Below are 122,963 nucleotides of genomic sequence, written 5' to 3'. Positions count from 1 at the left end.
GCAGCTCTCTTGCCCATTTTAATTATCCCACATTTTCTGGCTTTTGCTTTTTCAAAGGCTGTTTGGGGCTGGGGCGCGCTGTGGAGGGTCTCCCCAGTGCCACAGTGTGCACAGACCCACTCCCGCAGGGAACTGCAGCGCTTCCCTCCCTGTGCCAAGCCTGGCTCGGCGTTCCCGGGCTCCGGCTCTCCGTGCTGTCGTATCGGTCCCGCGCTCATCACCGCTCCCACAGCAGAGTACGACCTCTCGCAACTGTTATTATGAAGACATAGTTGTGCAGTGATGGTGGTGTCTTATGCCATATGGTGCCATATGAGTCGTTCTTGATATTATCACGTGTTCTTTGTGTCGTGGTCACGCGCGAGGGCCCAGGCCAGGCAGCAGCTGGGCTGTGCTGGGCGCAGACCCCCCGCATGGTGCCAGGACAGGCATCCCCAGGGAAGGACCGAGCCCCGCCGGCCCCTGTGGGCCCTCTTGGCGAGGGTCTGCGGGATCGCCAGGCGCCGGGACGGCGTGTCGGAGCGGGGAGCTGTGCGGCCGGGAGCAGCCGGGCAGCACCAGCCCTGACTGAGTCCCGCGGGAACCCTTCTCCAAGCGCTGGAGTACGCGGGCTGCTTTTGCCCAAAAACCAAACAGAGGAATTGCACAGGGAAGGAAGAGTTCTGCACTGGTTGTCAATGAAGTACCGCAATTAATCATTTCTGGTATCGTTTCCTGCTGAGCTGTAGGGTGGACGCATGTTGGCCAAGGCGGGCGGATGGCTCTGCACGTCGCCAGGGCGCGGGGTGAAGCTGTGGCCAGCGGCCAGCTCAGCAAAGAGTCCACTGGGGGAGAAGGGTCGCCCCGAACCCCGAGTGATGCCTGTTGGCTTGTGGTTAATGCCAGGTATTTTAATTAAGAGGCACTTTATCAATTGCATGTAGGGAGTGACCATTTTTAATCAGCAGATTAAGGAAATGTGAACTATTATCATTATATTGGCATGAAAGTGGAGGCCAGCGTGCTCTGTACAGTTTTTGGCTGCTGGCTCCCACTGGGAAATTGCACTGGCAGATCCTGCTTGGCTGCTGCACAGCGTCTACGTGACATAACTACTTTAGATTAGATGTAGTCGCGAGTAAACACTCATTATCCTAAACAAATGTATTTCCATCTGCGCACTTTGTGCCCTTTCTGCAGTGGGGATGCTCAGCCTGGGGCGAGGTGGTTCATCACACATCTCCCCCTGCAGCTCCTCCCTGATGGCATCAGGACCGCTGCAGGGCACCGGGAACAGAGGAACCTGCCGTGTATCCGTGTAACTGGGAGGGCAACATCTCCAGGGTCAAACTGGCCGTGGGTGCACTGTGAGCTCCCGGGAAGCCACAGGGGATGGGCCACCTGCTGTGAGCCAGCCCTGTCCCCAGCGTCCCCAGCGAGGGCTGGTGGCAGAAGCGGGTTTCCCCGTGCTGAAGGCGTGTGTGGTGGCTGCACCTGCGTGGCAAAGCTTGTGTGGAGCTGGTTCGGGCAGAGCTGCAGCCTCCTGCCTCCCCCAGAGCCCCTGCACGCCCGAGGCCTCGGCCGGTTGATCCTGAGAAGGGCAAATCTTCTCTCCCCTCAAGCTACTGCTTTAGAGCACCCAGGAGAGAAAATAAAATATAAAAATTACAGGCTGAAACCAAAACCCTAAGTTGCCCCAGGGTAGTTTTTTAATTTTTCATCATTTATTTTAAAAAATTTGTATTGCCTTCCCAGTCACAATAAACCTGGGGAAGATGCCCGCAGTCGGGATTTCTGTTCTCCCCACAACTTGCAGCCCCAGCCTGTTCCCCACAGCTGTGCTCGGGGGGGGTCTGGGGCGCCCCACTGCACCCCCAGATTGTGGAGAGGATGGTGACAGAAAGGGGTTTTAATGCACGGTACCTTAATTTGATCCTGCTTAATGTCATCAAAGGGAGTGTCTCTCTCAGGCTCGTCCCGTTTGTGGCGAGGTCCCGGGATGACCAAAGGCAGCAGACCCCGCTGGGGGGGGTGTGGGGGAACACCGGTGCTCTGCAGCCCCCTCCCGCCCCCGGAGAGGGACGGGACCCCCCCCCCTCAATCCCGGGGATGGCGCTGGCAGCGCAGCTGGAACTTTCCAGAGGCACAAAGAGGCACTGAGCGCAGAGAAGGAAGCACGAAAACGACTGCAAATATTCGGAAATGGGAATACAGAAAAATTATTGACAGAGCGCCATATTATATCATTGATTTTTAAGCAAAACTCCCCATCGATTTTTCAGAACCACATTGAACATTTCAGAATCATTGATTTTAATGGGGAGTTCTGCCCCAAAATCAATGGCGCAATACAGCCCAAAGTAAATTGCTTCTTAGTATCAATATTTTTTGTCTGAGCTCTGGCAATGTGGAAAATCATCTTAAAATGTGCATCTTTTGTTTTTGCCTGTTTTCCTAGATGCTCTTTGAATTCTGCTTTTATAGAGAGACGGGAGGGGAAGGGCAGCTTGCGCCGGCCGGTGGGACCAGCAGTGGCCCAGGGTGGGCTCGGACCCCCCGATGCCTCGCGCTCAGACTGGGCTCTTTCCCAAACCCCCATTTTCAGGCTGGTTTTTCTGGTGGGACCTCGCGTTTGGGGCACTGTGCGTCCTAGAGCGGCAATGTGGGGGTGACCCCCCGGTGTTTGCGCTGACAGCTCTGGGCTCGGCGCCCTTTTCTCTCTGCGCCAGGGCGTATGGCCCAGGTAATTCTGGTTTTGTAGAAAATCAGGTGTCCCAAGCTGGTCCCCGCTATGGAATGTGGGTCCGTGAGGCAGGGAGGTGCCGGCTGCCGCCCTCCCTGCCAGGACGGGACAGGACCTGCATTGGGTACCGCCTTGGCCGGACTCTTCCTTCCCGTCTCTTTGGCCCAAAATCTTCCTGCCTCTCTCTACCTGAACAAATTCCTGACGGTTGAGGGACAACGCTCGCTGTCATTACTGAACGTCTAGGCAAGCGAATACAGCTAAATGAGCGTATGCATAATGCGACGTGATCAATATTTGTGAGTACGGAACATTTGAGTTTTCAAAGCCAGGAGAGGCCCTTCTGACCAGCGCCAGGGGAAGAGTCTGGCGGGACACGGAGCCCACTCGCCCCCAGGCTGCCAGGACAGTGTCCCGCACGCTGTGGCCACTGGGGGCGAGCGGTGGCCGCATCCTGCTCCATCCCCTCTGCCGAGGGGCCGTGGGGTCCGGGGGAGCCGGGGACGGGCACTGTGCAGGGGGGGTCTGGCCGCCGGGCAGGGGGTGTGAAGAGGGGGTGTACATAAGGGTGGAAATACGTGTGTGACCTTCTCTTCTTTTACACATCTTGGGTTTGTATTTGCGTTGCTTGCATCTTTGCAGTGAATGGTAGCAAGATACATTAAAACGAAGTCATTTTGGCTACCGGTTTTAATTGTGGAGTATACCAAAAAGCAAGCGTTTGTGAAATATAACTAACTGTGAATGGAGGTTGCAAAAACAGGTCGTTTAGAAAAAAGCAGGTTTTCTGTAAATGAATGTGTCTTTATTCTAATGGCTATACAGTTCAATGCCTGATGGAGTTGTTTTCAATAAAAAGAAGATAAATATTTTAAAAAAAGAAAAAAAAATGCCATAATTGTAATAAAGGATTCATTATCTGACGGCCATACTAAAAGCATTATTTATTTTTCAATGGCTAACGTTCACAAAGGGCCAGGGCACAGTCTCAGGTGAAGGGCAGAGCCGCACACGGTGTGAAATCCGTTGCAAGCCAAGCTGGTGTCCAAGCCTGGCTCCCCGGGAGAGCCTCTGCGGCATCGGCAGGACCGGGACTGGGCACGCAGGCGGGCGCCTCCCCTGCCAGCCGCGGCCACGCCGCACGTCGTGCCCCGGGCACGCTGGCCAGCGAGGCCCTGGCTCTTCTCCTGGCCGAGTACCGCATCCTCGTCCTCAGCATCGCTTGTGGAGAACAACGCGGCGATTCCTTTGGGATCTCTCAGCAATGTGGTTCTTTGGTGTGAATGTGCCTGCAACATTGACTCGTGCCAAAACACAATATTGAATGCGTTGTTTTTAAATAAAATGTTTTATTGTGCATTGAAAGTCTGTAAAACTCAGCTGCGTCCACTTCTTTCTTCTTATTACTTCCTGAACTGTCAATAGTAACGAAGGGGCTGCGCCGGGAGGGTTTCCACGCTGTAGGCACACTCCGCTGAGCACCAGATCGTCATTTTAATGAAAAAGCTTTCCATATCTTAAAGGATACGCTGTGGGGTTGGAAATGTGCTCAAATTGTATGAAAGCACACCAAGGACACTCTCCCCTAGCAAAAATACGAGCACGGCTTCGTGCAGCCCACGCTGTATTTGAGGTGCTGGCCGAAGAGGAGTCAGTGGTGAGAGGGGTGAGGGTTTGGTGCTGCTGGTTCCTCTCAGGACACCGTGACAGATGCTCTGTGGTCGACACGGCGTGTGCTTTGGTCTGCCTGGCACACAGACCCCCACAGAGGGTCCCAGAGCTGCCCGCGCTGCTCCCCGATGTCCATGGCCCGTGGTCTCGGCCCCACATCCCCCGGCCAGCCACCAAAATACATTTAAACGCCACACTCCCGTACAAACTGGAGGGCTCACTGTCCCGGCACCTGTGTGGCTGTTTCCAGAGTAGGGCTAATAGTCTGGGCAACCAGTCATCGATCTTTGAAAAATGCTTCAGGAGGTAACGTTTGGTGCAATATAAACGAAAAAGCATTACCTGTCTATGCTACTTGCGTGCTTCCCACCCCTGATATCTAATGCATCCATTATATTTATCCTCGAAACCACGGTGGTGCCCCTGTCGCTGCTGAGAGGCAGGACACCGTGCCAAGCGTGGGAGGCGAGCAGGGCTCGCCTCCTGACTGCAGGGCTCGCCGCTGATGCGGGTCCCTGCCGCGGCTTTTCTCCCCGTCCTGCCTCCACCAGTGCCACCGAAGCCCTGCTCGCCGCGTGGGGACTGCCGGGACCCCACGCCCTGGCCGGGGCCAGCCCTGCCCGCTCCCTCCCCGCCAGCATCACTGTTTCCCAACACTTCCCACAAACCAAACAAGCTGGGGCCCTCCTGCTCCCAAGATAAATATTGCAAACTGGATCCAGTTTTAATCTTTAACCATGGTCCTCACCAGCCAAGTGTGCCATCAGCCACGCCGGCGCGGCCACGATGCCCTTCTCGCAGCGGGTGACGGGGTGCACCGAGGCAGGGGTGTCTCGTGAGAGGTGTGGAGCTGAAACCCCCAAGCGAGCAACCACCCACCCACTGCCACGGTCCCCGCCGCAGCCCAGCGCCTCCTGGTTTTGCCACGCCGTGCCGCGGGGACTGCACTCCCCATCCGCAAGAGCTGCTGCTTCTGCCTGGTGAGGACGCCCGGGGATGGGGACACGGGGACTGGCAGCTGCTCGGGAAGCCCCTGGCAAGAGCAGCCTGGCAAGCACCACTCCAGCTGGGATTTATTGCCCCAAAACCCAATTTCTGGTGTAGCGATGGGAGAGGAAAAATCCTTCCCTTCATCTTCCCCACTGAGAAACCCAAGGGAGGCTCCCCAGAGCCTCTGCCCCTCGGTGCCAGAGCCGAAGGGTGCCAGCGCTGGAGGCAAGTAGCCCAGCCAGGGTTTCACTTGCCCCTGGTAGCCCCTGAGCCCTTTTTCCTTTATCAGTTTGCACTGTTGAAGCTGGATTCATCTTTCTCAGGCATGTTTTACCCTCTAAACTGCCCCCTGAAGAACTCAGGGAAAAACATCCCATATTGTCCGACTTGTCTTTTACTTCTAAATAGCTGAAATCCGGTCTGGGAGGAGAAAAATCACAAGGAAGGTTGGTTCTGCTTCTCAGGAGCAAAACTTAGTTCCTGGGCAGCAGATACGCCTGGGACCAATACGAGTTTAGGTCCCCTCTGGACCCGCGTCCAGCTGGGAAGATGTCACTGGGGGCTGGAGCCGGCCCCTCTGCCCTCTGCAGAGAAGAAAAGAGGTCCAAGAACAATTTCAAAATACCAAAAGAAAACACTTGCAATATTTGTTTAAAAGCAGGTGAAAACGATGTGTGCTGTCGCTGCCCAGCTCCTGCCAGCTGTTTTAAGGGAAGGCTGGGAAAGCCAGGTGCCGCACCAGCGCGAGGGTGTGTGCAGGGCTGCGAGCGCAGATGATGAACCCCCAGACGTGCCCTTTTCAGGCGGTTTGAGTCAGCCAGCCAGCTTTGCAGCGCTGAAGGGCCAGGCCCTTCTCTTCCCCGCGCTCAGAGATGGCTTGTGGGTGCTGGAGGAAACCGCAGGGTCCAACCCCTAGTGAACAAAAGAGGAGAGGAAATAAAATTCAAATACCCTGGGGAGCCACAGACAAAAAAAAGAAGGATGCCAAGCCTGGGGCGAACGCGGCCAGGCCAGGTCAGCCCCAGGTCCATCCCGTCCCAGCGGCTCCTGGGCCCCGCACCGCTGCCTGGTCCAGGGGAAGGGGAAGCGGCTCGGGGAGTCCTGGCTGCAGGCAGGGAGAAAGAGGAAAACTAACAAAGAAACCTCCCTCCCCCAAGAGCAGAGGGAAAGCCTCTGGCAAAGGCAGCCATGCAGGCAGGGAACGCCGCTTCCCGCTGAGCAGCCAAAGCTCGTTAGGCTGGAAGCAACGAGCGGCCGCCCCGGCTCTCCGACATCGCTCCTGCCAGCCCTGCCTGCGCCACACGGCCTCGCGTGGGTGCCAAAGGACACGCCAGCATCCTCCATCACGCAGGGAGAAACATCCAGGGGAGCGGGGGCCTCGGGGGACCGAGGCAGGTGGCACGCGTGGGGCAGAAGGGCAGAGCTCTCCCCTCGCACCGCCGGCAGAGGACGGGCACCGCGGCGCCCGAGTGGCGCTGTGCCGCCACGTACCCACCGCCCTGCTTACAGCTGCCCCCGCCACCCTGCTATTTATACGTTTGGGGGGCTGATTAGCCATGGAAAGATTTTGACATCAATTTGGCAAGAGGCCAGAATTAGGCGCCACGAGGTGTAATATAACATAACCGTGGAACGCAGTAATCAGACGCGGGTTTAAAAAGAAAAGGTCAAAGTCAGGCCTTATCTCCTGAATTTGGAAAATATCATTTATTCAGGCAAAAAAAAAAAAAAAAAATCAATTTCTCATCTTTCCTCTGTTAACTTAAAGAGAGCATAATTGATCGAAATGAGTGGCGCAGCGAAGGCGCTGGCAAATGCCCCTGCCAGCTGCACCCCCCCCCCGCCATCCTGCGCCCCACCACGGCAGGCAGACGGCCGCCCTGCTCCCTGCCGTGCTCCTGCCGCGCTGCCCCGGCGGGGAACCCCGTCTTATGCCGACCAGCACACACCCCAGTAAAGCCGAGTACCCCCCCAACCAACAAAAAGGGGGGCGAGGTGCCTACTGAGAGAGCTGAATGCAGCTGGCTTTCCTCAAAGCAAAGGGGATCGATACACAATCAAGTAAAACAGTGCCGTTCGTTTTTTGTGCAACAAAAAGTTGTATTTCCTTGAAGTTGTGAAACGTGGTAGAAGATCTTTGCAAACCTATGGAGCTAAAATACAAAGTATGATTCATCTTAACTTTTAGGTAACGTTTCCCACTCCGTAAAGAGAGTGCTGGTAGTTCCCAGGAGTGGCAGGAGGGGATGGAGTTGAGTACCTAAAAATGCATGGCATGTCCTGCCACCAACTCACGCTTGTGTGACACCGTTTGAGCAGCAGTTGGAGTGCCTGGTCCCCAACCTCAGCTCTTCTGGGAAAGGGGAAGGGAAAGAGAAAGGAAAAAGGGAAAGGGAAAAGGAAAGGGAGAGAGAAAGGGAAAGGAACAGGGGAAAAGGAAAAGAAGGAGAAGGACGCCGGCACATCTGCCTGGCTCCCATCGGGGTCTGCCTACCCACTCCCCTCCCCGCCTGCCCGCCGCCTCCGGAGGGCTGCACTTGCCTCTCTTTTCCCCAAATCAACTGCAACTTTTGCCTTCCTTTAGGAAGGACAAAAAGATTTCACGCATAACTTGTCCTGAACAAAGGCACCTCACGCCAGGGCTTTCTTTTTTCTTCTTCCTTTCTTTTCTCTTTTCCACCACAGGCTGACAAGGGCAGGGGTAGCTGGGGTGGGGGGAGCTTCATTTTATACCCACTTGGTTAGTGCCAAAAAGCAGTTGGAAAACACCATGAGCTCCAGAGACACACGGCGGAGTGGAGAGAAACGGATCGTTAGCCTTTGGGATCCATAGCGAAAATCTGTAGGGAAACTGGGTGCTGTCATACACAACCTGCTTGTAAATAGGCTCCAGCTGCCCTGGAGAGCGGCCTGGTAATGTGCGGTGTCTTGCCTCGGAAGAATATAAAATACAGCCATTTTTGGACGGGGTTCAGCCATTTTCACTCGCCAGCTGCATTTCTTTACAAGCCCCGCGTTATTTCTGCATGTCCCAAAGCAGAGAGTTGCCCAGCACCCATCATCCATCCCTGCCTGTACCCAGGACCAGGCGGGCGGCTCAGCACCCTGCCCACACCACGCTGCCCACCCTGCCCACGCTGCCCACACCGCGCTGCCCACACCACACTGCCCACATCTCCCCACAGCCCCGCACCGCACTATCCCTGCACACCGCTCCCCTTTGGCCCTTTTCAGAATTTTACTCCCCAATGTCCAACCGAGGCTGAACTCTTGCTGATCCTATCAAAAAGGTGACATTTCCTCCCATTTCCCCCCATTTTGTTACCGGAAAGACAGTGTGGGGGTGGGACCTTTACAAACGTAGAGATGGTTATTGGGGCCCGAGATAAGGATGACATAAAACGCAAGGACACAGCTGCTCGGAGCTGCCGTCGCTGCGTTACTGATTAAAGGGCAGGAGGCGGCGGGGGGAACAGCAGAGGAAACCGCATGGCTGGCAGCAACTGCATGGCCTGGCACGGCACGGCACAGCGCGACAGTCTGGCACAGCGTGGCTCGGCATGGCAGACGCCGGCACAGCCTGGCACGGTGTGGCACAGTCCAGCACGGCCCGGCCTGGGGTGGCATGGCACGGCTCGACATGTCTCGGCACAGATGCCCTGCAGCGGGGTACGCGGGGGGGCACAGGGCCTGGCCAGAGCAGGCAGGTCCCTACTTGCCAGCTCTGTGCCGGCGGCTCCTGCCCCCACGGGCGCTGCTCCCATCAGGCCCCCCCTGCCCACCCCCTCGCCTGCCCACCCCCTCTGTGGCCTGCCTGCCCGCTCCCATCTTTCCACAGCCCCCCGCGGTGCCACACCGCACCGTGTGCGGAGGCTACAGCCACACTTGGAGCCCCTCTGTGAACCCGTGGTCTGCCCGGCAGGAGGCCCGTGGGGTCCCCCCGCACAGTGGCACCCCTGGGGACGGGGCGCTCGGGGACTTTGGGGGCTGTGAGGCGGGCGCTGCGCCGAGCGAAGCCGGCTGCCAGTAACGTGCTGGGCCGGCACGGGGGCTGGCAGCTCCGGATCGATGGCCCTGCAGTCACACACCAGATGGTTTTGGCAAGGGCAAACATGAATCAGTTGAAGCCCGCTCGCTGTACGCCGGTGGGTGCCTGCCGGCTCGGACGCCCGCAGCAGAGCTGTGGGTGCTGCTGCCCCTTCCCGCTGCCGGGGGACACGTCCCTTCCGCAGAGAGAGGGAAAAATGTGCATGTCTGTGCGCGGGGTGTGCGTGCACTAGGGAGAGGAGCCGGGCAGCCGTGTGAAAGCAGACTGACACGGGGACACGGGTTTCTTTTGTCACCGTACCAGGTCATCTACGCCCGTGAGGTGTTTTTACCAAGCCGTACTTTCTCCCATGTTTAATGCAACTAATAACGCGGGTGGACACCGCGCCTGGCTTTGGACCAGCAAGAGGGGAGGCAGAAGACCGTGCGGGGACCCCCGGGAGCCGCAGGCTGGGGAGCGGGGCCCTGCCCGCGCCTCACGCTGCTCCGCCGGGGACCGGCCGAGCGAGGGCGCGGGACGGGGCGTCCCTCCGAGCCCCGCGGCGGCCCCGGCCCCCGGCCCGCTCCGAGGGGGGATCTCCCCGCGGGCGCGGCGGCCGGGGCGCTGCCTGGCCGGGCCCGAGCAATGGTTCGGGGCTCACCGGTCCCCATCACCGCCTTCGCACAAAGGCGACATCTGCGCCGCCGGCCCGCACCGGCACCAGCACCGGCACCGCCGGGCCGGGCGGGATCGCCGCCTGCCGGGACTCGGCGCAGCCCCGTTCGGGGGAGCGGGGCTCTGAGGAGGAGGCTGCGGCGGCTGAGGGGACCTGAGGAGCCTGAAGGAGCTAGGGCACCGGAGGGGACGCCAGGAGCCTGAGGCACCTGAGGGGGACACCGGAAGCCGGAGGGGCCCGTGCCGGGCCGCCCCCAGGAGGATCCTCGCCGGCGCCGGGCCGCGGCCCCCCGCGGCGGTGGTACGCAAGGGTCCCGGTCGGTCCCCGGCAGCGAGCCACCCCCCGCACGCTTACAAAGGGCCGCGGCATCTTTAAGGGCCCGGCGGCGGCCGCCCCGCCCCGCCCCGCGCCGCCATTGGCGGGCGCCGTCAGCGGCGCAGGCCCGGCCCCGCGGGCGCGGCCAGGCGGTGCGCGCGGCGCGCCCTGGACAGCTCCCGCCGCCCGCAGACGGCGGCGGCGGCGGCGAGGCGAGGACATGGCGCGGGGCCGCCGCGGGCCCGGCTGAGCCGCCGCTGCCCGCTGCCCGCGCGGCCGGCGGAGCGGGCGGCCTCGGGCCCCGGCGCGCTGCCCCCCCACCCCCCTCACCCCTCCCCGGCGCGGCCGCCGCCCCCATGAGTGAATGAGGAGCGGCCGCGGCGCCCGTCGATGCCTCGCCAGGGAGCCGGGTGCCTGCGCCATGAACCCCGAGATGGCGATGGAGCCGCTGGGCAGCCTGCACGGGGCGGCCGGCCATGAGCCGGAGCTGATGGGCAGCCCCAGCCCCCACCACGGCGGCCGCAGCGCCGGGCCGCTCCGGGTGCCCCCCCCCCCCGCCGCCGCCTCCGCCGCCGCCGCCGCCGCACCAGGAGCTGGCCCCCGCCGCCGCCCGGCCGGCCATGGTGTCCAGCATGGCCTCGCTGCTGGACGGCGCCGCCGAGTACCGCCCCGAGCTCTCCATCCCGCTGCACCACGCCATGAGCATGCCCTGCGAGTCCTCGCCGCCCGGCATGGGCATGAGCAGCACCTACACCACCCTGACGCCACTCCAGCCCCTGCCGCCCATCTCCACCGTCTCCGACAAGTTCCACCACCCGCACGCCCACCCGCACGCCCACCACCACCACCACCACCAGCGCCTCTCGGGCAACGTCAGCGGCAGCTTCGCCCTCATGCGGGACGAGCGCGGGCTGCCCGCCGTCAACAACCTCTACGGGCCCTACAAGGAGATGCCCGGCATGGGGCAGAGCCTCTCGCCGCTGGGCAACGGGCTGGGCCCCCTCCACAACGCCCAGCAGGGCCTCCACGGCTACGGGCCGCCCGGCCACGAGAAGATGCTCAGCCCCAACTTCGACGCCCACGCCGCCATGCTGGCGCGGGGGGAGCAGCACCTCTCCCGGGGGCTGGGGACGCCCCCGGCCATGATGCCCCACCTGAACGGCATGCACCACCCCGCGCACCCGGGCCACCCGCCGCCCCACGGGCCCGCGCTGCCCGCCGGCCGGGAGCGGCCGCCCTCCTCCTCCTCCGGCTCGCAGGTGAGCAGCTCGGGGCAGCTGGAGGAGATCAACACCAAAGAAGTGGCACAAAGGATCACGGCGGAGCTGAAGCGCTACAGCATCCCCCAGGCCATCTTCGCCCAGCGGGTGCTGTGCCGCTCTCAGGGGACCCTCTCGGACTTGCTGCGGAACCCTAAGCCTTGGAGTAAACTCAAGTCCGGCCGGGAGACCTTCCGGAGGATGTGGAAGTGGCTGCAGGAGCCGGAGTTCCAGAGGATGTCGGCCCTGCGGCTGGCAGGTAGGTGCGGGCCGGCGCCCCGCGGGAGGAGCGGGGAGCGGAGCGCGACCCCCGGCCGCCTCCGCAGGGCGCTCCCCGCCGGTACCGGCCCGGCTCGGCGACACCCCCCCCCCCCGCCCCCTTTCCGCGTTCCGCCTCGCCGGCTCTCAGCGGCCGGGCACCCGCGGCGGGGCTGGCGGAGGGCCGCTCTCCGCGGCCGGGGCCGTCGCGGAGCCCGCCGCGGCCGGTCGGCGGAGCCGGGGCAGCTCTCCGGGGCCGGGTGCTGAAGGGCCCCCCCCCCCGGCCCCGCGCCGCCCCGCCACGCCACCATCCCTCCCGGCGCTGCCGGGCGCACCGCGCCGCGTCCCGGGGCCGGCGGGGCCGGGCGGAGCGGCGGGGGGGGCCGGCGGCTCCGCGCAGCCCCGCGCAGCCCCGCGCGCCGGCCGCATTGTCCCGCGGAGGGCGCGCGGGCGCCCCCTGGCGCGGTGGCGGGGCGCCGCAGCCCCCATTGTTCTGCGGGCGCGGGGCCGGGGGGGGGGGGGGGACAGAGGCGACGGGGGGGCAGCGACCCCCGGTATCGCCCGCCCCGCGGTGGGGTGAGCGAGGGTGACCCGGTGACAGCGCTGACCGTGCGGGGGGAGGGGGGACAGGGCAGGGCGGGGGGGGCGGCAGGGACGTCGGCTGTCTGGTCCCACGGTCACACAGGACCCCGGGACGTGGCCTGTCACACACGCACACCCCCCCGGCTTCCCCTCCGTGGAAATCGGTCGCCTGGTGGTTGTGTCTCGGTGGTAAAGGTGCAGGCGGTGACACGGGCAGACACGCGTGGGCAGGCGCACCGTAGTGTGCCCATGTCCGGCTCGGCTCTCTGCTGTGACAGCGACACGTCCACCTGCACAATTTAGAAACCAGGGGGGGTTTGCTCCGCCAAGCCCGCCGTTCCTTTATTGCGGTTGCTTCCAACCTGGACGGACCCATCCTCACGCGTTATTGATTAGTTCTGCGCTCTCACGGCGACTGCAAACTCCTCCCGTCCTTCTCAACACCATCCAGTTCTTCCGTATTATCAACCAAATGAAGGTCCCGAGGTTTGTCTGCAATGTCAGCATCAGAGGAACAGAAAGGGTTTGGGGTTGTGTTGTGTTTTGTTGTTTTTTTTTTCCCGGAGCACGCGGTGATGTCGCCTCCTCAAACAAACGCGTATCTAGAGGGAAATCGATGCAGATAATGTTTAGAAGATTAAAAGAGCATTAATGCTGGCAACAGGAGCATAAACGCGTGGACCCAGTTTTCATTGATCTGGAACCTGAGCCGGCTCATTTCCAGTAATGCTGCCGGTGCTTTTCCTTCCCAGCACCAATCCCAGGTGGGGGGTTCCCCATGGAGCCCTACATATGGGGCAGAAAATCAGAAATCGCATCTACACGCCCGCCGGGTGACAGCTTTGCTGTTGCCCAGTGGGTGCGTAGGTGCGATTTCTGATTTTCTGCCATGAGCTGTCGTCCGGCGGCTGCGTAGATGCGATTTATGATTTTCTGCCGTACACAGAGAGTTATGCATAGATAATTCTGGATCTCCACTTTCCCAGTTCCCCCTGCATGCCTTTGCACCCAGGAGTAAAGTTTGGAGAGAACTGGGTGTCTGAGTGGGTACAGGTTCCCTGTGGAGTGGGAAAGACCTTTGCAAATTACCATTCCCTTCAGGAAATCAGTTTTTTTTATTATTATTACCACATGTGACTATGCAGCCTCATTACCTCGGTGCTTCCTTCTTCCCCTTTACTCCCCTCCGAGCAAGGGGAATAAACCGAAAGTACTTCAGCTCTCTGAAAAATGGCCAGTTTGCCCTGTCCTTCCTGGAAGTTTTTCCTGAACAGGATGAAAATCTGCTGTCCTTTGAGGGAAATTCCCCCTCTCCCTGTAGGAACTGTAGCAGTCGTGTGTGCTTATTATTATTCTTATTATAAAAGATATAGAATTCTGTTCTGTTCTAGTCTAGTCTAATTTCTCTTATTATTTCTGTGCTTATTGTCTCTTCTTGGGAGTCTTTCAGAGACTCCTAAGCTGGTGGAGGGTGCTCGGGCGTTGCGGTGCTCGGAGCGGTGCGGGCAGCCCGGGCAGAGTTGCGGGCAGCTCACACTGTGAATAGGCAGCTCGGTGCGCGTTTTGGGGGTCCGAGAGTAAAAACATAATTTTGGCGTGACGGCGTGAGTGCCCTCCCGGGGACACCGGGCTCGCCCCGGGGCAGCTGGAGCAGGGACGGGGCTTTTGGGGACCTGCCCCGGGCTTCTGACAAGTCCTTGTGCCGCGGCCGGTGCGGCCCCGTCGGGCAGTCCCTAAATTTCTGCCGAGGTGAAAAATATTAACGATCTCTTGGGCGAGTCAAGGTATTTATCAGGGCGGCGAGTTCAGAGGGCAGGGTTCAACGGCGGTTCGGGTTGATTGAGCACACGGAGCCGCCTCCTCACGGCCGGGCTGCCCGCACAGCGCGGAACCGGGGCTTTATCGCCGAATCCCTGCCCGGTAAACACGGCAAGAATGCAAGTGAAATAGCTCCGTGCCGTATTCCCCTGCAATTAAAATAGCTCCGTGCCGTATTGCCCTGCAATTGAAATAACTCCGTGCCGCGTTCCCCTGCCGTGAAAACAGCCCCGTGCCGTATTCCCGGGCAGGACGGGGTCCGGAGATGCCGGTGCAGAGCCGGGGGCGGTTCTGAGTGCGCGGGGGTTGTGCGGGTGTCCCCGGCCCCCCGAGCAGCCGCGGTGGCAGCTCGCCCCGGTGGCCGTGGGCAAGGCCGGGCCCGGCCGGGCCAGCCCGCACCCCGCAGGTGCCTTTTCCGTTTCGCCGGGCCCAGCAGCAAAACGCCCGCGCTGCTTGTTTACGTTTCCCGATTGCTGAATCACCTTATTGATGATTAAACATTTTTGTACCAAAACACCATCAATGATTCATTTGTGCAGAACAGGCGCGCTGACCTCGCCGTCTTTACATCCCTTGGATCGCAGCACGGTTCGGGGGAGGGTGGAAAGCGGGGGAGGCTGTGTCGGCCCCGCGCCTTTTCGCCTGCCCCCGGCCGAGGGGCAGCGGCGGCTGCCGGGGGGCTCCATCTCTCTCCACGGATCCCCGGTGGGGTAGCCCCGGGGGGCGGCCGGGGACGTGCCCACCCACGGGCTAGGTTTCGCGGGAGCTGCGCTGAAGGCCCCCCCCCGGTCGTGTCTCGTCGTTGCTCCCCGCGAGTGCTCGGGGATGGCGGGCGGCGACACTCCGGTCCTCTGGTCCCGGGAGCGTGTGGCCCACGCAGGGACAAGCTCTGCTTCCCCCCCGTGACCTCCGCCTGCTGCGGGCAGGGCGGGTGCCGCCACGCAGGGGGGCTCGGGGAGCGATGCCCGGGGCGGGGGGGGTCAGGCCCCGTCGGCCCGAGCGGCGAGCAGAGCCCCGGAGCGGCGGCGGCACCGTCAGCACCACGGACAGCGGCGGGGAGCGGGGAGGAATGGAGGGGAACAGGGAGGGATGGAGGAACAGGGAGGAATGGAGGGGAACAGGGAGGGATGGAGGGGAACAGGGAGGGATGGAGGGGGACAGGGAGGGATGGAGGAACAGGGAGGAATGGAGGGGAACAGGGAGGGATGGAGGGGAACAGGGAGGGATGGAGGAACAGGGAGGAATGGAGGGGAACAGGGAGGGATGGAGGGGAACAGGGAGGGATGGAGGAACAGGGAGGGATGGAGGGGGACAGGGAGGGATGGAGGGGAACAGGGAGGGATGGAGGAACAGGGAGGGATGGAGGGGAACAGGGAGGGATGGAGGAACAGGGAGGGATGGAGGGGAACAGGGAGGGATGGAGGAACAGGGAGGGATGGAGGGGGACAGGGAGGGATGGAGGGGGACAGGGAGGGATGGAGGGGGACAGGGAGGGATGGAGGAACAGGCAAAGGAGGAGAGAGGGGAGCAGAGAGGGGAGATGAGCGCCGGGGCAGGCGGCGGCTGCGGCCTCTCCTTGGCCCAGGGCCTGGTGAGCTGGGAGGGCCATAGCAGAGGAGAGAGGGATGGTGGCTCCACACCCCACCAAGGTGACAGCAGAGGAGGGAGGGATGGTGGCTCCACACCCCACCAAGGCCAGAGCTGCGAGAGTGCATCTGACCCCACGGCGCCCGTCCACGCTCCAGTGCCCAGGAGAGCCCCCGTGCTGTAGATGATTGCCAGGGGTGGGTTGTGTACAGGCAGACTGTTGTTGGCTCTCTGTCCTCTGCCTCTTTGTGCCGTACCTAAAGCTCCTTTCTCTGGATTTTGAGCCTATTTTGTTGTCTGTAGCTACAGCTAAAAATTAAGGCATAATAACATCTGTATCAAGTGCGTTATCTATGTATAAAACTATTTCTTAGTGCAGAACTAAATATACAGGTACGTAAAGATTCTTTGAAAGGTGCTTAGTGGCTTGAAATATTAGTACTCTCTTCAGATATAGATTAGTGGTTATGTTTGAACAATCCATGCGGTAAATTGTGGTGCTGGGTGATAAATTATATTTCTCTTGTACCCACTTTCTGAAATAATACCCTGCCCTATCTTTTTGTTCCAGATTATTTCTGAAGACATTTCTGCCCTGCAGAAATTTGCATACCATTTTTGTTAAGCAAACAGTTTTTATCGGTTTCTTGATTGATTGATACAGATAAATCTGACCATCTTTCTCATGAAATGCATTTATATCTTCTTTTTTCCTCTAAGTTTTTAAGAATCAATCAGTTTGTGATCATTCTGTGTTGATCATTCTGAACTTTTCCGATCTGTTCCTTGCTATTTCCTTATTAGATTTTTTCCAGCATCTCATTTTTTTGCCTAGTATCTCTTGGCCATCACCATTTGAAATGAAATATCCCAAACTCAAATATTTCTCTGCATTTGAAAACTGGCAGAATTTATTTCTGGCAAGGATCACATAAAGGAGAGAACATTTTTGCCAAAAGGATTATTTTCCAGCAGCTGATGCTGTTTCTTCCCTTGCTCTTTATAGGGGTGTTTTGACTCAAACTTTGCGCTGCTTTTTTCTGCACTGTAGCCCCATCCTTAGCGCTCCTCCCTTGTATTAGTCACAAAGTCTTGTCCTAGATGTTCCTGCCGTCCACCAGTTACAAGTGGCTTTTTCATCCCTTCCAATTAGACATTACTCAGACATGACAAGCTTCTTGCCAGTAACCCAACACGGCTATTCTGAGTCTCCGAGCACTAACAGCAGCAAACTCCTCGCATCAGAGGAGCTCCCCTGTGGCTGCCTTCAGAGTGGAAACAGGGCTCTGCAGGTGTACGGAGAATTAATCTAACAGGGAAAGCAGGGCTGAAAAGGACTTGAGACATCACTTGTCCTGACAGTCTGCCCCGTTCTTCAGGAATCTCCAGTGATGGGGATTTCTCAGGCTACCTAGGCAATCTCTTCCAGGGCTTACAGGTACAAAAAAATCCTTAATGACTAGCCTTAATCTCCCTTTTTGTCTTTTAAATCCTTTGCCTCTCATCTTATCCCTGCTAGACACAGCAAAAAAAATGACTCCCTTTCTTCTGATAGTAATCTGTTTGTATTTAAGACTGCTATCTTGTCTCCTGTCTTCTCTAGAAAAAGCCCCATCATACTTAGGAGATGAATATGCAGAGAAAGCATTACGTCCAAGGGGACAGATAATACATCTCTTTTTCCAAGGTAAAAGATTTTGTATCCAGCTCTATCAATCTTGCAGACTTTTGCATAAAAGGCTCTCTGATTTATAGAGGATTTTTGTACGCAGAAATCATACAAAATAGACTAATCTCAAATGGGCTCAGTGATAAGATCAACAAGACAACTCACTGATGGCAGATAGAAATGCAATCAAAAACGAAATTGGAGTGGTTTGGGGTTGTTTGGGTTTTTTGAGCTATAAAATCAAACTACTCCATTGTGAAAAAAGGGGAGTCAAACCACTGTTAAATGCTGCACAAAGGAATTATTAGACAAGCGATAGAGGCTGGCAGTTTCCCAAAACGCAAATTGTCTCTGGGACCAAAATATCTCTAAGTAAGCAGGGAACATATTTATGAGTAGCGGTGATTTTCCAGCAGATCTCATCTTGTCATAATGGGCATTTAAGATCGGGGCCCTGCGCTGAGGCATTAAGCTTTGGCAAGCAGCACGTAGCTGAAGAAGATAAAGGAAGAGCATGAGGAAGTCTTCCTCGGAGAGCTTCCCACACACCTTCTCCATTTTCCTTCTCCTCTGTGCTTGTCATGCCCACTCGTTCCTGTACCAGGTGAGGGTGCCGCTGCTGCCCTCGGCAGCCAGCGTCCCAGCACAAGCATCTTTTCTCCAGCTATGGCTGGGAAGGACCAGTGGCACCACGGCACCGTGACAGCCCTAACCACAGGCTCCCGATGCGAAGAGGCTCACACAGATTAGGTATAAGCTCCCAAAGCTTTCCCCCTGTCCTTCTGGCATCTTTAGTGCCAATTTTCTCCTCTGTCATGCCCAGATCCTGCCAGGGTGCAGCACCTTGGTGTCCTCCAACATCCAGCCCACCGCAGAGGAGGTGTCCTATGGGGCATGGCCCCACAGACTCGACGCTGGAGCCACGCTCAGTGTCAGCTAGCTCATGCCACTGGGGTGATAGGAGCTCTACTATAGGCAGTTGCTTTCGCCCACAGGGCCCGCTGACGAGCCATCCCATCTCCCTTCCACCAGCTGCGTGGTGGCACGTTCACTGCGGAGGTGGGAGACCCACAGCCCTCTGCCTAGAGGGTCTCAGTCCCTTCCTCACCTCCACACGCGACCCCGTTGGTGCTCGGGGAGGAGGGACGCTTACCTCTGCTGCTGGAGCTGTGCTTTCCTAAGCCCCTGGGAAGAAGGAAATGGGAACCTGGCTGTATGGCAAAGAACATCGCTCCTCCCAGCCTTCTCTTGCATTCTGCATTCAGCACTCGTTGTCCGAAGTGCAGGGAGAGCTCGGAGAGCCAGGAGGGCAGCACAGGTCAGGCTTTGCCAGAGAAGCTGGCAGAGCTTTGCTCCCGTTCTCTGCTGTTCTTCATAATTGCACCCCATCGGTTACAGCCATTAAAAGGAAATAATCATTTCCTGCTTTCTCCCATGAGTCAGAATTTCTGAAAACAAACCATTTCTGGAGGCACACAGCAGGAACTCGGTAGATCCATACTTTCCCCTGCAGTAGGGCCCACGGGACTTGGCTCTCAACTCTGCCTTGTAAGCGTGAGGTGCCAGGAGGGAACCGCAGTGTGGGAGGGTGTCAGAGCCACATAGCTGTGGGAAAGCTGCTAGATGCAATCAGCAGAAAACAAGAAAGCAAAATATTTCAAATTCTCATCCACTCGAAGACTTCAGACTCCTATTCAGTGCTCGCTCACCTACCTCAACTTTAAATTCCCAGTCCTTTTGTGGAAAAGGTGCCCGAAGTGCTTCCCTTTCCCCACGGGGAGAAGGTCGCAGCTGTGTTCCGGTACTTGAGGGGATGTGCTGGCGCATCACTTGCGGATGCTGCTGCAACAGGCAGAGCACTCCGTGGGGGGAAGGTCTGGTTTCAGCTCCGTGCTCTGACAAGGGGAATATAAATCCTCCTTACAGAAAAGTGTTATAATTCAGCTGGAAACTATTTTGGGATTCAAAAGGGAGAATCTCCAGAACAAGAGGAAACATAAATCTCCCAGGCGTTAGAAGTGGAGGACTGGCAGAGCGTGGTTTGAAGGCCGTTTTGCTGTGACTGGGCAGAGCAGCTGAGCAGCCTTGCTGCTGCCGCGAGAGCTGGCGGGTGCGACACCAGCGCTGCCAGCGGGGCCACGCTGCTGTCACAGTCCGGGGATGGCATTTAAATGCTGCTGCTGCGCAGTTTCCGTCAGCTTGTGCTTCTGAAAGCAGCTGGGACTCCCACCAGCACAAGTGTATTTTGGCAGCTCGACGAGGTTGATGCAATGATGCCATGTGTCTGTCTGTCCCTGTGGGACAATGTCACTGGTACCTTGTGGGGTACCCGGGGTGTCACCGCACCCAGGACCAGTGCTCTCACAGGTAACCCGGGGGGGTTGAGCCCCTTCTTGTCAAAACAGGAGTCAGTGGGGAGGACGAAGATCTCTGTGCCTGCCCTGCGGCAGGGCTACGGTGGGAGCTTGCACCAGCTGGACGCTGATCCCGGCAGGGGGGACAGCTTACGTGTCCCCCAGCTGTTGGAAAGGAGACCTTACCAGCTCGCGATCAACTCTGAAACAGAAATCTGCCCGAAATCGGGTCTGTTCCTTTTGCAGCTCGCAGAAAAGCTTGTTTATAGAGAGGGCTGGATACTGAGCATGAGGGGATGCCCCCCATCTCGGCCACAGCAGAGAACCTGGGGGGCTGCCTTGCCGAAACTGCTTTGGTGAGGGTTACAGCTTGTAACCGCCTGGTGACGAGGGGTACGTGGAAACTGTACTGCACAATCACCAAGCCTCCACTTGTTCTTGCCCTGGAGTGCAATAAATTGGCCCTATCCCATCTATTATTTATCATTCTGTATTAATGCTGGGAGTATATTGCAATAGTACTTGGAGGCCCCTGTCAGAGATCCCGCACTGCGAGGGGTGTTGCAGCACTGCACGGGAGGGAGCAGCCCCTGCCCCGCAGAATTTACAGCCCAATTTCAGCCGCCCGGCAGATTTACAAGAGATGCGACACAAATAGCCCGAGACCTGCTGCATGCCAGCAAGAAATATAAAAGAACCAAGTCCCCGAACCCATTCATCTTTTCTTCTCAAATCGCTGAAGGATGCAAACCCCAGAGAGAGGAGGACGTTCCTTCCGTGACAGAATTAAGGGAGAGAAAAATCAGGTTGAGTACCAAGAAAACCCAGGCCTGGCGGGAAGCGTCCAGGCTTTGCGCTGCTTTCTCGGAGCCTTGCAGGAATCCCGGTACCTCCAAAGAGGAACTGCAGCGCGGGGAGCACCTCGCCGCTACAGGAGGGTTGGTTTGGGCGAGGAAAGAGATCTTTTCCAATAGCGGCAGATGTTCCCTGGAGGAAAGGAATTAACACTTTGTGCTGCACTCCTCCTTGGTGGGCGTACTCTGTTTTTCTGGAGGAATGCCGTCCGAGGGCATTGGCGGGGATTGCAGAGCGCGGGAGGGTGCCGTGAGCGTGCGGCGGTGGGAAAGGAGCTGGTGAAGGCGCAGGGGCTGCGCACCCCGACAACGTGATTATTTGCGTCTTCATTCAAATTGTTTCTTGTTACATAATGATTCTGTACACAGCGGAGTACTTAACCTAATTTGTATCGATCTCAATTGCTTTCATTTGTGCATACTTAATTCAGAGAGGTAATCAAATTGATTTTTGAGGCCTAGTTTTTAAGAGATTGTAGTAACACAGATATACAAGAGGTTGCTTTAAGTGAATCATAGCGAAGGAAAAACATTTTAAACCTTTGGAAAACGTTTCGATGGTCATTTCATTGTGTTCAGTATTACTAGCATAATTAAATTTCCCCCACATTGAGTCCTCTCCGAAATCAAATTGAGGAACATTTTTTAGTTCCATCAGGCAGATAACTGGGTTTAGTTGACTTTGTACTACACCCGCATGAAACCACATACGAGAGATCAATATTCATGGCTTATCCTTACGAACAAGGGAGAGGAATGACTTACTGCTGGATTAAGGGAATACTGTTTTCTACTCGGCTCCTTCTTAACATCTGCTATTTGTTTCACAGGGCCAGAGCCACTTTTGCCATTAGAGTGAAAACACCGTAAACCCAGTGATTATCTGAGGGCATTAGTTAACCTGCGGAGCTGCAGGGAACCAAATCTAGCAGAGGTGAGGCCAAAGGGAGGCTTTTTTCAGCAAAAGTAGACGACGAAGAAATTTCAGGCTGCTAAAAAATCCTCTAGGATTTTGGATTAAAACCCCCTCGCGTAATTGGGGTAAAAGCAGAGATACCTGAGGGGGGAGATGGATTGACGTCAGATTCATGTTGGGGTTTTGTTTGCGTTAGGAGCGGGGCTTACAGTGTCCGTGCTTCACAGGACAGAAAGTCACACGAGCCCTTTCCTTAACATTTCCAGTACCCAAAGGAAACTGGTGTCAGGACTCGGAATGAAGCGGGACGGCTCTGTAGTCCCTCTGCACCTGTCTCTGTAGTTATATGTGTTATTATGACTGTATTCCAGCCTGGCTGGCAAAGCCCCCTGCCCGTAAGCATCACCACCCAGGGCCCCCTTACGGACCAGCTCCCGCACCTCTGGGACGTCTCTCTCCAGACTCCCTGCAGCTCCGTATGGCATTAGCCACTGGAAGACTTCACATTAACGCCTTTCCTTTGCTTGAGCGATCATTGTTTCTATGTTGGCGTGCTTGCCACAAGCCCAGCCGCAAGCAGCGCTGACGCAGAGGAGCGGTGCTCGCCCCATCCTCTGCCAGCGGCACGGTCCCCATCCCCTCTCTGGTGTGGGATGTGGGGCAGGGGCTTCCTCTGGATGTACTAGCCACCAGTGGCGTTCTCATGAGCACGCAGATGCCCAGGCTCTGCAGATCTCACTTTCTGAAATACCTGCTGAGGCCATTCGCTGGCACGAAGCATCCAGCCCACCCCAGCCCCTGGGACCCCTCCCTGTCCTGCTCCTCCTCCTCATGCTGGTGACCCTCATGTCCTTGTCCCCCGGCTGTCTCGCTCCTGGCACCAGCGAGGGGGAAGCGGAGGGAGGAGAGAGGCCCCAGCTCACTCCAGTCGCATCCCCACCCCGTGCCGGAGGGTCCGGAGGGTGGGGTTTGGCTGAACACTATGGCAGCGCTCCCACTCGCAGTGATGAGCTCCGTATCAATCAATTTTGGCCTACGTGTGGCAAAAGCAGTTTCTATAAAAAGGGCCGGTCTTTCTGTGCGTGCATAAACAGCTGGTAGGAGCTATTGCTGCCCACAGGGATAGGCAGCGCTGCCTCTGGCTGCCGTAGGGCAGATTGATTGCGCCGGGCCGCGCGTTGTTTCAGCCATTAACGGCGGAGCCCTGTGAATATCTGCCAGTGAAAAAGATTGTCCTGAGAAAATGCCAGATCGTCCAGTCTGAACCATTTGCATTTCATGGAGTTCTCCCCAGCTCAGTGGAGGACTTGCCCTGGACTGTGTTTCCCCCCCCGCAGGGATCCACTGGCCACCGCAGCTCTCCCGAGCCAGCCGGGCCAGTGCCGGAGCGGGGTGGGATGCCCAGCTGGGGGTGGGTGCCGGGCCCCAGGGATGGGCTGGGTGCTGGGGACCACCGCAGCTCCTGCGGATGCGACTCTCATGGCAGCGGGGTGGAGGGGAGACCCACGTGGCTGCGTTAGCGACCCCACTGCCGTCTGCTGGTAGCTGCCATGCATCATCTTTAATGGTAGAGTACATTTCCCAGTGCTTCAGTCTTTATAAACGGAAGTTTTAAAGACAATACTTACCAACTGAAACACTTCTAGATGTTTTTCAGGATTTATAGCTGTCTGTAATGCAGGGGCTGGCTAGGTTCCTCTCTCCTCTGGAGGAAAATGGAAAATAAGAATTACTGTTGCAGAAAATAAGACAAACGAACTATTAGTAGAAATATTCAATTTAATGATACTCGGCAACAAAAAAAAATTGAGCTTAAATTAGAAGCATGTGAAGTTCACAAGGAAACCAAAACTCAGAGGGGCTTGTAGAATAAAGTCCAAAAAAGGCCCGCTTTCCTGTGGACGCCTCTCAGGCAGATGGGGTTGGAGATGCTGGGGCTGATGCAGCGCACGTCGGTCACTGCAGCTCCTGGTTACGGTGGGGTCGTGAGTCTTCCAAAGCGGTGGCATATAATTCTTTTTCTCATGTGAATTGCATGGAAAGCTATTAACTGCCAGCAGTTTAGAGCAAATCTTCTTCGCGAAAGAGAGGTGCGTCCCGGGAGGCGATGGAGTGGAGGCCACGTCCTTCCCCGCTGTCACCCCCTCGCAGCCAGGCGTCTGCGGCAGACGCAGCCCGGCGGCGTCCGACGTTGTGCCCGGCCGCCGGGGAAGCCGGGACGGGGGGTGCCCTGCTTTTCCCTGGCTAGCGTTAGGTGAAACGAGCGCCAGCCTTACTGGTGGGGGAGCTGGCTTGTGAGAGAGGGGATCCGGGGGGACAAGGCTCTGCAGAGGGGGGCGGACGAGCTGGGAGCGGTGGGGTTTTACCCAGCTCCTGGAGGGCAGCCCGGAGCCGTGGCTGGAATTCGCTTCCTTGGCTGAGAAGGAGGGCTGGGTGCTCGGCTGGCTCATGTCCCCACAGAACGGCGGGGCCGGGGGAGACGGGCCGAGCGCTGCTCCGGCTCGGCCGGGAGGTGCGGCTGCCTGCCTGCCGCCGGCACCTGGCAACATATTTCAGCACGTGCTTAACCTCAGGCTTGCGAACACTCTAATAAAAAAATCGATGGAGTGTCTTGCATATTTAAAGCTGAACATCGGAATAGTTGTTGTCTTCATGGAGAGGAACCTTCTTGGCGCTGGGAGCTGCAGAGATTTTGGGGCTCGTTCCCATTACCTCCTGGTGCCTCGGCTGCCTCGCTTCCCGCCTCTCCACACTTGCGCTGAATGCTTTTTTAATTTTTTTTTTTTTTATTATTCCTAAGCAATACCTAATTCTATTTTAAAGCCACATTTTTTTAAACATTCCCTTAGTTTTAGCTGCGGGACAAAGCCCTGCTCGCTGAAGAGAGCCTGTCCCTCCCTGGGGACACGGCCCCGCTGGGTCGGGTCTCTGCGCCGCTCTTAATGCCCTTTAAACCCCTGGGGTTCCGCTTCAGCCAAAGTTAAGCGAGGCAGCACTGAATCTATTTCTGAGCTCCTTCTAAATTGTTTCTATGTAAAGTGTCTTTAGTCCGGTGTACAAGAAAAGAGAAGAATTATATTTTTTTTCCACAGTTACGACTTTCAGTTCCTGCCAGTTGTCCGTTCTCTTCCATAGAATATGTTCAGTATTAACTGCAGTTAATAAATCAAATTGGTCTTAGGATCAAGATGGCCGCTTCCCTTCCCTCTACTAGTAAAACATTTCTCTTTCTGTAGGCAGGTTTCCTGGATAATAACTTTATTTTATTAGAGTGCTCACTCCATTTTTCTCTTCTGATAAATGCATGTCAAGGAACAACATTTGCCTTTATGGTGCCTTTTCAAGAGCAAACTTAACAGTTCAAGGAAAGTATTTACTGAATGCATTGAAAAGCACATACCTTTGCATTATTTATTATAAGATACCAATAACTGTAAAACGCAGAGTATCTCTGGACATAAATTAGTGATGTTAGGAAACACTAGACTCTTCCCAGTGTCCCGGAACCTATTAGAAACTGCGGCAAAGATGCGGGTGCTCGTCACATCCCCAGTGCTGCGGGTACCGCCGCGTGGATTCCAGACAAAAGGCAGCGCAAGGTATCAAATGCAGAAATCCAGCCTAAAATCTGCTTCTTCACCTCAGACGGGCAGTAAAACGTTATCTGTGGAGCATGTTAGAGGTGCAGTCAGAGAACCCAGATTAGCCTTTGGGCTAATCGCCTCCAGAGACCCAAGTCCAGCCATGGGGAGGCAGTTACAGGCTCACCCTGCCGCCTGCGGCGTGCCCGGGCAGGAGGGTCCTTGCTGCCCCAAACTCCCGCGGGTGCCATCAGGAGCCCTGTGCTGGTGCCGCTGCCTCGGAGCTGCGCTGTGAGCTCCTCCCGGCAACGCTCGCCCGTATCCTGTAAGTCTGGGCTTGGACCCGGCTCTCCAGAGCATCCTCCTCTTACGTTTTGTCCCTCCTGGGCTGTTTCAAATGGTCCCAGCCCGACCTTCCTCCCAGAGGCAGCTCTGCCGCAGCCACGGGAGTTTGGCAGCCGAGAACGGATGCAAGATGAGGATCAGCTGTTCCAACACAATATTCCAGTTTCCTGCAGAAACCCAGTGGAATACTGTCCCGTGCGCCACACTAAGCTGATCAGTGTAGTCACGCACCCGGCTGAGCCAGGCTCCCTGCTCTGCCCTGCTCAGGCACAGGGAGACAGGGACAGTCCTGACTTCAGGTTAATTACAGACATTTCCACAGTCTGAGTTCGACCTTTTGGGCCAGGTTCTCATTTCACATTCTAGACCTGCAGAATTATTTAATAGGGCTGCTTAAAAACCCGGCCACTTATCAATTCACTCCACTTATTTTGTCCCAGCGCATTACCTAACCATGTCAACATATGGATTTTTTTTTATCTTGCTGCCCCATGCAGACAGCCTTATCAGGCTATTTTTAAAGCTGGGTATGCTATGGCAGCGGTATTGGTTTCAGCACTTGATGTTCTCTCTGTGCTAATAAATACAGATCAGCTATTAATACTGATTTTTTTTAGGATGCATTAGCATCGCCTGGCGCAGCGCTGCTCTGGCGCTGCTGCCCCGCCTGACCTGAGCTCCGACGGGCGTTTCTGGCTGGTTTCGCCCTCGGCCTCGGGAGATGCCCCGGGGAGGGGGGCGGCGCTGGCCCCCGCAGAGCCCTGCCGGCTTGCCCGAGGGCTGCCGGGGGCCGCAGGGGTGTCCGCAGTCTAGGGGTGCGGGGAGAGCTGACTGCTGATGAGGGACATTGCCTAAACAGCAGGCACTGCTGCCGTTTCGTCTCAGAGAGCTGCAGTTTCGCTTTGTCTTTTTTCATGGCTTTTCCACACATGAGAGACCGTATGAAAGCGCAAGCTTACAGAGGCGCAGAATTTGAGGCAGGCGGGGTGGTGTGCGGTTATTTCTGTGTGAGGCCGTAAGCAAACGGTCTCACGGCAGAAGCCATGAGTTTGTCTCCCAGCAGATTTCGGAAGTTTTGGCAGGCCTTTCAGACAGCGGCTGTTGCAGCAGCGGATAGAAGCCACAAATAAACTGGTAAATGGTTAAAAAGAGTTCTCTTTCTGGAGAAAAGAAGCAAACAGGAGGTTCAGCTGGACGGCAGCCATTTCTGCTATTGAACATGATTTTCCGCCAGCGGTGGTCACATGAAGTTGCTGCCAGGGGAGCTTTGACGGGGGTTTGCTTTGGGGTGTTTAAAGCAATAAAACTCCCGTACAAACGTTAGACCTGGCTGCTGGGGTGGCAGCCCCAGGCCTCCACCACGCGCCCTCCCCTGCGTGCGGCTTTACCCGTCCCACCGTGTCCGTGGCCAGCACCTCTCCGTCCCACGGACATCGCTGGGAGAGGATGCTGCGAGCATCCCTCCGGCCCGCCCCACCGATCTGCCCCAAAACATGGGTGGAAGGTTTATTCAGAAGGCAAGAACAGCAATTTCCAATTGTATTTCCTGTAGATTACGCACGGGATGGAGTTTACGTTACGGAACAGCGCCTGTTAAAAAATAGTCATCTGCGGTTGTTATATGCTACGGCACATGATAAGTTTCTGCAAAGGATTAATCTTTGTCTTAGCTAATGAAGGGAAAAAAAGGATGCGCTTTGCATTTTCTTTCCCAGGCTGACATCAGATAAGCTAACTTGTTAATCCTAATGCTGCTGTGACAGAGGAGCAACGCGCTTCTCAGATGGTGGCTTTATAAAAAGTGTGGGAAATCTCAAAGTTGGGCACTAGCCAGAAATGGCAGGTGAATTCGAGGGCTCTGTCTGAGGATGGGGGGGGGCGCTCCAATTGCCTTGGAATTCAGTGCCGGAATGCCCAACAATCAGGTGCCCACCCAAAATAATTTCTGAAAATGCAGGTTTTTGGGACGCGAGTGCGATCACCAGCGTAACCCCCTGGCGTTCCTCCGCCAGCCCCCAGGTCCGGTGCGGTGCTGGCTCGGCCGTGCACGGCTGGCGCTGCGGATCCTGCGGGAGGTCTCCGTGCCTGGCGTGGCCACGCATGTCGGGGGGGTCTGCGGGGTCCATGGCGGGGTCTGCGGCAGCCAGGCGCGTCCTGACGCTCGCTCTCTCTCTCTGTCTCTGCCCACCCCTTCCCCAGCCTGCAAACGCAAAGAGCAAGAGCCGAACAAAGAGCGGAACAACTCCCAGAAGAAATCCCGCCTGGTTTTCACGGACCTCCAGCGCAGAACGCTTTTCGCCATCTTCAAGGAGAACAAGCGCCCCTCCAAAGAAATGCAGATCACCATCTCCCAGCAGCTGGGCCTGGAGCTCACCACCGTCAGCAACTTCTTCATGAACGCCCGCCGGCGCAGCCTGGAGAAGTGGCAGGACGACCTGAGCTCCGGGGGCTCCTCCTCGGCCCCCAGCACCTGTACCAAAGCGTGATGGGGAGCGGCCGGCACGGCGCAGCACGGCACGGCGCGGTGCGGCATGGCACGGTGGAGAGAGCGGCTTCGCAGCGGGGCCCGTCACTGGTGACTTAAAGCACAATCCTCCTGGAAACGAACCCCAGCCCAGCTGTAACAAAGGACACTTCTCACGGCTTTTAGTCAGTCTTAGCAGGCGCAAGTCAAGAATTAACCTCTTTCTATACAATACTATGCTCAGGACAGGCGAAGCAGGTCTGAAACGTAGGGGAGTCGTCCGTGAGGCAAGTTTCTCCTGAGCCCCAAAGAGCCGCGGCCGGCGGGGTGCCGCTGCGAGCCCGGGCAGCCTGCCCATGCCCGGCGCTTGCCGACAGGGCGCCGGTGCTGGCCACACCGCCCTGCACCAAAGCTCACCGCCGTGGCGCGGCCACGCCAGAACGGAGCACAAAGTCTGACACGTAGACGCTAAAGAATCTGAGAATCTCTTTTTAAAACTCAGGCATGGTTTTGTTAAGTGTTTTAGGGGGGAAAAAAAAAAAAAGATCAAATTTAAGTTTTTGTTTGGTTTTGTTTTTTTTTCTTTTAGTTTCTTTAATTTAATCAGCGAGTACAGCTTGATCTTGGATCAGAAAAATTCAGTTCACTTGAGCTCAAAGTATCAAGCACAAAGCCAGTAGCTATAGGAATAGGTACGACCCTGGACTCCCGGCAGCGACTGTTCCGCCGCGCAGCCCGGCTTCCCGGGCCGTGGGGAACACCTCTGTGACCACGCGAGCCTCAAGCACAGTTTGCAGTTTGTCACAAGTTCTGTGTTTGTACCTAATGCAGATGCACACTCAGGAGGTCAATAATTTAACTGCTACAGTACATGGAGCAAACACAACATTTTGGAAGATCTAGATTTTTTTAGGTCATTAATGCGTCCTTTTTAGTTACCAGGAATCTAATTTCTCCTCGGCAACGTCCTTATTACTGAAACGTATTTAGCGCTCAATGTATTTTTGTTCCTTTTTTTTTTCAGTATTTTATGGTACTTTCAAGCAGGAAAAAAACAGAAACGAGCCCTTCAGATGCCACTGGCCATTTCAGATGTGCCGCGTATGACTTCAGTACGCCATCTAAATCTATTGAATCCCTAAGTTCCTTTTACCCCCCAGCTACCCAAGCTGGCGGGAACACAGCACACCAAAGAGACAGGATTACTGCAAGCCAAAGATGTTTATAACTTGCCATTTTCTCTTCGTCATCGCTGGTGCGGGTGGTTGTGTGGCGATGGGGGAGCCTCACAAACTCCAAGCCCTCTCTCCACCTCCGGCGGGCCAGCAGCCCAGCTGAGCCGACGCCGAGCCCCGGCCGCAGCCGCCGCGCTCGCCGCCGCACCGATGGCGGGACGGTGGCGGCCGCTCGACGTGCGCCTTTACCCGAGAACGGCCCCTCCTGCAGCGCCCGCCGGGGCCCCGGCAGCAAAGCCAAGCGCGGTCGTGGTTCTTTAGAGACACTTGAGACTTTTTTTATGTACTACTTAATCGAAACCAAAGAAACATTTTCTGCACCTACTTCTTCTGCAACGAACTGTTCCATTTAAAAATAAACTAAAAATAAAAATAAAAAAAAAAAACAAGTAAGGACGTCAGGAAGCAAACGAGTAACACACTGTGTTTTGACAGACATCTTGGACATTTTAGGAAGCAGATCTCAAAGAAAGGGTTGACAAGAACGAGAACAAAGCAAAGCCAGTACGATTGCTGCTTCATTTGACAACTCAGTCATCTTAAAGTTGAAGATTGTCTTTAATTTGTGCCTATGCAGTTTTTTCAAAAGAACAAGGAACAGAGCAACCAAAACCTCAACAGCTACAATACCAAAGATGAGGATTCTCACTACTTTTCTTTCAGTTCGTTATCTCCTCTTGCACGACTGAATGCATATAGCACCATTGATCTGGGTACAGGTAATCACTTCTGTTTCTCTGAGCAACCAAAAGGGTGGGTTTATTTACATTATTCCTGTTTCTGCCTCACACGGGATCTCTCCAAGAGCTGCATGGACTCCAAGCGCAAGATGTTGGGATACTACACTGGTATGTCTCCTCTCTCCAGAGCCACGTAGGGAAAATGTGTCCGTTGGGTATGACTTGTTTTGTCAGGTAGATTTGGTCTCCTGTATGTCTAGATCTTTGAACACCCATCCTTCCGTATGTGAAATCGGATGAGTAACCCACACCCTTCTTTCTCTTCCCCAGGGATAAAACTCGCAATATCTGTATGTACCGATTTATGTCATTGTAAGTGCTGAGCACCGCCGCAGGCTGGCTCACCGAGATCAGATCCTGATCTGAACCAAAACTGAGGTTTCGGCAGTTCATGCGGCAGTTCAGTAGTTCGTTTTGATGTATTAGACACATTATGTTGGTTGCTCAAAGTCCTGATGGTCCAAGTCACGACACGCAGACCTCGGTCTAAATTTCTCTTCAGAGCTGGAGCTCCGTGGTACCATTGTGCTCTATCTCTACATTTAAACAAAGGCTTCTTTTTAACTACTTCGCAAAACCGCTGCAGTCATCTTCCAATTTTCGCATTTAAAAAAAGAAAGAAAATCAAAAAGCCTTGTCTGCTCAGGACAGGAAAGGTTTCTGAAAAGTAAATTTGGGATCCTCACAGCTAAACTGACAGCACATACCAACTCTGGGAAGCAAAACATAGATTTCCCAGAAAGATTGGGCATGATTTGAAAATAATCCAGAGAAGCCCGGTAGTCAGGACTAAAGCTGCCAAAAAATGGTTCGGGTCTGGGCTGATGTGTACCAGCGCCTCGGGGTGTTTGCGTGAGGAGTTCTGAGCCAGCTCGCTGTAGAGCAGCACCCAGCTGAGGCGGTTTGGTCATCTTGAAGTTCCACCTTCATTCCCATCCAAGAGTGTCTGCTCAAAGCAGCCTCTCCATGCGCATCCTGAACGTGGCATCGCCCCCGCGGGAAATGTCTGTTCCGACAGTGTCCTCCCGCAATCTGCAGCAGTGTCAGGTGATGCTGGGTTTTGGTCACTTTTCTCATGCTCCATCCCATAGTGCCCCTGTAACCACTGCGGGAGGTGACGCGCCACTGGTGAAAACCCCGACTGTTGTTCCTTACCGCCCCTTCCCTTACTGCAGTCGCGGGGCAGAGAAGCGTATCATCCGGGACAAGGAACGAGACCCAGGCCTCCTCCCAGCAGCCGGTGTCCCACCCCAGAGACGGGCATGTGGGACACCACGTTAGGGACAGCCTTGGTTGTGCCTCCCACGTACCACCATCCTTAGAGGCGGAGGGGAGCCTGCCCTGGGCTTCTCCCGAAGCCTGTGAGCAAAGACCTGGGCTTTTTATTTCTGATCGGAGTTCATCCCAATCGCCATAACGATGTAAGTCTAGATCAAGTGCTGAATTACAAAAAAAATACATCCCCGATGAAATCGTTAATTCTCTCCCAATTGTGGAAGTTTTTGTTATGCAATATTACGGCTTAAGTTTTTGCTTGGCTCTTTCAAATGCTGATCCGCAGCCTCCCACCGGGAACAATCTAATGACAGCGCTTTGGCTGACGCGACTGCCCGCGCTGCAGCGCTTGTTTAGCAAAACACAGAGGCTTCTCTGCGCTGGGACTGCAGGTACATCAGTGCCCGTGTTTCCTCCCTGTTCGCCAAAAGTCATTTTCATCTGAACATCTGAAACTGCTGCTGCATTTTTTATCCCTGCATCTTTCATGGCCCTGTGTTACGTCTTCCGTTTCACTGTCAACTCTCGTAGGCTTTTATGTAGCAGCTCTCTCAGAAGAGGAGTGTCCGTAGCATATGCTGTGGGTAGATATGTTTGTATGTACACGTGTGAGCAGAATATACGCTCTATTCTGCCCATGCTAAAAAAAAACCTCAAATAGATACGTTACGTTTATATACCATATATTTATGAATCTATAGAGCCGCGTAATGTAACTTGTTCCTTTTATTTATTCTGATACGAAAGACTGGTACGTACAGATAGTATCCCAGCATCTTCTGTACCGTGGACTTGGAGTTACTACCATGGGCACATCCAAGATGAATTCAACTTTCAAAAAACCTTGGATATTGCTTAATCATCCGTGAAGGAACAAAGAATGTGCTTGATGACTTCGGTTGAATAGCTTTATTCCGGATCTCTCTTACCTAAAGCTGAATCCAAAGACCTGAGAAGGACTAAACCAGCAAACTACGCTCAAACTGCAGAAGGGAATAGGGGTCTCCTCTTCCAGAGCAAGACACGGTAACGACACGGTATTGCAAAGAGTGTGCTAGCTTCGGACAAAACCCGATGTTTTTCTTGCTTGTCACAATACCTGAGTATTTTTAAGACACGGGGAAACTTTATACTTGGCCTCCTTTATATTTATTAAGGGGAATTTTTATTGTTTAAATTTTTTAAAAAGGTAAAGCTTAAAATGGTTTTATTTTTTTCCAGACACTTGTGGGTTTTAACCCGATATATTATCTATCAATAATGTAATTTATTTAATTTAGTCTTAGAGTAGGTCCTGAAATCTCTGTTCAGTCTAAATCCCATTGAGTTTCATTTCAGCTTTGAAATTCAATGGGAGTTTTGGCTGAATGTGGACTGCGGGATCAGGCTCCAATGTGAGTTATTTGTAACTATTTAATTCGATCATTTATGAATTAATTTGGGATTAATTTTGTTTATTTATCCGTTTTACTGTTGTAGCGCATCAGAGATGCGAAGCCTGTGTTAGTAAATACGCTTAAAAGTTAGTATTGCTTCATAGAGCAGCCGCGTTCTGTTACAGACAGGAGAAAAATAATGAGTTACATGAAACAGGAGTCTAGTTTTAATTTCTTCTTTTAATTAATTTCAGTTGTTTAAATATCAAAGTTTAAATTATTTAAGTTAATCTCTTCCCATCTGATTAGAAAGTGTGACATACCTTTATTACGGCACATAAAGCCTTCCTAATATAACTTATTTATTTAACTTATTCATAATCATCTGAGGATGCCCTTGTATAGTTTTTGGTTTTTATTTAGAATCACCTTTAAAGCACTACAGCTGATTTTCCGTAAGAACAACAGAGCGAATTTTGAGGACAAGCAATGAATATTCAGCCTAAAACTGTGCATTCAGAAACAATAGGGAAAAAAAAAAAAAAAAAAGACACTGGGATACTTTGCCTGAACTTTGTGGCTTCTTAAAACTTAAGCTGGGTGAAAACATAATACATGCCAAGCGAAAAGAGAGAAACCCTTAAACTAGCTGCTTCCAAGAATGAACTTCTGTGTGTGTAAAAAAAAGAAAAAAAAAGAAAAAAGAAAAAAAAAAGGGAAAAAGAAAAAAAGAAAAAACCTTTCTATTTCTAGTGAGAACCAAAGAGGCTACCTCACTGACTTTTTCCATTTGTAATTTTAATCGTGTTGATGATACCAAAGATACCAAAGATTTCTTTCTCTGTGCGGTCTGCATTTTGCTTGTGCTCTGTTGTAGTTTCAACTGTTCTCTCCTACACACAGCAACGTACAGCTGCAGCCCAGACACCCAGAGAGATGCTTCTCGCGGAAGCTGCCAGTTCTGGTGACGACGTTTTCTGTGTTTCCCTTACGCCTTCCCGCCAGCCAAAAACGTTTGGAGACGCAGAACCCCTTCACGTCCCTCCCCACGCCAGATCCCGGGGGACGGAGCGGTTGTGTTGAGCTGAGGTGAATCCCGGCTGTATCCGGCGGACGATTCCCTGGGGAAAGGGACCCGCGTGCTGCCACCCGCGCCGGTCCCGCTCACGGATTCAGGGGTGCGCCTTTGCACCAGCAGCACAAATTAGGGCTAGAAATGATCGTTTTGAGGCAATGCCGTTCCTGAACAGGTAGGCTGAGGGGAGGGGGTCCCTCCCCGTTTTGGCCACCCGGATGCCCAGCAGCGGGCTCGGGGAACGCGGAGGGCACAGCGGAGACGGAGGCTGCTCGCTCCTGCCTACGCGGTGCGGGTGTTGTTTGCGACTACAGTTTTCATATGAAAATCAATTAATTATTTTTTCTCGAGTTAGCAATGAAACAAAGCTGCATTAAGCTCCATTAGTATGACGTTCCTAAGTGGTTACTTAAAAGTTGGTTGTTTGTCGTTGGGGGATTAGCGGTGCCCTTTAGCATTTGCTTCTTTTGGCCTGTTTTATCCTGTTTATCCGACGGGGAGCTCCCCATGGGCCCCGGCAGACACGAGCTCAGCTTTTCAGTAGGAGCCGCCTCATCCTGCCGACAGCGGAGCCTGTTCCGCAGTAAAAAACAACGAGAAGGTGGGCGCTGGCTGGTAGGTAAATTTAAAAGAGGGGAAATAAAACACCTAATTGAGATCGCAGGTGCGTGCACTTTTGGCTGAGGTTAAAAGCCGGTTCGTAAATCCCTGGGCCTGCCCCGCGGCGGCACAAAGGCCTCGCTGCGCTGAGGGTGAAGGCAGGCGGGAGAGACCCTGGCGCAGCATCGCGGCGATCCCGGGGCGGGACGGGACGGGACGGGGGCCTGAGCCTTTCCCCAGGAAATCTGCCCGAGCAACGCCTCTGGATTCACCCCGACAGATTGCCAACGGCTCAACACAACAGCTCCGCTTCAATTCAGTGTTGCCTTTTATTTCGTATTTCTTTCTGGTTTCCAGTCTGTGTTGGAAAAGATAGGGACTTGACAAGTGTGCTTTCTCTCTCTCTCTCTCTCTCTCTCTCTCTCAATCTCTCTCTCTGTATTCCTTCTCTAAAAAGCTATAATAATTCTCAGGATGCCTTCCGGGCGTGGAGGAGACGATCTGTCCTGGCGTAGGCGAAGCCTTCCCGCCGTCCCCGGCCCCCCCTGCCCAGCGGGGGCGGGCGGCAGGCTGGGCACAGAAACCCCAGAGCTGGCAGGGTCCCCCCAGCAGTCGCGGTTCTCACCAGACACGTGCTTCACTTGCAAAGTGTGACATTACCACGGGACGAGTGCCTTGCTTGAACCAAAGCAACGATTTTGCCAGTCTAGACCTCTCTGTGCTTTTTTTTATTCTTCCTGTGAATACCTCAGCTTCAACTGGGCCGCCGAATCGTACCTGGTGGGCTTTTTGTACTGTGGTGCTTTGCAATGCAGCCCTGCAAAGAACAAAACTCCTAATAATACCAAAGGCTCCTCTCTCCTTCTCCTCCTCCTCCTCCTCCTCCTTCTTCTCCTCTTCCTTCCTCTCCTCCTTTTCCTCCTTCTCCTCCTCCTCCTCCTTCTCCTTCTTCTCCCCTTCCTTCTTCTCCTTCTCCTCCTCCGCCTCCTCCTCCTCCTCCTCCTCCTCCTCCTCCTCCTCCTCCTCCTCCTTCTTCTCCTCTTCCTTCTTCTCCTCCTCCTACTCCTCCTTCTTTCTCCTTCTCCTCCTCTTCCTTCTCCTTCTCCTCCTCCTCCTCTTCCTTCTTCTCCTTCTCCTTCTTATTCTCCTTCTCCTCCCCCTCCTCCTCCTCCTCTTCTTCCTCCTTCTCCTCCTTTTCCTCTCCCTCCTCCTGCTTCTCCGTCTCCTCTCTTCTCCTCTCCCTCTCCTCTCCTCCTTCTCTATTTCTTCATGGTTCCAAAGCTTTAATATAAAACTGGGCATGTTGGCAACGCAGACCGTGCAATCCCTTACCGAATTTTCTCAGATATACCTCATAGAGAATAGTTGTTTAGAGTAATGTTATTATAGCGTATGTAATAAATTATTCACTGTTTCTTTTTGGTAACTGTGATTTAAAAAAGAAAAAGCTTTATACGTTTTAGGTTGTGCTTTTGTAATAGACGGAACAGGTGCGCTTAAAAATGTACGTCAGTCTTTCTTCCCGTTGGTTTTTTTTTGTTTATTACGGATTGGGGAAAAGTTGCAGAATGAGCCCAAAGTTTACAGTTTCATATTTTGCTGAAGAAACAATCTGTGTTAATTTGCTCTGTTGATAAAAAAAAAGAAAAAAAAAAGATTATTTTCTACATTTGTGCTACTTGGTCTGAACAGCTAATTGTTCTGTGTGACGGTGTAGTATTATAATTAGCAACTGCCAATCAGCGCTACCATTTTTATGCATGAGGCAAAACCTTAGCAGTGTGATGCATCGTGGTTCTTAATGGCAACTTCTTCTTTTGGATTTGAAAATAGGCCTTTTGCTTTGATGGTATTTATTTATGCATGGAGCCTGTTACCTGTTAGCAGTTGTGGCGCAGTTGTGTGTACATTTACGCTGCGAAAACACGCACAGTTTTGCCTCATACGCTTATGTACTGACAAGAGCTGAGGTGCGCGTCAGTTCTGGTCTGTCCGTGTTTTAAACGTGGGCACAAATTGAATTCCAGTTAAATTTTTATTTGGGGAAGAGTTTGGCCAACCGGCCCCAGCCGATTGGATCCATCAGTCGGTCGCGTGAAAACAGACATCTTGCTCAGAACGGAGCCAACTGTGCGTTTTTTCCCAGGCTCGGGAGTTCCTTTGGCTTTATGGCAGCCCGGCGGGGCACGGCACGGGGGACGGGCCACACAGGGTGTGCTGGGGACGCGCCGCGGCGCCCCTCGCCTGCCCGCTGCCTCCTGCCCGTCCCGGCGGGTGCTCGGCAGGACACCGATGGGCGCGTGGTCTGCGGCGCTCTCCCAGCCACCCCCGGCACCCTCGCCTCAGGGTTCACGCTCATTAAAACGCTTTGCGGCCGCTTTGAGTTACCCCTCGTGTCACAAACGGGTTTCAGGCCCCCCCCAGTCTCACAGTGCCCGAGCGGGCTGGCAAATTGATTGTCTTTTATAGCCGGCTCTTGGCGTAACCCTGACTCACCGGTCGTGCTGGACATAAAGCCAAATCAACTGCTAAATACACTTCACTCTGCGTAGAAGAGTGCCACTCGGGGAATAGGAGTACGGAAGTCGCAGTCTTCTAATGAGGCATCTGAAGTAACGTCGGTAGAGTGTTTATATTGTCTGTCATTAAGGATATATTAGAGATGTGCTTTCATTAGTGCAAAGAAACATATTTTTATTTGGCCTTATACGGTAGATTGTGATAATGAAAGCTTTGTAATATAGTCTGTTTATTTTTTTTTTCTTATTTATCTGCCAAAGACGGTAATGGATACAAGAATTTTAAATAGGGTTTTTTTGTAAGACAGTTAATGATTGTAATAGTGTTTAATCTTCCAGAAAGCTTTCTATGTTCTTCCGCAATAAGCAGACTCGACATTTGTTTCGGCAGCCTCGACTCATGCTAGCAGATCCCGACGCTGCTCAGGCACACGCGGTTGTTGTAATACCTACACGCTGAGCTCACCTCCAGGTTTCAGTCCAAAGGCAACACGGGGTATGTGAGACAATGGCAACGGTCACTGCTGCGGCCAACAGTAGGTGGTCCAGCTTGCTAAAATTTGCCAAGGTACTTGTATTATGAAATTTAAGGTATATTTTATTATGTCATTTTATGTCATTTTTTAACTTTGTGGAAGGTGATATGTTGAACTGAGTGTAAGCTGAGTTTTTCAGACAAATAAAGTAGCTAAAGAGTGAATGTTATTTTATCATTAAAGGGTTTTTACTCAATGATTTGTGCCAATAGATGTCCTTTATCCTGATGACAAGTATTACATTGCTTTCAAAGTTTTATTTATAGCTATTGATGTAAAACCCACACACACATATTATTTGCCAAAGTTCAATAAAGGAGGAAAACAACGCTTTTGCTTCCTTGTGCGATGAAAAGTTCCTGTCTTTTTTCCAGGTGTCTGGCTGCTCCCCCCGCCTGGCCCTGCCCGACACAGCGGAGCGTCGCTGCTCTGGCCCCGGCACGGCTGGGGCTGTCACCGCTGTCGGGGACACAGAGCCGAGCACAGCCACACCAGCGCGGGACCGCGTCCCCAAAACACGCCACTGCGCGTCACATCTGGCCGAGCATGAGCAAAAAGTGCTTGGAAAGAGAGGTGGCAGGTCCGTCTGTTCCCACGGCTGGTGCCAGAGACAGGTTAGCGTGGAACGGGGACGAAGCCAAGCAGGGGGAGAAGCGCAGGTTCGTTATCCCGCAGGGGGTTTCTCAAGCAGGGCGTTCTGCAGCCCTCCTGGCCCAGCTCTGCTCTCGCACACCCTTCCCAGTGCATTAACCTTCGCTCCTCCTGCTTATCATGCGCGGGACGCTGCGTGCATCGACTCGCTGCCGCTGCTCAGGGCCCTTCGCGAGACAGGGGCTTGGGGCTCTGGCATGTCAGTATTTAAGGTCTTTTGTAAAGAAAAATCCTGTAATTACGCAGGCAAGTCCTGTAATTATGCAGGCTGGCTGAAAACGAAACGGAGCACTGCGTTCGCAGCCGCTAACGCCAGAGGCGGGAGCAACCGCGCTCCCAGGCAGAGCTTGGTCACTTGGGTGCAGAATCCTCTCTCAGCCTGGCCAGGACACGTCGGGTGCCGTTCGCACAGGGCAGCTCCTCCGAGGAGCCACCGTCCTTCAGCAGGTCACTGACAGGGCTACCCCAGGGGCCCGGGCCAGTGCCCAGAGCAAACCAGCTGAGGGGGGGCCGGCGAGGACAGAGGTCCTCAGCCCCGGCTTCTTTATCCTTCTCCTCTTCCAGTGGCCTCTGCTTTTCCCAAGAAAATTCCAAAAATTCGTTCAGGCGGTGGTAAGTCACTGCCTACATTAGAGCAGTGAAGATGTTTGTTATCTAAATCATGGAATTACATGATGCAATGTAATTACCATAAAATCAAGTAAATTATCGCACTGTCATTCCCTGAGGCAGCACTGCTGGAGGAGGCAGGAGGTTCCTCGAGCTGGAATTTCATGGAGAATGTAGCAGGTTTGCAGCCGTCGCTCATTTTACTCCAGCATTTTTCTCCTTGAGTAATCTCATCATAAGCAAAATGAAATGAAAAAGGGAAAGCACTTTCCTGTGTTTATATCTTTAAAAAAACCCATAAAAATGGCTCTTTCCCTCCTTAACCTTTCGGCAGCGTTGGCAGAGTCCCTGCAGACACCATTGCCCCCTTGCCCACCCCCGGGGAGGGCGCAGGCCGGCGGGGGGGACTGGGGGCCGGGCGCAGGGCAGCGGGGGCCGCAGCACCGTCGCCAGTAAAAAAGCCACAGTGGGGTTTGTTATCTTGAATCTAACCTTAGCACCGATTTTTAACCTTGGGGTTAATGAAGTCACAAGAAGAATTCGTTTTCATGCTCAGTCTCTTCATATCCCTCTCTCGATGCTGAGCCAGATTCTGCCGTTAATTAAATTTAAGCTGCTTCATTTAACTTTGCTGAGTGGCTACTGGTGCAAATAAAAGCAGACCTGCCTCTTCAGCATTTCGTCTCAAAGAGCCCTGAACGCTGCTGTTCGTTCAAGTCTCCTTCCCACCTTCGCCCTCTGGCTGGGGTGCGGTGGGAGCTCCCGAGGAAGAGGAGGGAAGAGAACCCCCCCGAGCCCCGAGCTCCCGGCAGCGCAGGCACTGCCTCCGGCCGGGCACGGGGCTCGGCATCCCTCCGAGCACCCGGCTCCACACGCTCCGACCTGCAACCGCACACAGGGCAACGGGCTTTGACCTGAACCGGAGCCTGGTGCCGGGCTCCACGGGGAGAGCAAGAGGGAACAAGCAGGGCTGGATGGATCTTCCTGCCCCCGTCCCCCTGCAGAGCTCCACGGGAGCTCACCCGGGAGAAGGTGGCGGTGACGGAGTGAGTGCTGCCGAGATGGCCACCGGGCCTGGGGGAGGGCAGGACGGTGGCTGACCACTGGAAGGGTAAAAACACTTCAACAGCAAAGAAATAAAAGCGATGACGCTGGGACTAATGCAGCCCCCGGTAGGTCATTTCCATTTCACTTGCGGGATCCTTCCCCCGGGAATGCATTTTCCAGGCACTTAGCAGGGGGCACATCTGGAAGAAGGAAACGGGACCATTTCATTAAGCTGACAAAAAGCTGAGGGATGACCCGAGCGTGTGGCAGGACTTCAGCTGGGCTGCAAAGCCGTATCTGCTCGGCTTCAGCTGCAAATGCTGAAGAACTGCGGAAAATCCCCCAAGCAAAGGGACACCTTCGGCTCTGCGGGTGCCCAGCTGCGCTGGCACCGAAGCCACTGGCCTGGGTGGTCACCGGGCTGTGCCGCAGCAGCGGGAGATGCCAAAACGCTGGGCATTACTCACCGAGCCCGCGATCGGGGGCGGCTGATCCAAGCCGGTGCCGGGCAGTGTCCGGAGCATCCCCAGCACAGCCCAGGAGCAGCCGCGGCCAGGCCCCTCTGCATCCCGCGGCCAGCACTTCCAGGGCACGGAGAAGCGGCGGTGCTCAGCCAAGGAACCCTGGGAGGATTCGATGCTCCAGCTCCTCCCGTTGTCCCGGTGGCAGCTCCTGCCCGCCCACAGCAGCCGCAGCGGGCACCCACGGCACCAGCCGTGTCCCGCGTGGCACTGGGGGACCCACACCACCTACCTGAGACTCTTCTTCACCCACCTCTGTTTATTGGCGCGCGTGTGAGCCAAATGTGGGCCTGAAAAACACACCAGTAGGAGCCCAAAGGGCGTTAAGCAGCCACAGCGTCTCTCTGCATGTTCTCCTCTGACGCCTTGACGCCCCGAGCGCAGGCAGCGCAGGAGCTGCGGGGGTTGGAGCGGCGTCCCCAGTGCAGAGGTGCTCCCGTCTCCCGCTCCCCTCCGCCACCGCTCCTGTTCCCCTCCGCAGGCCAGCAGGCAGCAGCTGGAACCTCCCGAGACAAGAGTTGCTGCTCCCTCCCTTGGTGGCTTTTCCCAGTGCCAGCTCGTGACGCTTGCGCTCGGGTCCAGGGCAGACTTCGCACCCATGGCGAGGGGACCAACTTGCCCGTCGGAGCGGCTCATGCCTGTGAATTCACCTCGATTCGCTGCTTCTTAACCCTACCGGGGCTCACGTGATCATTCCAGGTTAAAACACCTTAAAAAAAAAAACCCTCAGTTTTGTCACCAATGTTAAAAAAACCCACAGCAAAATGTTGCACTCACATGGTGGGGACGTGGGGGCACCGTGGGGCGGCGAGGCTGCTCCCCGGCAGGGCTCCACGGAGCGCGCTGGGACCCCGGGATGCTCCCCGAAATGTCCACCCCCACTTGCGGGCAGGGCAGAGCAGCCTGGGCTGAAGAAGTGGGCACCATGCTCCCCTCCTCCTCCTCCCGGGGCAGTGCCGGGGACGGCAGTGCATCCGTCAGGCTGGACTTGACAGTAACGATGCGCTGCGTGGGACCCCGCGGCGATCATGGCACGGGTCCCTCCTGACTGCAGATGAAGTGCTGGCAACGGGGTTTTTAGCTTACGGTATTGCTGTCTTTTCCAAACCAAACGCCCAGCACAACTTGAAGCCTGGCGGGGCCTGGGATTCCCTTGGGGAAAAGCCTGGGAGCCAGCGTGCAGGGAGAGCTGCACCCCGCGTCACTGCCAGGAAACTGGCTTGCTCTGGGGAGAAACAGCAGAAGCTTTTGCAATGCTGCTGACACGTATTTCAGCACGTGTGGCACGGAGGTGCCTAAAAACAACAACCGGGAGGAAAAAACACTTGATATCGGCAGTGCGGCAGGACACGGCAGCGGGATTGGTGATGTTCAGGTGGAAACAACCAGCGCCAACGCGCACACAAACACACGCAGAGGAGGAAAACCCAAGATTAGCTCTGCCTACCATAAGATGTACCCACTGGAAAAACGCCTTTCAGCTTCTGCACATATAAAACCTCGGCGAGTGACTCCAGGGCCCATCTCAGAAAGGCATAATGGCAGGAAGCCATAATATATTAAAACAGTAGATTAAAACAAACAAGAACACTTTGGATCATATTACACATCACTTTCCTCACGCCTGACAACAGAAGAAATCAAAGGCAGTAAAAGACAATCGTAGACCATAACGGCCTAATAACTCTGCGATAAAAGTACTTGTGGGAGTTGGCTGCGAGGAGCCGGGGGCGGGATGCGGAGCCTCCCCGGACCCGCTCAGCCGCAGTACGGCTTAAGTGCTCGTTTAAGACTTCCTTGAAAATGCAGCGTGCTCACTTGAGAAACGCAATTAGGCCCCGATTGCGGGTGATGTTCACACATTATGGATCATCCTTAAAAATGACAGGAAAAGGATGACCAAGGCTCTGGGTTCGGCAGGGCAGCCCCCCCGCCCTCACCCCTGGAGAGATCGCGGCCGCCCCGGCCCCATGGCAGATCCTGAGCCCATCTGGCGTAGCGTCAGGACATTTCCAGAAGCATGTCTTTGTGTAAAATCCAGAAGACTTTCCAGAAGCGCGTTTTTTGCCATATTTTCCCGAGTTTGAGGCTTTAGGCCCATGGCAGCCGCTGCAGTTCAGACCAATGCGAGGAGGCACCGCCGCGCTGCCGGGAAACTGCGCGCTGTCGGGCAGGATAACACGAGGTACCGTTAGTCTAAATCACACACACAGGCTCAGTCACCCCAAAATCTCACGTAATCTCTGCAGTTTATCTCTGTTAACGGAAGCAGAGTGCTGCGGTTTAGTGTAACGGGCCACCTTCCGAGAGAAATCACGCTGCCGTAATTATTCAAGCAGGTATATTGACTTCAAGTTATTTACTCCGCCCAAAATGAAGAACAGCAAATTCTCTCAACCGCCAGTGAATAAACTCTGACGTGAAGCTCTGCTCTGACCCGTCTCAGGCCGGCCGCCCTTTGCACGCTCCTGGGGGGACACCCGTGGTCCCTGGCCCCCTGCGGCCCCCCCAAGCCTCCCGCAGCCCTGGGAGGACGATGTCCCGACCACCCCTCTCCCTCCCAGCTGCCCCCACCAGCCCTGCGGTTCGAGGCCTTTCCAAGCCTTTCTGACCTGGCCTTCCATGCCCAGCAGCTGGCCCCGGGAGCGCTGGCTGGGGAGCGGGTGCTATTTATAATGGCTTTTTCCGGGCGCTGCGGCGTAGGTGCGGCGGTTGTGCTTTCAGCTCCGACGGCGTATTGCTGCTCTCCGCCGCTGTGTCAGGTTTTCCTCGCCACTAGGGAGTGTAAATGTGTCTTCACATGCATTTCTGAGAGACCCCGGAAACCTTGCCATAAATCAGCAGGAGGTAACGTCGCTCTTTAGTACTTTGTGGGTAATGTATTTTGACATCAAGGTAACGAGACAGAGGTTTGACTTCCAACTCCGCATCCTGGGCGGCGGGTCTGGTCCTGGGAGGGAGGAGCCCTAACAGACGTCCTTGGGGCCGGCGAGAAGCACCCGCCACCGCCGGGCATGGGCTCTGCCATGAATCCTCATCCCCGCGACATCTGGCCCTTCTCCCTGCCCTGCGAGCGCTGCGATCGCCGGCACGGTCCCCTCCTCCGAGGACAACGGCAGCGACACCCTCAGCGCTTTCCCCCCACGATATGGCCTCCTGATCTCTTGGCCTTTGGGGCGCAGATGTCAGCGGGCGGCCGCTCCCGACGTGACCTCTCAGCCCGGGGGGACAAAAGGCCGCGCTTCTCAGGGACCATCCATCTCCGTGCAGTCACGTAAAGGACGCCGGTCAGCCAGGCCACGGGATGCAAATTAAATAACCTTTTCCTGGCATTTACTGATGAACACGAATTTAGGAGGAAAACAAAAGGCAGATTTTAGACCTGGTCCAAATTTACAAATCTCTGTGCTCTGCGTGCAAGAGCAGAACTTGCCTGTGAGGGCTTGAAAGTCATGAATTACAAATAAATGACTTGCCCAGTGCGTCACGGGTGGTATCGACAGAAGATGAGTACTTTGTTGACAGAGGAGGACAGAGGAGCACAGCCCATACCTGCTCAGATGGCCCCGACGGTGGCCTGACCCAGCCAGTCGGTACAACTCAGATTAAGCCTTTGACCAGCCCGTGCCGAGCAGAAAGGTGCGAGGACGCGGTTATCGGCCACAGTTTCAGGGTTGCAGCAGGGAGTTCGGCTTGTCCGCTGTTAACAGGACGTGAATATTCATCCTCCTGCAACCTAAACCCCATCTATCCAACACAAAGTGACCAAGCGTTGCCAAGACAATCCCCTAACTTCCCAGGATTAGTTTAGGGAAAGCATGCGCCGTGCAGCGCCCGCGAGCCTGCAGCAGCGCCTCTCGCTCAGCCGCGTCCTGCTGGTCCCAGCAGGGCACCGAGGCGCATGGGGCTCACCTGCAGCTGCAGCGGGGCGAGCGGCTTCCCCGAGCTCACACAGATCTCGGCAGAAACCAGCAGGACGCCGACCTACCGCAGGGCAAGGAGCTGCCACAACCAGCGTCTCAGCTGCAGCCGCGTTGGAGGGACCGTGGCTGCTGCCGAACGCGGAGGAGCTGCGCTCTCCGCTGCTGCATCTGGGGGATGCGGAGGTGACAGCCCGCAGGCAGCCCGTGGCCACAGGCCAACCCATGCCAGTAGATGCGATTTTTGACCCTACTATAACTTTCTAAAGGGAGAGTGAGCCCACGCGTCCACAAGGTTAGAGATTCTTTTGGATTCAAATAAATATGACACTCCTTAAGCTCTGCCGCACTTCCTCAGCCCAATCCCCATCCAGATGCAAAATGGCAAAGCCACTGATGGGAACACCAGAGGAAAAGAAGCAAAAGCACCGCTCTCCTCCATTCTTCCCATCTTCCATCCATTCGCCTCCCTCCCATCACAGCCTAGTAATGAGAGCTCACTAATGGATCAGCTTAAGTATACAACAACTCTCATCACTGTTCTAGAAAATAATCAATCAAGCACTTAATTTTTAACATAAGAAATAAGCTGCCTAGAGACTGTTAATAGATAACTGAATAAATTAAGTCACAGGTGGGATTCAAAACGAGTGCAAGTCTTCTATTCACCATCTTCTCGAGCCCACTTTGAGAGAAAGCACACAAAGCCCCCGCTTCCACAGAAAGCAGACGGACACACTCACTTCCACACGTCCTCCCAGCGCGCAGCCCCGTGGAGCTGGGCCTCGGCACGAGAAAGGCGCACCATGTGCAGCCAGGTATTTCATATCCCCTTCCACGTCATGAAGCGTCACTCGGCATCGTCCCGGGCACTCAGCGAGGTCATGGCAAACGGAGCCGAAGAGGCAGGCTAAGGTGTAACTCACCCCGCCTGAACGGGCTCGTCCAGCGGGGAACAGACCTTCGAAACAAAGGCTCAAGCTGAATTTGGCCCCTTCTCCAGAAAAGTACAGAGGAAGGCACTACTAGTTCGTGCAAAAGCCTCGCTGTGCAGTTGTCACCTCCACCGAGGGACCAGTTTAACCGATACTGGAGTTTGTTACCCCAGGTGGGAAGTCACGGGGGCAAGGGCAGCGTGAAACCATCAGCCCAACGTGGTACCACCTGCTGAAAGGTTACGTACACAGATGCTCCCAGGGGAGCACAATAAGCAGCTTTGACTACTGAGGACATCCACGTGCAAAACCACACATAAATCCCCAGAAAAAGGCTGTTGCTCGCAGAGCTTCCTTAGTGAACTCTGCCCTTGTGCACACCAACTTGACCCCGAAGGACTGTGAGCCCGCAGGGCTGAAGTGCCCTTATTTCCCCTGCACACCGAAGGCACGGACCCACCACAGCTCGGCCACTTCGGCAAGCGATTCGGCACAGCAGGACCAGGCCGGTACGTCTGGGTGGGTGCTGAGGCCCTGCTCCAGGTAACATCAGTCCGGTTCCTTGGACTGAGCACTCAAGCAGGATTCGGCCGAGAGCCACGCGCAGTGGGAATGCTTGGTGCGCGCCTGGAGCGCTTCCTCCCAGAGGCACCCAGGGCCTGAGCCTCTCGAGCACAAAGCACATCGGCATCGGCACTCTGTCCGGGGAATCATCGCTTCACACGCTGATGCGAATCACAGCGCTGCCCAGCACATGCTCCAACGCCTTTGCCTTCTGGTGCAGAGAGAAGGAAAGGAACAGAGAGGACATCAAACACCATCACAAAGGGCTCTTACTAAAGACACACAGCTCAGTTATTTCTTCCAAAAAATTTAATCGAAATTCCACCTTTATGGCGAATGATACACAGTAAGATTATACAAATTTTTTTGTGTTGCATTAAATGGAAGTCCTTGTTCAATCTGAAACACTTGTGTTGGACTAAAAGCAAGTATTTGTACACATCTGGCATTAAAAATAAAAGGAACTTCTCTCTCTTGCATCTTACACTTCATATTGATTTCCAGCTCTCTGGGTGTGGCAGAAAGGGAAAATGAAGTGAGCTTTTAGATATTCCTAGGAAAACGCCGGCCCCACCGAGCTCAGCTGTGACATCCTCTTCGCTGCAGGAGCAGGCTAGCTCACAGGCTATCCACACACCTTTTAACGTTACAGCACCACGTTTGGAAGCTATCACATTTTCTAAAATGCAGCCAGTAATAAGAGAGAATACATAAACTCCAAAAGAGGAAAACTCCAACTGAACACACAAAAAAAGAAAAAAGCAAAATTGCAGAGACTTAAATCAGGAGAACAGCCTAATCGCGAGCAAATTCTTCAACACATTCCATTTGCAAGCACTTTTACTTCCCACTTTACTTCCCTTAGGACACCAAGGGCTCTGTTTCCGAACTCCCCCATTTTTCAGTCGATATCCTCAGGCCAGCGCTGGGCGCGCTGGTGCGAAGATTTCTCTCCCAAGCTCTCACCCTGCTCTGAGGCGCAGCCTCGGCTGTGCGGCTGTTTGCCAGCCCGCGCTGCAACCGGCACCCCCAGCATCAGCAGGGGGGGACCCAGCAGCCTGGGCAAGGGGACAGTGACACCCCACCGTCCCCGCAGCCGCCCCGCTGCTCGCGCCCAGCCTGAGGACTCGGCTCTCACCAACCAAATGTTGGGATACAACGCTGCGCAACACCGCTTCAGCTCACTTCCAAATGGTTGCTTTTTGTCAGGGCACATGTAAACGATACTTGCAAATGAAATAAAGTACTGCAAAAGGAGTGTAATTGATAACGAAAAAATCAAACTCGATTATTGTCCCAGGACTAGAGTCTGCCAGATGCTGACACTTCCACGTGCTCAAGTCAATTCAACCAGAGCAGAAAGCACTCAGGATCTGGCGAGATGGGGTCCTGACTTCATAGCACCAAACGTTTAAAATCTGCCAGAGGGAAACTGAATGCATAACTGCGGGTTAAGACTGCAATCTCCCAAATGCAGCGGCTACACATCGCTGTCAGAGTGCTGAAGAAGAAGGCACGTAATGGATGGGATTCATCTCTCCTCACGTTAGACATGTGTAACGTAGCTAACTACCTCCGAGTTAGTCCCCACGCTCCCTTCACACTCAGAGGCAGCAACAGAGTGAAACTCATCCACCCCGCTGTGGACATCCGCTTTGAGAGACGAATAATTTCTCAGAATCGCATATTAAAGCAATCTTTTGACCATAAATAGTACCTAGGAAACCAGCTCAGATGTTGACGTCTACATCGGAAGCATCTAAAGTAAGGTCAGATGAATGCCACTGTTAGTTAGCATAGTCAGAAACACTCCCAAACAAAAACCACAGGATTAGAAGATTTCGATGGCAGCAGAATTCACGCCATTACCCGTCTCAGTTATCTTGATTTCTGTTACAAACATTAAGCAGAGCTGCTAGCTAACTCGCTCAGGTAGTTTTTCAACAGGCTTTTGATGCTGCACTCGGACAAAATTACGCGTGTTACACAGCAGGACAGAGTGGTTTTACAAATCTGTTCAGCAAAATGAAGAACACCCCCAACTCCATGAGATGAGATCCATCTGCTAAAAGCTAGAAAATTAAGTGATTTCTACATTATGGTCTAATAGCAGCAATAGGCTTAGTAATTATCTCACTTGTGGTTAGCATACTAAAAAGTGAATTTTAAATACCTTTTATAACTGGGGACAAACATAATGCCTCATAATTAGTGACGGCTAATATATTCAGTACTCTCTCCAGTATGGAAATAAAAAGCCAATCTATATTTATAGCATCACAACGTTCATATAAAGTTAACCTTCAGTTGCCAGCTTCAGCCACACTTCGAAACGTGCTGGTCACAACCTGGATTTGAAGGTCGATACACCCTTCGGCTGGTAGGAAAGAGGTATAAGTAGGAAGATTCTACAAAACAGGCTGTTTTCCAGTGACCCATAAGCGTCAAGCAGGGAAACGGGAACAGAGAAAAGAAGTTCTTTGTCCAAGGAGAGATAAGGCCAGTGTTCCCTTCCCACACATATTGCAGACATTTTTACTCTTTTGCCATTGATTCAAAGCTTTTCCATGAAAACGTCACCCTTCCATAAGCATGTGACAACCACCTACTCCACCCGAGCAAGGGCAGGAGTCAGCTTTGCGTTCCTTTTGCCTGCCAAGGCAGCGAGCAGACACCAAGAACGGGGCAAGAGAGCGAGAAGAGAAGTCCTGGCTGCTGGCTCCCTGCCACTGAAACAGGCACCGCTACGAAGGGTCAAGGAAGACTTCTTTCTGCTAAAGCAACGAGGGGCAGCAGTGATGTCGGAGGCTCTGGCGCTGAAGGAGTTTCAGTCTGTCCCACCATAATCACACTGGGAAGCTGCAGTATGGCAGTGGAGACACGGCAATCACCTCTCAGGACGTGTCAGGCCACAGGTCCCAGCGAGGCTGTGCAGTAGGATTTACACCGCTCCATGGCAGTACTGGGCCCACTGGCTGATCGACGCAGCGTCCATTTAGTATCCCACGTTTCATTCTTGCATCATAAAATAGAACAAGGTAAACCCCTGCTATACCAACAGAGGCCTGTTTCTTTTTAAACAACCCTATCCTTGAAAGATCAGAGGTTCAAACTGTTCATGCCTCATAATTACAATAGCAAATAAAACTGTCTGAGCGGCGTGGCATCTGCTTCTCAAACATCACGATTAGCTGAATCGCCAATTACAGAAAACAACCTGCATTGCCAAAGTACTGGAATTTCAGTGCTAATTACGTAAAGTAAACATTTCTACCCATGAAGTTGACAGCTAGGCTAACAGACGTATGGCTCAGTCCCACAGAACACTGTCACAGCTTTGCTCCTCCTCTGTCCCAGCCAGGAGGAGAGGTCCCCGCGCGAGGGGACCACTGAGGGAGGTGCTGCGGCACTTCTGCCCTGAACTACTTCCAGTGCCAAGCTCAGGCTTGCTGTGCAGCGACCAGCCTTTCGGAAAAGGCCTCTCCTATCCCAAGACTAACCTGGACACCGGTCCCGGCGCTGACAGTGAGGGAATACTGCCCTAAAAAGGTTTTTCACTCCACAAAACTACCACTACTTAGGAGTGGATTCAGCAGTCCTGATGCACCCCAACGCCTGCCAAAACGAGGAAGAAGTTTAGCTGGGTTACGAGTGCACGCTCCCGGCCCACAATGAGTGCCGAGAATCTAACAGACCACGTTCAGCTGTTACAAAGGTACGCGCTCGCACACAGCTGTCAGCCTGCGGCGCTGCTGGCTCTCAGGCATCTCCTATGTAAATTACTCCTGACTTATCATCTCACTTTTAAATAACATCAATTAAGCTAGATCAATTGTACCTACGGAACTCCATAGGTATCCCACAAAAACCACAGCACTGTGGCACAGTAGAAAGCACAGAGCAGATCTATAAGTCTCTGGAGACCAAGCCTGACTTTCTAAATTTACTTAACCAAACAGAGAAAGCCCTTTTTAATAAAAACTTTAAAAAGCCATTTTGCTTAAAAGATAAACCAACATGTTTCCATACATGCTGCTGACAGCTGCTAGATTTGAAACGTACACAGCTCGTTTCAACTAAGCATGCTCTTCAGCATCACCCAAACAGGCTTATTCCTTTCACTTTACGCTCTTCAAACGCAGAGGCTTTCCTGCAGATAATGAGAGTGTTTTTGCTAGAAAATGTAAACAAATCTTGTGCGTTCTACTATCCCAGCTAAGCCTTCACCGGAAGTTTCTGGCAGGAGGAAAAAAACAAAACAAAACAAAGCCTTATCTTTATGTTCTAAAAAAATACACACATTATTTAAAAAGCATTAGAAGTCACTTGATCTCCAAAGCCATCTGAAAAAAATCACTCTCAGAGAGACAATCGGTGACTATGCTGGTTATACGGTACCTTAAGCATAAACAAAACAAATAATCATACGCTTGACCTGGAAAGTCACAGCTAACGCACTCATGACAAAACTGCATACAAATAAATCCCTGCATAGGAAATAGAAGCTAATTTGTAGAAAAATTTTTTAAGTTTTTCAGTGCGTACTTATGGGCTCATGCTAAATCCAATCAGAATCAGAGGAAAGGAGATCTTTTCACATCTCACAAGAGAAATGCCTTATTTTCCTACTTTCTGCAAACTCTTCTCAAACAAAGAAAACATAAGAAGAAAAAAAACCCCATAAAAAGTCAAATTCTCCTCACTACCACGAGGTTAACGTTACAGACTACCAGCCTGTAAGTATCTAACAGCGCAGTGTGGCCAAGCGGTTTCTTTGCTTTGCACTGCTTCACCAGGGCGATGCTCCTGCTGGAGCCAGAGGTGCCCTCCCCAGCGCCCATCACAGCTGCTGGCCGGTGAAGAAGGCTTTCGTCTCCCTGCAGACGGGATTCACACAGAGCGGGCAGCAGAGGGTTAACTGCCTAGAGCAGATCTCATTCGACTGGATGTGGGAACAGACCAAGTCTGCCAGAGCCTGAAAGACAGTTAATTAAAAAACAGAAGTGAGCAAACGTTATCTACATAACATAAAAAAATGCCTTAACATGCGTCACACTGACTAGCGAGATTGCCAAATTGTGTATCCACCAGCCTACACTTTTTAAGCACCACCCCCCTTTTACTTCAGGGGAAAATCTTGCTTTAAAGCCGTATTGGCACAGTATCTTAAGACAAATATTTCATTAAAAGATTACTAAAAATAGATACAAAACTGTTTTTCTTTTTTGTCAAGCCAAACTTCTGAACTTTTTTTTTTTTTTCTAAAAAAACCACCACCACGAACTATGGTAAAATAAAACTCTTTGTGGTATACAGGTTCAATTACAGGGGTTTCCATTTTTACTCTTAAACTCAAAATACTTTAAAACTACAAGAAGACATCCATAATCTATTAGGAAACACACAAGTGCAAACTTTTACAGCTATTGCAACAAAGAGGATACCTTGGAGAACAGTGGATTTCCATTAAGAGATTCTGCTCTTCTGATATTTTCAACTCCACACTGAATCAAAAATAAGGAGAAGAGAAGTTAAGTCTGATAGAGCCTTCACCAGTTAGCCTTCAAAATCTTCCTTTCTGCTTCATTCGGAAGTTGCCCCAAAATGACGGCGCTGAATGCAATATCATGTTTTTTCAATACAGGAAAAATAACTATGATGCAAAATTTCACTTTGCTGCCAAAAATTAAATGATTCTTTTTAGAGAGGATAGTAGTGGCCGAAAGAGTTAAACCTAGAAAGACAAAATCCCCCCTGTTTTGTGTTGCTAAAATCAATTGGAGCTAAACCAGTTCAGATTAATTTTCAATTTACAGAAAAATAAAATTTGCATATTGCAAAGAGCAAGTACAAAGCAAATTTCAAAACAGGAAAAGTCATTTCAGAGCACCACTATCCAAACAGTTATAAAAACTATAAAACATTCACCTCATTCGCTAAAACTTGGGCATACTCAATATCCAGTTCATAAAGCGTTTCAATGTGGTCACTTGTAAACGCTATTGGGACCAACAACATGTTCTTCTTTCCTCTTTGGCACAGCCCTTTAATGGTCTCATCTGTCTGCGGGCCAAGCCAAGGCATCGGGCCAACCTGTAAGAAAAGGGGAAGAGAAATAAAGAAAAAAAAAAAACTTTTACAAAGAACATCCATGTTTTCTTAAGCAGGACCACACAGGCCAGATCATGTTTAAGATGGAGCCAGTTATTTGTATTTTCCCGTTTTTGACAGTACCTCTCACTTTCTCCATTGATTTTTTTTTTTATGAAGACATACTGTCCTGTCATTTAAATCCCAAGGAAACAGAACCTGGGCTGGCCTAAATGAGACTTTCATTAAACTAAACAAAAATTTAAATAAAGGTCTGCTGTTTTCAGTTCAATAAAACCCTGACCAATACTGCACAGGGTTTACCTGCCTTTTAAAGTTACCATCCTGTAGCAAAGTGTCCTAATCCCTTTGCTATCCATGAAGTATTTGCTGCTGTATCATAAAATGCAATTTTAAGAACAAGACAACAATGGCATGATAGGTGTAACGCCTTTGAGATATAAAGTTACTTGTACTACATAATTCTGGTAAAACTTATGTTCCTTGCTATCTGCAGTAGTAATAAGCAGTACAAAGTAACGCAAACAGTCCTTGTCAAGAATAATGAAGCCTGTTTGGCTCTGTATTAAGAATGCCTGTACCATAGTGATGATTTCAGAAAAATTGCTCACTGATCCTCAAAAAGCAACACCTTAAAAATCCAGTGAGTGCTCGAGTCTTCTTTCTGGCAGAGACAAATGCCAAACTAGATGTATGAGATCATAGGTTTTCTAACGGACACATCAAAAATCTACTTCAAAATGATGCAATATACAAAAAAGGCAAGAAACTGCAGATAGAGTATCTGGAAAGACTGAATTTGAGTAAAATATGGGGATTATGTTCTAGCAGAAATACTTGCTGCAAATGGGAAAAAGCACTGAGGTTATGACCCTCTTGAGCTGTAAGATCGTAAACTCCATCACCTGAAGAGCTTTACAGTGGCAGGTGCCGCTGCAGCTTCCCTGAGCACTTACCTTGGACTGCCACACAAGCCTGTACGGGTTGGAATAGTTCAGCTTCTCCATGACTCTCTGCACAGTAGCTCCCACTTCTTGAGGATACGGATCACCACGGTTCACTACCTTCAACACAGAAACACCAGACCTTTTTCTCCCAGTGAACACGTTTGGGCAAAGATCACCTAAATCACTGCTGCACGTGACGCGGCTGCGCCAGGGACAGGCCATACAAAGTGCCTGGCTCATCCGAAACAGGGAAGAAAAACTGCATTCTTGCCCAGCAAACTCCATGATGAAGCTGCTTTACCAGAACATCTACTCCTCCTTCCTCCCATGACAAAAGATAAATTATTATATCATCATACATAGATATGGTTACATTTCGGTAACAGCACTGCATTTTTGAAAAATGCTCCAAGAGCCATTTCACTGCAGTTGCCGGTTGCTGACAGAGGATTAAGTCATTTATTGCCACCTTTTTTACTTTCATTCCTTCAGGGAAAGCATTATTACTGCTTTCTAGAGGTGAGAAAATAATCAAATTTTCCCTTCCATTACCATCTGAGTTTAAGCTGGAAAATTCGTGAGGCCATGAAAGCAGCCATACCGAGCCTGACGTAACCCAGCGCCCCATCCTCAATGGTGGCCGACAGCACAGATCTGAGCAAGCGTGCTGCACACAGCTCACGTGCTTCACCTTCAGCTCCGCGTCAGGCTTCCACCTCCAACCCACTAACTCACCTTCATATTTGTCTCTTATATTTGCCTGGCACTCCCACAACTGTGGCTCCACCCCACGGGCGGGCGAGCCTCATGCCCTTCCATTCAGCCCGGCCAGAGTGACTCTGGTCTAACAGTGCCAGAAGGGACCTGATGTAACTCACAGACATGGGCAGCGAGTGAGCCGAGAAGAGGATGACGACATCTTTCCTTTTGTCGGGTGGAAACAGGTTCAGTTCCTTCTGTATGTGATCGGTGAAGCACTGTTCAGAAAAAAAAAAAAGCAAAGCCCTGAATCAGAAGCACTGAGAGGCATTATGGGCTCTTGAATGACCCGAGATAGGCAGCTTCAATGTTCCAGGTTGCCTTAGGAACTCCAAAACTCCAAAATTCAGTACGCGTGGGGCAAGAGGGAGAGACAGCGCATATTACATACTCTTACTATGCATTAGCACACAGTGCCCAGTCCCAACACACCAAAGGTTCCCATGAACTTTTGATCATCCCAGTTGTTTTAAGATGGTGTAAAGGAAGGAGGAAGGTTTCCCTTAATTGCTCCTGCCACAGTCAGCGCTGTGCCTGGAATTACCTCTCTGCTGCTGGATGAGAACCTGACAAACCAACCTGATCTGTCTGTGTGTCGGCCACAGCCCTGCTCTGAGCAGGAATTTGGACTAATGACCTCTAGAGGTCCCTTCCAGCAAACACTGTTAGGATAGTACAAGCATGCTTTTGGATGAAGATGTGCACGGTGGTCACTTAGACACATTATCATGCCAAAACATCTGGCATGAAATAACCATCCTTCTCCTGTAATTTCATACATAGTAGACAAGACACATTTCATTACCATAACTAAAACGTACACTCAAACTGAAGCATTCCTTTTATTCTTCTCAAGTGGTTTTTCTTCTTTTCGTATGTTCTATAGCTAAATATCTTGTAAGCTTTGTTAGAAACTAAGACTTGATCTAAGTGAAGCGTTTCCTCAGAACGTTTCTGTTGTTTAACACTACACTGTGTTTCTACTGGTAGCAAATATTTCTGAAAAGGAAACTCAGAAATATCTGTATTTACTTAGTTCTTTGTTGTTTTAAAGTCAGCTGGCAATGCAAAGGTACTAAGTTTCTCCTACATCAACCAATCTAAGAAAAGTCCAGGGAATGCCAATCTGATAACATATCGGACCTGCTCAGTTCACACCTCTCGTTCTGACTGCTAATTTCAAAGACTCTCATACAAATCCATACCTGAATAAGAAGGGGATGTGTGGGCCATCGGTCAATTATACTCCACTTCATCTTCGGTTTCTCCCCTTTTTTATTATAGTAGCGATAAATGGCATTTAAACTACTTCCTGAAATGCAGAGAATTAAGAACATAAGTTCAGCCAATGCATTAGCAACTCATCAGGTGAAAACAGTTTTGTAGTAAGGTGCTATAACATTTTAAATACGACATTTAAAATGCAACCAAAAAAAAAAGAACAGAGCGCCTCAAATGGGAACAATTATATCAAAGTTCATACAACGTACAAGCCAAGAACAATTTGCTAAGCTATTCTTTAGCTGCAGAACAATTACTGCTCTAGTTCCCATGAAGAAAGCTTACTCAGTCGTGTTCCTGAGCCTTCGGTTTATGTTACCTCACAATAACAATGGTCACATAAAGCTATCCTTAGTTTAAAAGTTGCTACCTAAGATCCGGAGTTGTAGTAAATACGGAGGGTCTGGAGTGGGCAATGAAGCCACAGGAAGGGGCACTCTGAGAAGACAGGAGAGCTTGCACTGCCCCTCCGCACGCTCCCGAGGCTCACAGACACGCACCTACGTTCACCTCTGTCCGTGCCCTGCTCCCGCGCAGACGCTCACCTGTGGTAGAACAACTGTACTGTGGGTACTGTGTGAAAGCGATAGCCCTTTCAATGCCATCTTTCTCCATCTCTTCAATTGCTTCTTCTGTCAGAGGATGGACGTACCGGAAGCCAATGTAGTATTTGTGAGGCGCTGCCAGCCAAAGCACAGGAAAAGAAATTGCAGAAAAAACCCAAGGACTCTCAATGACACATCATTAATAAGTACAAAGTACAGAATCAGACAGACTGAAACTGCTGAAATAAACTTGTTGATAATTTTCTGGCTACTTTTCTAAACCACTGCCGTATAAACACAGCTTTCTTTGGCCAACTATTTTTCTGGTAATTCACTTTGCTGTTATAAGAATTTAAAAGTGATTTATACTATTGTTGGCTTCTGCAGGAAGCATCACTCTTCTGCTTTTACTTAGTTTAGCTGAGGCGTGGTTTCCAGACGGCACAGAGCTCTGACGTTTTACCGGGCAAGTTCTGATTTAAAGGATGTATTGGTAAAAAAGCGTCACTACAAGATGCCAAATCAACACTCCTGTGCCCTAACACAGATCATGGCTCCAGACGTGCTATAGGCTTCCTAACAGCGTAGCTCAACTCGCTCACTGAAATCAGAAGTCAGATGTTTTAAATACACCAGTGTAACTAAAATGTCAAAATCTGAGGAAAGACAAGGCTTTCTTCATTCTGCCATACAAAAGGAAACACATTGCTTAAGCAGTTTGTATATTCCGGGTAATTTTATTTACCTAAACTTTCAAATATAATTGGGCTGCAATTTTGTGTGCCAGCACTGAGATCTTCTGCTCTACAGGGATCACCTTCAAACAGGCAAAGGCTCTGCACCTTACAGACATTAGCTGCCTAAAAGGCATTTCGAGAAAATCAGATAATTTTAACCCTTTCATGCTCTGGGTGCCAACAGAGAAGTCATCAAAACAGGATGCCTTCCGTGTGTGAAGGATTCGTATGCCTTTGCTGGAACAGGCCTCGGTCCCGGCACTGCAGGGGCGTTCGGGCAGAATTCCCAGCTACCGACCGTTTGCTTCGCATGCCCTCCCTTCCTTGCCCTCTAACAGCAAAGACCTGGCTCCCTTGCGTTTCCTTCACCTACTCTATCTTCTCCTTCGCCATTTTATGCAGATGTAATTCTATGTCACTTCTTTCCACTTCCTTGCCTCCAGTTAACCACATTAAAACGCAAAGCTAAAAAGAAGACAAGGTGAAACCACCGTCTGATGCAACTGCTCTGGACGCCATCCTCACGAGAGAAGACGCTGCCTTCCCCTGCCCCGGTGAGGCTGCTCCCTTTGCACATAAACCCCCAAGGGCCGGGACTGTCCTCTGGGGCAGGAGATCGGTGGTACTGAATATGGGTCACATGCTCTTTCATTCTGGTTTCTGGGTGTTTTTCATGCCTTTAAACACTTTATTTTGAAGGCAATATTATTGTCTCCAAGGACAACATTTCAGGTTTTTCCATTTTTTACCTCTATCTTTTGGGTGTTGGCCTCAAGGTTTGGGGAGTATGGTTCGCTTAAGGGCAGGGAGGGAGGGCAAGTTTCTTGTTTTATTTTGGGTTTTGATTGTTCTTTGGTTTGTTGTTGTGGGTTTTTTTGGGGTTTGTTTTTTGGTTTGTTTTTTTTTTGTTGTTGTTTTTTTTTTAAGTAGAGGACAGAGGTTCTTAGAAGAACAAAAGCAAAGTTTCTTTTTCAGGGTTTCCAGGTGATTACCTCTGAAACAAGATTTAAGAGGTCTCTGAAGGAAGCAGATGTCCTGTACTTGCTCTCCACTCCAAACATTTATACAGGATTCAGATAACAGGTTCAGTCAGCCCCAGTTCTCTGCAGGAGGCAAAAGAGCTCCCAGTTGGGAGCAGTAGCAAATAATGACCGAACTTCAGGAGCCCCAGGAGCCAGTAACCTTATTAACATTTTTAAATGGCATTAAAAACAAAAGTCTGACTAAGCAGAGCAAAGACAGTAGGAGCTTAACCTGGGAAATATGGCCCCTCGTCCTGTGAGCTTTCATTTTGCTGTGAAGGGAATCTCAGCTAAAATACAGCTTGTAAGAAATACTAGAAACCATTACAATTAAAACCAATGAAAAAGCAAGATGTGCCTTCTTAAAATATCATTACCATTGCAAGACATTAGCCTACTTGATGCCAGCATTAAAAAAAACCCCAAACAAACCAACAACAGAAATGGATTTTCTTATCACCATGTTTGTGTGATTTCTTCTTACAGATCACTAAACCTACCCAACCCCACTCATTCGGAAGGAAGAGTACACGATATTCCCAACCACCCAGCTCCGGCTGGAAGCAACTGTTTCAAGCTATTCTGAAGCAGCACAGTACTCTGTATCGCTGCAAGGTTACTCAAAATGCTTAAGGAAATGGCTGGCACTACATTAAATTGTTAGCAATGGTTAGCACTGTCAATTTTTAAAACTGCACATACTGTTAGGTAAAAAAGGAGGTCTCTAAAGGACTTATCAGGTGCAAGAACTGCACAGAGGTGGGTGTGACTACACAAAAAGTGTAGTAGTTGCGAGAAAAGCAGATAAACTTTCTAAGCTTATCTTCAGAACCTGTTGCAAGCCTGACCCTTCAGGGGTTACTGCTGCTAAAACACATGCGATTTTGGCTTCAGGCTTTGACTATACTCCCAGGGACCACAGCTGGAATTAAGCTAGAGAGTAGCATCTGTGGAAAAAAGGATCAAATATTACCCAACGCGTTCCATGATGAACAAGTGAAACAAATTTGGTTCTTGCCTTCCAAGAACGTTACTTTTCACATTACAGAGCCTTTTACCAGTCTTCTACCTCTAGCCCTTTTCTACCCAAGTCTGAAGCAGGTCCCACAAAGAATTCTAAAATAGCTAGGAATCAAGTAACGCGTATCGTCAAACATGAAGGGGGATTCCCTGACACCCCAGCACCACACCAGCGAGGGTTATGGAAACTGAAGGGAGAAGCAGGCTTGCAGCACCAGGCGTTGTAAAGCTGCTGAGCTGAAGAGAATTGAGAGCTCTCCTCTTCGGCTTCTCTTACTCCAGCAGGTGTTCTTTTGAAAATGTTCAGTGTTCCTATTGGAGTGGCAGGATGAGAAGTATTATCTGTAGCTAACACATCGGTGAGGAATTCAGCAGGCAGCTTAGTGATCTCGTCAGCTCCTTCTACTCACAAAGACAGTCTGCTGCTTCAAGGCCAAAAAGCATAATGCAGAGAAATACCTTATCGGAACAAAGGTGACCCCCAGATGGGTCACTTCAGACAGACCAATGACCACACTACTGTTTCTCCTGGCTTTTGTCAAAGCAGGGGAGATTCACTGTCTTTTTTTGCCTGTACCATGAGAGGCAAGACACAGAAGATGGCCATCACCTTTGAGCTGCTCCGTGAATGTGGAAGTTTAATTTCTAGTGCGGCCACTCACGTTTATTAAAACCATGGCTTTAATGTCACATAGAAAGAAACTGTAGCATAAAAGGCACTGTAAGAAAATGACCTATTGCCTTCACCAAGCGACAGAGGAGAAACAGACTTCTAGTTCATAGCTGCTAACGGAGCAACAATACAAACCGAAGTCAAATTCAACTAACAACTCCTTTGAAAGCAATTCAGCTACGCTGGTGCACATTCCACCATGAATACATCTAACCTGGCTGAAAAATGACCCGTATCAATTAGTTGGAGGTTTTAGTAGAGAGACTGAAGTGGCTGAATCACAGCAAATTAACACTATGTGAATGACCACAGTTGTCTATGTTCGCACACCTGGCCCATTGCAATTGCATGATAAAACGTGTTAGCCGAAGCCCTTGGTAAAAGGACATTCACAGAAGCATCCCCACAATTTCCCATCATACTAGTGCTACCAGGTAGCTTGGCACAGGGTACTCCATACAAGTCACAGCTCCTTGCTGTGAGGGAGCAAGATTCAGAGAGATTCTGTGATCCGAAGAGAGGGGAGGGAGGCTGCATTCACCTTTCGAATTTTCTTATTGTCAAGGAAGAACTGGCAAAGACAGCTTCTATTTCCACCCAAGGCAAATGGTTAGGCCTTATCTCCTGCTCATGTCCCCGGGTGGAGCACACTGCTATCACTCAACCAAGCCCTGCATTGTTCAGCTACAAAACCTTGTCTTTTCTTTCCAACGACCTCCCCTTCAGTCCTGAAACCAGGCCTAATTGGTGTTAGTTCTTTTATCCATTATTAATAGTTACAGATTCAGACAAAGTTCCAAAAGCTCTGATTACATCCAAGCAATAATTGCAGAGGGACATTTCAGAGGAACGAAAGACACCTGCAGCTTTGGAGAATTGTCAGACTCCCATGCAGTCACCTATTCTTTAGGCTCAGGCTGGTGTAACAAAAGGCAAATGCAAAAGGTTTCACAGCGTTACGTTCTGGCCTCAGAGCTGTTCTATACCAGACAGACTCTGCACAGCTCCCTGGCCGAGCTGGCCCTGAGCAGGGAAGGGCACTTGGAGGAAGCAGCAGGAGCAGGGAATGCTGCACCGGCCTCTGAGCCCTAACTGCTGGCTGCCGCGAGCGTGCGGCAGCCGAATGACACCGTCCTGCAGTTAGCTACAAGGAGCAGCCAGGAGAAGGTGCCCCTGCATTTTACAGCAGGGGATCCCACCCCCCCTGTGAAACTCAATAGCACCAGCGGGCAGAACATGAACAGCCAGGAAACCCTAGATCGACAGGCGGTTTTTTATGCTGTATGTGGACGCACATGTGCAGCCTAAGAGGATCGTCATTCTCCCACTCTACCTCTTCATAAAAGACAGGAGAATTACATGAGATTATACTGCCACTGCCAATGGTCACGAACTTCCACCTCATTTATGCTAGGGAAAACGCCACTCTGAACAATCTTCTCCCATGCCTGCCTTATTTGTTCACATGAAATACATTCCCCTTCCTTATCATCTAGGACTCAACCACTTCTCTTCAGCGTAAACTTCTTCAAGCTCAAGCAAGACTTACAGGGCAAGGTGTGACACCTTGCAGTCATACACACCAATGGAGACTCCTGTCACCTAGCTTCAGCCATTTGAAAATAAGATACTTTGTCCATTATAGTCATCTCGATTTCTTCCCATAATCAAAGGGGAGAGCTAAGTGTACCTTTAGAGGGTGACCCCCCATCTTTGATAACGACCTTAGGATGAACTGAATTACTTTCTCTCCAAGCCCTATTCTCTCGATGAAAGAGGGAGCAGAGACCTGACTTCCTGCTGGCTGAAGTTATGCAAGAGGAAACATGCCAACAGCATCTAAGGGTGGACTTACCCAGAGCAGCTTTTAAGCTAGTTACCTTGGGCACAGACAGAGGTGACAGTTGGACCCCAGCACATACTGTATCCGGTCCGAGAAGGTGGATACCTGTTTGGTTGTTGGCTTTTTGGTGCTACACTGTGGTGCTGCAGGCCGAATGAGTACCCACAGTACCCTCCAAAATCAAAGCCATTCTCCAATGCAGCCACAGAAGTGACCATAGCACAAAAATATATTTGCATGTGTGGGAACCTCATGCTTTTGCATATGCTTAGTTTTTAACGAATAAGAACTTCTGCAATATCTTTGTCATGATTTCCTATCAGGACTGAGAACACTGTTCACGCTCACAATAAAAATGGAGAAGTAAAAGCTGCTTTACAAGTGTATACTTTCAACACATGAAGCAAAAACGACTTTTTAACAAGCAGAGTAGAGTAAAGAAGTACCGGTGTGAGGAGACATGCTGTCCAGCAGTTTCACCATGCCTTCTCCCTGCACCGCCGTCCACTTCTTTATTGGGGATCCACCTCCAATCCTGCTGTACTGCTCCTGGATTTTTGGTGTGCGGCGTTTGGCAATGAATGGTGCCAATTTACTAAAGCATTCAAAAGGTACACAAATTAACATCACACCCCAAATCACCAGCCCTTTCTCCGAATCTCTCCACTGCAGTGGGTTTTCCACGGCAATCTCCCCAAACTACAGCAAACAAGCATTGCATGGCTTATTTGATGTTACATTCCATCACCCTTCCCAAACATAGTAAGTGACAGGAAATCACAATTTGCAATTAGAAGAGAATAATTTTGGCATAATCTATTTCCAGAGAATTATAACACCATTTCTTACACTGACTGGTCCCAAGATGAAACAATCTTAAGAAATGCTGATTTAAACAGAAGTTAAATGTTCAAGCCTACAGCTAAGACAAAACCACCCAACACTGACTGTTAACACAGGAGTTCACAGTGATTCTCACTTTTGAGCTGGCATTGTCATTAAATCCCTGTCCAGGAAGAGCCGAAGTAAGAAATCATGTACATCATCCAGCCGTTCTGGACCTCCCATGTTTAACATCAAGATTCCTGTTTTAGGTTTCCTACGGAGACAAGAGATATTTAAAATCTGAGTGACAGACTGCTTTTTTTAATTGTTATTATTATTACAAAACGATCAGTTTATCCTTCTGCATGTCTTTCGCAAAAGCAGCATCCGATTTAGAAGCTCATCCTGCTTATGTAAAAATGTGAGCTACAAGCATGAATAGCCAGAGAACAAGTATTTACATGATCTTTTTTTTAAAAAGTAATCACTTTGCAACACAGAGTTTAACTGGAAATATACTGAGAAAATTATCTCGCAGCTGAAGGCCATAAGGGAGGTTATAAAATAGGGCCTAAGGAACCATCTCAGCTGAACGCTAGCTGTAGATTCCAATTCAAAATTCCAACCAAGCATCAGCTTCCACAGAAAACAGATGAGCTACCCACACAGGTCTTTGTCTTCATTACTTTGGAGACACATCTCATCTCCTGAAGCCGTGAAAGCAGCAAAGAGCAATTCTACACATAAAATAAGCGCAAGGTTGGTTTTGTTTGGGTCGTTTGGTTTGGTTTTTTTTTTTCCATAATGGGTTTTCTACCCGGGTGCAGGTCCAGCACGCTGTTCCAAGGATAACACCCCTCACAGCCCAGCAGAGCGGAGCAGATGGCACTATCAGCTTTTACAGAAACGGCTGCTGATCACAATGCTCACCCAAGAGGTGGATTTCCTCATCGAATTGTCTCCCCTGCCCAGGGGAGCCCAGTGACCAGGATCTCTTGCCTCCTGGAACCGCGGATGCACGGGGAGTTTTGCCCTCCTCTTGTTAAAGCCAAAGCCCTACAAAGGGTCACCAGGAGGAGCCTAGGCCTGCCCCAATGGGTCAGGACCTCAGTTTCCATTCCCCTCCTCCTGGAATGTCTATCAGGAGGTTGCTGAATAAAACCCAGGAAGCAGGAACCAGAACCTCAGGTAACAGTACTATCCTACTGTTTGTTCTATTGCCGCTGCACTGCCCCAGGCTTTACCGTGGGCCACTGCCTCACTGCGCTCCGCAAAGAACAAGGCAGGCCATCCTTGCCCCAAAGAACTGTGAAAACAAGAGGCTTGGTGAATGCAGCCAGACAGATAAAAGCAATTATACACACAAAAAACCTAGATCAAGCCCCGTGACTGCCACGTTTTACTACATAACTAGCTTTGCTATGCAAGTAAAGCAGCATACCATATCAGAGAGAGACAGAGGGCAACGGCAGCAGGTCACACCCACCCACACCTCATCGCAAACTTACCGCACTTCTGGCTGAATTTGAGGTTTTGTGCTTTCCGTCACTGCGGCTGCAGTTGCCTGGCCTCTCCATCGTACCGGGACCCTCAGCTGACTGCTGGTTTTAACAACTGGAAGAAAGATAACAGCACACTGATAACCTCGCACCGGGCTGAGGGGCCTTTTCACCAGATAGGCACTAATCCCCCAAGAGCTACATAAACACACTCGGCAGTATCACGCTGCTTGGCATTTTCTCCCTTAAGCTCCATGTCCTGGAATCAAAGAAAGTCACGAAATTGCAAGCTTCTGCCTTTCTTTAAACACTCTATACTAACAGCTTTTCAGATACCAGGTAGTAACCTAAAACCAAACCAAAGCCTCACTAATCTTTAAGCTCCAATCTAAGTCCAAAATAACTGGTGACAACACAAGAGAAACTATGCAGGGCTGACATGCTAAGGAAGGAAGGATGTCAAGCTACCTAACTCCTCGTGGTACAGACGTACCTGGGCTAACACTAGAAAAGCAAAGTATTTCTACAGCAGCTCTACAACGTAGGTTAGACACTTGTTAATTTAGGGTCACCAGCAAACTTCAGCAACGTAGGTCAGCACCTGCGAGCCGTAAGCACACAGCTCCTTAGTTTGACCCTGCGCCGGGTACACTGAGCAGCAGTTTCAGAATCCATTTACCCAGGGACGCGGGCAGCCTTCTTTCTCACTACCCAGCTAGGCAACTTATATTATTCCTGGATTTCAGCATCAGCCAAAAAAAAGGGTACTTTACTTCCCACATGCTGGCTACAGTCTGCTTTTTCAAAAGCACACTTTGTTTTCCGTAGGAGTTCATAGTCATTACATGATATTTCTCAGTGCAACAATAGTGTGAATTGCCCAAGATGAAAAAAAATTGTTAAATTCTGCATCCCTGGCTCTGCAGCAATTGTTTGGTGCGACACTTCCCTTGTCAGACTGCAGGAGTTCCAGCAGCAATTGAGCCCCAATAGCACAGACCTCCCCAGCAGCCGATCCACCCGCTGCGAAGAGCATCTTACGGTTCACAGGTCCCTAATAACATCCTGAACAGATGCTGAACGCCCTCAAAACCTGCTGAAATCAATGACAGTGAAAAGCATCTTGCAAATCCAGCTTCTTACTCAGGATTAAGAGTGTGTAGCCATGGATGCCTGTGTCTGTAGCAATACAAAAGGCTGGAAACTGAAGAACTTCAAGCACTGCTGATGCCTGAAAGACTTTTCAAATATTTATTCTTCTTCCAGTTCTTAGGTTACTATTTTTTGAAGCACTGACACTATATGTTAAGTATATAGAACAATAAAAAAGAGACGTTTCAATGGCTGCATTGATCCTTTCACACTCTACATAAATACTGGAAAGCATTTGTTTTACTTGAGGTGAGGTTTGGGCCCATTTCTGTCTGCACCATAAAGCACACAATGCAGAACACACAGGACGTGCGACAACGATGCTTCCAGCTTGATGGAAAGATTGATTACAGTGGTGTTCTTTAAGTTTTAGAAGTGGCAGTATCGTAGCAGCCTCTGGAGCCAAGGCCCGATGAAGCTGGTGGTGGGTGCGTGCCTGTACTCCTGCCGTTCTTGGTGTCCCTCGGAAGGTAGCTTCACCACTACAGCCTTATAGTGGTTACAGTTATACAGTGGGTGACACACTGTAATTACAGAGAGTGAGGAACACAGCTCCCGCGGAGGAGCACCCAAAACTGCTCCTTTGGGCGCATACTGTAAGAACTGCAATGCACGCCTATCTGTAGGTAGCATATATAACACACATTTGCAGCATTCGGACAAGAGGAAACAGCCTCGAGTTGCACCAGGGTCGGTTGAGGATGGACATCAGGAAAAATTTCTGCCCGGAAAGGGTTGTCAAGCACTGGAACAGGCTGCCCAGGGCAGTGGTGGAGTCGCCATCCCTGGAGGTATTTAAAAGCCGGGCAGACGTGGTGCTGAGGGACGTGGGGTAGCGGGGGTTTGGGCGGTGTTGGGTTGGTGGTTGGACTTGATGACCTGAAAGGTCCCTTCCAAGCCAGGGGGCTCTGGGATCAGGACGGGCGTGAAAACTGACGTGCAGCTCTATTCACTGCTCACACCTCCTCACCCGCCTGCCCTTAAGTTTGAAAAAATCTCCCTTAAAAAAAGATTTAAAGAAGGACCGGCTTTCACGCAAACACCTTCGAAAAAGAAAAGCGCTTCGTTTACAATTAAACTCGTGAGAGGGGGGAAAAAAAAAACCAAAACAACAAAACCAACCCAAACCGAACAATGAAACCCGGAGCCCGACAGCAGCAAAGGACAAATCTCCCTCTGAGGAAAGCAGCCCGAGCCCCACAGCCCTCAGTGCGTTTAGAGGTAAAACCACCACCAGCCAGCCCACCGCTTCCCGGTAATTAAGCCGGACTTAACGAAGGTCTCCGGATACCGCGGCGAGGGGAACGGGACCCCCGGGGCAGCGTCGGCCCCGCTGTGGGGAGGCCCCGGCTCCACCGGCAACGTTACGCAAAGGCACCGTTGTGTAACGCCGTCCCGCCGCCCTCACGGCCCCCGCGGCCAGGCCGGCAGCCCTCAGCCCTTTCCCCGACACCTTCTCCCCGCCTCAGCACCCCGTTCCCGTCCGGCGGCGGCCGGAGCCCACCGAACTCACGCTGACGCGCCCGTCCGGCGGCGGCGGCTGCAGCAGCACCCGCGGCGGCGGCCATCTTGGCGGCGGCCGCCCGCATTCCCTCAGACGGCACCGCCACCGCCCCTCAGCCGCCACCGCCCCTCAGCCGCCGCCGCCCCGTCGCCTCCGCCGCCGCCCCCCGGCACCGCCCTCGCTGCCGTACGGCAGCGAGGGCGGTGCCGGGGGGCGGCGGCGGAGGCGACGGGGCCGAGCCGGGAGTCCCTCAGGCTGCTCCGCCCCCGGTTCTCCTCCACAGTCCCTGTGTGTGACCGGTACCACAGGAGAGGCGGGGGGGGCTCGGGAATGAGGGATCGAACACCCCGCGAACCAAACAGAAGACCGCAATATCCTTAAAAAAAATCGGATTTTATATTCAGGGGGCCGGCGCCATGCCCCATCACCCGGCTTAGTCCCCTCTCTGTGGCCCTTGTTGGTAGCGCAGGAAACAGACATACAGTTTGAATGGTAGAATGGTTTGGGTTGGGAGGGACCTTTAAAGCCCACCCAGTGCCACCCCCTGCCCTGGGCAGGGACACCTCCCACCAGCCCAGGTTGCTCCAAGCCCCGGCCAACCTGGCCTTGAACCCCTCCAGGGATGGGGCAGCCACAGCTTCTCTGGGCAACCTGGGCCAGGGGCTCACCACCCTCAGAGGGAAAAATTTCTTCCTAATATCTAACCTAAATCTCCCCTCTTCCAGTTTAAAACCATTCCCCCTCGTCCCATGGCTCCCCTCCCTGCTCCAGAGTCCCTCCCCAGCTTTCCTGGAGCCCCTTGAGGGACTGGAAGGGGCTGGAAGGTCTCCGCGGAGCCTTCTCTTCTCCAGGCTGAACCCCCCCAGCTCTCTCAGCCTGTCCTCCCAGCAGAGGGGCTCCAGCCCTCCCAGCATCTCCGGGGCCTCCTCTGGCCCCGCTCCAACAGGCCCATGGCCTTCTGGTGTTGGTGCCCCAGAGCTGGAGGCAGCACTGCAGGGGAGGCTCACCAGAGTGGAGGTTTTTAAGAGACAGAACACACTTTTCAAAGCTCAAATTCTGCCTCTGCCAGGGCCCAGTGGAAAAGCACTGCAACAGGGCTGCACGTGGCACACAGGGACGCACACTGTGTTTACAGTGCATGATTTATGAGAAGATTTCCTTCGCGTGCTGGGAGGAACAGCGTTTCTCAGCTGGGGGCAGACATCCACAGACGTGGATTTATCACCAGCAGCACCTCCGCATACCCTTACAGCACAAGTCGTGCTTCTCCATCACCATCCTGGTCACTGCCCAGCGTGGTTTGTGGATGCTGGGAATCAAAGGGGGCTGTCTGGTGGCAGGAGGGGTCAGACAGGGAGGTACTGCTGGCCCCGCTGCTGATTTGAGCTCTAGGGCTCTCACTGCTGGCCCCACGCTATCGTCCTTGCCCATCTTTTCCACATCGTACGTTTAGACAGCAGCACTGCAGGACCTGTGCAGAAATACCAGAACAGTTACCCTGCACACAAATGTTTGGTTTGCATCCCCCATCTTCTCAGCAGCAGTTTCAGTCACTCCATGGACAGCTGGGAAGGCCAAAACCAGACTCAGCTCTCGCTGCCCAAGGCCTGGCAGCCCCGCACATCTCTTCGTCCCTCCAGCGAGCGGTGGCTCTTTCGGTCCCAACTGCCTGATGGGGAAGTGAGCGACGAGGAGAAACCCCAAATTTGTAAAGGTTGCTGGGCTCTCTGGTGCCACACCAGTGGCAAGGAACTTCATAAGGTCCTTACAAAGGGTGGCCAGATGAGTTTCAACATAGATAAATATAAAATAATGCATGTAAGGAGATGTAATCTAAACAAAACTACACAAATGATCTCAAAGCTGCCAGTCACAAGGCTGAAAGGGCCTTGGAGCCAGTGCTGGCAGTCCGGTTTACCAAGTACCAATTCAATTACCAACCCGACTGGAGTTTCCTTCAAGGAAATACCTTGAAGGAAAAGGAAAGTAAGGATGAGGAGAAATCCAAGTTCTGATTGCATATTTTCTCCTCTTTTGCAGATTTGTTTACCATTTCTAATAAAAATAAAACCAAGTATTCTTGCATTCCAACCAGCTGCAGTGCCTTTCTGAGGGGTATTACTAATCACCACAATTTGCAAGGGCCGTAAACTGCGCAGGAATTCGTGGTGGAGCCCAGAGGAAACTGCTGCTCCCTCCGGTCCCTGGAATCCTCACAGCCGGCGAGACCAACCAGCTGCTTCGCTTCTCCCCGGACTGCCCAGCATTGCCCATGTACACAACGTACCTGTGTGAGTATGGAGGACAAATACCGAACTCGGACAGGAAGGACCTGGGAGCACTGCTAGCCCACAGAACGCACTGACAGCAAGTGTGATTAAATCAGCCCCAAATAATAACTTAGAATCAAGAAGTTTTACTGCCGGAGAGCTTGGAAAGGAGCTTTCCGGATAGGTGCCAGAAACACCCAGGATCATCACTGGTTTGAGATCACTCGAGACATAATCAAACTCAGCAAATTTTCTAAGAACACAGCAAAAAAAAAGAAGACACCATACAAAACCACAACTGACGGAGCACAGAAATAAAACCATGCTACATTTATAATTTTTCAATCTCTAAGAGTAATTTTTTTTTTCTTAACAGTAGAAGACCTGCATTGAACCTCAGTGATAAATTAGGAACTGCACCAATCCTCTTTAACATAAAAAAGGTTTGGTTTGAAGCAGCATTTGAACATCACTACATTTGTTTGGTTTCAGCAGCTGCCTACAGAATTTACTCCCCATTACCCCCCCGGTAGATTTGCACAGGCTTTTGCTTAATTCGAGGATCTTTCCGGGGCAGAGGTTTGCCCAGCACCACCTCTGCTCCCCCAGCAGATTAGGGAACCGCACAGCAGTCTCTGCTGTGTTCCACTCCACAGCATCTTTCATCCCAGTCACCTTTTAAGCTCCTTATCTGATCTGCCTCTGCCACAAGCACCTCTTAAGTCCTCAGCCCTTCCTCTAGTAGCTCCCCTGATACAGAGGCTTTTAACCTTTACAAAGCAGCTCGGCCCTGCCAGATTTAAGAGCAGAAAACCGACTGCCAACAAGCGATGTTTTTCTAGCTGTATCTTCTCCCAACCTTTCTCCTCCCTTCCCATCACTTCAGGCTCTTGAAGGACATTTTTTTATAGAAGTCTTTGTATGCTCATAAATTCCTAAATATTCTGAATTACAGCAGCCTCTTGAGCTCCCCTCACTCTATCCCCCCCAAAAAAAAACCCCACCAACAAAATAAATCCCATGAAAACACAAGCCCAAGGGGTTCAACTTTTGGATTGGGGTGACGTTTCCTGTAACTCGCTGGTGTAAGTTGTCCAGTATCTCAGTTTAGAAGGAAGAAATTGCTAGCATTTTGTTGCAGTCAAGCTTGTTAATTTTTCTCCTCTTCCTCTAGCTTATGTACTTAACGCATATGCAACAACCCCCAACCCACAGGGAATTTACAGTTGACTATACTTTTGCAGGTATTTAAAGGAATCTTTTTAAGTTCTACGTTCAGAGAACAACCCATCAAAAATGCCGAGCGAGCCTAGAGAACTGAGGCATGTTACTGTGCAGGATTTTCCTGTTACGGCTACAAAAGGACTGGGAACACAGGCTAAGTGAAAGGAAAGGTCAAGAACTACTGCCCCGCACACCAACTGATGTTGCCATAATTTATTGGTTGCTGATTTAGATCAGTTTATATATGTAACATGCAAGATGAAGAAAATCAATTGTTTATTACAAAAATATGGATATCACACAGCTCAACATCTATGAATGGCAAATCCAAATCAAGTCTCAGTGCTGGTAGCAAATGATGCACCTACCAATTTTTTTTCTCTCTAGTAAAAAGAATTACTTTATTTATGACTAAAAAGCACACAGATGATTCAACACATTAAATATTTAATTAAACCTGTTTGATAACTTGATTACAGCCAGAGAATCTGCTCAACTGCAGTAGCACAAGAGAACACGGAGCCAGCGAGGAAAGGTGGAACTGCTCTACTACGAAACATGCTTTAGCATGAAGTGGGAAAGCCCTGCTTGAACTACAATTCATCTGGAGAGGACAGGCCAGTCAGCACACAATCCCAAAATCCAACTGTATTTCAAAGTCACCAGTTTCTCTGGGTCTTCACTCGGTCATTTCTGGTTTGAAAGAGGTGGCAGAACCTTCATTCGGAAGGCACCACAGGCATCCCCATGTCCACGAGCCGACAGACGAGGCTCTAGGAACACGTCCCCTCCTACTGCAATTCAGCACAGGTTGGGTGTGCATCGACCCACTGCAGCGCTTCGTCCAGGTATCGGGGAAAGGAGCAAAGGGTACCTCACCAGCAGCCTCACCATTACTAACCAATAAATGATGCGGGGAAAAAACTCAACCCACGTCTCTTGCAGCAGAATTTTGTGCTCAATACTACATACCTTGCTATCACATAAACTCAAACGGAACTTCCATTAAAAACAGTAGGAGCTAAAAGTGCAGCGCTTAATATAATTATTCCCATTTTTATACTTTGCTGAGCTATTTAGATCATGTCTTTTCACACCATTCTCAGAGGTCATTATTTGGGAATTCAAAGAGCTTGAACTCCCGATTTCTCCAACAGGAAACCACAAGAGAAAACCGATTAAAGCAAATTAAAAAAAAATAATCAAATGCCCAGCATATTTTAAGTCACAGAAATTAAAAGCAGAAGTGTATCTTGTTTTTTAAATGACATCTTATCAGGATCTTTGTTTTATGTTGAGTTGAGAGCATAAATGCACCTAACGATTTTTTCTAAGGCTTCTTCCAGTTAATTGGTAGCATTTTCCTTTAAAAAAGTGGTTTGTTTATTTTCCTTTTCACATCCTAAATTAGTATTTGTATTAGCAACAGGTTGCAATAAGTCTTATTCTCAGCCAGGCTGTGGTATAGCAGAGTGTATTGTTCTTTTCCAAGCATCAGTTGCTCGGTTTTCTAGGAGTTTTTCACAAGGATGGCTAAGGTTTGCAGCGCTGGACAAAGCGTGGATAGAGACAGACATCTCGGATATGGTGTCTGTTCAGAATCCAGGTTAGGAACCGTTCTAATCCCAAACCATAGCCACCATGAGGGCACGTGCCATATTTTCTCTGTGAAATTAAAATCAGAGAGTAGATATTAAACATTTTCTTGTTATTTATATTATAATTGCAGTAATACCACCAGAAAAACCCCACAAAACCATTCCAAGATTATTTTCTGAAAGATGAGGAAAACAGACTGTGCTCTTTTCAGGCAAGACACTTGTGTTTAGTTGTCCTGAGTTTCCTGAGGCAGTGTAAGGACAAGAAGAGGAAAATGGAAGGTGAAAGAGAAAGTCTTAACGATTCTTTTTCGGCCACCTCCTTTCCCCCTCCTGTTACACTAGCTACAGCTCAGCCATTCAAGCCTGTGAAGATCAAGCTCTTTTTATGTAACCAGAACCACTGCAGAAGTCATTACAAGAGGAGCACACCCGCACAGCCCAGGCTAAGGCAGGGGATCTGGTAAGGGCAGCGAGCAACCGCAGCAAACAGCAGCGATTCTAACCAAATGCAAACTCCTACCCATTGCTTTCTGCCAGTGGTTAAATGACTATCTACTTTGGGCCACCAAAAATGTTTCCAATTTAGACTGCATCACAGTTTAAAAAAAATAAAATCAACTATCATATGTGACAAGCAGCACATCTAATCCGTTTCACAAACCTGGTCAGTGTACCAGTAGTACGGCGTGGGATCGATGCCCTCTCTCCTGTAGCCTTCAAGTAGCTCCTCACTATCCCAGGTACGCATGGAGCCTCCAACGATCTCACCAACATTAGGCATCAGCACATCAACCTACAACACAAGACCAAACTATTACGATTAAGCTGCCTGCAGGAGGGGGAGGAAAAATCGCCCAAACTTAACACTGTATTCCCATAACACATTTTACCACATAATTTTAATTCTCTGTGACAGGAAGGAAGGCAATTCCTTCTGGACCCAACTTATAGATGGAATAAACTAACTGACTAGGTTAACCTCTAATACTCTTGGCTACACTCAACTGTAAAAATAACACCAAAACCCAACAACAACATTAAAAAAAAAACCCCACCAAAACTCCCAAAACACCCCCCCAAAACCCCACAAACACAGCAGCGCCCCTAACAAGCACCCCTGCCCCTGGCTGCCAGACAGCCAGTCTTCAGACAATACAGTCTCCGAGAAGCCAGAGGAGTACTGCCAAGAGACTAGCACGTACCCGAGGTGGGAGAAGAGCATGCTCACTATGATCTACCCACATTTTATTAGCACTTCAGAGTTGCTGTGCTTATTTCTGTAGGCTCAACAAGCCGTGCCAAGAGACACCCAACCCAAAACCCGGGAAGAATCCTCCACGATATTCCCATAGTACTGACTCATTCTGTGCTCACTCACGCTGACGCTCCCCATTCCGCTTAGAGGCCTGCAACGCTATGTGAGACACCAACTCACAGACTCGGTAAGCCGGGAATCGTCATGGCAGCGCTGCATATAGAAAGACTTGATCTCTGCAGGAAATCGGCACAACAAGATGGGCTCATTAATGGTGTCTGTCATCAGCCTCTCAGGAGCTTCAGGAATATCCTAAGGTTAAAGAAGGCTTTATTAATATTTAAAACCAAAACCACTCCAATACCTTGAGTCCCACATGTATAAGGCATGAAACAAAGACAGTTTCAGACCACATGTATCCGCACATTCATCCTATACACCTATATTTTTAAAACAAACTTATCCTAGAAAAAAATATATTTAAGAACATAAATAGCAGGGGAAAAATATCTGTTCAATTAAAATCCAAGTCTTCCCAATGTTTCTGACAGAAATCTGAGGAAAAACCTAACCTGAAATGCAGACTTCCCAAACAACCAGCAAACACTGAAGAGCCTTATCTCCTTTCTCCCCAATACCGTTTTCCACAAACCTCAAGACTAAGAAGTTTCGGTGTTTTCTTGTTATGTATATGGGCTATTTCTAAAAACCTCAACTGATGAGTTACACAGAGGAGCCTAGTGTTATTTAGGTTAAAGTTTTCAGACTGAAATTTGATAAACTGTGAAACACCTAGCAGAAGTTTCATTTTGATTAATTCAGCAATTTTACTGTTTAAAACTGGGGAGAAGTGAAGGATGGCACCAGTTACACTGACAGGCAGGGAACATCAGTGATGATGCGATCACGGCTTGTTAAACTATCCCTGAAAGGTTTAATTTAAACTTCTATTGCACCAATGGTGTCACGCTTTTCTTAGATTCCGAGTTAAAGTCAGAAGATTAGATTTTTTCTTTCATAGGAGATAACAGCCATACCTGTTACTTGTTTTAATCCAACCCCACACTGCACTGCAGCACTGACTGCCACGGAAAGGGGGCCGGAGGAGCTACTAGAGCACGCACAGCAAGGAAAACGCAAGGAACACGGGCCTTGTGCAAGGGCAGCTCACAAAGCACGTATTAGCCCACAATGGGGGCAGGCAGGGAAGAATCCTTATTTCCCTCCGGAACCTTCAGTTCAGGGCAGTTTGAAGGCCCTTCCCTCCCTTCATCTCTGTCATCTTTGATACAAATGGGAAAAGCAGTAACAGCAAAAAACCCAACACATCTGTTTTGAGCTGCCAAGGTTCCCCCAGAATACGCTGTGCAGACTTTGAAGTTTAACAATTGTATGATCTCCTCCTAAAAATCTCATTTGTCTTAAATCCTTTGATGACTGTGGCTACAGCATCAAGTCCTCTTGAGATTCAAATCACTTTGCCTTGCATGTTGGAGAAGAGCAAGACAGAACAGACGGACAGATGACAACACAGATTTTGATTCCAACGTTCAAAGACATCACGTGAAAACCCATCCCACGCTTGCCTTCCCCAATACGACATCACTACACCTGCCAGCACAGTCCAGACAAAAATCCAGGCCTTGCTGAAGTTTACAGCAAAACTCCCTTTAACTTACATGGGACTACGATTTCACACCTTCCCGCTACCATTCCACACAAACCACACCAGAGTTACACACCAACAGTACGCCCAATAGCACCACAGGCCAAACATGCTGTTCTTCACGGGACTTGCACACCCTTAGTGCGGGGCAGTGGGATTTTCTTTGGTTGTAATTCCTACAGAGGCTCAGACTTACTTCTCCAAACTCATAGTAAGTGCCATCTTCCTTCTTCACATCGTGTTCCTTTAACCACTCAATGGCTTCAGTATAGTTCATTCGTCGGAAAGGACGTTTAGGGGGTTGGAAGCCCTGTAAATCAGAGTAGACAGTTGAAGAGTACCAGTTTTAAAGAATACTACCTTTCTAGTTAATCAGCAAGTCCACTTCCAGGCTTGAAGCATACACACTACTCTTTCCAGCTCATACATCAACAATTACTTAATAAATAAACAAACAAACAAATCAAGCTCAGTACTAAAACGCAAGAACCAAACCCAACCATCTTCCAAGCCCAGTAAAGCTCACAGAAAAGAAGCTGAGAAAGATGGCAGGAGAGAAGGGAGGAAGAATTTTCAAAGCTGTTTCCTTTTCTGTACAAATTTGTTGCATGCGCAGGTGTTTCAAACTCAGCCATTAGCAGAGGTTCACTCGCAAGGCCACAGAAGAACATTTTTGTTTCCCTGCGCACAGATCGGCTTCAGAACCCGCCTTTGTGAGGGGGGTTGTGCTTCTGCTGTCTCCTACCTCCTGCCCCTGTCTCAGCCCAAATTTAAAACTGAACCTCCCAGTGTTTATCAGGAAAACAGCTCAAAATAAGAGATGACTGAATTTCTATGCGTTCTGAGAGAAAAGCTAGCGACAGAAATAAAGTCAGCAGTCTCTTAAAGCCATCTTCTTTGCAAAGGCACCAGAACACAAAGGGTCTCTAACAAATGAAAATAGCTTTACAGAGCTCCACATTCCAGGGTAGAAAGTAAAACACCAGTTGTTTCATTGCTCCCTTGTGCTCAATCTGCAAGTACCAGCCGATCAATATTACGAGCTCTGGGTTAGAGGGGTTTATTCCACTGGTACAGTGCACATTGCAATAAATCCCAGCACACTGGGATAATCCCAGCACTCCTGCAACTCGCTGGCAGGGAGCTTCTTCCCCCACAGCCCCCTGCTTCAAGAAGAGTCATTACCAGCCTTGCAGCATTTTCATTCTTTTGACGTTATTTAGTATTTTTTCTTATTATTAATAATAGTAAGCAAGCAGAGCTCGCTGCCATGCCCTGCCTTCCCCAGATGAACATGCTGATCAGGAAAGGCTAAAGATTATATTTTCTTGGCTATTCCCGACTGTTCCCCATTGTGCCTACCGGGTTGAGGTCATACAGTAAGCTTGATGCAGGTGATTTCAAGACTCTGTCCACTACGTCACAAACCAAGCTCTCCAGACGGTCCAATAAATCCTCGAAAGTTATAAAAGGACATTCAGCTTCAATGTGAGTGTATCTGAAACACAAAGTCATGCGGTTACAAAACCATGCACAAGCAACAGATCTTTAGTTATGAAAAAATTCTCACGAGAAAAAGCTCCCACAACCCAAGAATACACACTTTTGTCCCCCTTTTCATTTCTCCCACTTCTACACCGTAAAGAAAATGAAGCCATAAAAAAAAAAAAGACAACAGCATGAACTGATGAATTGTATTTTCTAAAGAGACAAAGCTTCCTAAAAATGTATGAGCTCTGTTTCGCCCAGATCTTCCTTGACTAAATGCCAACGTATTATGACCAGCTGGACGTTCACGGAGACAAGGTATTATCTCCCACCCCCAAACAGACTTTTGCTCAGTCCTTCCGCATCAGCATTATGTTGTCTGCTCACTGTACGTTCTGTCATCCAACCGCCTGCCACCCCCAGCTTTATAAATTCACTTCTACATAAAGAGCAAAGAAGTATACTCTGTCCATACTCTGCCAAGTGCCTGCGGGTCCTGGACTGCTCAGCTCTGTATGACTGAGCAACACAGAAGACATCTCCTAACGCTGGAATGCAGGTCTCCAGATAGAGCTGGGACGATTGCGTCAAGTATGCCTCTTCACCAAAATAGTCCAATTTGAATAGGGTTGAGCCTCCTTCCACCTGCGTCTGGACTAAAGTTGGCGGAGTGACCTGTTAAAGAACAGGATGTCATTACTTGAGTGAAGAATTAAGGACAATGATGACAACACACAAGAGCAGTGAGGTAAGACACACTCTTCCAGAACATCATCCTACAAAGCCTGTGTACGCACACACACAAGTACTTCAGTCTGATACCCCTCAGCACGTTAAAAAGAGGAACGCGGGCTGTTTGTCAATCACGCTGTAACACTTACACGCCCCAGTGTGTCTACACACCTTTGAGTGTCTATGTCTATGAAAGCAACCAAATAATAGTTTCCTAATATACAGCTTTTCGTTTGCCCCTTTCAGGTGAATTAGAGAGTCTACAGTTTTTCCAGGAAAAAGATGGCCTTGAAGCCAGGATATTCAAGTAGTCATTTGCTGACAAAGGAAAATATACTTACTTCATAATATCCATTGGCAAAGAAATGATCCCTGAAGGCCTGTACTACCATGGAGCGCACCTTGAAGATTTTGGACATATTCTCCCCTCGAATCATCATATGCCTGTTGTTAAGTTGCACATCAACCTCCGAATCCTCATTGAGCAGATTGTCAGCCCCTCCTGCGGGGGCCAGACCAATAAGCTCCCAGTAATCACAGTTCAGCTCGTGGCCTCCTGGAGCCTGCCAATTTGAGGAGAAAGAAAAATTTCAGAAGCCCACTTTTTGCCCCTTGGATGTCAACATCTTTGTACTATTTGAGCCAGGTTCTCCTGCTGCATAGCAAACTTCAAACAAGTTGAAAAAGCTTGCTTAGATCACAACAGAGGAAGAACTAGCTCGCTATGGTACCTCTGAGTTTCTTGGTCAGACACCCGAAAAATCAATCTCTCTGCACCAGGCAGCACCTCGCCCCAGTGTGAAAAGAGCAGTTCCATGCCGGCTAATCTCCCCTGCCCTATCTGCTGCCCCGCAGCAAGCGGAGGTGTGTCCCCACGCCAGGCTCAGCCCTGCCCAGGTGCAGAACAGACCTCTCCATTTCTGGTCTCACCAGCTCCCCCGTGTGGGTCACGCTCCGCTTCTCTCCCATAAAATGGTATTTTTTCATTCATGGTATTTTCAGGGTATAAACGCAGATTTTCAAAATCTAATCAACAGATTCTTACAAATCTGGTGAGTTTGTTACATAAAAGCATTGCATCATTGTGATGAGACATGAAAACACGATGCGTTCTTGATGTCCGAAACACTGTGAGCAGTACCATACCGTGAGCAGAACAGTCACACAGTTCATCTGTCACACTGAACTGCGGGGGGACAGCAGCAGCTTTGGGAGGTTTGTTCTTTTCTCTAAACCAAATTCCCTCCGAAATAATCTAATTATTTCCACCTCTGCTTCTCTGTCCATCAGGAAAGTGATAAACTGTTGAAGGGAGGGAGAACGCAAACACGCCAACTCCCATACCTGCTTGCCTTCCGGAACAAGGTTGAGCGTACCGTACACTGCAACACTGCTCTCCGTAGAGAGAATTAGCCCGTTGTAACACTGACACTACAGAGAGAAAAAGAAACAAAGGCATGGTTACAGTAATTCTCTATGTTTCCTATGACATATATTGCAGTAACAGACACGATTAACTCATAGTCACTTATAAATAGTTCTCACACTGACAAAAAACTCTAGTGGCAGGAGGTACAATTTAACAACCATACAACTTAATCAGTAGGTTTAGGAGAACTTCCAAATGTCTATATAAAAGGAAAACAGATGAGGTATCAGCACTTTGCTTATTTAATGACAGAACATAATTAAATCATCACAACTTACCAGATCATCTGACAGGACACACTGAAGAAAACCTGTGCCATCTCTCAAAACAACAAACATCAAATTCTTTCCTAGTTAGAAAGAGAAGAAAAAAACCCCAGAGAGTCTCAGCTTTATTCACAGATCCATCCGAACAGACAGCATTGGGACAGTATGTCCCAAGACATATTAATCACTGATATCGAGATCATTAAGGGACGGTGACCACATTCTTCCATTTTAAAAAACAAAAATGCTCCAGGTAAACACCAAATCATTAGCACCATCACGGAAGCCTTTCACAGAGCTGCGTTCTGTATAACAAGTTAAAATAAGTTTCAACAGACATCAAGAGCAAAGCCCGCTCCATCCTCAACAGGGTTGAGACTGTTTGGCCGCGACATAGCCTCAGACACCCCAAGGGACTACGAGTCCGCATGCAGAAATGCTGAACGCACAGGCCCAGGGTACACCTAACACAGATGAAGTGATGTCACCCTGCTCACCCACCTCTCTGCAAAAGTATCTACTTACAACAAGAATTTGCTAGAAACTGCTCGTGATATCCAGGATCCACAACCGCTTCGTCAAGTTCTTCAGTGATAATTTGAACCAACACCTGGGGAGTCAGAACTACCTCTGCCTTGCACTTCCACCCCCCAACCAAGGCCACTGTGCTGACCAGAATGCCCACCACTCTGATAGCAGGTATTACTCCCTAAATTTATTTTAGAAGTCATGCTACTTTATATAACTTCAAAATTCCAATTTGCTGATTTCATTACTAGTTAGCTCCTCAGTTTGCAGGAACAGTTTAAAACACAAACCAAGTCTTCTTCTGAAGAAATTCTGCAGGACTGGCCTCCAAACTGACAATCCCATATGATTTCAACTAGGAAGCGTCTATATGCTCATACATCATGCAGTATTTTCAGTGTTGTAGCAACCACTGTGATAAACCAAAGAAGGCACCTAACTGGTGGTTTAAAAATGTAAGAATAGGTGCTGTCTGATTCATATAAAGCATCCAAATTCTGACGGCTACCGAATGTGTTCCATCTCTCTGCACAGGTTCAGTAACTTCTAAATGCCTGTGGTTTACCTTGTCTCCGTAATCTGTGAATCCAGCCAAAAATCTTCACTCTCTGGCCTCTGTAAGCCTTCAGAGCATCAATCTTCACCTGTAAAGCAGGGGATAAAAGCAATCAAATAAGAGAGATTATTCACCATTTAGATGGTGTTTCTCGCATAATTACTTAAAATACAAGTGTATAGGACACCGCCCTCCCCAAAACTCCTCCCAGAAGCACCTGAAGCAAAGTCCCACCCAGTAAGCACAGCTGTCAATACTGAACAGCTGTTTAGTAAGGAAAGAGTATTTTAGCGAGTTATATTGCAGGCAGTACATTCAGACAGCATTTCCAGAGTCCATAAACCCAATGGGCACCTTCAAAACGGATCATGGCTGAGGCAGTTAAAGCCTGCTACAGTGCACCGGTGTAGAAGAGACTGTGATTTCAGCACAGCTGGGCCCGGCTGCCCCTTTCCCAAAGAGCAGCCATGAGAGCGCAGGGCTCCAATCAAAACCACCTTCTACACGTGTATTAGAAACCCCTTCTACACAGCGTCCACCCAAAAACCCGTCGCAGAGCGGCACATGTAGTATCTGCTGACTAAGCAAAGGACTGCACCAAACCACCAAATCCAGCAGCACCCTCCAACAGCCAAATAAGAACGTGCCTCAATAACTTATTACAAACAAGGCAAAACTAACAAACTTTCTAAAACAGAAGTATGGTCTCTACCAGCAGAAGAACACAGACACAGAGAAGTCTGATGCGTGAACTAAGGTTCAGATACCCACCAAGTGCATAAGAAAGACTGAAGTCTATGTCCTAGAGGACACGGATAACCAGAAAAACAAAGTTGCATTTATGGGCAGCAAAAAGAGAGTGGCCTTCAACAGCTGCCAGAGCCAGAAAGCAGAGACAGGCCCTATCTTTGTGCAGACAAGACGCTCTAACACAGGCCATGTATCAAGCACGCTGGATCTTACACATTTTGGCTCTGGAAGACTAGGATCATTCTTGATAACAACTTTTTTAGCTTCCTCCAGGTTCTTCTCTCTTCTCAAGAGATCTTCTGCCTGGTGTAAAAAAAAAAAAAAAAAAAAAAAAGTATTAAACAGCTGTAACCAGGCTTTGTAAGGTTCCCACTCTTTACAATTACTGATGAAGAACATTTCTTCACACCAGTAAGAACAAACTGAAGCTTTTTTTGAGGGGTGGGAATGACAACAATGCTGCTTAATTGTTTTGGAAAAAAAATGTGGTATCCTTCCTCCAACTTAGCACCACCTGCAACCTACCTCCTTCTTCTCCTTGGCTTCATTCTTCATTTGTTCCCTGTGCCACAGTTTTTTGACATTTTTCATCTGTGACTTTGAAATAATGGCCCATCTCTAAATGAATCCAAGAGAGCAGAAGATAAAAGATTATATTTGTGTCCCTTCACACAAAAGAGCATTCAATAATTTCTACTAGGAAGCTCTAATGCTACAGTACCTCATTTTCTTTTTGTGAATCCACATAAATAGTAGGAAACGGTTCCTTTCCTGCTGTCATCAAGGCCTAAAAAGGGGGAGAAAACAACAGAATCAATGGCACTGCAAGCGAACTGAATCATCCTTACAGAGACGGAGCAGATATCCTACTTCTGATCCTGCTGCTCAGAGCTGCAAGAACTGGTATAAAATTTACACTGGAAATACATGCCAATCACTTGAAACTAAAGTGCAGGTGTGGCGGTGTGCTCTCCCGTTTTCCCCCCCGGCTCCTGCTCGAGCCATGGCCATCAGCGGGAGTTGTTATGGGTTGCGCTTGAACTGTGGGAGATGGCTGGCAACATAACCAAAACCCTGTCTGGAGTGGGAACCTAGGTATCTTGTTCCCATGAGAATACGACTATAGGTCAATTATCTTACTCCATAAATAGCGGACAGCCCAAGAGCCCTTTGAGCTCTCCTGCACGGCAGCGGCTGCACACCAGGATCTCCCCTTGAGTGGGGACGCTCACTTAAGGTTCTTCTCCTTGAGGCTGAGAGATTCCTTGCCGCAACAGATTCTCGGTAAGTGACTAATAGCATGCTAAACTTTGAAATCTTAGCTAAGGGATCTAAGGATTGATTGCGCATATATAATCCTTTAGACATAAACTGTTGATGAAGTCTGGGACTAGGATTGGATCCAGCCGCAGCCAGACTCCTCTCTGAGAAGGAGTTTAGAAAGCCAGGGGGTCCTTTCTGAACCTCGGGACTCAACAGGAGGGTCTCCCTGAGAGCTTGTCTGACCCCGGCCTCTATGCAGTAAATAATCAAGTGTACCCTGGCATGGAATCTCATAAAACGCTGTCGCATTCACTGCTAACTTTGTTAAATCACTGTTTTATGTTAATAAACATTTCACTACTTCTCTCTTACAAGCGAAGTTAATCACTCCACCCGCAACACCTGGCACACTCTTCAAAACAAAGAGCAGGTGTCTTCCAGTTACCTTTAGAACAGTCTTGAACGGTTTCTTTTGTGTGCCATCACCGGTGGAATCGTTGCCCTCTCGTTCAGAAACATACAGCTCTTCTGCAATACATGACAAATACAGGCAATTACTAAAAAAGAAATAATCAGCTATGGAAATGTTCAGGAAGAAACTGGAAACACACAAGGATATAAAATCTTCATGGTTAGCAGCAGCAATAAACCTTCAAAACCAACCAGATGGTCAGACAGATAAGAATTATTTAATATTTTCCATTCTAAAAACCAAACCATGCAGTAAGCGTGTTATACTGAAGCCTCATGGACTCCCAAGGCACTGAACTCCTGAAAGTCACTGGCTGCGCTTCAGGAACCAAAATGGAAGCAGCATTTTATATATAAAATATATATATATATAAAAAATATATATAAAATACCTTTTTCTAGGCAAGCAGGGAGACGGTAAACTGAGAAAAGTCAGCGAGTTCAGGCCAACTTTCAGCTTGCTTACAGCCCAGAGACGAATTGCAAATTGAAAGCACAGACAAGGCCGCCTCCTCTCGCCAGCGCCGGGCACATGGGCCCTGCACATCCCCACCGCCCCCTGCCCAGCTGCTCCCATAGAATCACAGAATCATTTAGGTTGGAAAAGACCCTTGGGATCACCGAGTCCAACCATCAACCCCACTCTACAAAGTTCTCCCCTACACCACATCCCCTAACACCACATCTAAACGAGTCTTAAACACATTCAGGGATGGTGACTCCACCACCTCCCTGGGCAGCCTATTCCAGTGTCTGACCACTCTTTCTGTGAAGAATTTTTTCCTAATGTCCAGCCTAAACCTACCGTGTTGCAGCTTGAAGCCATTCCCTCTTGTTCTATCGCCAATTGCCTGTGAGAAGAGACCAGCCCCAACCTCTCTACAATGGCCTTTCAAGTAGCTGTAGAGAGTGATGAGGTCTCCCCTCAGCCTCCTCTTCCTCAAACTAAACAGTCCCAGCTCCTTCAATCGCTCCTCATAAGATTTATTCTCCAGGCCCTTCACCACCTTTGTTGCCCTCCTCTGCACTCGCTCCAGCACCTCGATATCTCTCTCATACTGAGGTGCCCAAAACTGGACACAATATTCAAGGGGTGGCCTCACCAGTGCTGAGTACAGGGGGACAATCACCTCCCTCCTTCTGCTGGTCACGCTATTTCTAATACAAGCCAGGATGCCATTGGCCCTCTTGGCCACCTGGGCACACTGCTGGCTCATGTTCAGCCGTTCGTCAATTAGAACCCCCAGGTCCTTTTCTGCCAGGCAGCTCTCCAGCCACACTGCCCCAAGCCTGTAGCGATGCATGGGGTTGTTGTGGCCCAAGTGCAGGACCCGGCACTTGGCCTTGTTGAAGCTCATTCCATTAGCATTGGCCCATCGGTCCAATCTATCCAAGTCTCTCTGTAGAGCCTCCCTATCCTCATGCAGATCAACACTCCCGCTTAGCTTCGTGTCATCTGCAAACTGGCTGATGATGCACTCTATGTCCTTATCAAGATCATCAATAAAGATGTTAAACAGAAATGGTCCCAACACCGAGCCCTGAGGGACACCACGTGTGACCAGCCGCCAGCTGGATTTAACTCCATTGACCACCACTCTTTGGGACCGCCCATCCAGCCAGTGCTTGATCCAGCAGATCGTGTGCTCATCCAGGCCATGAGCCGCCAGTTTTTCCATGAGAATTTTATGGGGAACAGTGTCAAATGCTTTTTGAAAGTCTAGGTAGACAATGTCCACAGCGTTTCCCTCATCCAATAATCGGGTCATCTTGTCATAGAAGGAGATCGGGTTCATCAGGCAGGACCTGCCTTTCATAAACCCATGCTGGCTAGGACTGTTCCCCTGGTTGTCCATTATATGACTTGTAATGGCACTCCGTCAACCTCCGCTCCCAGCTCCCGGGCTCAGCGCCGGTGCAGTCTCCAGGACACACACCGGGGCCCTGGCCCCTACCGGGCCGCCGCTCCACCCTGCCGCGGCGCTGACCGGGGCCACGTCCCCACCCCGCCAAGGCGCACCTCCAGCCCTCCCGCCGCTCCCACGGCGTCCTTCATCCCCACCCGAAACCCGGCCTCCCCTTCCGCCGCCCGCCAGAGCCGCCGGCACCGGGCCGGCAGCCGCCCGCCGCCATCTCCCGCCTGCGGCCGAGGTCGCGGCCCGGGCACACCCAGCCGCCCCGCACGGCCCCGCGCCGCCCGCCGGCCTCACCCAGGGCCAGCGCCGCCGTCCGCCCCAGCACCTCTCCCGCCATGGCCGCCGCCTCACTGCCGCAGCCGCCCGCCGGAAGTGCCGTCACGGCGCTTCCACCGCCCTCAGCCAATCCGCCGCAGCCTTGCATCAGCCGCCCGGCCACGGCCCGTACCTGGGCCCGGCCCTCGGGGCAGGCGGGCGGCGGCCGGATGACGGAGAAGCTGTTGCGAGGAGCAACGAGCGGTGGGGTTCGGGGATTTTGGCTGTTTTTACAGACCGTCCCCATCTGGCTCACGGGGAGAGCGGCTCTCTCTCTCCCCTCTTTAAACTCCTCTTACGCTTCTGTTCTCCCCTTTACAGAAGGGAGTTCTGTTCTCCCTTCTCTTTACAGAAGAGAAGCTGTAAACTTTAGCATATTTATTTGCATTATATTTTTGAAATGTACATTCCATTAAACAAGAGCTGAGTATCATGATTTTTATGATAAAACCATTCCAGTAATCAGCCTTCCTCCGGGAGCTGGACATAGATAAAATAAAAGTGACACATTCATACCTCTCAACTTGAAGAGTAAAAGTATGTGCAAATGTAAAGAGACTCTCATAAAAACACTTTTTACATTGTAAGAATGGACTCGCTCACAAGTGAAATAAGTGAGTGTTTTCTAGTTGTCCTTTGACTTGTATCTAAAGGTGAAATGAACAAACTTTTGCCAGCTCAAAGGGCAGCTTTCCAGAGATCAGATGTACCTGTTCATAAATACGCTGCGTAAGTAGACACAAATATATTCCAGAGTTGGAAAGAGACGGGCAGAGAAACAAAGAGCAAGCGAGGAAAAAACCCTCTTAACTATTGAATGGGATCTCTTTATTCCAGGGGAAGTGAAGGAACTGGCTCCGAAAGAGCAATGGCATATCACTTATACTAATGAGGTCTCTCCGTTTAGTGCAGCAAGCTGTAGTCAAATGTTGAAGAAAGAAAGGAACAGAAACCGCACCTATGAATGCCAGAATTCCTAATAAAAACCTAAGACTGAAGTTTATCACCGTCTCTATCCTAATCTCAGGCTGTACAAGCTCAGGTGAGAATAGCTCAGGCCCTCTCAAAAGACTGATCATCTGGTTTGCCATTATGACTGTGCAACATAATGAAATGGCGCACACAAGGTAACTGCTACTTAGCAGTTTGCTTTCAAAGACAAAATATGAAATGTAGCTGCAGTTTTATACCAACGTATTATTAAAATGTGAAAAAAGTTCGCAATTCCAGGCATCACTTAAAAAAAAAATAAAATAAAATGACAGTGCTGGGTTTTCATTCCCTAGCACACATATCCTTCACTTTTGCGTTACACAGAAATCAGTCGCACGAGGATTAGTAGCTCCGCAGAGAACTCCTGACCTTTCTACGTCTCCAGCAGTCCAAAGCCAGGAAGTTCTGCGATAAAACATAAAAATCTTCACATCCTTATGCCATTTGGTTAAAAAAATATCCTGAGTTTGTTTAAAAAAAAATTTTGTGCAATTATTGGGATGAAAAGCTTCTCCCCCAAATGCAGTAAATCAGCTTGTTTGACGAGCATCTGTGCCTTGCGTGATGCTGCTGCCCAGCACTGCGTCCAAAGGAGCCCGCTTCTTCCGTATGCTGCGGCCGGAAGCAATGAGATCAGCGTATCCCCGCTGATGGGAGAAGGCGTAGGCAGAACGGCGGCCAGACACCCCTCGGCGAAAAGCGCTCTGCCTGCGCTTCCACTCTTGTTCTTCTGCCACGTATTTCTTGCGGTTCTTCTGAATCTTCATGCATGCAAAGACAGATTAGTTTACGGATTACAAGGGAAAACAGCTTGTTTGCGTTTACTATCGCTATATTACAACCCCCTACTTTTTTACATCCCTAAACTGCTTAACAGGAAGGTTCTCTTCTTTAAATTTGACTTTGTTAGAAACTGTCACCAGTACTGACTCCTCTCAGTGAATACATGCCCAATTAACCGAAATAACGGAGGACTTTACTCACTCTATCACTTTCTGAAGGCCAAATCGTCATCGATAAGAAACGCTGTGCCACGACAGGAAGCAAGCAAATAGCAATTGATAAAATCATGGTCAGCCAGAGGTACGGTTGTCTCAGAGCATTTGGAGCGGTTCCTAGCAATAAAAAGAGCAAAAATTAGTTTATGACATGATCAAGTAAACTAGTTATAAAACTATAGTTATAGGGTACTAAAAGCCACAGCTTCTTTCCTGAGGACCTTACGTTCAGGTATTCTCTTGTCTATCACACCATCAAGCTTGGATGCAGAGACTCTACTCTGAAGAGAGCATAATAGGAAAGAATTTTATGAAGCACTTCCATTACGACATAGCCATGTTGGCCTCAAAACCCTTTTGAGAGGTACGGGAGGCTGCGAGACAAACGCTTGGCTGAGGTTCAGGGCTTTTGTCCTGCTTTAAAGCATGCAAAGCAAGAAAATTCCTCATATTATCGGTATATATGTGGTCTAGAAGGCAAGTGATATTTAGTTGCCATGCCCCCAACGTCCTGGAACTTTCTATCAAACTAAGTAGCAGTCTTATCTTTACCAACTTCTGAAACGCACAAGGCATTCAGGTAGAAGGAAGTTATAAAAGAAGTCTAAAACTTTACCAAAGGTCAAATAAAAACATTGTATGACAGGCAACTACCTTTTTTCAATTGGGTTCAGCTTAAAAACGAGAAGATAAAATTGAGGGGGTTTGGTATTTTGCGGGGAGGGGAGGATATTTAGATCCAAGGCAACACATGAAAGATTTGTCACTAGGAAAGTTAGGAAGGACAGTTTTCCTCAGAAAAAATTGTCCAACTGGCTGCTACTTACACCTCGCTGGACTTCCAGCAAAATCCCCAGGAGCTGCTAACAGCACTTGGCTCCGGCTTGCTTTGGGGTTTTACCTTCCGCTGATCAGTTAGAGCAACCTGGCAAATGCACACCCTGCCAGATCATTGCATTCCCTTTCTTTTAAGGTGGCCCCCCAGTTTTAACTCCGTTTTCATTTGCAGACCCCTACTGCTGAGCAACATCAAGTTCCAGCTCATTTTCATTGAAAGAAAAGGTTCATGCTGTGACATTTGGGCCATAGTTCTGCTGTGTGAGGCAGGAAGAAGAAACACAAACACAAGGACTGACCTGTGAACTGAAAGCCAGAAGGAAAGAGAACATGGATTCCAGCACTGTGCAAGTCAAACGTGATACCAAAGTAAAGTGCAATACTCCCAAATACTGAAAAAGCATTAACAAAAGTCCAGTAAGATGTATCCAAGCCAATCTGAAAGCAAACAAAAGCTCCAAATGAGTTTATTAATTCAAAATAATGTCAACGACTCTGAAAACTGACAGCATTTTGGTCAAGTCACCTCTCATCCAGTTACACGTCAGTCGGAGAGAGCGCATCAACAGAGAAGAGAGAAAGCAAAAAGGGGAAGCCTTTTTATATTGTTAAGTTTTTAGTAGACAAATTCAGAAACATGACCAGAAGGTGTTCTCAGAGCAACAGAGATGAGGAAGCTAAGCTTACTTGCCTGAAAGTTGACAACAAATATAAGAGAAGACGCTGCTGTGACAGCAAACGACTGATAATCTGAAGGTGCTTCTCCATCTTGTCCCATAGTTTTAAGGTAAGCTCCATATGGTATGAAGAAGATTATCAATGAAGTTATAGCTCCATTAAGCAGACTTAAAAAGAACTTCTTGTAGTTAAAAAGTAAATCTTTCTGTCCCAAAATATACAGTCTAGGGAACCGAAGACTCAGTTTGTCGCTCACGTCCTTAATAAAGCAGGAAAAGAAAAAGGAAAAAAAAACAAAAGTTGCTGCAATTTCTTGTTCTCAATGTGAGTTTTAAAGAGTAAGAAGCTCAACTACCCAGCGTCCCAAAGGGAATGGCAGATTTCTTTTCCCTCTTCAAATAGCAGTGTGGGCAGCAGGGCTCCGCACAGAGCAACACATGCAACTAGGAAGAGCCAGGCCTGGAGGACATCTCTCACAAAGCCATCACATACCCCCTTTCCAGGCTTCTACACTTTTAGCCCATTATTTGCCAAGACAAGAATGTCCACAGTTGCACAGCTCTTTACGGCTATGTATTGTGTTGGGTCTTTTCCCTACACACTGAATAAACGCAAGACGAGGGCTATCATTGCATGTCCTGCCTTTAAGTCTCTAACAAATACTCAGGTGAGATCTTAATTTGGTACTGAATTTCTTAGCTTTTATCACAATAGAAAGCAGAAACATTGATTTGGCTAATCAGCAGGTAAGCCTTGTTTGCAAAAACACGTGGAGAAGGCCAAAAGCACTTGCGTCCCACTGAATTAAAATAAATGCTACGCACCAAGACTTCCTGTCAAACACAGTCATTCGAAACTGTTCAGTCCCTACATCTTCAGCTCAGGAGGCTAAGCAAGGAATGTCTTTTCCATTAACAAAGCCGCCCGTTGCTGTGCTGTGTGAATGATGGCATGGAATACCAGGCACTTAGCAATATTTTTACCAAACATTATTAGCACTGAAGATCAATTAACTTTGGCTATTTCAGTAACCCTCTGCTTATTGTCCCTTCTTACCTCACACACTGGGAAGAGGAATACATTTATAAAAGCCCAAAAACCAAACAACCCCCCCCCAGATGCCTTGTACATAAACTGAAGCAACTGGTTTCAGTGTAATTAAAGACTTGATGTTAGGTGCCTTTGGACTCATCTGTGGTTAACAACACGGAGAATACCTGGTCGAGCAAGCCAACCAGCAGAACCGGGAGACTCGAATACAACACGTTGTACAGCGTGATGAACCAGTCTTCATAGGCTGTCTGCAAGAAGAGAAGTTTCAGTAGTTAATGACTTCTTTTTGATTACACCTTTTCCTTCCAATTCCTGAGAAAAACCACACGTGCTCTACTACAGCATTAAATTACTTGTCTTGGTGTTTACCCCAAAGGCAAGCAGCACCTTGGCTCAAAGCTCTGTTGAAACTTTTTTTGCCTGTATAAAGCTGGTGCACTCCTTACAAACCATCAGTGTTACCTGACTTTTGGATTTGGTTTCCTACTGAAATGTTCATGTGGCATCCAACTTCACCTAGGAATATCTTAAGTAGCAGGGTTGGGAAAGGTTTCCCAAACCGCTGTGTAACAATCTCTTCCTCCCTGTACAATCGTGATACTGACTTGAGTGTTTTGAAACCACAACCGACTGCTTAGCTTGTAACTAACTAGCTTGGTCGTTATCAGCTGTTCTCCCGCAGAAATTATTGATGATAACTTCAGGCTCCCATCACTTCCCAGGTTAAGCCTTTGCTATTCTGCACCCACAAAAAGGAAGATGTGCTTGTTAATATTGCACACGAGCATGCCTCCTTACCTGGGCAGAAAAGCCATTGAAGAATGAATACCAGATATGGACTAGTGTAAAAGCAAAGTTCTTGTAGAAAAAATATCTCAAAAACTTGCACATCCTAATGTAAGACCATCGTCCGTGGACCAGCAGCAGTCTTTGGAGGTAGCGGAATTGCCCAAAAGAGTAGTCACTTGACATGACGGCTTGCATCCCTTCTTGGCCACTGATTCCAACTCCAATGTGAGCTGCTAAGTTAATGAAACAAACACCACACACTATGTTGAACAAAGGGAGAGGAAAAATATAACCTAGGGCAAAAGGTCTTCTAATGGTTCCTATTCTCTGCTTCAGGTTCTTCTGCCCCATTTTATGTCTGTATGTAGCACAAAAGGCTGCATTAAAGACTAACACAATAGCGCATCGCCCCTTCTTTGCCCTGTTATTCACTGCTCACGTATCCACTGTCGCTTCGATTCTCTCTTAGTGCTTGTTCCATCTGAATGGATGCCGGGAAATTTGACTAAGGGAGAACTAAGCGATGAGAGAGAGCAAGCAAACCCTGAATGAACTGGCCAGGCAGTTTACACACACACTCGTAACATAAACCATATCCCAGGAGTTTCTTTCTCAGTGGGATTTCTCAGGAAGCAGTTCAAAGAGCACCAGTTGCAATACAGGATGGCTAACGCCTCCAAGCAAGGGGCAGCCAAGCTATTGCTTTGCTCTCTATATTATGCTTTTGTAACCCACAACATAACAACAGATGTAACTCAAGTCCCTTCTCAGGGAATGTCTACAGAAAAAGCTAAAATATATCAGCAAAAACTACTAACCATTTCATAAAGGGCTTCCTCAAAAGTGAAAGCACAGGCATAGAGGCTAACAAGAGTCAAGTGATGTTAACACGGGTAATGAAACAGATGGTAGAGTCTTCTGAACAAAGAGTAATAGTGAAGAGACTGCAGAAGAACGCCCAGAAGAGATCTTTCCTACTGAGAGAAGTTCTACAGCTGCCTTACTTTTTATCATGTTTACATCATTGGCACCGTCCCCAATAGCCAGAGTAATAGCTTTCTTGTATTTCTTCACAAGCTCAACCACCATGGCTTTCTGCTTCGGAGTCACTCGACAGCAGATCACAGCCCTGCATTCGCAGGCCAAATCAACAAAGTTCTTCTGCCGCTGTTCTTTGTAAGCTTCAGCCCTTCTTCTCTTCTCAGATTGCTTTTTTTCCTCTTCTGCTGTTCTAGGGAATTTCAGTTTAAGTTTCTTTTTCTTCTTTTTCTTCTCTAGCAGGATTTCATTCTGTGTAACAAAAATATATTATGTTCCCTTCTACCCTGTTCCAAATTGCACTCCAAATGCTGCCTATACAATACGCTTAACGTCATTAGGCTCCCATCACCCATTTATAGCGTTTTAATAAAATGCTTGTGCAGAGGAGCGAACAAAGAGCTACGGAAATAATGAAAAGAATGTACTTGGTGGGATTAACAAAAGCAAAATGCTTGTATTTAGTGTCACAGCACTTCTTGCAGAGTTCAAAGGAATATTTCTTCTGATGGGAACAAATTCACTTTCGAAACCATTCTGGTATTTAAGCTTCCCTCTCTCCTATTTCCCCATCTCCAAAAGGAAGCATGACCACGTCCAACACATGCAGAAGTGTCCTATAAATACCCGGGTTAGCTCTGGGGCAGCTCAGCTGGAGTAGGAGGTAACAGAGACCTGCAATTTTATCTGATGTTCCTTCTGGATTTCCTTTATTCATCTCCAGCCTGCTTCCTGTGCCTTATACATAGACGTACATTGCTTTATACCAATAAAGATTTAGGGCTGGAACACTGAAACGTGGCAGACGGTCCTTAGCTGTTCACTGGACTTTCTCCTTTACGGGTGTAAGAGCAGCCTGCCAACAGGGTGGGTAACAGCCGCTGAATTACTGTTAGTCACCTCTCTGCCAAAAGCTCTTTTCTGCTTTCCAAGCTCCTGTGAGAGCACTATGTTGCAGGACTGAGCAGGAAACTTGTCTTTTGTTTCCACCCTTTCACTCCCTTCTCTCATTTCAAGCACGATTTCTGTGCCTATACCAAAGCCCTGCATCCTGTAGCGCTGGCAGTATCTCCTCATTTTTTTTCCATTAGAGCAGAATCCCCATGAAGAATACACACGCTGAAAAAACAGACTGTGCTTTTGCAGGGGCTTGGCTTTACTTTGATGGCAGTTATCAGGGTGATTTGAAAGGCCCAAGAAATACCTTATTTTATTGAGCGCTATTTTCAATCTTCAAAACCAAAAATCCTTCTGAACATAAATACCAAAGAGATGTGTTCTGTCTGCAGCACAACGGCCAAAGAATTTTCATTGACTGGTTTAGCAAAGCAGACATATGAACAGAGTCCTCAGCGAAGGACACTGCGATTTGGTGGCCCCCAAAATCTCAAACAGACAGGAGAATATCTTTTGTACATACCAACCAGGAGCCAGTGATTATTAAGGCACGATCTCTACTCCCCTGGAAGAAGGGCTCATTCATTCTTAGAGAAGAATGGGTACTTGATCCAGCTCTGTTCCTCTGGTTTTCCAGCCTAGTTTGAAGAAGAGCACTGGAAAGAGAGGTGGATACTATTACAGAAGAGTCAAGGATAAGCTTTAGGCTAGATCAGTCCCAGACTGAAAATCTGCAAGAAACAAACGCAATACATGCTGCAAGGACTTTTTTTGCCATATATTAGGCGATGTTCTAAGCAGTGCTAGAACAACAGTGAAAAGAGGATCACACTGGTCTGATATCCTTGCTGTTTTGCAAGGCCCTGGTTCTTCTCCCAGCCCCATGTTGTTTTTCCTTGGGTCTAACCCTTTTGACAACAGCTGACCAACTGCCAAGAAATACTGTTCAGTCATTGAAGAGTCACGATGGGATAAACCATTGTTACTGCTGGGTTAATTTTAAAAATGGAACATTTTTAATTCCCACTAAAGAAATCCTTTGTGCTTTTCACTTGCCTGATATCTTCTCCATAGCAAATTGTTGTTTCATCTGTTAAGAGTTCACAAGAAAATCCAATGTTTTCAGCAGTTTCTAAAATAAAAAAATAAGAAAGGAAAGTATTTACCTGAAGTTCTGTCACGAGTAACTGCTGGAAGCAGCCAGAAGTACCTGAAGCCTCTTAAGTAATTTTTGAAGTTACATTTCAATATGAAAAGGTTCCTTTCATTACAGTAAACAGGATGAACAGGAAAAGAAAAATCATACACAGCACAGAGAAGTTGAGGGAATGCTTGTTAATTATTTGTCATACAACAGTTGTGTGGCAATAAAGGCACAGTGGGCAATGGATTTAAAGCCAGGGAATTATATTTCATATGCAACATTTCCTATGAAGTGGACATTACTGAGGTGGAATGTGTTGTCGCAAGATGTTCTGAACGCAACAACTGTTAGTGACCTTGAAAAGTCCATCAGCCAATTCGCAGAAGAAAGATCTACCAGGGCCCATTTAACTTGATGGTGGAGATGCTGTCTCCGTGTCAGAGGGCCGTGAACCAAAGGCACCGCCAGAATCAGCCACAGGCTACGCCACGCTATCTCGCCCTGCCCACTCTGGACTGCCTGAACCAAGGCTGTGTCCAGCATTGGAGAGATGCTGGTCTGGCTGCACCTCCAGCCAGGCTGTAGTACAGCCATTCTTACTTACAAATTCAATGCCTTTTTTTGAACTGGCTTAACAAAATGTGTTGCCAGACTGCAGACTAGCCAACTAGCAAAAGAAAAGCAAATCAGTCTCTGTCAGCAGCACTTGCTATTATTTGAAAAGGAAATCTTCACTGTAAAAAGACAAGTTTTGGCACCTGCCCTCAGAGCTAAGCAAGTCTGGTATTAAAAGCAAGCTGTCCTGTGTTTGCTTTGCATTGGCAAAAGCAGTAGCTGGGTATTTCCTTACCGAAGACGGTCACAAAATCAGTCATCTAGGCTGAGCTGTTGGAGGAACAGAAGTTACACAGAAGCCCATCCAGTAATTCTGGATGGGGAACAGCTAGGATGAAATTCTGCATGTTGTAGAAATTCCTCTAGTTGTGATTTAAACGGACTTTCGTACTAAGCTTTTCTAAAAAGATATGCTTTATTTCTAGTCTGCATTTGTCCCAGTTTATCTTCTAGCCCTTACCCTGGTTTTGCTAGCTCTTTGGCTGTAAGTAAACCCACCTTTTTTGTCACCAGTAAGCACCCATATTTTAATGTCTGCTTTTGAAAGTCTGGAAATAGTTTCTGGAACTCCATCCTGTAGTTTGTCTTCAATGGCCGTTGCACCAAGCAGCTGGAAGATATACGAAATATAGGTATTTAGTAGGATAAATGTGTATAGAAAACTGATTCATTTTGAGAAGAGAATGAAACTATTCTGGATATATCTTCAAGCCAGGCTACCGCTCAAGCTAAGAATTCAGTAAAGAAATTCTCGCGTATAGAAATGACCACACGGAAACACATGTAAATACATTTCCCTTCATTCTATTAAACTCTAAAATTTGGCTTGGCTGTAAAGCCAATAAAATACTGAAAAGATCTAAATCAAAATGCCCTAATAAACAAGGATATTTTGTTTTCAAAAAGATCTGTTTCTTCTTATATAAGCATAAAAGTACACTACAAATTTAAAGCTTGACTTACAATCAAGTTTTTTTCTATTTCCTCATATACTTTGTCCAGAGCTTCATCACGATTAGTTGTAGCTACACTGGCCTCCGCAAGCTTTTTATTCCATGCTTCAAATTCATCATGACTAATGTCTCTGTAGCACAGGCAGAGTGTCCTAAGAGTTTCACTTGCAAAAATCTGAAAAACAATTAAAAATAAAACATCCACAAAACAAAACTCTTCGTTTGCAATCCAAACATAAGTGTTAAGATCACAGCACTTAGTAAGTCTGATACAATGAATCTGACTGCACAGTTGGTCCTGGGTATTTCAGAAATGCCAAAAACTAACTTATAGCTGACAAGGCAGTCTGAACTGAAAGACTGAAGAGGTGAGAAATAGAATGGCGTGTAGTGAGCTGGAAGACTGATAACTACGAAAAAAAAAGCATGCAGACAAAATTTAAGTTCACTTCTCACAAAAGGACAATGAATGTATTTTTAAGACCATGCATGAAAACTTATATTGCTTTGATTATTTCTCAGGTTTGGGATGATTTGCAGAACCAATGATAGGTCTGCATTTGTTTTAATTCTTTAGGAGAAGGAAATCAATAAAATTATAGTCAGAAATAAACAATTTCTAATTTTAAAATGGCATACAAAATACAAACATACATCTAGTGCTTCTTCTGTAGCTTCTTTCTTTAGATTCCTTGGGTGCAACCGTTCATAAATTACTGTATCAGCCCCTTTACAATAGAGCCTGATATTTCCACCTGATTCTCTTACTGTGGAGTAAAATAGGAGAGGTGGGACAAAAGGTTAGAGTGCATTTAAATAAAGCAATAGTTTCAGATTAGATTTTTCAGTCTACTGCTGTTAAGGACCAAAACTACAAGACCACCTTTCTTCTTCATCATCTCTAATAATGTTCAATTAAGTAACCTGGCTGACAAGTGCATTTCCTCTTCTCTTTCATGACAGGAGAGGATATTTAAACCCCCAAGGATTATGTTTTAGATAACTGTTAATAGTATTAACATCTCACTCGCCCATAGGAGCCGGGCAGAGACATATGCTGGAGATACGAGGCACCAGAATTATAGCCTTACAAAAACCAGATCTCTCACTGATTCAAGACTGACCACTTTAAAGATAGTTAAAATCAAAACTAAAGCTACCTCAGCCTGCGTACCTAGTACTCCAATAGCTAGAGGAACATACAACTTGTTTGTTCTCTGGGGAGAAGGGGCAATAAATCACCTTGCAGCATGTCTTCAAGGTTCTACTAAAGGGACCCAAGATTTTTTTCAGCAGAGGCAATGCCTGATCACCAGGACTGTCTAGTGGACACATTTGCATCTAATTGCAAAGCCCCTCTTTTGCTATCCAGAGCTATGTGGAGTAAAATCTATCATAGGACTGTGTATTACACAGCCATAATTGTTGACTTCAACTTCCCTTGCACGTACTTTTTCACCTATAAAATACGAGTGAGCTTTTCTACAGCGGTTGGTTGTAAACAGCTTACCGATGACAGACATCCGTTTTCTATCACTGTTGAAATCCAAGATAGCAAGGACGTCGTAAGTTCTTTCAATCCCCATTTCACTTATAGTGATAGTATTTTGTGTTCGTGAAAGAAAAACATAGCCAAAGTTTCTGGCTGCTGTAACCAGGGCCCCTTCATCTGGGGAAGCTGCTTGGTAATTGAGCTGACCTGTATCATTGAAACAGGAAACAAGAGAATCCAGGAGTACCTGAGCAATCCCATTTGCAAAGGGAGCTCCAAAAGACAAATCCTTGGCCACAGACACCACTATAACAGAGTGGAAACAACCCTGAAAATATCAGTAGGAAGAGCAAGAAAGGACAGGAGACTGCCAGTTCCACAGAGATCTCGCAAAGATGACAGTAAAGCAACATTACTCTTCAGTGTTTTATTTGAATCTTCCAGCCTTATTTTTCACGTTTGTGATTCTTCAATAGCTGTTCACCTCTAAATTCAGTTTCCATCACATTTTTGTTATTAATTTTGCTTATTTGCTGCCAATACTCTTAGGACAGACATACGTAATTTGTATATGTCTATGGGGCTGAGAGTCAAGGAGTAAGAGCATGAAACCCTCATGCTGAAAATACTCATTTTTCCACACTGAAAATGTTTCCAAATGTGTTTGTACTTCCACATATGAACGTGGAAGTAGGCACTATGCTAGTTTCATTATCAATTCATTTGAGGTTCATGCTTTTGAGATTTTAAAGATGTATTTGAACGGAGAAAAGACCCGTAACATAAACCACAAGACCTCTGTATAAACTGCTCCCCCACCTTTCTAAACCTGCTGTTATTTAAGATGTGCATTTGCCACAACTTTACCTGTCATAAAAACAGACCTCCTTCCATAAAGGGTCAGATAAATTCAGCACAGGGAATAGCATCAGCTCTTGCTTTTGTTTAATTTAAAAGAGCAGCCTAACACTCCTTCTCACTTATGGGATCGGCATTGCTTTTGGTCCTCTCCCTCGTGCAACTGGATTTGAATTACCATTTCTCCTTACACAGAAAAAGCCCAACAACCAACACCCAAAAACGTACTCACCATCAGAACTGTCAACCATGACTGTGTGACAAATGGCAAGCAAAAAAAAGAACTTTTGAATTTCTGGCTCCTTTCCAGATTTTATTTGCTCTATCAGATAGTGATCATAGAATGAGAACTTTCCATCTGCGTATGTGTTCCAGCTGAAATCCACTTGCTGCTTAGCAAATAGGAGAAGAGAGAGTTTGAGTTATCTCATGTGCAATTGCTTTGTGCCTACCTGCATCTCTTCATACTTTGGCAAGGGAACGCTCCCGGTTCTACAGACCGCAGGGACCCCAGTGCCAGACTGGACCGACCTACCTCTGGGTGGCTCTGCAGCTGCCCTGCTCCATCCCGGCAGTCCCCTGCAATGCAAGCACCATCGGTTAGAAGGCACAGGACAACAAAGCTTTTACGACTCATTCACAAAGTAAAAAGATATATAGAACAGCTCCTGCACTAGAACAGCTCAGATTTAAAAAAAAAAGATTAATGAACAGCCACGGTACTTTTGCGTACTAGGGACACCAAAGCAAATATAAAGAAAAAAAAAAAAAGCATGTGGTGGAATTGTCATAAAGCATCCATGTTGGCTTAACACAGCTTTAACTGTCAGGAATTCCTCATCTGTCTTCAGAGGTAGGATGTTTAAAAAAAGCACGTGGTGTTAGCACACTGTGTTCTTCGTTATTTGAACTGACCAGACAATAGTTTTGGAGCACATACACTGCATATTCGAAATACTGAAATCCAGACAAGATTGAAAATGGAAGTATCTAACACTGAAATGAAAAACTGCTGCTCTTACTACGTTTTCTTATTTGTTTCTAGATGATTTTTGTCCCTGAAGTGTTTCTACCAAAAGTAAAGCATTCTGTAAATTATTCATTTCTGACTTTTCTGCTGGGAAGTTCCCACTCAAGTCTACCAGTTTCCACTTTTTAAAAGGGAAAAAAGCGGGAAAAGCCCAACAGTTCAATTTGATGGGGGCTTTACTCAATACCAGGGCTAAATTGTGGTAGTTCAGTTGAATCTAAAAGGATTCGTATGCACCTGATTTCAAACAAGCATTAAAATTCCTACTTATTTGTACAGACTGGTCAGAGGCTGCCAGCTGTCTCCCCTCTGTGCTCCCGTCGCAAAGCAGCACTCCTGGGCTAGCCGTGGTTTCCACTGCAGGGTGACTTACCGTATCTTTGGCCGTTGATGCAACATTTTTTAAATGTCATGACGTTCTGTGTAAGCGTTCCAGTCTTATCAGAGAAGATGTAGTGGATCTGCCCCAGCTGCTCATTCAGCGTGGTGGTTCTGGCCTTCGCAGCCGTGTCCTTCTCAGGGTAATACATTTGCAGGTCCCAGTTGATAAAATAGCTTTGTCCCAAACGAATCACTTCAACGCTAAATGAAATAAAATGAATGCTCTCACTCCCAGCTGCATCTCATATTCTAAAATAATGACACATTATCAGATCCAGGGGACTCTGACTGTTTTCCAGGACTCAAATTGCTCCGACAGCCAGGAGCTTAAGACAAAACAATGACGTTTCCCAGCACAGTACAGAGTACCGTCACCCCTACACAGGCCACTCAAACTGACGCTGGACCACACCGCTCGGCTTCAACACCACCACAGTAACAGGGGGAAAGCCTCTACGGCTTTATCAAGCCAGAAGTATTGATGGTGCTGCTCCCATCACAAATAAAAAAATCACACTTGTGAATAGCGTTTTAAGTACAATTTGGAGAAGAGCAGGTAGGAGGCTGGAGGACTTCAAATATGTTACAGATAGGTTTGTCAAAGACAAAAGTATTCATACTTCATGGAGCAGTAAGGCCTCTCTTTTGAGGAATACATCTGGAAAATATGATTTTTCTATTTTATTTTTTTTCAAGTAGCTTCCTTCATGCAGAATTAGACTGAGAAGTTAAATGCTAGCGGGATCAAGCCTCCCATTTTGTCAGAGATCATTGCTTGGGAGAATTTTTTCGTGAGTCAAAGTATAGAGCAGATATGCTTAGTACCGTAGGAAAAGCTTGGTATCTTTAAATTCTGAGTCAAAGATCCTTGAGTGTTGATTTTATACTAAAACAATATACAGAATCACAGATCACTTTCTTGTAAAATCTCAGTGAAGGTGAGTGCATCCAATGTCTCTTCAGTCAGAGAGAGAATTAATATGCTTTCCCACCCAACTTAAAGCTGCATTTGTTACCACTAATGGGAAATTAGGTCCATTCACCATTAATCCATGAGTTAATTCAACCCTGTCACCCGTTCAGCTATTAAAGGCCAAGGTATTTACCTACCTGACATAGAGGGAAATGGGAACCATGGTGTTCAGAACGATGATATATCCCCAAAAGTTAAGGAAGCCACGATACGGAGGACTTAAGTCTTGCGCATCATAGAGGTACCAAGACGAGTTGCCAATCTGCTGCTCCCAGTAAGTGTGTCCAATGGCAAGGCCAGCCGACAGCAGGATAAGGACGACAAAAATCTACAGTGTACACACAGTGGCATGTGACACTTCAGAAACGTTTGCTTAACTTAAATCCCAAATCTCCACATTCAAAATAGACTACTACATGTATTGGTAAGTAAGAAGAAGGGGAGCAAACCTTTCCTACAAAATGAACTCTTCAAATAAGCTGGGTTCTAATTTTAGTCTATTCTCCAAGCATCATTTTCATGTTTTTACATTTATTTAAGCAGGCAGCAAACAGGGTACGTGAACGTGCTCAGAGCAGGGGCAGAACAGCAGTCGTGCTGAGGTAAGTGCCTCTGCCTCCCAAGAGGCCAGCTCCTCTCTCCCCTTTCCTGTCCTGGGGAGTGACTCAGTAGAGTGCGGTTGTAGGACAGCAGGCATTCCTCACACACACGTCCCGCAGGTGCCAACCAAGGACAAAAAACACAGGTGGTGAACTTTTCAGGCTGAACAGACCTCTGGGTCCTCAGGTCTGCCCAGCAGTTTAGTGCAGACAAGCAGAAGCACCTGCAGCACTGGGTTTGAAGCACTTTTCCACATCACGTAGGCTGCCCTACACCTGCAGTTTAGGGTCACAGACTCTGCCAACAGTGAGGCACCTTTTTTAGATCTCCTCCTACCTCATCCCAACTCATCAGGTCACAACAAAGTGGAAACAAACTTATTACACCAAAAGAAAAAAAAAAGTTTCTTAAATTTGCATTCACTCTATTCACTTAAAAATTAACTCAAACATCTGAATTTTAAACAAAAAGTCTTACAGTATAAACCATGTAATTCATAAGGGAGTCAATCTTCGTCCTTTTAAATCTCGTCTTTCCACTATTTTTCATTATTTTTGTATCAGCACCTAAAAGGAAAAAAAAGGAAAGATACAATACATAAACAAGTGCTAGTATTACTATTTTACAAAACTAGGACATAAAATACAGTCAATGTTTATAAGATAAAGATGTCATTTCACTCCCTAGGGCATGCTTTCAGTTGCTATTTAGTTGGTAAATATTACACGTGTTCAATTCACAAATACCTGCAAATATAACCATTCCATGGCAGAAGTCTGTATTCCTGATTTTACATCCACGTAATAAAATCTTATCGGCATCCAGTGAATAACTCGTGTTTCTCCAGAATAATGTTCCTGCAAACTTATCCAGCCGGTTGTTAGGTTCTTCACATTCAATCAGACCTAAAAAAAATTGGAGAATATGATTAATATATGTTATACGAATATGTTAAATAAAAATGCATTGAGTCGTACCCACCATAGAAGTAGTTTTACTTCATGAGGTTGCTTTTTTGAGAAAACGAGTGTTCTGAATAAACCATTTCTTTGAAATTTAGGGTGTGCAAATATCCAGTGCTGTATTGCTGATATTTTACATGTGGTATCTTAGGCTGGTATTTTGCTTTCCAGATTGAAATAGCAGAAAAAATTCATTTCTGCACCAAGACGGGTACACACAGCATTTACTGCCAAATAGGGCACTTTTTGTTCACCTTTTCTTTTAATATTTCTGAAGTTTTAACAAAGGCCTGCTTACAGGAGCGTCCGTCTCTCTGGATCTCACACTCCAGCATGAACGTAGCGTTCAGCTCATTTTGCCATTAAGGACTTCCTAGCGACGATCCCAGAGGGGGAAGACACCCTTCCCGCACCATGCTGCCACTGTGCACTGCTACACAGCGCAGATACCCGTAGCTCAGTCATGGCAAAGGTCTCATCTTCACACACACTATATTTTGCTCAGCAGCACAATTTCCTCGTGCAACTTGCTTACGTCTCCTCTTGACAAAAGCCAGGAAGCCACAAACTCCAGCATCACAGGCACCGTTGGCAACGCTTCCATCCCCACCCATGTTTTATTTACTTGTACTGTGAACTGTGCGAGCAACATTTGAATAGTTGTAGGAATGTGACTATACAAACCATTAAAGTCTGCCATCGCGCTTTCTTCTTGGAGATATCTGTGCGTTACCTCAAGTGCCATTTTGAATTTTAAGTTAGTCTCACTAAGAAGAAAGGATAAAAAGGTCACTTTACTAAAAACACGGATACGGGAACGGAAGTTTGAACAAAATTAAATTAAGCAAATCAATATGCCATAGGTACCAGCCTCCTACTTTGAAGCAATGGCAAAGCCATGCATTTGCACAGACATGAAACATTCCTGACCCTCGCGACTAGCTCACACTGGCTGCGTTTCTTCACAAGTGAAATCTTACCCCTTTACCTCTGCTCACTGCACATAAGTGAAGCTTCTCACAAGCACGGCTTCACTAATAATAATTAAGTTTTAACTAATTGGTTTTTTGGTTATTTGAAAGCAATAATTAATAACTGATGCTGTTAAAAGCTCCAATAGAGAGGAAACTTTCGCAACACAAGAGATCCTTGTTTTGCATAAGTTATCATTTTTAAGATACTAAAGGTTGAGGGAGGAATTCACTGCTCACTGAGGAAAAAACTAACATTCACCTCATAGGTGAAGTCTGTGTCATTATAGACTTTCCTAAAGGAATTCAGAACTGACAATATGAACTAAAACAACATTTACAAAGCAACATGACAGAGACAGTAAGATTTACGCTATCTAAGCGGTTTCTATGAAAAACTTGCACAGAGACACATGTATTTTTGTTTTCCCCACTCTGACGGGGAGTAAGAAAAGTTTAAAATAATAGAAAAGTCCAGGTTGGAAGAGACCTCTGGTAATCAAAAGTCCAACCTCCTGCTGGAGGCAGGACTTCAGCTGAGGTTCTCCAGGGCCCTGTCAAGCGAACCCTTGACTGTTCCCAGTGAGAGAAACTCCACCACGCCTCTGGGCGCCTATTCCAATAGTAAAAACCATCCACCATGAGAACAACTAATCTTGAATGCAGACAGAATTTCATCTGAAGCAACTCGTATCCACTGCTTCTTGTTCTGTCAATGTGCATCCTTGTGAACGGAGCATCTTCTCTGGAACTATCTTTGAGATACTGGAAGACTGATTAAATCACTCTTCTAAAGACTGGTTAAATCATTCTCTTCTCCAGGCTGAATAAATCCAAGTCCTTCACCCTTTCTTTGCATGTCATGTTCTCCAACACCTCAGACATCTTTGTGGCACTCCAGTGGACCCTCACCAATTTTGAATGACCCTTGAATTGCGGGAATCAAAAACTGGACAGTTTGCCAGGTGTGGCTCAGCAAGTGACTAGTAGAGCTTGAAATACACACTCTTACCAGTAAGCCAAAATTAAATCCAAGAAATCCTTAAATAGAGCCTTACCCATCTAGTTCAGCTGTCTCTACATAGCAGAGACTGTTTGGCTCTGAGCTGGATAGCAGCAAAATATCAGCCTATAAAAACAAATAAATAAGCGTCAAATAAATCCAACTCCCGATTCGTACAGAACTCTGTAGAAACATAAAACAAATATATCTAAAGCACTTACAGGAACGAAAGTATTTTTCTTCAGACGAATGATATCACCAACTTTAATATCTTTCCATTTGGTGTTTTTGAACCTAATATCAAGATAGTTTAATCATTATTACTATTTAATCTAGAACACTATCCACTCTATAATTCTTGAAATATTGAACTTTCCTTAGTACAACAACATTACATCTTGGTAAGGTGTGTTTTTTCTTTCTAGAAACTGCAATTTAGTTGAGGGTCTATAACTTAGAGGTCAACCTACCTCTTCTCTTCCCTCTTCACCTATACGTGAATTTCTGTCCTTCCTGCCAAAGAAGTTGCTCTTAGCAGATTTACTGCCACAGAATTAAGTTTAAATTCCTCATTTGGGCAATTATTTTCCATTTTCAATTAGGTTTTCACACACGCAGTAAAGAACAAAAAGCTGAACTTTCCCTGTTGTCTATGGTTTAAGATCTGCGAAGAAACTTAGTCACAAGGCAGCAAACATTACTTACATAGTTAAGAAGGGAACAGTACAAACCTTCCATCCCTGATGACTTCACATGCCCTATTATTAACCTCGTTATCCATCCTGTGACGAGTCTGAAAACCAGGAGCAGAGAATGTACTCCATACTGTGTATCACAATTAAACAAATGAACTATACTGCTTTCTTTTGCTTGTCATATTAAAAAATATGTTTCTCACAATGTCATCCACTAGGTCTTTGACTGCAGTTATTCCCAGCACCAAGAGTAAGGGCACCAGCGTTGTATACCATGACAGGGTAGTTATCTGGGGAATCGACTACAAAAGACAAATAAAATCAGTTCAGTACAGTATTATCAATCAAGCTCAGTTCAGAGACATTTAATAGTGATCTGACTACAACATAAGAAAAAAAAGCAGCACATCAGAGAGAGTTTTAACTCGGGTTGTGGAGATAAATGAGACTCTCAGGGAAGAGTTTGACCGTGCTGCCCTACCTCAGCATCGGCTTCTCTTTAACAATTGTAGGTGCTCATATTTTCTGTTGGTACTTCTGATTCATGAGTGGAACTTAAGGCCATCGTGTTTTACAGAATAACAACCGAAAGAAATATCTCTTCCCCGTGAAATTCATGAATTTTGCAGCTAGCTCACCCTAGCTAATACAAAGCTAGGGTAAGTTGTTCCAGATTTCTGTTAATATGGGCTTAGCTTCTGTAGTAGTTCAGCTACAGTCCCCTACAAAGTACCCTGCAATGTCCTGACAGGATAGCGCTGAGTTGTGTCATAAGGATTATTCAGCTCAGTAGATGAGCACCTCAAATTCACTTCACAGTTAGTATTCTCTCTCTCTTACCTGCAAAATGAGAAGAACAAGAAAATAGAAGTTGGCTGCTCTTTTAAACTGTTCAAATAGATTCAGTGGTAAAAAAGTGATAGGGTTGTACTTGTACGTCTTAATTGCATTTCCCTGTTGAAGAAAGCCAAACGTCATTCACAACAGCAGATTTTTCTGACGTTACAAACGTACAATGCATATTTTTAAGTAAAGCATTTTACTAGTGAAATCTTTCCTATACACTTTGTTAGATACATACCTTTCCTTAACAGTTTAACATGGGTCACCGTCTCAATGAAACAAGGCAAAAAAGGTCTGTTCCACTGACATGAACGTACCCCAAAAGGCATCTCAGACTGAAGCTTTAGCTACAGGGCACTGCGCGGGCATAGTCTGGAAAGGTTACAGCCTCTCCCCAGGTAAATGTCACCGTGCACATGGCACTGCCAGATGAGCACAGAGAGGGGAGGAAACTGCAGTGCTCTCCTCCTCCTAGCCAGTCTTCTCTGTAATGCCTCCCGACAGTATTTGCTAAATACACAACATCACTATTAGCGATATAATTGATCTCAGGCATCAAACTACAAATTATGAATCCAGATATGAAGGACTGTTAATTACACTTATTCAGGAGGGACTATGCCAGATCCAGCAAAGGCAACTCTCACGAGTGCCAGTCCCTACCTAGTCCAACCATGGAGGACTTCTATCTGAATGGCTCCAGTTGCAGAAGTTTTACTATGAAATGTTCATACTCATGCATGAGATAATCCAAACTGCCCCAAGTCTGCGAGGCAGGTATGTCAGTAGGTACAAGGGAATCTCAGGAGCCAATGCATCACACACAACCTCTCAGTCCAAGCCTCTGTCACTCGCAACCAGCACCACATACAAGCACCACAGCTTTATTGCTTTGAAAAGTTAAAAAATTAGGAACAGGAAAAAAAATTCAACCTTTTGTCTTGACAAATGAGATAGAAATGTTGCCTGTATCATAATAAGGTGGATTTAGAATGACACTGTTTAAATGATTAGACATTCCCAAATGCCTATTTTTAAGACTGTCCCAGTCTAGCTTAATCAGGATATTGCTTTAATACTAGACTGAGACTTCTTCTACGGAAGACGACACCTATGCAGGCATTTGCAACAGCCACAGCTGAGCAGATAGAACTCAGAATTTGGACTGATAAACCTCGGAATTTGGACTGAGGAGACCCAGCTTCTAATTCTGTGTCTTATCTTAAACAAGTCTCTTGATACCTTGATTTTCCATTCATAAACCCAAACCCAGTTATACTTCCCCACCTTTGTTGGAAATCCTAAGGAAGTGTTAATTGTTGCTTTTGCACTAATCACCAGCGGTTTGAAAGATCTTACTGAGATTAAGAAAGTATTCACCCTGACAAATACTATTCATGCATAACTGAGATAAAGAAAACTTACTGCATATTTGCTTTTTTTGAAGCACAGAAATATTGTTTTCTTAAACTGGGGCTGCTCGTAGAAGTGTGGATCATTTGCTTTAACTTGCCAGCTGCAGTCTGGAAGAGATAAGGCAAAAATGGGTCAACATCCGATATAAACACAAGAGAACAAATCTGCCAGTTTCACGTTTTCTCTCAAATGCCATCTTTTAAAGGTACTTTCAAATGAAAGAAAAACTGGTACCTGCTTTTTAGTACATAGTCTAAAAAAGGTTTTCAAGTAGTTTCCAGGCTATTTGTCTTTATGAACAATTAAAATATAAATCTGAGGTAGGAAGAAGTGGTGATTACCAATTTGGAAGTCCTATGAGAAACTGAAAACCTATCAGAGTAACATTTATTTGTGCTAAATTCCCATCATTCCCCTCTTCTGGTTTGCTTTTGTTACACCTGTGAAGCACTAAGCACCCAAAACACGGTTTCTCAGACTTTCTAGAAGTGAAAAGGTCTGCTCAACTTTTGAAAACAATCATTTCATATAACTATACTGTGCAATGGTTTTCATTTACAACCATAAAAAAAGTAAGAATCTGAAGCACTCATTTTATTTCTTCAGATATCCATGCCCCCTCTTTCACAGGCTACCTCTTTCCCCCCAAAATCCTTCAGATCCCATTCCTGCCCTCAAGCCTGCATCACCGATAGCCCTATTAATCCTGCTACCCACACCCACAAATTCAGGCCCTGCCCACATCAAAGGAACTCCCCGCTAAACTCCTCCTGCAAGTTTTGAAACCAACTCTTGGGAGAGCTTTGCCTGCCTGCGAAGGATGAGGCAGACAGTATTTTGAAATCCAGCCTTCTGGACTCATCAGCCAAGTGCCTCCCCCCTTCCTCCAGCCCACAGTAATTGTCCTTAATGGGTGTTCTTTTTGGTTTCATGGGATTCTCATGACCTAAGCGCACCCAGCACTGCAGAGCATGGGTGGGCAGAGGTGTGGGGTGGGGACTGGCAATGCTGCCAGGGACCCACGAGGTGGTAAGGGCCCGCTGTAAGGTAGTTATGTCTGGTAAGGCTGACTAAGACTTAAAAACTCAAATCTAGGCACAAAGCCGTTTTTGTTTTCCCACCCAACACATAAAGCAAGTTCACATTTGATGCATCTGTGACTTTACTGTGACTATACAACTTTCATTTCCAGCATACCGGTTGCAATCTCAGAAGAGATAAAGAGTGCTACAACAAGATAAATATTTCTCTGTCAGGGATGGGGCAATAGGATGAGGGGGAACGGTTTTAAACTGGAAGAGGGGAGATTTAGATGGGATATTGGGAAGAAATTCTTTGCTGTGAGGGTGGTGAGCCCCTGGCCCAGGTTGCCCAGAGAAGCTGTGGCTGCCCCAGCCCTGGAGGGGTTCAAGGCCAGGTTGGCCGGGGCTTGGAGCAACCTGGGCTGGTGGGAGGTGTCCCTGCCCAGGGCAGGGGGTGGCACTGGGTGGCCTTTAAGGTCCCTCCCAACCCAAACCATTCTGTGAGTCTATGATTAGAGTACTGGCATACCAAGCCTGCATGGTTACATCTCTCACCTCCTTAAAGCTTTTGCCCTAGATCGGAGTTCAAAGGAACTCTGCCATATCCATAGCTCTAGTCCATATTTTGGATAACAACTTGGGTAATGTTAACTGTATAGACAGCAGAGCCTTGTGGTTACACTGAACTAGCGGGAGCTACAAGCCCTTTGGAGGGCAGAATCAAAACTCATCTCTGATTTCAGACACCCTCCAGGAAAAAGCAAAAGGCACGGTATACTTCAGAAACAAAATTGAAGGTGTAGGAGGTCCTGTTTTAGTTTTGTTTCTCTCTCTTTTCTTTTTCTTGTGCTTATACTAGGCCACAAAGCAAACTTGTGTTTGCTGATGTACTGGGTCTACGAAATAAAGTATCGAGGAAAAAAAAAAACAGGGGGAGCAGGTGAACAGAGCAACTGTCATGATGAGAACTCAAGAAGATATGATGGATGGTGAGAGGCTAAGGCAACTGCATTTATTCTATAGTCTATGTTATCTCAGTCATCATAATAAAAAAAAAAACCAAACCAAAACTAAACATGTAATAGGTGGTTATAAAATGAGAGGTGATCAACTGTTCCCTACTGCCACACAAACAGGAAGAAGTCTATATATATTAAACGGGCCTTGGTTAAATAAAAGTTACTCACATTGCAACACTCAAAGAGGTGTATTTAGGGGAGTTACAGACTTCCCTTGGACAGAGGTAAAGAACAGGTATGTCTAAAACATGTCAGAGAGGCTCCTCCCATTCATGTTCCTACACTGGCAGCACTTGACAGGTTTCTTTGAACTCCTCCTACTCACCTTACCTTTCTGTGATTCTGAAACTACTGCAAATAAAGAAACCCACAAGGCTACAAAATTAGCATTGAAGCTGAAATCTCAGCTGTGCAAGACTCAGAAAGCAAACGTACATGCAAACCATCAGACTAAACACAGCAAACTGGCCTATGCTGGTTCAAGTTTCCAGATGATGGGGAAGGCAAGTATCTGAAGTTCTGTTGAAGCAATTCTCAGACCACAGGCTATGTACATCTAGGACCTGCCCTAATTAAGATGAGGTCACCGTGCAGATCATTAGCTTTACGCAACAAGCAGTGGCACAGAACTCTGGTTGCAACTGGAATGAAGCCGATTTCCGTTCTGACATTGGTTAAACTGCACTGCCATCAATTAATTACTACTCCATGGATTCAGATAAGCCATTTCAAATCCTACCTAACAAATAAGCACAAAAGTCAAATTGATCCACGCGTTTGCTACCCAAATCAAGTTTCTGTCATAATGTTACCTTTTTTCAATGTCTCTCGTCTCTCCTTTGTGTCTCTGTTGATTCGGTTTTGTCCTGGTTCGACTGTAGGCTGCCGACTGTCCAACTCGTCCTCTGTTTCATCGTCACTGTATGGCATCACCTCATCGTTAGGCTGGGAATCCTCATCGAAGGTGGTCTCCGAATCCCTTTCTGAGATCATGCTGCTAGCGCCCTGCGAGCCTTTTATAAAAGTTAGGGAAAGGGGTTAACATAGCAAGTGCTGGAAACCACGTCTCTGTAATTTTCCTCTGTTGATGCTAGTCACCAAAACCCACGTTTGAAACCAGTTTCCCTGGAACAGCACACCGCATGAGCTCGGTTTTCAAACACAGACCAAAGTCACAAGGCAGTTATTTTCACAGCAAGTCCTTCATTACTGTTCTGCTATATGTAATTATACATGCTCACACAACAGACTACGGAACGCCCTGCGCTCGTGACGCAGCACACCTTGAGTGGGACGTTGGAATTAGGGAGCCTGCAAACACCTGACTGCCAGTGGCCACTACATCATTCCCTGCAGAGACACGGGAGCCAGAGCCCCACTTGGCCACAGTGGGGCAAGGAACTGGGCATCAAGGGCCAGGCAAGCGTGGATCGTGCCATCAAGGGCCCAGTTTGGGTCACACAGCTGGTCCTCCATCCCGCTCTGCCCAGTCTCACCCAAACCAGCCCTCGCTTCCTCTCCCCTCCCGACAGGCTGAACGTCAGTGTTTGTCATTGCAAGATCCCACATCTTGGTGTCCAAATACCCGAGGAAGTTTATAACTAATTTGTGGTTCAACACACAGGGCCAGTCAGTTGAAGCCATGATGTGTGTGTGCATACCTCTGCCTGAAGCTTCTCAGAAAGCGCATGTGTTCCCTGACCCTCGAGCACTAGCACATTATCTCCCAAACTGGATCTGGGATCTCCACTTTCCATCAAGTTTACTCAAATTATGGCTCCTTAAAAGCTCTCAATTTTGTTGCGACTTGGGCTGCTGCACTTGGCTGATCTCAGACAGGACCAAGATCCGCAATAAGGGATCCCAGCCTCCCGCAGCATTTCTAGACCACCGAGACAGTTTCTACAGCTTAAGCTATCTGCTGCAACAGACAGCATCCGATCAAACAAAATCCAGAAACCATTTACTCCTGTGTAACTCCCGTCCAACCAACATCTACAAATAACCACCTGCACAACTCCTAGGTGGTCTTCATCTACATTTGGCCAGTCAGTCACCTTGCTGGGTGTCCTGGCATTTTAATAACCGATCCAGCACAAGGGTTCAGGCTGTTCTGACAAGTGCATCCTGTTCATTTCTAACCATGCAATACCCAAATTTGTGGTACTGAGGCTTAAGTCACTTGCACTCGTTTGTGAAGATCAGTAATCCCAAACAGGTTCTGTCCTGTCTGTGCTAGGCACCGTAACAACTGTAAGAAAATTAAAAACTGTGAGGAGAGGAGGGGGCTCCCTCACCTCACCCATTTCTGCCAGGGCCCCGAGGGCATCAATAAGCCTCTCCAGCCCCGACCAGCTGTGCCCCGGCCCCCTCGCGCCCATGGGACTAGGAACCACATTTTGTCTCAGCCTGCAGGCCCTGTCTGAGCTGCATCGAAGGAGGGCCGGTCTCCAGCTGAGCTGTGGCCACGTCCATGCCCCTTCAGCTCTGCCTCGACACTGTGGACCTCTTCGGCCATCGCTGGTCCTGATCCTAACCCTGAGCTACACATCCACTTCCCAGCTTGACCCTGGACCAGCCTCATCACCGTGGTGTTGCCTTATGGCCTGGACTCTGGCTGGGCCTGGTCACCATCTTGGGGTCTGTCCCACTTGCCTCGCACATCCACTTGCTCTCCCATGGGGAGCAGGTCTGCTCTTGCTCCTCCCTGGCAACTTCAAAACCAAACCAAGTTAAAAGATCGCTGAAGCCAAGTAACATAATGTGCACAGCAGCTAGCTACCAAGTACACGTCTGTTGACCCATCTTGCAAGAAGATGGTGTCGAAGAAGGCCAGTGACACCCTGTGCCCCAATATGCTGTTGCTAACACAACAGCAATCATTGGGGCTGACACCAAACCCTATTGACATCCACCTTGGTTTCTATTTTTGCAAAGCTGAATTGTCTCCCCTCCTTAATCTCTCTTATAAGAGATATATAAATATTACATGAGCACTTAATATGCTACTCAAATGACACGGCTGTTGGCTGGGAGCCCAAAGCATGCGACACTCCTGAGCCGCAGCTCTGCAGTGCTTGCCCAGCACACAGGCTAATGTTTCAAGGCTGACAGTTTACAAAATAAACCAAAACCAGCAGGTGTCACATGAATGCACAGTTTGATTTAATATGAATTAATACAACTTCTCCCAAGACCCATTCAAGCTGTTAGAGGCTCCCCACTGACGCGATTAGCCGGGAATATGACAGCTAGTCACTAACACAGCTGTGGATCCTGAAACTTTCATGAAAGGATCATTTGTTTTCCTAAACTGCCTTGGAGTTAGGGAATTCACCTCAAGACGCAAGAGATTCAAGCTCAGACTCGGGCACCTGAATACCTCACCAGGATATTTTGGTTTATTCCTCCTCCTCTTTTTACTCCTTTGTTCTTTCTGAACTACCACCCCATCCCCATAAAATCTCCTATTTCACCTGATAGGAAGAAAAGTATTAACCAGAAACCTGAACCAAAAATTTATCTCCAGAGCAATCTGCTCATTAACAGCTTGGAGCACACGGCCAGGACAACTGGCACAGCCATCACTAGGGAAGGGGTCCGTGGTGCAATCCGGGGGGTTCCTTGCGCACGGTGCTGCGCAGCCCTTGCCGAGCGCGGTGCCGTGGCGCAGGGACACTGCAGCTGCCCAACCCGTGTCAGCGCTCAGGGACCCCAGGTTACATCCAGGTTTCATTCCCTCGGCAAACCAGGCAGACACTCTGAGTCGGGTATTAGTCTTGCCTCTTAACAATCCTGCAAACTCTGACTTGCCGAGCAATACTTACAGCCAACACAAACACTGACTTTTCCCAGTATTTTCTATCTGAACAGGGATATGGACAATCCTGCCTTAGCCATCAAAGCCTTTGCTTTTCAAGCAAGCCAGCATCAGACTCTTCACCCATGTGTCTACTTTCAGGTTTACAGACACTTAAGATTTTCTTCTGCCTGAGCAGACGTTCCGTGCAAAGAAATTCCTTGTTTTCAATCCCAAATTGTTTGAATGTTAGACAAAATCCTTTTAGAGCAGGACATAATGCTCAATTACTCTTTGAAGCATATATAAAATATACATGACTGCAAGAAGCCCTGCAGTAGTCAAGGATTCTGCCCTGCTAATACCTTACGTGGAGACCACTGGAGGGGAAGAGCTGGAGATCCTTACATGCACAGTCCCTAAAGCAAAAAATATCACAGGATCTTTGAATTGCTCTCACTCCAAGACAAACAAAATAAGCTCATACCCACAGCACAAAGAGATTCAGCCTTTAGTCTATTAATCTTTACTCATTAACTGGTTACCGAACTAATTAATCATGCAAAGGGTTAGACGAGATGCCGAAAAACGCTGTATTTGTTGTCTATTATAGATGCATAGCTAACTGGCAATACCTAAAATACAAACAGAAGCAGCCTGTGAGGCTAGCTGTGAGTGCTGGTGCAACAGCTTGTTGGGGGGAAGTTCAAACTAATTCTATTCATTTTACTCTCTCAAAGAACTAAACTGTCAAGTGGAAAACCCCGCTACTAGAGGAGATCCCATGAACAGCTACCCCGCAGGCAGCACAGCTCTGTCCGCTGAGCTGCTCCATGCCAAAGGCAGCACCGTTATCAGTTCTGCAGAAGGCAATGAAATTGCACACGTCAGTGATTTCAGGCAGCATTTACTAACCCTGACACCATGAAATGCAGAGGGCATGGTCTCTGCACCCAAACACTAACCTCTCATCGCTAACACCCCCGGTGGCCAGCAGAGTCTCCTGGGAAACATGGCTGCCTGCCTGCCCTGTACATATCCTGCCCTCGGGGACCAGGAGCGGCTGAGGGGACGGTGGTCCGACTGACGGGGAGCAGAGGGGGGGGGCTGTCGGCGAGCACCTGGCTGGGAGACTGCAGAAAGGCACCCGCAGTCAGAGAAGAGGTGTTGCAGGACCGAGGGTGAAGGAGTCCTCCAGTGACAAACTGGTTTAGAGTTAAGTTTCTTGACACCTAGTCTGCACGAAAAGGGCTAGCTGGGACGTCAAAGCGATGTCAGGAGTTCAGAAGAAGGTGGGGAGCGATCACAAGGTGAAAGAGGAGACGGGAGGAACCGACAGCACGGAGCAGCAGAGATGCCAACTAATACTGAACCAGCAGGGGATGGAAAGAGAGGAGAACACGCATCCACTGGCACGGGGATGGACACAACAGAAACCAAAGGTGAATTAAACCTGGCAGGAAGAAAGGCATCTGCTACTGATTTTTGTAGTGGTCACTGTTCTGAGGAGAAAAAAGGCACCACAATTTAAAAAAGAAAACCAAAAAGGCTAAAAAGGCTATGCCATGCAGAATAAACAAACTATTTATGAACAATGTTGAAATAAAATAATAGCAATGAGCCACTCTTAAAAGGATCTCCTCCCAGAACAGAGACAGACAATTTCTTATGTTTGTGTATACTGCTTATGTTCAGACTTGAGCTGAAATAATTGCTTACAAAACGGTCTTTCAAATAAGGCAAAAAATGTTTGGTTTGCTGGAGTTGGGGGTGAAACTGTTTCAAACAAGATCCCACCTACTCTTCCAGTTTCACAGTAATATAATCCAAAATGAACACTGCTTTTACAGATCTTGCATTGAATGGACTAATAAAAAAGCCTACACATAAATGTGCTTTAGAAAACTCTCCGAAATCGTCATCTCTCTCATCAAGCTTGGATTCAACCAATAATTACTAATGTTTGAACATACGCGGAGGGAAAGAAAAATAATTAGCAAACCAAAATTCCAACACAAGAAAAGCTGCAGTTTCTCTCAGAGACAGGAGGAGCATTTCACAAAACGAGATCTACTTGCCTACATGTAATGCAGGCTACACGCTTAAGGCCCAAAGGATCCTGCTGCCCGGGGATCGAGCTATGCATTTTCAAGGGCAGCAGACGGCATCCCAGTAGAAGCACTACACACAAATAACTTTATTAAATTCTGAATTAACTTCTAATGCTGCCAAAATTTACAAAGAGAATTTTTGGGGCCTGTGGAAACAGTTCTTGGAGGGTCTGAGATGGAAGAACGCTGTTGTTACCTGGTGCTTGATGAAATGCTCAAAAGAGCACTTAAAACAGTTGTTTCTTGGTTGTATGGTCCTCGTTTTCTAGCTCCTGACTTAAAGACAGGGGCTTTCACTCCATTTCAGATAAGTCGCAAAATCAGAAACCCTTACATTAAACTAAACTTCAGTCTAGAGAAAGTATTAGAAGAACTCAAGAGGATTCCCCAGCAGCTCAGTAGCCACTCACTCCGCAGCCATCCATGAGTACCAGCCAGCCCCCAAGAGTGGGCATGCAGGGTACCGACAACGTGAAGTGCAGCTGCTTCCACCTCGCTTGCAGCAAGACCAGCGTGGCAACAAGAACTGCCTCCCTCGGCGAGGTTGGGGCCGGCTCTGAGCTCGGCGGGCACCCACCGGGCCAGCGGGAAGCAATGGTCAGCTCCGGTTCTGGCACAACAGGCACAAGCCAGGCTAACAGTCTCCTTATCTTACAAAATTAAGCTGATCTAACAGCTGGGCTGATGTATGGTGAAGGAAAGGAGAGGAAAATAGTATTAAACACAGTTTAATTATGCCTGCCTGAGTTTATTTACTCAGAAATAAAAAAAGAGAACTTGGGTGAAAATTCCACGGTGCTTCGGTCACTCAGGTTTTGTGTCTGATCATGCTTCAGGACAAATACCAGCTAATTGGGAATAACTTAAACTTTGTAAAAAAAGCATTTACTGCATTTGTTCCAAAGCCGTAAACAACAACAACAAATCTTACTCTAAATTCTCCTCTGGAGAGTCATTGCACGTGACGCTGTTGCAAGAACTTGGGGTCACAGGAGCGTAACTGTAATGCTGCAAATCAGACAGTCACTCACTCAGAGTGGCCCTAAAACAGTTACAGATCCATCTAGAACAAGTCATATCTACAGTAAAAGAATTAAAATACTACTAAATTTGTTATTTTTATTTATTGTGGATATAGAAACTTACAACGTGAAGCAGAATAAGCCTCACAGTGTCATACCCATCAGTCACCAGTCCCTTCACAACACGTGCACAGCCTACAGCCTGCCGCGGTCTCCTGAGCAGGTTGTTCTGCACAGCCATCTCACAGGTTCATGCAGCGCCTAGTATAACACTTTCTCAAACCTGTAAAACTGTTGTTTTACAACTTAACAACATCAACATTTTAGGCAAGAGTCATAAAACAAACAGTACAAAAAACAAGCTCAGAGAAACCTTTCTGAATTACTTTATGTCTCTGGTGCTAAAATAGGACAAAAAAGCTACATCAAGATGTTTCACTGATATTTAACTATGTATTTAAAAAAGTAAATAAATGAAAGGCCTGATACTCAGATATTTTGGTTTTGTCCCATGTTTCTTCACTCTAGAAAAATTACAAAAGCCATCACTACATATTAAAAACCAAAACAGGAAAAAGCAGGTAAATGCAAAGAGGCTTCCTGCCTCAGTAGGCCCCTGGCTGAAGTCTGTCTCAGGCACGTGTGGAGAGGATCCCGAGAGGTAATCTAAACTGCCCTGGCTAATCACTGCCTCCGCAGGCAGCAGGCAAATCCTGAAACTCCCAGAGCAGCTCCAACTCCACGTTTATTGAGTCGTGATCATCTGCCGAGCCCTTAACAACGTAATACAAATATAAAGCTTTCAGGCTTCATATTGTTGTGAAACAAGGAAATGCATTTTGCCAAACCAATAGGGAAATAGTCTTCTCCAATAAAACAGCAAAACCATAGTTGTAAAACACGGTAACACCAGTGTCCTGCTCAATAAAATGAGAACGTATTTCAATCCCACTTGGGAAACTCCATCAGACATTTTAAAGCCAGTACTCTACCTGGAGCTCCAACAAGGAACTAGTCAAACGATACCTGCTTTCCTTGTCAGCAGGAGTAGTCCTGCAATAGAGTAACAGTAAAAAAAATAAAATAAAATTTGAAATTTCTCCACACAGGTAGAATTTCCGTGTTTATCAATTTGTCTGTTTTTTAAAATCTTTCCCATCCTTTCTAGCAGATGCACTATTACTGCAATTACATTTTCCCCCAAGAGACAGAAGTAATTATTCTGCCATCTTCAGCTGTAACACATTGCTCATCTTGCCAATAACTGAAATTTTAAGCTAGAAAGGGAGCATGAAACAAAGACAGCCTGTTTGGGAAACAGAGGAACTGAACAGACACTTGCAGGACTGCAATCCAAACAACCGAAAAAGAAATGGGAGCCCACAGCGTACTTTGATGGCTCTATCAAAGCAGATGCCTGTATTTAGGAGACTCAAGTCCACGGCCCAGCTTATACGCTGATAGGTTTAGGAATGATTTTTCATCCATGAGCACATGTTTAAAGAAGGGCTCTTAACAATGTTTGAGAAGTGACGTCTGTAACTGAAAAGACAGCTCATGATCCGCTCTTGGGTAAGGTTGCAGTTTTGTTTCCTTTAGAATAACCTGGTCACCAATATCAAGCCCTGGGCAAGCAAAACAAAATAACTGCTTCCTAAGGATCAATTTGTCTATCCTTTCTGACAATGCGGATAGCAAGCAAAGTATTTAATCCAGATGACCATTTTGTAAACCTGGCTGTGGGAAACGGGCTCTGAAACGGCTAGGTAGGGCACACCAAGACACGATGCGTATTCCCCACCTCTTCACGCTAACAAAACCAGCAAATTCAGCAGGACTCTGAGGAACGGAGACTGCTTTAGAAAAAGGAAGCTCTGCTTTACACAGCAAAGCAGGAGGTATACAGAGGTGCATGCATTTTGTCTTAAGGATAGCATTCTTCATCTAAAAAGACAGCAGTGGGCTTCAAATAGAAGGAAAAAAAATCTGCTTAAAACAGCACAGAGGCAATTCAGCACAATTCAAAGCATAGGGAGGGTTCATCCAGTCAACATGCAAAGATTTTTTTTTTCACCTGGTGGCAGCAATTCATAAGACTATTATTAGCTATTGCTATTTTTAGGGCATAAGAAAAGAAAGAGGATCCCTGTGAATTATGGGATGAATACATCCAATGCAGTTGCTTAAACGCAAGATGTTTTTATACTGCGAAACACAGAGGAAGGGGTAGCAAAACACACCAGGTGCCCAACTTCTCATCACACAAGTTCTCAGAGGGTTCTGTAAATACCAGGGAGAAAACAAAATACTATTTGTTTTACTTGTAAGGTGAGATTCCTACAGCCAAAAAAGTAGTTGCCACCTAACTTTCTACTGGCTGGTACAAACAACAAATGAGGTAATAGCTGTAGGTGAGCATTACAGGATCTCCAAAAGAACTGTTACCTTGGGACACTGCGTGGCACTCCATCTCCCAGACTCATAATCATCAAATTGGTAACATGGGTTCAGTTAATGCTCGCAATTTAATCCTCACAAAGCAGCAGTCAGAACTGAAGTCCTTCGATGGTGGGATATTGCATTTCTATTTTCACTTCAGTGATCCCAGCCAAATGCTTTAATAGAGTATCGTCCTTCATTAAAAATGTATTAATCAACTAACCTACCTGTAACAAGAGCTTCTACAAGGAAACAGGCAAATAATAAAACTAGATTTACTTCCAAAATATGAGACAGATCACATATTACTCAGAAGAGATATGAAATTTTACTGGCAACAAGCACTTGAACAGGCTGATAGAGTATCTTCTGAACAACTGGAATCTTCTAGCTAATCTTTATGACATTTAAAAAAAAAGAAAAAAGTGGTTACTCGAAATAGCATGAATCAGCACAAATGGGCCAAGGAAATAACCTTCATTCCAAACACTACTAAGCTTCAGCTAGATTGCCATGCAAATGACACGCTTTAAGCTCATCAATTCATATAGCTACTTCATACATAACAGTTATATTGACTTCATTGAATGACTATATTAAAATAACTGAACAGCCCCAAAATTACATCTTCAATGGGAGTGATTTCGATCAGTCACTTGTTCTGAAACACACTGACTTTTGTATGCATCCTTAAAGTATGCCATGACCGTGGTAAAGCCCAGCTCTTGAAATGCCTTGGAGAAAGAAAGGCAACCTCACCAGTTCAGAGAATTATTTTAAGGCAGCTGTGACTGGAGGCATGTTCTTGCTCACCTGAGGTAGTCTCCATCAAGTACCGTCAAAGCAGTACATTAGAAGCAGGGCTAACTGAATTCTAAAGCTGAAGCCTCAACTCCTACAAGCCAACCACGTACACTTTGCATTAGGCTAAAAACATACCATATAATTCAGAACATCTCATATATGGTGTGTGCCCTTTAGTGTCATCCTAAGTGCTCCCAATGACTATCAGAAATGGCACGCTTGGTGCTTGGTGCAACTGACAAGCAGACTCTGCCCAAACATGGTGGACAATTAGGTTTCTGGCAGCTGACGTAGAGGCACACCCCGTTTCCCAGTGCTGCTTCAGGAAGACAGAACTGCTGAGCGCTTACATCGTGCATTGCAAACGGGTCAGCTCACAGCCAAACCGCTCCAATGGAAAGACATCAGAGCTGAGGAAATAAGCAGAGCTTTGCTTGTCTGTCAGAGCTCCCACAGCTCAACAATTCCACCCACAGTGAAGACATTCCGGGTCAGGCATGCTTTTCTGAAATAAGTATGCTCAAACCACACTTGAGAGCATACGCTAATCAAAACCGAGGTAGTAAGGAAACAGACTCCTGACCTTACACACCTTCTTCATTGCACTGTGACCCTGGAGAAAGTTCCCACCTTGAAACTGCCAACACATGCCTAATATCAGGTGACTCAGAATTCCCACCAAAAAAAAGGTTAAAATTCAAGTCATTAAAACACAGCTACAGATAAAATGCTTGTGGTGAAGTAGTGCATCTACAAATCCCAGGACACCAGAACATACGTCCTACCTGACGAGTCCGAGATCTTCACCACACAGCAGAACCACACAGATTCAAACAACGCTTTCGGAGACTCAAGCTATCACTGCAACACGAGAAATCCTTGGAGAACCTGTTTTGTCTCATGAGAGTCAGCTTGGCTATATCATCTATTGCTGTTGTTCACCCAGCCCCAAGTTTTATAAGCATATGCATGTATAAATACACACACAATTTTTAAATATAAAGTATATATATTTTGATTCACAACAGTACCTAATCTCACAGAAAACATTTATAACAAAGGTCATTTCAAGCAATTCGCAACCACAAATTGTGCAGAGGCTACTTAGAATTTAGTCTGAATAGCAAAGGTTCATTTCACTTTCCACAAGCAATAGCATCGTAAAGGTAACATGTTGTTGTATCTATTGGTTAAAAATAATGAATCTTACACAATTTGTATACTAACAGAGGATGAGCAATAACATCAACATTAATATCCACCAGAGGAAGACCTGAAGATGGTTAAACTCCAGTGAATAATTGATTTCTCCTTATATCCCCTTACCGTGAATCTTGAAATTTTAGCGCCAGGATAAAAATCTGGGAATACCACAGTGCAGGCAACTGATGAGAGTTGTGTGTACACAGCTACATGCTAAGATGTCATAAACCCACAGTGCCTCACTCAAAACTTTAATGTTATGTTAATCAACTCACCCACGTTTGAAGTGGGAAAAGAGAAGTGCCATAATTGTGCAGAACAAGGATGGTGGAGAAATAAAGACATAAGCAAAGTTGCACTGTTATTTCCCACTATATAAACAAACTGCTTTGTCAAAACACGTGTACTGGAATGGGGCTGTTCTGCCACAAAGAAGTGCCTTGGCACAGCACTGGAAGACAGCGATGGCGTCTCTTTAGCTCATATTGCCATCAGAAACACACACACCCAGCCTCGTATGACGTACCGAGGGCAACCACTCATTAAAACAAGGAGTTTCCAAAAAGGTGTTTCAGCTATACCTTTTTAACTGTAAGGATCAAGGACTTACTGAACTGAACTACTTCCAGCTCTAAGAGTTTTTTTTATTGGCATCATGTACAACGAACCTTCTAACATCCACAGATCTTTCTTTTACAAGGAATCAACTGCAGTCCCTCCTTGGATGCCTTAATGACACGTATTACCTGCACCATCAGGAGCTAAACACCAGTATAAAACTGTAACACTTTGGTAACACCAAGCTCTGTGAAATCTTACTTTCTCCAGAAGTAAGATTCTTTTCAAACATGGCTGAAGGGAACTGGCAGTTATTTTTTTAACAGGAAATAATAACAGACACCCATAGCCTACAGTCCAAGCTGCCTGAGGCTAAGCAAGGATGGCTGAAGATGGGCCACTTCCAGAAACAAAATAATAATTCTATCCATTATCTGCACTAGGATTTTTCATTAACAGATATGCAGACTTTCCATCATTTAAAGTCCAAGTCAAGACAAGTTATCTTTGCCGAAGATAACAAAGCTGGTAACCTTTGTTCAAGCTCTAGGCTCGAGCGTACTCTGAAGGGGTTTCTATCTGCCTTTTAGAGAGATCGTTACATTGCCTTTCAAGGTTCACGTTCTAAAACCGCATAGCTTTGTTTTAATAAAGGAAAATATAATTATTTTTGTGCACACAGAAACCATATTGTTTGGCATGGAAGATTTTTTGAGCTTTAAATAGTTATTTTCCTAGATATTACCCTCCCCTATCAAAAACAGCAGGTATTTTTAACTGTAAAAAATACAGGTTACTTCATGCTAACAAGGTTGGAGGTTACACAGTAATACACCTTTTCTGTCAGCATCTAAAATCGACGCTAAAGGTATTTTCCCAAACTGACCTTTATCCACTGCCGTTTGTGACTGAACCAAGAGACTGCATTACAGGTGTAGCTCGAAAGGCTTCTACTGTCAGTGCAGAGAGACCGCTGACCGCTCAAGAAGAATCCCCCGTACTGGACTTTCAATTAGGCTCCATCTGTAACAAAACAATATTTCAGAATGGTTTCTGGGCCTGACTTCCATCTAAAAAGAATATTTCTTTTTAGGCAAACAGTGAAATTATCTTGTCTTGCAAAGCCTTCTTCACAAAAAGAAATATTTCTGGTTAGTTCTCCAAACCCTTTCATGCTACCTCTTCTTCCTCTCAGGCAGAAAGTCACTTTGGCAACTGACCTGGTTCTTTCCTTGATTTGTTTCCTTTGTTTTCGCTACACTGCTTATTCTTCCCCCTCCTTTTTTTTTCTTTTAGATATTGTTTTTGTTGTACATCTCGCAGTGCATAACTGTACACCATTTTGCCAACAAAAACATTCCTGAACTTGCTGAAAATTGCCCATCTCTACTGTCAAATTAAAAATATATTTCTAATCTATATAAGAACACGTGAGGAAAAACCACACAGCACTAAACACACCACTACATATTACAGAATAATTTTGTAAGCTTGCCAAAAGGCAAAGGTGCAGCAGCAGTGCTCTGTCACAGAGCACAGCATCTCCAAAGCAGGGCTGAGAGCTTATGCACCATCAGTCTCCGAGGGATATAATGAGAACCACATTCTTCACCCCGACAAGTACAGAAACACAGAGAGGTTAAGTGATTTGCCCAAGGTCATATGGTAAGTCACAGTCAGAGCTAGGGTTAGGTTTCAGAAGCTCCTGGCTAATATCCTGCATTCAATTACATCTACACAAAGCATCTCATTTAACAGAGGCCACATAAAGGAAATAGCCAAGGAAGAACATCAAACCCCCTCATAATTAAAACAAAATCAATCAAACCCCTCCCCATATTTAAATGTAGGCAGCATTTTACATTTGGGCCCAATATGATTACCTATGCCATCAAAATAAAAGCTACAACAACAAAAGAGTGTGGAAAAGAAGTTCTAGCTAATTTAAAAAGAGGGCTTCAACGCAAAGCACATAAGTGGCTTTTTGAATTCACCATCACAAACTGCACAGCAAGGGACTATAATGTTCACAGTCTGTCTCACAAGGGAGAATTAAACAAAGAGAACAGTTTAGAACTTACCAAAAATAATCTTTATGATACCTACAAGTTAACAAAGAGATAAATACAGCTCTGGGACAGATAGAAAATCAACCACACTCTAATGTGAATGTCAGTAACAGCAACACAGAAGCTGACAAGGAAAAACACAAAACAATCAAATACCATTTGACACCTGAACCAGACTTTGGAGAGAAAAACAAATAAAAAAAAAAACAAACAGAAAAAAACCCAGAAAATTGTGAGCAAGTCTGAGCCAGTGTGGACACTTATGCAGGGAGAGGGAGTTAAACCCAAGGACTCTAGCATCAGTTACACAGGTAGGGACTGTACAAGAACCAGGTTAGCTGTAAGTCCCACTGACTCTCCCAGGGCACTCTTCAGCCATTTGCACCCAGACCCCCCCATCACACACACACACACAAGATAAAAGACACCAAACTGTTACTCATTACCAGAAACTATTTATTGCCAGAAGCTCCCTGTACAGTATGGCTTCTTCAGCTTCAAAACGTTTCTGCTGACATTCAAGCCAGTGATGAAATGCTTCATTAGCTGCTCCATTTAACACAGTTCCATTCAGACTCTAAGAGAGGGGATGCTATTTAAGCTATAGACACAAAGCAGTAGGAAACATGACTGAGGTACTGATTTTTTGGGACGTCAAAAAATGCTTTTCATCTCCCAACCGACCTCACAAGTAACTTTTCCAGTATTTTCTGTTGCGGAATTATGACCATTCCTAAAGACACCTATTACTGCTCTAAAGGCTGTATAAACATTGACTAACGACTAATCACCCCGCAACCACGAAAGCTATTTTCCTCATTTATAGATGTGGGGGAAAAAATAAAATATAGGCAAAAAGCCAGAAGCAGAATAACTAGCCCAAGGCCACAAAGGCAACTTAGTAAAATGGAGGCATTTGCCGGAGCTCAGGGAGAAAGCTAAGCAGCATTTGTTCCCCTATGCCTTACCTCCTGGCAAATCCTTAATTCTTTCCTTAACCCAAAGTTTCAGACTGGGGAGACACTGTGGGAAGTCTGACGATCAGCTGAGGCACATTTTTTTGGGTGGAAGAGAGAGAAAAGAGACTCAAATCACTGTGAGGGTTTAGATGGATACTCCCCAAACCTGCTATCCTGTGAGGCACAGAGGTTAAGAAGAGCCCCTCGTGTGTGTGGGAGGCACCAGTGGCCCAGTCGGGACCCGTGGTGGCCCAACTGGGACCCGCGGCGGCCCAACCAGGCCACCGCGGGTCCCAGTTGGGCCACCACAGGTCCCAGCTGGGCCCTACGCTGGCCCCGAGCAAAGGCCTCTTCACCTGGCAGAATGGCCCTCGGGCCAACCGCCTCACAGTCTCCTGAGGAAGCCACTGGTCTCCAAATTAATATTTAATTGTTTAAATATTCATTGTGCTACTGGACCTCCCCAGTCCGATGGAAAGAAAAAGAGCTCCCCTGGGGCCCAGCTCACAGCCTCCGTGCCCTGAGGCGTGGCCAGCATCTGTGAGGTACGGGCCATCGCCACCTTCACCCCCAGAGCCCGAGCAGGCAGAGTGAGACCTTCCAGCTTTTCAATCTCCCAACAAACAAAAAAAACAACCAAAAAACCATCGGGCTACAGATTAAAGAGGTGAGATTTTGAGAAATAAAGGCGTTTCAGGTCAGGTCCCCTGTGGCAGCAGAGGCGTTTTGTGACAGAGCTCTGCTCTAGACCCCTCAGCCCCGACCCGCCACCGGGCGGCCCGACGGGGCGGACATACCTGCCGGTGTAGCCGCTCCCCGTCCCGCCTGCGCTCCCCGGCACGGCTGCCCACCTCAGCCGGACTTTACTACCGGCGCGAAGGCGAGAGGAACCGGGGCGGCCCCACGGGCGCGGCTAGGCACCGGCCCCGCTGCCCAAGTTTCGGCAGCCGGGGCCCCGCCCGCCCCGCCGCCACCGCCCCTGCCCGCCCTCCCGCAGCACCTGTGGGCGCGGGTCCCGCCGCCGCTCGCTCGCTCAGGGCCCTCTGACGACTCCGACGGCCCCGCTCCCGCCCGGCCTCCCCGCGGCAGCCGCCGTCAGACCGGACAAACGGGTTCCCCCAGCTGGCCGGGCCGGCCCCGCCGCGCAGGAGGAGGGGAGGGGCCGCGCCGGCCCCGGACCTGTTGCCGTTCCCATCGCACCAGGTACAGCCGCTGCCGGCCCCGGCACGCGAGCGGGGAGGCGGCGGCGGGACCCCCCTGGGTCGGGGCCAGGGCTGCAGTTCCTCTCCCCGGCAGGGCAGGGGAGGTGGGGGAATGCGCCGGGCTCAGGGCAGGCCCCGCGCACGGGCCTGGAACCCCCTCTGGCCTTTGGGGCCTCCTCCCGCCGCTCCTGCCTCGGG

General features: G+C 48.3%; 4 protein-coding genes across 7 annotated transcripts; 1 reads left to right on the top strand and 3 right to left on the bottom strand.

Annotated features, from left to right (window-relative positions):
- The first annotated feature begins 10,703 nt into the window (after positions 1-10,703).
- LOC128902126 (one cut domain family member 2-like) lies at positions 10,704-28,129 on the top strand. The gene is given in 3 exon segments (XM_054184538.1): positions 10,704-10,944; positions 10,946-11,919; positions 27,824-28,129. Coding segments are annotated over 3 exon segments (1,440 nt in total). The 5' UTR covers positions 10,704-10,765; the 3' UTR covers positions 28,111-28,129.
- Positions 28,130-45,982: 17,853 nt separating this feature from the next.
- Positions 45,983-65,750, bottom strand: LOC128901938 (ferrochelatase, mitochondrial). Of its 2 annotated transcripts, XM_054184089.1 has the most exons (11): positions 65,619-65,750; positions 62,963-63,068; positions 61,609-61,728; positions 61,076-61,224; positions 55,335-55,469; positions 54,714-54,820; positions 53,628-53,726; positions 52,759-52,866; positions 51,620-51,784; positions 51,136-51,195; positions 45,983-50,666 (listed from the first exon to the last, which is right to left on the bottom strand). In XM_054184089.1, exons 1-11 carry the CDS (start codon positions 65,692-65,694, stop codon positions 50,532-50,534), a joined length of 1,260 nt encoding a protein of 419 aa, XP_054040064.1. In that variant the 5' UTR covers positions 65,695-65,750; the 3' UTR covers positions 45,983-50,531. The 2 variants fall into 2 exon arrangements, with proteins under 2 accessions (XP_054040064.1, XP_054040065.1); XM_054184090.1 differs by lacking the exon at positions 55,335-55,469 and having other exon boundaries at positions 65,619-65,732.
- A 3,551-nt stretch (positions 65,751-69,301) lies between these two features.
- LOC128901937 (asparagine--tRNA ligase, cytoplasmic) lies at positions 69,302-83,400 on the bottom strand. The gene is made up of 15 exons (XM_054184088.1): positions 83,319-83,400; positions 81,083-81,165; positions 80,096-80,161; positions 79,900-79,992; positions 79,588-79,677; positions 78,634-78,712; positions 77,553-77,623; positions 77,190-77,276; positions 76,187-76,408; positions 75,589-75,788; positions 74,988-75,123; positions 73,822-73,935; positions 72,140-72,271; positions 71,366-71,497; positions 69,302-70,768 (listed from the first exon to the last, which is right to left on the bottom strand). Exons 1-15 carry the CDS (start codon positions 83,359-83,361, stop codon positions 70,637-70,639), a joined length of 1,680 nt encoding a protein of 559 aa, XP_054040063.1. The 5' UTR covers positions 83,362-83,400; the 3' UTR covers positions 69,302-70,636.
- A 1,399-nt stretch (positions 83,401-84,799) lies between these two features.
- Positions 84,800-122,609, bottom strand: LOC128902007 (phospholipid-transporting ATPase IC-like). Of its 3 annotated transcripts, none has more exons than XM_054184262.1 (29): positions 122,564-122,609; positions 119,422-119,558; positions 107,412-107,612; positions 104,568-104,665; positions 103,140-103,253; positions 102,503-102,601; positions 102,336-102,397; positions 101,826-101,898; positions 101,660-101,730; positions 100,315-100,397; positions 99,415-99,573; positions 99,146-99,234; positions 98,206-98,396; positions 97,088-97,296; positions 96,220-96,263; positions 95,917-96,073; positions 94,845-95,033; positions 93,989-94,101; positions 93,345-93,509; positions 92,880-92,991; positions 91,679-91,754; positions 91,146-91,278; positions 89,692-89,977; positions 88,697-88,920; positions 88,063-88,146; positions 86,859-87,104; positions 86,467-86,605; positions 85,317-85,447; positions 84,800-85,093 (listed from the first exon to the last, which is right to left on the bottom strand). In XM_054184262.1, the coding sequence occupies exons 3-29, from the start codon at positions 107,590-107,592 to the stop codon at positions 84,863-84,865; spliced, it is 3,759 nt and encodes a 1,252-aa protein (XP_054040237.1). In that variant the 5' UTR covers positions 107,593-107,612; positions 119,422-119,558; positions 122,564-122,609; the 3' UTR covers positions 84,800-84,862. The 3 variants fall into 3 exon arrangements, 2 of the variants coding, with proteins under 2 accessions (XP_054040237.1, XP_054040236.1); XM_054184261.1 differs by lacking the exon at positions 122,564-122,609 and adding an exon at positions 122,361-122,437; XR_008463570.1 differs by lacking the exons at positions 84,800-85,093; positions 122,564-122,609 and adding an exon at positions 122,361-122,437 and having other exon boundaries at positions 85,326-85,447; positions 86,855-87,104.
- Positions 122,610-122,963: the final 354 nt, after the last annotated feature.

The sequence above is a fragment of the Rissa tridactyla genome, chromosome W (genome assembly GCF_028500815.1).
Source record: "Rissa tridactyla isolate bRisTri1 chromosome W, bRisTri1.patW.cur.20221130, whole genome shotgun sequence".
Classification (NCBI taxonomy): Eukaryota; Metazoa; Chordata; class Aves; order Charadriiformes; family Laridae; genus Rissa; species Rissa tridactyla.
The sequence above is the reverse complement of the archived record's forward strand: the minus strand, read 5'-3'. Positions and strand labels throughout refer to the sequence as shown.

What these genes read in the sequence shown, in the direction of transcription:
- LOC128902007 (XM_054184262.1), bottom strand. Translation starts at nt 107,592, where the DNA reads ATGATCTCAGAAAGGGATTCGGAGACCACCTTCGATGAGGATTCCCAG. An exon ending in GAGACAGCTGAACTAGATGG is followed by an intron (nt 100,398 to 101,659) that starts GTAAGGCTCTAT and finishes CTTTCTTCTTAG; the next exon opens with TGAGACTAACTTAAAATTCA. An exon ending in CATGGTTGACAGTTCTGATG is followed by an intron (nt 95,034 to 95,916) that starts GTGAGTACGTTT and finishes TCAATGATACAG; the next exon opens with GTCAGCTCAATTACCAAGCA.
- LOC128901937 (XM_054184088.1), bottom strand. Translation starts at nt 83,361, where the DNA reads ATGGCGGGAGAGGTGCTGGGGCGGACGGCGGCGCTGGCCCTGG. An exon ending in TTGCCAATGGATATTATGAA is followed by an intron (nt 75,789 to 76,186) that starts GTAAGTATATTT and finishes GTTCTTTAACAG; the next exon opens with GTCACTCCGCCAACTTTAGT. An exon ending in TACTGTATGACCTCAACCCG is followed by an intron (nt 73,936 to 74,987) that starts GTAGGCACAATG and finishes TCTGATTTACAG; the next exon opens with GGCTTCCAACCCCCTAAACG.
- LOC128901938 (XM_054184089.1), bottom strand. Translation starts at nt 65,694, where the DNA reads ATGCGGGCGGCCGCCGCCAAGATGGCCGCCGCCGCGGGTGCTGCTGCA. An exon ending in CAGCATGTCTCCTCACACCG is followed by an intron (nt 55,470 to 61,075) that starts GTACTTCTTTAC and finishes TTTGGCTGGCAG; the next exon opens with CGCCTCACAAATACTACATT. An exon ending in CACATCCCCTTCTTATTCAG is followed by an intron (nt 53,727 to 54,713) that starts GTATGGATTTGT and finishes TTTTCTGAACAG; the next exon opens with TGCTTCACCGATCACATACA.